Source organism: Sparus aurata, chromosome 9 (assembly GCF_900880675.1).
Source record: "Sparus aurata chromosome 9, fSpaAur1.1, whole genome shotgun sequence".
Classification (NCBI taxonomy): Eukaryota; Metazoa; Chordata; class Actinopteri; order Spariformes; family Sparidae; genus Sparus; species Sparus aurata.
In genome coordinates this window covers 12,487,804-12,631,982 of record NC_044195.1, presented here as the reverse complement: position 1 = coordinate 12,631,982, position 144,179 = coordinate 12,487,804, and the positions used below count along the sequence as shown (strand labels likewise).

Genomic DNA, 144,179 nt, shown 5'->3' with positions numbered 1-144,179 from the left:
AGTGCTACACTTACCTATCAGTTTCAGTTTTCAGATCAGTCTGCTGATCATTTTATGTGATTAATCGTTCAGACTGTTAAATGACAACAGAGAAAAATTCTGATCTCAATTTCCTAAACCCGGAGGTTCAATTTACATTTCTCATTATGATAAATAAGTAATAAAAAAAATAACCTCAATGCACCACTCCATGCACTGTTTCATCAAATGCCACGTCAACAGTTCCTGGAATTAAGCATCTTGAATAGCCTCGCTCAGTGGCCCTCCTCTGAAAATTGAATGAACATTAGAGGAAAAAGAACTTCTTCTGTTAAGTTCAAACTTTTTTTTTTCAAGCAGGAAGTAATAAATTGTATTTTGTTCACTGTAAGCATGTTTTTCTCTGTGGTTTTTGTTGGAGCCTGGGCTGTGGTTAATATGTGGATGATGAGCTTTGCCATCAACAACTTTTTTTTCCCCAATGCTTCGTCTTTCTTGGCTGTATCTTCACATACAGCTTGTTTTCTTTGTCATTCGTTGACAAGGCCTCCTGGATGCATGGGTGCGATCCATAGTTGATATGAGGTGAATATTTTCTCTACTTGGCCTGCTATTCTGTCCTTAATGTTTTCTCAAAGTGTGTGCAGCAAAGATGGACCAAAGTAGTAAGTTTTCTGGCAAAAGCTTTGTGAATAATTGAATCCACTCCATTGTTACAGATGGCTGATATATGCATACTGATCTTATTCTAAAGAATGCAGAGGTCAGAATTGTGTTTATCGCTTGGACTGAACCAAAGAACACATGGTGAGGAAATCTGAGGACACACACTATGAGTAGAGGCTTCATTATGTCTACAAACGACTTCCTTTAAAATGCAGAACTGAGAGCAAACATGTACCAACAACCTTCTTCCTACGACTCATGTCATCACAAGGTGTTATGTTCAGCGTAAATTTTGATTCAGGTCAAATATATTGTGTCCCTTTTGATAAAAGCCAGTCAGTATTTGTGTGACTTTGAATCCATGGGTCTTGAGAACAGCATGAATTTAGCTTTATTTGCTAACGTATTCATTTGGCATCAAAGAGAGCATCTTTTATTTTATCAACGAAAATCAGCAGCAGGATATGAAACTATATCATCTGTGCATTGGAATCGTCTCTCTCTCTCACACACACAGACACGGTAGATCTCTCCACCATTACTTAAAGCTCATTTGAAATGATAACCACATGTGCTCGCCTCTGCTAACCCCAAACCAAGTTTTCATTTGCCATCTTAACCACACCCATATGCCATAACCCTGAGTGAGCTAGCCCTTACGCTTACTCACACCGTAACCATAATGTAGCTGCTTCGTTGTACTGTAGTAAGTAATAAATTATTATTATTTTTTTTTAAATAATGGCAGAAACATTGACCTTAAGGCTTTGCTTTCCAATAGTTGTGTTTACACTACACTTTGGTTAAATTTTCCACGTATGCTAAGTTGGAGTTCTTACATTTATACATATAAGTTATGCTGAAATGCATTTTAAAAAGACAAGTGATGTGCCATGTTACAAAATAAATCACATATATATTTTTTGCTGGATTGAACAGTGGTGACAGAATTGAGTTGATTTGAACTGATGAACAACACTGACCCAAAAATAGGTATTTGAGGAACCCCCATCATAAACCAAATCCCGATTGGCCCATGTTATTTTATTCCATGGACTTCTAAGTAAATGGTAGAAACGGTTGAGACAGTGGATGGTGCACTGCAAGCCGGTTGATTTGGGTTTCTTGATCTGAAATTCTTCAACATTTGAACAGCCAAACGACTTGTTGAATGAGCTGAAACGAATGTTTGGAGGTCAACAGAAGAGGATTGAAGAGCAGACTATAAGTTGGATGTCCATCTTAATCACACAGCAGCCGACAGTTTGACACTCAACATCATACCCCACGGCCCTTAACTGTTTAAACTTTCAGAGCTCTTTAAAAGTGAAAAACAAGAAAAACTCATGATGCAAACACAGAAACATTGAAACAGTTCATTTGTAAAGACAAAAAAACATTCTGAAATGAATCCTTAAAATATATATAAACCAGTTTGGTCGATATTCCATCGAGTGCACAAAATACCTAAAACTGTTTGAATGACTGGGTTCACATTTTGTTCATCTTGTCATCGTGCACATGCGAGACGCCATTTTCAAGTCCTAACAATGGTTTCACACTATTTTACTTAAAGGGCTGTGGTGATAGCCCACCACAATGTGATGCATTTTACCAGCAAATAAACAAAGAAGATAAGCAAGCTGCTTAAACAAAGAATGCCAGATTTAAAGTAGTCCTTGGGGTTAGGGAGATACACACATTGCATTATTATGAATAACACAAACATTTTAATAAAACTTACAACTTTACAAGGAAACTCCACAGATCCCCTTTAAATAAAAGACATCATAGACCAGACCCACTGTTACCATCTGGAAAAGAACATTAAAGCAGAGAAATTTAGGGAGTTTTTCTAACAAATTAGTTGTTTTTTTATATAGTTAATCTATTGATAAGCAGCTAAAACAATGGGTGTACAGTTTGCCTATTTTCCCTGAGATATTACAACTTTGTGCTGAACTGAAACCTGAGGTAAAAACCCTGAGATTGTCTGGGTCTGAAACTCATATCTACTTCTGCTTTAACATTTCATTTCATTAAAGTAACACAGTGAGGACGTGATCAGACGCGAGGTCATTGTTTGGTTGCAAAAATGTGCTTTTTTAACTGTTGTTGTTTTCAGCTGAGTATACTGCCTTTAGAAATATACTAACTTCACACACTGCACATGAAAACACTCTTTGACAACCCACATGTCCACGTTATCAGTTGATTGTCCACTTCCAACATGGTCTTCCTCATTAAAACTCAGTCTGTGGTCAGGAGACAGCATGCTTTGTATGAAAAAGTATCCTCCGCTCCTCTCGTTAGCTGCAATAGTCTCTGCTTTCCTGAGTAATTCACTGATGTTGATAAGAAAACATGCATAAGCACGGACATGCTAGAGTTTCCCTTTTGCAAAATACTGAGTCATGTTGTTGATGTACTTTTAAAGATCTTCCCTGGTGTAAAATAATGTGGTGCAAAAGAGCTGAATTTTTACGGATCCAGATGCGGAGTGGCTGCTTGGAGTCCCTGATGGTCTGTGAGTGAGTCACATTATTCGACTGGTCTTGATTAAAGCAGGCCGGTGCTTTAAAGGTCCTTCATCTTGTTTCACTCTGTGCAGCAGCTATCTCGTTCACTCATGCCTCAGTCCTCTCCTTTCTGTGAGTCTCTCACTAGTTGTACCCATATAAGAACTGTTGAGCTGGATCTTGTTGCCATCAATAACATCCTTCGAGGAGCCCTCAGGTGATGTCCTCACTGCGCTGGAGAAGGACATGCTGACCTGTAGCTTGAACATCTTCAAGAGTTTCCTCTTGTAGCCCTTGCAGGCAAAGAAGTAGATGAAAGGATCCAAACAGGAGTTAAGGTTCATCAGACACACGGTGATGTGCAGCGACACCTGAAAGGCTGTGAGATCAGCGCAGTCAGGCTTCGCTGTCAGCTTGCGGATCATGTACTGCAGGATGTCAATGTGGTAGGGGCTGTAGCAGATGACAAACACCAGGGACACGCAGCAGATCACACCGATGGCCTTGCGGTTCCGGCCAGACTTTTCGGTCAGATGGTTCTTCTTGGCTGAGGAATGGAGTTTGGAGCACAGGACGGAGTAACACACGAGGATGGTCACCACAGGGATGACGTAGCCAAGGAAGACGGCACCAATCAGTACACTGGCGATGTGGTCAACCTTCTCAAAGTTGGGGTATTCCATACAGGTGATGTAGCCATCAGGTTCCGTGTTGGTCATATCCATGCCTAGCAGCGGAAGGGTTTGTGCCAGAACCACAAGCCACACAGCAACACAGATGTAGCGCACGTTACTGACCTTCCTGAATCGGGAGAAACGCAGAGGCAGGACGACGGCGATGAAGCGGTCTATGCTGAGGCAGGTCATGAAGTTGACCCCAGCGTAGGTGTTGATGTAGAAGATGAAGCCTGAGATCTTGCACAGCGCCTCACCCAGAGGCCAGTGGAAGCCCAGGGCATAGTATGCAATCCTCAGAGGCAGAGAGAGGGCAAAGAGGATGTCAGAAATGACCAGGTTGAGAGAGTACAAGGTGGTGGAGTTGATCTTCTTCAGATTGGACCGGATGACGTGGAGGGCGAGACAGTTGCCGAGCAGTCCCACAAAGAACACGATGCAGTAGAGAAGAGGCATGACGACCCTGGCATAGTCCCGGTGGGAGTACAGGGTGTCACAGGTAAAATTGGAGTCATTGTTGGTGGAGGAGGAGGCCATGGACACAGCGGAAGAACCCATCATGATAGTGGAGGAACCAGTAACTGTGAAAAGGAAAAAAGAATATGTGAATGATTTAGTTGAAAAAGTTTTTCAGTCATTTGTACATTTTCTCTTCTTATTTTCTACTTTCTTATTTTTACGTGATAGCCCTGTATCACTCTCAATTTTGAACCACCCATAACTGCTGAACCATGATTTAAGCCTGCTAGACATAGGATCTGCATCAAATTACACTCACTCAAAGATACCAGCCACGTAAATATTGCAGATTTTTTTCATCAGTATCCATGGGTTATTACCTGATGAAAATTGATGAAAAAAAAGGAAAAATCCCTGTCCCACAATGTAAAAGAAAGTGAGAAGGAATTCCTGGATCCACCCCTTTATAGTTAATGGGCTCTATTCTCTGACAAGACCTGTCCTCCATCCTCCAAATATCACGGAAATACGTTCAGTAGTTTTGGGTAACCATGCTGAAAAACCAGCCAAGCGACGAACCAACAGACATGGATGGAAAAACATATCCTCCTTGGTGGAGGTCAGAGTGTGTATTTAAGGGGGGGAAATACAAGTGAAGTCCTACTTCTATAACATGTCTGCTGTCAGACTGTTAGAAAGAACACCTCTAAAATATACATCTAGGTGTTCTTTAAAATGTATGCAAATGGCACGTATGCACTTTTCTTATCAGGCAATGCCTCCTTTGCATGTTTAAGAGTTCCATTTCAGGTAACTTGCAATACAAAACATAATGTAATTCATCAACTAGGGAAAGGTTTGTGGGTATATCTATTAATAAAACCCTAACCTACCCTTTTTCACCTGCAATGCCTCCGCATAAAGGAAGCAAAATCAGACATATGTTACGTCAGTGAATGAAACACTGAGTCTCTGTCTATGTTGAAATGAAACTCTTTTGTCCCATGCAAGCCTGGCACAAGAGCACACGCAGGTTTATGAATATAAGAGCTTGCTTTCCAAAAGGAAGTTGAAGAAGTAACCGTCTCTTTCATTACTACGAGCACTTACTGGAAGTTTCATGAAAATAACCTGACAATGTCTCTCTGTTGTCATAGAGTGGGATTCTTTAAACTGTAATAAATTATAAAGCACTCAGGACATGATTAAGATGATTTCATTAGGTATTTACCTTTCATTATTCATGAACAGGAGCGAGTCATGTAATGAGAGGCAAATACTGTACTTTTTTTTCTTTTTTCTTTTTGCTGTGTAGTGCCACCTTGTGGTTATTTTGGAGCAAAGCTCGGCAGAAACCAAGCTCTGCCTCTACTTTGCCTCTGTTCTAATAACCAAGGCTTTGCACAATCAAGCCTGACATTTGCACAATCGAGCCTTGTTTTCAGACAAAATGCCAAGATGAAATAGATGAAAGGCCAAGATTAGAAAACAGGAACAAAAGATCTAAAAAGCTCTATTTTCTGACTGAACCTGTGTGTTTTTACTCACATACATTTAGCGTTTAATTCCGTGGTCTGAATATGAAGACTTAGCTCATTATATGAACACCAGAGTATCATGTTAACAACAATAGAGTACATTTTTTTTTTACCTGTTTACACATAAATATGACAATAAAAGAGTTGGTGTACATAAGCATGGGCCCTCAACTTTTAGCCCATTCCACCACTGATGTGTTCCTTTGACTCACAGGACATAGCTGTTTTTGTTTTTCGTGCCGTTGGTGGTTAAAAAAGTGACATGAAGGAAGTCAGTGAACAATACCAGGGCTTTACCGTGATTCTGAATGCAGCTGCACCACTCTCACACATATGCAGCAAAAAAAACCCTTGGTGTTGAGAGATGGCCTTGCATATGAGGAAGTCGGCTTCCCCAGGGTGCTCTGCCCTTAGAATGGCAGGCAGTTGGAAAGTCATATTGTTTGAGCTGAATTCATAACCCACGCGAGCACATGGTGCAGCGGAGTCACATGTTTCCTGACCCATTAACATAAGTGAAGAGTTATTTGTGGCAAACATACAGCGAGGATACACTTCAAAAGCCTCTCTCAGTATTAAAATAAATATTCATAGATGTAGCTATAAGACATTAAATGTGTTTGAAGAATATTCTTGTACTAGGTTTTATTCTTTTACTATCCTGATTACACTGTTGTGAAAGTCTTGAGTGTCGACACTGTGATTTGATTGCTTTCACTCTCATACAAATAGGTATTTTCCAACACTGAAATTCCCCAAGAAGGCCGATGTTATTGCGCAATCCAATATTCTTTATGTTCAACTGATGAGACTATGGTTTACAAAGGTGTGATGAGATACCTTCTGAAAATGCCATTCTACAGTTAAGATGCAAATTTTGTTCCGCACTTGTTTTGCAAGAATAGATTTCAGACTGGCGCATGTAGATGCTACCTAAACCCTGGAAAAACAGCACATTTCTCGCAACAGGGATCCAATTCAAGACCAACAGCCAACTGAAACAGTTACATGAATCATACAAACACATTATCCCACATGATGTCCCATCTATTTTACTATGAATAATTCACTCTGACCCTAAAAAAAAAAAAAAAAAGAAAAAAAAAATTGGAAAGAAAACTTACCTCACAGAAGGAACAAGCTTTTCTTTGTATTTACTGAAGCCTCATCGATCCACAAGTCATGACAAAGTTTATCTCAGTTACAAGCCTCTGTCCTGAGAGCACTACAACTGCACTGCCCTGAATGAGAACAGCATGACATACAGAAATCTCCTGCCAGTAACCATAGTGACAAAATATCCTGTTGCTCTCTCTCTCTCTCTCTCTGCCAGTGTGTGTGTGTCTGTACCTCTCTCTCCCTTTTACTAATCGCTCTATCACCAAGCACACACTTTTGAAACACCCACTGATTGCGCCCAAAAAAGTTTCACCATGTGACACTGGACTGACGTATGTAACATTTTGATTTGGCCTTTTTGATTAATGAAGCAGTGGGTGTTGAGCCATCTGTGACATATTTTGGGAAGGATAGGTTTCATAAGGCATGGCATGCCATGTGTGCACTCTTGGGAGGATGTGGCTTCAGCTGCACAGATAAAGCCAAACAGTTGTTTTTGTCAGACCGTTTGTTGCATTGGTATGACAAGACCAGTGTCAAAGCGGCTCTTTATTTCACATTAATTTCTCCCTCTAATGATTCTTAATATTTAGACTCTTGTGCAGTTTCAGATCAGTTTCCTTTAGACTACGCAAATGAGTGACAGCAATAATGAGGAACTTCCCCTTTGCTCCACAAGCACCTTTGTTATGGTGTTTTGAGCTCAGAGTGACTTTCCGAAAAAAAAAAAAAAAAATAACAGCCAAAACATGACTCATTCTGGTGCAGCTTCTTTACAAGATAATTAATTTCTGCCACAGATAAACATTACTGATAGACGGTTTGACAAAATGTACTTGCCCAGAACCACCAGCTGCTTGTGCTGAGAGGTCACTGATGCAACAGCGTCAAAAGAAAGCCTCGGCAGACAAACAAAGGTGATGGTTTAAGATGTAGGAGTTGCAGCATACAGTATAGAAACACAGATACACTTTGGTGTGAGAGTTCAGAGAACATTTGAAATGTAAGATGTGGTCAAGCCTTGATGCAGTTGGCTGGGAGAAGAAAGAAAACAAAGAAAATGTGACTCAGACAGTGATCACCAAAAAGTTTCATCACGTTAAGTAACATAAGTAGCATAATTGCTCCCAATATTTGAATCAGGGCTTACTGAATGCTTGAAAATGTACATGTGCCAGTGCATAGTTCTGTTACCTTGTGGTTTTCACACCTTCTAATGACTCCCGCCCTTTTGTTTCCACCATCGATTTTCATCTATGCACTATTCACACATGGCGGTATGTATAAACATTTAGCTGCACATTTTGTGTTTCTATTTACTCACACAAAAAAGGTGTTACTACACAGCTAAACAGAGACAATTATTAGATGTGCTCAGTATTGACTTATAAATATATATCACTGAATGGGGAATGGAAAGAATTGAGCTGATGCTGAAAAGCCTGCAGCTCCCCTAGAGATGGTTAAAGGTGAAGAAGCCTCTTGTATGAGAGGTGAAACGTCTTCAAGAAACTGAGACAAGTCCGGTTGCCTTCGATACAGCGCCTAGAATTACCATGGCCTGGCTGACTGAGAACCATCATCAACAAATTGTGCTAATAGTTAAATACAAATCAAACTACAACCTTCCTTTGTTCAAAACAAGTCCGGCGGTGAGACAGAGGAAGCAGTTTAACTTCCTCACAGCTTGGCCTTGTGGATCTGACTCACTGGGCACCAGACGGCCAGATCACACCCATCGCTGACAGACACCAGACATGGTATTTGCCATGGCTATTCATAGAAGACAATGGGGCTTAATACCAAGGGAAAAGTCCCTTGGTGTGCTGTGACACTCTTTCTTGATGTTAAGATATACATAAGATATAAACAAATGTATGTGGATTTTATGATAATGATGTAACATTTGCAGAAACTATGAGACTGTCAGAAACTGGCAGAGCTCTGTGATCATTTGATACTAATCGGTACATCCTGTGCATGATAAAGGAAGTTATGAGTGAGAAACTTCAAAAAGGAAATGCTCTTGAGTTGTAAATCTTGTAGTTTACGTTTATCTGCTACGGACGACCACTGAAGCCTTTCGACTGGTCCTTTAATTTACATGTAGCCTCCCAAGAGTTAATAGGAAGTGGGTGAACCTAACAAAGACCAGTCTGAATGTGCTGCAGTGGTGGTGCTTTAGTATATCCCCACCATAATCCGCAGTTTTTTTTCATGTGTTTATTTGATTTATGTACAGAATCTTATACCTTTCATCAATATTTCCAGTTTGAGTATTGCGTGACACTGCTGGCGTGAGGGCAATAAAATCAGCAGTGCTTTTCCTTCGTAGTCACAAGATGAAAATGTTCTTCAGCTTCTACTTTCAAATGAAGACACATTCTCCTCACGGAAAATAAAAAATGTGACGTTGAATAACCTTTTTAAGTCTGAAAACAGCAATAACCTGATCATCAACGTCCCTTTCACAGAATTCATACTGTGCGCGCTGTTACCAAACATGCTGTAACTGTGTTAACTATGGTAATGATTAAAGTGCCAATAGTCTAATGGCAGGACTCTGTTGGTGCTCTTTCAAATCAGCACGTGGTTAAGATAAGATTGCAAAAGTTATACAGGAAACTACTGTGGCTGTTCTTCTTACTTCTTCAGAAAAAAACACAGCATTGGTTGGGTAACAACTTCCGACTGCTACACTGATAATTTTTAACAGCACTGGAATTCATTGATAGTCTTTGAATTTACAATGTAAAGCCTCAAAACTTTCAAAAATAGATTCAGTTAATTACAATATAATATTATTGATTGAAACAATTGCATTTTGTTGGTTCGGAGAAAAGTTTGATTTGTGAACGTATTAACAAGTCTTTAACATGTTTACTGTAGTTTTTCTACATTTTTACAACCATCTAATCATGAATTAGTCTCAAGTGACACATAAACATTTATTATTTGTAATTATGGACAGTTTATATTCCATTTCTGCCAAGAGTTCTCCTTGAATTCAGCACAATGAACCCTTTAAAGTAGGTACTTTAATGTACTGACCTTTTACAGTTGATGAGTTACACCTAGCTTCAGATTGTCAGAGGAAGTGTTTTCAGGATTATTATGTAATCCTGTACTACTATGAAACCTCTGTACTGCTATACAGTATATCCAAAACCGTGTTTGGTTGCTTAGCAACTTGTACATCATTTATTTTAATAACACAAGAAGTTTTGAGGGTAGAATCTGGAACACATTTACCACATGGCCAGACACCCTTTTCCTCCACTTCCTCTGTGTACAATACACAACATTTCAGGTCATTAAACTAGACAATTCTCAGACAAACCTGCTTCTGCCAAAAAGTTGTTGAGGTTAAGAACACTTGCAGAAGGTTCAAGGAGGACAGCATAGGGCAAAGATTTGCATTTGACACCTGTTTGCAGAAAACGTGTGCTGTAACTTCAGTAAGTCACAGGATGGCAGCAATGTCTCTGTCTGAGGCAAACTCTCCTCCAAATGAATTCTAAACAGTGCTGTAGACAAAGGTTACAGCCTGATAGATGTTCTGTCGGTCTGTGCCTGTCTGCTGTCTCTCTGTTTATGCGCGAGAAGAGATAGTGAGCAGTGGCCAAGTGTGTAAAGACTTCCAAGAAACAACTTTGTTATCTGCTGATTTTAGTGTTTCTATGGGCAGAAGAGCCTTATCTTTAATCAACGTGATGAATTGTGAATTTCCTGCCCTATCAACCGTCAGTTAATGTTTACTTGGAAAAAAAAAAAACCCCGCAAGAGGAGGTATTATGAAAAACAAGATTTGACTCATATTCTGGGGGGATTCAGTAATTCTTTACATACATGCTATTAATTTATAATGCTGTTACTGTATCTGATATGATGTGATGATTTGATGAGATAATGTTTTGAACAGCCCCTCTTTGTGATGTATCAAACAGAAAAATCCACTCACAGATGTGTTCCTTAGATAAAATATGTCAAGGGTTAGTTTAGGTGCGTTCATGAATAATGCGACGCTAATTTGAATAAACGTCACTAAGCTTATTTCCTGTTGGAAACCAAACAGCTTCGACTGTGAACACACAACCTTAGAAGTGCCACCAGCGTGCTTTATAAACACACAGTCAGTATGTATAGTAGCAACTATATATAGATAGATATAGTGATATAGATATAGTGTGTCCAAAACATTTTTGAAAATATATGTCACTTTAATGTAGTGCGTATCATTTACTCTAGATGTCATGTGCAGATATAGAAGAAATTGTTCTCAGTGGATTAAAAACTAAATGATTTGTAGTTAATGGCCTCAAACCTCAGTCTTCTTAGAAGTTACAAACTCCAGACACATTCTCCTTGATCTTCATATGAAATGGTCTATGGAAGATTTTCAGTGCCAACACGAATGAAGTCAAATAATCACAATGATTGTATTGCATTCCAGTGTTATCAAGCAGGGGGCAGTATACACCTGTGAATACTAAATGCAAAGTGCTGTCATTAGTTTTCATGAGAAGGTGAAAGTAAATGTTTTTCTTTTTTTTTTTTGAAGGGAGACACAAAGAATGTGTAAATGAAAAATACGAAACAAAAAACAAACTGTCCAATCACATATTTAGGGACTGTTGTTGAGCTTATTGGCGCTGACATGAACTGACGGTGGCCATTTTTCTTGCTGTACAAATAGACTCCTAGAGGGTTCTTCTTGGCTGACTTCTCTGTGAAGTGTCGACAGCTAGGCTAATTATTGGTAGCCAGCTAGTGTTGGTGTGCTAGAAGACCATCATCGATGTTGTCTTCTGGGACAACAATAAAGACATTCCAAAGCAAGGCTAATGCACATGAGGCATTGGTTCATAATCAATATCATTGATGGGATAAATTATGATGTAAGTAGTGTCCAATGCTACAGAAAGTAGGACCGCCATATCTGGTTTTATTAAATAAATATTTATTCTTTTTAAGTCAAATAAAGAATTACAGAAATGCCCCTTTTCCCATCCCAGGGCTGTGTGCCAAGCCTATTCCTGTTCACACTGTTCATCATCAAGAAATAACAAAACAGGGGACACCAGGTTGTACCTGGCGTCTCACCAATCACAAACTGTAACCATAAAAAAAAAAATACTCTGCCTGCACTTATCTCCAACCAGCCAACTTAAATTTAGCATCAGCTAACAGATAGCAAGTTGCCAAAGAATGAGTAGAGACGTGGTCCTCGAGCTTCTCGTAAAAAATTACTTCACTAAACTTGCGATTGAGGTGCAGCTGAAAAGAAAAAAAGAGGGGAAAGCCGACACCGAAGCTCGACCTGACTTATGGGAGAGCTAAGGGAATAGCTTGCTCTTGTTTTGAAGGGAACTACGCGAGAACTGGATGGCTAACGGGAAGTGCAAAGCTAAACCGGCTTTTTTGCTGGCCTTGCCTCTTGTTCGACTTGTCTAGAAGATTCTTGAACAACCCATGTACTGTATTACTCAAATGAGAAACAAAACACTCAACTCAACTCTCTTGCAGTGAATAAACAAAAAGAAAAAGAGGGTTAGCAGCACTCAAATCAAGATGTATATGCCACATGGACATTTAGGGCAAATCACCCTTCCTCTGCATGTAATGTGGCAAAACCCTTGAGATTATATTGTTACATCATTAATATTGTAAATATTAAAATTCTCAGTTTGAATTTCTTTTCCAAAACTACATAGTTCCCCTTTAAACCAGTTGTTTGCTGTTAGCTAATACAAGTCGGCACATACTAATCAGCTGAGCTGTAAACATTTGAAATTCAGGTAAGATCCTCTAAGCACCTGTACAATCGCTGCAGCCCAGTCCATCTCTGACAACAGCATAAGTCACCATTATCACGATTATCATGTCACAAATCATTCAATTATTAACGACAAATGACTAAATAACTGTCATTTTTTTCATGGTTTTCATTAAATGGGTGGTAAAAGAGCAAGTGCATGTATTGCGTTTTGTATTTGACTTTGATTTGTTTTTATTTAACAATTCAAATCGGTCCGTATGTTCAATGAGGGGATTCTAAGGTAAACTTTTCAGCTCTGGGTCACTGCCAGCACCTCCAGCATTCTTTGATGACGCCTCGTTGGGGGTCATGAGAAGCAGTACAAAAGACTAGAGCTTTGGCAGGCTGTGCAAAGACCACCTCGCAGCAGAATGTCTGTAAGAAAAAAAAGGAGGAGGTAGTGGATGACAGACTGAGAAGCCACAAACTGACACTATCCAGGGTGAGGAAATGGAGATGTTGCAATCCATCAAACACCTATGGGTGTGTATCAGCAGTGTAGCTAACTCACACATAAGGGCAAGGCGAGGCATGGCAAGTTTAATGTGTATGTAAAACACAGGAACACAGGAGGAAAAAAATATGATAAAAGATGAATACTAATAATGGTCATAATAATACAAATATATAGAAATATGATTTTTTTAAAGGACGGGAGAGATGGAGGACATCTCCTGTCCTTTGGGAGACAATTCTATGGAGCCAGGACAATGACTTCTGATTTCTGGCATCGAAAAATAAAATTTGGTAGGCTTTAAAAACAAATCCTGAACTGAAAAACAAAACATTGGCATTGAGAAACCATTGGAAAAAGTTGTTGGCAATGGAAATTGGCACTGAAACATGTAATGGCACTGAAAAATAAAAAACACAGGCAATCTTCTGTTTTTTTTTTCTTCATGTCAGTCTTTCTCCAGTGACAATTATTTATTTATTTATTTATTTATTTATTTATTTATCTATTCATTTATTTCAGTTTCACCTATTTTCCGTCTCAATTATTTGTCACTCTTTTGGAATAGAGGGAGGTTTTGAGGAGAGAAGCAAAGAGAGGGTGCTAACTGATGCTATAGGGCTGTACTATATTGGAAAAAAAATAACATTGTTGTATGTTTCTTCTTTTTAGCATACATTGCAATATGAAAAACAGTCATTTCGATGACTTGAAGAGCTCTACCATCAATCTTCCTAAACTTTATTGTAGCAAATCTAACACTTTTAAATGAAGGAGTGTCTGAGTCATGTTGGACACATAATAATAGACATTCCCAAAAACCAGCTCTGCGAAATCAAGAAGATCACAACTCAACTAAATTGTCACGAACTAGTAAGGACACATTCATTACCAACTGCTTAATCATAAGTTACTCTTTTTGTGTCATCAAGTAATTAATTAATAATTATTAAATCATTAGTTACTGTAAAAGAGGACTCTCAGTCGAGCAAGATTTTACAAACAGCCCTGAATATCTCACAGCTTTTAAGCAGGTCTGATGTGAAAGGGCAGCGGCACATAAAGTAATGGTAGGACATGTCAGACGTCAGAGGAAAATCTCGTCAATAATGTTTTTGTGTGAACCTTCAATAGTGCACCATAGTTTGGTCTACCTAAAGGAAACAAGGGTGGTGGGTGTACACATGGTGCGATTATTCTGATATCACTTGAGGTTAGGGTTGTTTTTGTACAGACTGTGCAGTTTCCCACACAGCGAGAAAGTTAGTGTGCAAACATGGTGGAGCATTTAGTGACTACAGAGCCAAATTGTTTCCCTGGTGGATAGAGACATGGAGCTGGGCGAAGAATTAGGTTTATGAGAAAAATGGTTCCAAATGAACGCTGCTGTTGCTCTGTGTGGGCTTGATGTATAAAAAAATCCACATTTTGGCTATCAGCTCATGTCAAAAGTTTGTTTTTCTGTACCCAGGTGGACAGATAATCTATTACTGTGGATTAATAGGTCCACTATAATCTCCTTATTACACTACAGAAAAGTGGGATCAATATATGGGCGGCTGTGGCTCAGGGGTAGAGCCAGCATCTTGTTATCAGAAGGTTGCTGGTTCAGTTCCCCTGTTGCATGTCCTTGGGCAAGATACTGAACCCCATACTGCTCCTGATGTGCTGGTTGTCACCTTTCATGGCAGCCACCGCCATCAGTGTGATTACAGTAATTTGCTTTGGACAAAACTGTTAAAATGCCTTAAAAAAAGCCCTGAATGTAAATGTAAATATATCAACACCAACAAATGTTCCCTCACAAGTGAAAAGTTGACTTAACATTTTAAGTCAATCATATCGCTACAAAGTTTTGTCGACCACTTACCTTACCTGGATCCTTTGATCCCTCTGACGGCTCACTGTCCTCTGGTTACTGCCCTTAGCCTTCAGATCTGTCACTTTCAAACTTTCTACAAGTAACCACTCCCTTCCTGTCTTCAGAATAAGTGTACACAAACCTACTATTGAATTATCACTAAAGGTGCTGAAGTTTCTCATCTGGGTACTTTAAAAGATCTGTTAGTTTCATTGTTCTTCTTTTAGTCTGCAATATTTACCTTTAAATTGTCATTTTACTTATGTATGCAGATGATACTGATGTGTATATATTCAGATTATTTTTCTTTTGTATTTTTTAGACTAGTTACATAATGTATTTGCATACAGATGCTGCTTAAAAAAGCATACTTATTGTCAGTGTCTGCCCATTTGTAACACTGCTGAATGAGTATTTATGTATTTGTGTCATCTAGACTAGATTAGTGGTATGTCCCCCAATTGAACACAAAGCATCAGTGCTCTTCTGATGCCAGATCTTTAAGCTGCTACTAGTAAGGTGTGAAGTCATTCAGGTTTCAGATCCAGCTTATTTAGCTGATCTCATTAGCGCTTTATATTCACTGTGCACGCTCAGTCTAGAGGCTGCAGTTATTTTTTACTTGACACAACAGTGAGGCTAGTATTGTTTTTACATTTTGTGTGTGTGTGATGGACAAATGTTGGAGTGACACAGTTTTGAACCCTTTGCCATGTGTTATTGTGTCTGTTTGTCAGTGCAATAGCAGCTCAGCCTTGCAAGATGCAGGTTTGTAGTTGAGCTCAAAATGAAGACGGGGTTCAAGCAGTAGCGTAACATCATAGAGATAGGCCCCGGTGCAAATATTTTTTTTGTGCCCCTAAACACAAGCGCATGCTCATGTGCACTACACGTGATATAATGATCAGGTAGATGGTGAAACAAATGTACGCCACCGTGAGTGACAGCAGAGATGAGGAGTTTGCCGCGAGTGCTGGTTGGCTGGATCATTTCCTCCGCCGCAACAACTTAACTCGCAGAATGATGCCAGAGAATTCACAGAGAAGCTGGCGAAGTTTGTGACATTTTCATCCCAGATTTTTGAGAGGAAGTAATTAAACGCCTGCTCCAAATTGCCACCTGGTCCCAAATAAACGGCTGTTATTTGGTAATTTACGGTATGTTAACTCTCCCAGCCCGGGGAGAGAGACATGCATCACAGTGCTCAGCTGCAGACAGCGGAGAGGTGACGAGACACGACTCATCATGACTGACAGGAATCAAGGCCACTCAGTGTTAGCTTACCGACCCGCCCCCAGATATTTCATTCACAAAAACAGGGCCTGTGGCAATTCTGGACAGCTGTTTTTTGTTTTTTTTTTCTTCCTTCATGGGCCCCTGACGGAGTCTGGGGCCTGGTGCAGCTGCACCGCTCGCACCGCCGATAGTTACGCCACTGGGTTCAAGTATGGGTTTGGTCCAAACAAGGAAGCTAAATGAATAGGGGTTTGAAGTAGGAAAAGAGCTACTGCCCGCCCACATTTGTTCATTAAATCTCTCCAGTCCACTGTGAGACATTTGGTAAAACTAGAGATCATCTTGCAATGGGAAAACACCAGCTGTGTGACATGTGAATGGAACACACGACATAAGTGAAGTGAGATTGGTGAAACCAGTGACCTGTTCCATGTTTGATGTAAATCCTTTATATCAAATTATTAAATAATTCAGTAAACCATTTTTGTATGTATAATTTCTTACTTACTTGCTTGAACATTGTGAGATTAGGTGTTGTCCTTTCATATTTCTATCAGTTTCTCAGGGAATATTATAACATACAATGTATTGATCTTGATAAAAACAAATCAGGCATACTTAGGTGGCTGGTATCTATGAAAGAGTTCAGTTTAAGGCAGATCATTATGTCATTAAGTGATGCAGGGCAATCAAATTTGTTATGGGATTAGACTTGATTAGATTAAAGGAGACTGTTGGGCTTGGGCTGAGGTGTGCACTCTACAAGTGTGCCACTCTAGTTGACTCAGCAACTGACTATCAGGGACCCCTAAAGAATAACCAATCTAATTTGGTTCCTTCATCTGCTTGTGTAAGCTGTGTCTTGACACATAAATCAATTGCAGAATAATTCAAACACATCAGCAATCATCAGTCAAAAAAGTTTAATACTCCCCGACTCTATTTATGCACATTACTCTCTATGCAAAATCATAGGGCAGCTCTTCCAAAAACCCAGGAAATGCTAAAGGTTAAATTTAAATATGGGCATGCACTATAAACAGACAATGTGCACCTGCTTAAATTTGTACGACACACACAGCAGCTCCACCACAGATGTGGGACCCAGCAGGAATGAGGCCTCTGAGGGGGAGCAGGAAAGGTGGGTGAGGAAGTGGTGATGGCATTCATCTACGCACTCCCACACAGAACTCAGATGTGGGTGTGAAAAAGAAATATGTGACATGTTCTCTTTTTGACATACCCAAAGTTCTCACATAATTTAGAAATTGTGTTTTTAATAGTAGAAGAGTACACACTCCCGGTGTGTCCAACAATAAGCTAATTACGTCAACTAATGCACATTGGAATGTCTGCCACATGTCCCGACACGTGGCAAAAACACAAAGGAAGTGAAAGCTGCTGTTGTACTGCATAAATGACCACAACATTGTTACAAAGTTGAAAAAAAGCTTAGCTGATTCATCTAGTTTAGAACATTTTCTTCACCCTGCACACATACACAACCAAACAAAGACTTGTTTACACACTACTGTGTGACGCTACTGCCACTGCATGGCACACACATGAGCAAGAAAGGCAAAAAAAGGAAGTATCATATAATGTATAATTTACAATATAATCATGTAAAAACAAAGATGAAACAGATACGGAACAATAAATTGTATACAGTTTTCTCAAGCAAACATCACTGTGCTCAACACTTTGGGTGGGAGAGGCTGCAAATTAGCAAATGTGATCTTCCCTGTATTTTCATAGACATCTACTGCATATGTACATGGACAGTCACAATATCTTAAGTGAAAGACTTGTTAGTCATTTCCAAATGGGTGTCAACACAAGAGACTAAAATAGGCATTCTTGGGTTTAAACTAGGTCTTCTCTGTGACTCTGGTTGTTGTTAGCATATCTCCTGCAAGCTCAGCTGTGGTTCCTCTCAGGTTTTGCTGCTGCTGTTCTCAGCTGTCATTTTGGAGGAAGCACCAGATGTGCACAAAGTTGAAGTACTCCATGCAGGTTCGTCTGTCCTGGTGCTTATGTAGCATGCTGCGGAACAGCAGAGGGGCCATCTGCAGGGACACCAGAGCCCAGACCAGGCAGCAGACCCTGCGTACCACCCTCACACTCCACAAACACTGCAGCCTGTGTGGGTGCACCATGGCCAGGTATCGGTCCAGATTGATCCAGGTCATGAAGCCAATACCTGGTGGAAATGATAAATGTCACATGCTTAACACATACTAAAGAGAATTGGAAAATGAGTAATTTCACAGATAAACAAAAGAAGATAACAGAAATGTAGGGTAAATGGGCTTCTATGAAGTCCTACCACAATTTTGTAGAAGGTGTTTTCACCATCTATGGCCCTCAATCTGATACCTTTACATTTTGGTCTATTAACCTTTTACACTTTGTGTGTATAAAGGATTAATTACATTTTGAACCAGCTCTTGTACATTTTTCTTGTCCTTTGTAAATGCTGAAATATTTCACATTAGTTCAGAATTGAAAAAATAGGAGACAAAGATAATAATATGACAGCATTTTTTTTACTCATTACCTGCATAGGTATTTGGAAAGAAGAGAAATGTGGTCAGTCAGCAGAGAAGGTCACCAAAGAGCCAGTCATAGTGGTGAATGTAGAAAGTAATTCTGCCAGGCAGCGTCATTAATTAAACATTAATCCGTGTGCATGAGCAAAGGAATAATAGACCACTGAACTGTAAAAATATCATCAGAGTATAACATACTTACAACAAGAGACAGGGTTCCAACACGTTCATTGTTGGAGCTGTGAATACTCCTGACTGTGAATACTCCTTAATCAGATGGTTGTTGATGAAATAAAATGAGCTGCAAAACTTGAATATTTCTAAAAAGGTTGTGTGTAGTGTTCAAATCCCACCTCTACCTTTTGACATCACATGTCCGTCAAACTTTGTCATACTGTGACCACACTTTTTACTTATTATTGCTGATACCATCATTGATGTTGTGTTCTGGCACAACATTAAAGATATTGCAATGCAAGGCCAGCGCACATAAAGCATTAGTTCGCAATTAATATCATTGATGTTAAACATTTACCACGAAGCCTGGTAAACTATACTGTTGGTGACATCCAATGAGCGGGCGTATAGTTTGAATTAGGGTTTTAGAGCTGAAGGATTCTTGTTGCTGTTTGTTTGTTGCCTTTTTTATTGTTCTCCTCTTCTATTTATTGTGTTTTATTTGCCATTGCTTTTATTTGTTGTATTTTATTTGTGAAGCACTTTGTGATTTCTATCTGTGAAAAGTGCTATATAAATAAAGATAACTTACTTACTTACTTACTTACAATGATTCTGATGTAAGTAGTGTCTAAAGCTAAAGAAAGTCAGACCACCATATCTGATTTTATTTAATAACTATCTCTTTTTTTTAAAGTCAAATAAAAGAATTACAGAAAGGCTCCTTTTGGCATCCTAGGGCTGTATGCTAAGCCTCTTCCTCTTCAGCCTGTACAACCATGACTGCATTCCAGGAGATAACAAGAACTCTATTGTGAAGTATTCTGATAACAACACTATCATCAGCGGCATTGCAAATTGTGAGAGTTCATATTGGGACGAAATCTACAATCTTGCAGGGCGGTGCGCAGAGAACAATCTGATGCTCAACATCAGCATAATCAATGAGCTGATCAATTATAATTCACAGAGCGCGGCAATCCACAAAACAGAACAACACATAGGACACATGGCATTTCAGAATGGAACGATAAATTGTTTTTCAACTGACTACATGCACTGAGAGAGCGCTCGCTCAAGAAGCAAAAAGAAAGTTAGTGTGAAAACATAGTGGAGCATTGAGCAGCTAAAGTTTCACATTGTTTCCCTGGTGGATAGTGACATGGAGCTGGGTGAAGAGTCAGGTAGATGGAAAAATGGTTCAAAATGATCGCTGCTGCTGCTCTGTGTGTGCTTGATGTATAAAAAAAAACCCCACTCTTTGCATGTTGGCTATCAGCTATTCCTTTCGTGTCAAAGGTTTGTTTTTCTGTACCCAGGTGGTCAAATAATCCATCACTGTGGGTTTATAGGTCCACTATAATCTCCTTATTACACCACAGAAAAGTGGGATCATTATATCAACCCCACCAATTGTTCCCATGCAAGTGAAAAGTTGACCTACCATTTTAAATCAATCATATCTCTAGAAAGTTTTGTCGACCTCTTACCTTTTCTGAATCCTTCGATCCTTTAGAACAGCTCATTGTCCTCTGGTTATTGCTCTTAGCCTTCAGATCTGTCACTTTCAAACTTTCTACAAGTAACCACTCCCTTCCTGTCTTCAGAATAAGTGTACACAAACCTATTATTGAATTATCACTAAAGGTGCTGAAGTTTCTCATCCGGGTACTTTAAAAGCTCTGTTAGTTTCATTGTTCTTCTTTTGCTCTCAAATATTTACATTTAATACGTAATTTTACATATTTATGCAGATGATACTGATGTGTATATATTCAGATCACTTTCTTTTCACATAAAGTAGTTACATACCAGATACAGATCCCTGTTGTTAAAAACATACTTATTGTCAGTGTTTGCCCATTTGTTTCACTGCTGAATAAATATTTATGTATTTGTATCATCTAGACTAGATTACTGGTATGTCCTCCAATTGAACACAAAGCATCAGTGGTTTTCTGATGCCAGATCTTTAAGCTGACACTTGTATGGTGTGAAGATTTCGTCAGTGCAATAGCAGCTCAGCCTTGCAAATGCAGGCTTGTAGCTGAGCTCAAAATGAAGGTAGGGTTCAAATATGGGTGTGGTCCAAACAATGGTGCTCAAAGAAGGGGGGGGGGGGGGGGGTTGAAGTAGGAAAAGAGCTACTGCCGCCTACTTTACACCCCCAGACCACATTTGTTCATTTAATCTTTTCAGTCCTTCGAGACATCTGCTAAAACTAGAGACCATCTTGCAATGTGAAAACACCAGCTGTGTGACATGTGAATGGAACACATGTCATAAGAGAAGTGAGATTGATGAACCAAAAAAAGCTTAGCTGATGTATCTAGTTTAAGACATTTCCTTCACCCTGCATACATACACAACCAAACAAAGAGCCGTCCAACCAAAATTTAATTTAAAAATGAAAGAACACTACTGTGTGACAATACTGCTAATGCATGGCACACACATGAGCAAGAAAGGCAAAACAAATAAGACAGTATACAACATACACTTTCATGGAAAAAAAACGGAACAATAAATTGTATACAGTTTTCTCAAGCAAACATCATTGTGCTCAACACTTTGGGTGGGAGAGGCTGCAAATTAGAGGCTGTGTTTTCATAGACATCTACTTTATGTACATGGACAGTCACAATATCTTCAGTGAAAGACGTGTTAGTCATTTCCAAAAGAGTGTCAACACAAGAGACTAAAATGGGCGTTCTTGGTTTTAAACTAGGTCTTCTCTGTGACTCTGGTTGTTGTTAGCATATCTCCTGCAAGCTCAGCTGTGGTTTCTCTCAGGTGTTGCTGCTGCTGTTCTCAGCTGTTATTTTGGAGGAAGCACCAGAAGTGTACAGATAGTCCTTAAAGAGGCTCAGCACCCGCTTTTTGTAGGTCTTGATGGCAAAGAAGTAGATGACTGGGTCCAAGCAGCAGTTGAAGTTCATCAGGGAAACAGTAATCTGCAAGTAGGGAATAGATGAGTGAAAAGGAAAATTGATGAGGAATGTTTGAAATGAAATAAACAAACAGGTCCTACCTGTAAAGAAACCTTGAAGGCCCTCAGTTCCTCGCAGGTTGGCTGGTGGTGTATCTTTCTCGACATGAACTGCATTACATTGAGGTGGTAAGGACTGAAGCATACGAGAAAGGTGAGGAGGATGAGAAGAATAATGGTGTTGGCCCTATGATTCCTCCTTGATCCTTGAGTTACGGAGTTCTGCTTGGCCACAGCTCGCAGCTTCAGGTTGATCTTGGTGTAGCAGCCAATGATGGTGATGAGCGGACAGCAGAAGGAGAAGGCGCAGGCCAGAAGCAGGAGATAAGGGGTGAAGCGGGAGCCATCAAAGTTGAAGTACTCCATGCAGGTTCGTCTGTCCTGGTGCTCATGCAGCATGCTGCGGAACAGCAGAGGGGCTATCTGCAGGGAAACCAGAGCCCAGACCAGGCAGCAGACCCTGCGTACCACCCTCACACTCCGCAAGCACTGCAGCCGGTGTGGGTGCACCATGGCCAGGTATCGGTCCAGACTGATACAGGTCATGAAGCCAATACCTGGTGGAAATGATAAATGTCACATGCTCAACACATACTAAAAACATATTTTCACCACCCATGGTCTCCAATCTGATACCTTTACATTTTTGTCAAAAAGCTTTTTATACTTAATATATACTTTGTGTGTATAAAAGTTTAAAGCAATTTTATACTGGCTTATTTAATTTTTTCTTGTTTTTTGAAATCTTTCACACAAGACAAATATAAACATATGACAGTGTATTGGCATTAAAAAGCACTATTACCTGCATAGGTATTTGCAAAGAAGAGAAGTGTGGTCAGTCTGCAGAGAAGGTCACCAAAGGGCCAGTCATAGTGGCGAATGTAGTACGTAATTCTGCCAGGAAGCGTCAGTGTGAACAGGGTATCAGACAGTGCCAGGTTGACAAGATAGATGGAAGTGGAGTTGAACTTCTGCTTCTTCTGGCAGATGACATAGAGAACTAAGCTGTTGCCACACACACTGATGATGAAAACAACAGAGTAGAAAATAGGGAAGAGGACCACTGCGGCTCTCTGGTAAACAAACACATCACAGCCGCTCTGGTTCACAGAGTTTCTTGGTGAGTCCAGGGTGATATTTTCTACAGCCATCCCACCTGTCATTTTGAGCAAAAGGATCACAAAGTCAATTGCAAATCATTATACATTAATCAGTGTGCAAGAGCAAAGGAATAAGAGACCACTGAACTAGATAAAGGTCATCAGAGTATAACATACTCACAACAAGAGACAGGGTTCCAACGAATTCATTCACTGTGAATATTCCTGAGTCAGGTGGCTCTGGATGTAAAATGAGCTTGGAGTACCTCTAAAAAGGTTGTGTGCAGTGTTCAAAACCCACCTCTCCCTGGTGACATCACATGTCTGTCAAACTTTGTCATACTGTGACCACAGTTGTTACTTATTGCACTGTGCAGAAGCTGTTTCATGTCTTGTCACTAACAATTGTGAAGCAAATCTGATATACAGTCCTCTCTTTTTTAATAGTTTATTTGACTAAATATTCATTAAACAGTACCACATACTCTTTGAATGCCTGTTTTTATCATTTCACTTTTATCATCTTCATTATTATTTTAATCTTACATCTTGTCTGCAGTTTGAAACATGATGACACAAAATGAATATCACTCCTTTTACCTGTAGTGCTATTTATCCTTTTAAATTGTTTTGGTGTGCCTTGCCCAGTTTCGGAGACATCGGCCAAAGAGATGTCTGCCTTCTTGCCAGTGTAATAGAACTAGATGGCACTGGGGTTGTGGTGCTCAAATCAACCTTTGAAAAACTCAACAGCCACATCACTTACCAAAAATCATGACCAGGTTCCTTAAAATAAACCAATGACCTCGTTGTGAGCAATTTCATATAGGAACTATTTTCTTTCTACCAGCTACACCCAACAACTGTATCACCGTGCAGATGGAAGCATGCAAGTATCATGGACTAGAGGCTAGCTAACTTAGCTATCTAACATTACAGTTTAGCTAAGGCGGACGCCATTGATATTTAGTCACAATCTTGAGCCTCTTGTCCGTAAGTAGATGTACTCTTCCTACTCTGCAGTGATATGGCTGGCAGGTGTAGTTTGGTTAAAAAAAACATGTTTTGACATGAGACTGATCAAATCAAGGGCAGTGGGTTAGCCCAAGTAACAAGGTCATGTTTTGTGTAAAGAGACATTTCTGTAGAATTAAAAAAAAAAAATGTATTTATTTGGTACTTTGAGTCCCAAAAGCCAAGTGCCATCTCGTTCCATTATCTTTGAGAGAAGGCAGACATCACCGCTGCTGATATCTCCACAGCGCTGAAAGTCACAACAAAATCTAGATGGATAAATCGCTTGACAGTTAAGAGGGAAATCATGCATTTTTTATTTTGTCGTGAACTGTCACTTTAACTTGTCAGTCACTTGTGAAGGACACTGAATTGCAACAACCTCTTAAAAGGCTTCTATACCAATAAAGTTTGACGGATACATTTCGATGTACACATATTTGAACAGATCAGTTGAAGAGTTTCAGGTGGTGTGCAGACATCCACTGGGGTCTAGAGATTTGTGCTGCCACCTTCAGACCAGAGAGAAGACAGAACTAGTTGAGCACAAGCCCCACTGTTCTTATACAGTGTTGTTATTACAGAAGTCCTCCTGAGTGCTTGTATATGTGTGTGTGTGTGTGTGTGTGTGTGTGTGTGTGCGTGTGAGTGTGCGTCTGTGTGTGTGAGAGAGTGTGAGACAGAGAGAAAAATAAAGATAAACAGAGAGAAAAGGATAGATGACGAAAGTGAGATTAAGCAAGTTCTGATTGTGGTATAGAATCAAATTTATAGTGGCTGCTGTCTAACACATGCATATGTATACAACAATATCTAACTCTTGTTTTGAAGCTTAATGCACAAACCATAATAACTGGGACAAAAACCAAAGTAATGTGACATGTACAGAGGCTACTGTTCAATAACACTGTGCATGTGTACACAATGCAGCTTGCAGTAAGTGAAGCGTGAATTCGAAAGGTTAGATGAAGTGATAGGTAGGTGTGAGGTTTTATATTGCGTTCCTGCCTCTGAGGTTTTCTCAAGTCTGTTTCTGTGTGCGGCTGAGGTGAAGACAGGCAGGCCTGAAGTTGGTGATGGAAGATATAGAAGGAAGTATCGCTGGCGCTTGTGCAAAACTGTCACAATCCTGTGATGTGTGGATGAATCACTTACACCTATATGTACATCTCAACTACCAACCCCCCCAAAAAGATTAAAAACCTGAACAATGTAAACTGAAAAAAAACAAAAACGTGGTGTCAAATTCTGAGAATACTTATGCCGGTAAAACTGTGGCTGCTTCTGCAAAGTAAGATGCGGCAGCTTCACCTCAGAAAATCAAACCAACTCAGTTTGCAATTACTCACAACTTATTTGTTGTTTCACTGATTCAAGATTCTAAATGAATTTGTCATTATGCAATGAAGATTGCATAATGGAACTTTTGTAGCAATTCCCTAAGCTACATACACATACACTATACAGAACTACTGAAAAATAATGATCAAGTCAGAAAATAAACTATTCATGATGGAGTGTTGAAGGGGAGTTTATGAGTCTCACAGTGAGGAATGACGCTGCCCAACAGTCTGGTGGTATGGATGCAGATACTTCCGTATCTTTTTCCAGATAGCAGCAGGTTGGACAGACTGTGGCTGGGTGATGTCTTTCCGTATCCCTTCAGGCCCTGTGCAGAAACCTCCCTTCATCAATATCACTGACGCTTGGTAGATAGGTACCAATTATATGCTGGGTTTTGTTAAGAGTTCCAATCAGCTTCACGGGTGAGATTCTATTGAATTCTTAGCTTAAATAAACACACAGCATTCTGATGTTAAAGTATTCTTATTGTCATGGTGTGGGAAGACCGAGAGGTGGCCAGTGGAGATGGCATCCCCGGTGGATCTTTCAGTTCTGAATGCTCAGGGTCCACACTGGCTTGGATGTTGCCTTTGATGCGCTGGAGAGCCCAAAGCACTTCACCGAAATCGGGATGAGTGGTAGTCATTTTGACAAGACACTGCAGACAGTGTCCTGTGAGAGTGATATGTGAAAAATATCCACTAATGGACTAAGAAAACACTCATCGGCTGATATTAATAGAAAAAAAGTAAAATTGCTCAGTGGAGTAAACATTGCCAGGAGCCTCGAAAGGAATTAAAGAAAGAAACGCACAACCGAATAACCATTAAGACTTTATTATTATCCTTTCAAACCTCAATTGTAATGACAAATTTGATAGAACACACATTCCTATCAAGGAAGTAAGAAGTACACTGGCTACTGTATCTCATCTCGCTCGCCCGCCAAAGCTTTCCTGGTCGGTGTAATTGAAATGGATGGCTGCTGGATAGGCAAAAGGTCACTAATTGTCACCAGTCAAATGCGGTTATAATACAGCTCACTTAGGCCACAATGAGAGCTTCATGTAGACAATGTCACCTGCAGGTTAGGAGCCTGCTGCACTTCAGCCTACATTTCATGCTCCATTAATTTTGTGCCCAGAGTTAAACATCTCGTATCATCTGAACGGCGTGCTGGAAAAGGAAAAGACAGTCGTTTGTTGAGCGCTCACTAGGTGTCCTGAGGCTCTCTCAGTGTTAAACACTGCAGTGGCACAGAAGGACATGAAATGAAGGAGATGATCACTTCTGCTCACGCAATTTCATGTCTCACTGTAAACGTATTTTAATGATGAATATCACGAAAGAGCCACTTTTACTTCTCTTTTCACCTCGAATATGATACATCTGTGGATATGAGTGCGAAGCTTGAAACTGCAACAATGACTCTGTTGTTTTTGAAGTAAATCTCCACCTATAAATGAATAAATGTAATCAAGTCAAATGTGCTGGAACGCTTGGAATACATCACATTTTGCTCAACATTATTCTATTTTATTTATCACAGCAGCACCGTGAAAATGGCACACGTGGTCGTGTGTAGTGTGTTTGCAGATTTCTGGGTTGATGGGTGTGTGACATGAAAGGTCTTAGGAAATTGAAAGTGACGACCCAGCATGGAACATGCATGGAAGTCACTTCTCAGAAATGTGACCTTTTTCTGGTTGTTAAGTCAGGGGTGGGCTGAAAAAAGGGGGGGTTGAGAAGGGGGAACAAACTGATTTGAAGAGAATTATACAATAGTCAATGGTGCAACTGCAGCCCATAAAAGAACACCCCAGAAGGCATATCGTTTTAAAGGCACCCTCATGGTGGAGGGGGACCAGTGGTGTGTTGCTGAGGCAAACTGGGAATGACTTCTGGTGTCCACGACATGTGTGGAATAGCCAGCGTGGTTCCACAAACGGTGCCTAACCAAATTTGGGATGTTTTTTGCTGCCAGAATGAATTGTGTATGAAACTTCCCCCACACAGTTTAGATTTAAATCTGCTGTATCAAACCAACTTCACCGTGCTGCTGTCAACTCATTCAGCAGCCAAACAAAAGCAGTGGTGTTGTAGTGTGTTGATGGATAATGATTTTTTAGTGATGGTATGTGTTATTAATAGAATTGCATTGAATATATGTATGTATGTATATATATATATATATATATATATATATATATATATATATATATATATATATATAGATATTGCTCAAACAGCAGGGGAACATTACAATTCATTTCAAAGAAACCGATCTTGTTGTATCCTGAAGGATGGGATCATGTCTGGAAAACATGTGACAAAGCATCTAAATCGCTTAAGAACAAAATAGTCATCTCAATAGTGTTCAGTTGTAAAGGATGGGTGTATCCAAGCAGGATAAAAGTGCTTTCTATCATATGGCAGAAAACCTTCTGGGGAAATGCTACGCAGTCCACTGGCCATACAGTGCATTGTGATCTAGTAGAGTGCCTTTTGAATTACACTGTTGAAGTAACCTGGTCCAAACACACCAAACACATCATAACAACTGGATGCATGTTGGCTAAAAGAAACCGGGAGGATATAGATCAGGTCAGAGAGATTCCTGGAGGGAGCTGCATCTAATCTTTCTCAAGTTCATAATAAGGAAGAACTGTTGTGAAAGACTATAATGAACTCCCTATTTCCAGGATCTTGTTCTTATGTCTTTTTTTTTTATTGCCTTTTCTGCATCTTGGACAGACAGGTCAAATAGGGAAAGTAAAATCACTCTTCATGTGTATGCAGTTGCATCGCAGGCTTCTACAATTGAGTGTTGTAAAACATAACACCACTAGAGGGAGTGCAATCATTACGAATCAGAAACTGAAAATGATAAAGTGCCATTCACAGAGAATAACAGAAATACATTTCAGCATCATGTTACAGCTCTGAAACACTTTTTTCATTTAAGTTCAACATCTATGTGCTACATTTTTGAAATTGAATTCTCTCATTTTACAAACTCACTGCTGTAGTGTTACATTTGCGTGCTTTTGTGTGCATGCCTGATTTATACATGCCTCTGTGTGTGTGTGTGTGTGTGTGTTTGTGTGTGTGTGTGTGTGCGTGCGTGCATAAGCAGACTGCTGGACATACCGCAGGGGACTCCTGCATTGTCAGGGGGCCTCATGTGGCTCGTGTCTGTTCTCATCATCGCCATCTCCCCCCATGCATCAGCCGCCGCCTGCCCGGCTCAGGCCCTGTCCCCCACTCCACCACAACGCTCGCGTGAAGACTCTCCGTTCACACTTTGCTTCACGCTTGTCACCTTTACCACTGATGAGCGATTTGTTGTTTTTTTCAGCCAACACTTTTAAACCCTCTGCTTCACGGTGACAGTACACTGCTCCACTCTACATGCTTTATGTGATGCAAGAGTGAGCGGAGAAAAGTGTTCTCGTGCTGGGTGAAACTGTATAAGTGTGAAGGGAGCATCGTTATGCATCGTCACAGGTGTCCGTGGATAGCTTCTTAAAGAATGCCTACAACCCTTTTCGTTCACTGTGATTCCTGCTTAATCTAACATGTCACAGTGTTGACACTAGTGTAGCTGGTTGTGAAAAACACACACCAGCTCATTGTGCCGGGTGTCCTTTTGAACTGCTCATGACTTCACACCCGTGAACATGCTGTGAATTCCACTTTCTCCCACATGTAGGAGTATCATGGCACATAAAACTTATCAGTTTAATGTGCTCATCACACACATGCACATCTCACAAGAGCGCCCACAGATGGGAAGCTCTCTGATTGGCATATATAGGGATTTCTTGACTGTAAAGACTTGAAAAAGGATAGAGTTTAATGTGTTTTAGTGGTCTGATCATTGGTGCCAGAGGCATCATTTTTTAGTACCTCAGAAGTTGCTCCTGAGCTTTGGGCACTTTATCAAAAACAGTGACAGAAAAAGCTTTGTTGTAGCTTCAGACAAAAAGAAAATGATGCAGCACATGAAACACACACATCAAGATTTGAAGGCCCAGTTCTGAACAGAAAGCTATTCAGGTTACGCCACTGCTGGAAACCAAGACATGGTATTGTCATTTAATGACTTTCTGCAGTATAAGAATAGCTTTAAAGTACATTAAAACCAGGAGAGGGTTAAGAGCAGAAAAAACTGCACTGGAACATTATTTTTCTTCAGTCTTCAGTGATGTTTCTCCTGATCATTTCCCTTCATCTGTAGATGCGGTGGCCAGAAAAGTACTTTGTTTTCGCTGTCCAAGCAATCAATATGCCCTGAAACTGATCAAAACAGAGAAGGATCAATTCAGGTGTTGACAAAACCAAACTCAATCAGACATTTCTTATGAACTAGTATTCAAAAGCACCACTCTCCACTTGACAAATCGCAAACAGTACCTTCTGTACTCGATTATTTTAGGTGACTTGTATGCCGAGCGCTTGATTCGCATAACAACCACAGAGCTACAGTAGCTGGGATTATTCAGTGTGAAACACAAATGTTTATACCACATAACAGAGTAATTAGAATCTTACATGCACAGTTCATTTACAGTGTTTATGCAGCATGACTGCATCCATATGCAATGGTGTATTCTGAGCTAATGAATACTGAATAATGAATACAGGCCAGAAACTGTCGTCAACACAAACAAGCTCCGGTGGTCGTAATCATACTGACAACGAACACACATGATGCAGACACAGACAAGTGAGTATCTGTAGCTTGAATTATTTACTACTACTACTTTTAGATTACTTTATTATCAGCATGATACATCATAAGTACTTGTGCCAATTAACCAACTCCTCTCCACAGGTGAGTACAGTGCAGGACCCCTATAGCTGGTAGGGATTTAGTGACTTGCTCTGGGATTTTTAAGCAGCATGGATACAGGATCTGAAACCAGTCTTACAAAACTGTCCTTTTCGATGTGGTGTGGTTTGGGGTGCATGGTTCTTCTGGTAAAATCATTTTCAAAAACATGAGAAGATGAGAAATGCAGCTGAGCAGCACCATCTTCAGGATCTGCATTAAAAAAACAATCCTCGAGTGCTGGTGCTTTTTACTTCATGCTTTGTATTTTCATTCACATTTCACATTGATGTTATCACTGTACGTATATGAAGATGACAGCTGTTTTGATATGTTTTCATGTTGAAGGTTATGAGAAATGATATTGTAAATGCCAGTTTTAAGCATTAATGAAGCAGAAGTGCAGGTTTTAAGCGCAGCAAATTGTTAACACAGCTTGGTAGAGGCAGAGTGCATAGATCTGAACTAATGAACCTAAGTTCAAACAAAAACCGTGCCAACAACTGCTGTATTTTTGATCACCATTCCTCTTCACTGCGTTCCCCAAACATATACATATTACACTTAAACAAAGCCTGTATTCATCTGCGGCCAATGACAGGGGCTGTGTTTGAAGACGTGGCCTTGTTCCACGGTCCGCGCCGTGGCAGGTTTTCAGGTCATCTGAGGCGATGTGCATATTTTGGATGTCATCTTGGCTGTTGTATTATTGTTTTATTCACAGGGCATGGACTAATTATTTCAACAGCTCTCTTCAGTGGGGAGCAGACTGACAGTTGCCGTTATTGGAGTGATCAGTCTGTTTCTCGGACTCGGCTGAGGCTATTTGATGTATATTAACAATAATTGGTTCCACCGCCACAATGATGTTTAGTAAACCTTTGTGCTATTTTCCACGAGGATGCCCATGAGGAATTTCTGAGTAGCTGCATGGTCTACAGAGACGCCTTCAGAGTCAGGACAGATGGGAGGACTGCTGTCCTCTGTAGATCAGAGACACCACGACCTAATCATCATTATCACATATAGGACATACAGTCTCTGTCGTTGTCTTGTTGTCTCTTCTGATCAACAGAAAGGCTCAAATCTACCACGTACACTCCAGTTCTATTACTGTAACAGTTCATCTACTGAGGCAAAAACAATGTGGCATTTGCTTTCACAGATACATGTAAAACACTTAAATGGGATATCATTTGAGTTCGAATTTACCCTATTATATAAGGATCAAGAAATTACTCTTATCAATGAATAAGGTTTGTTGACTAGGACGTAAAAAAGATAATGATTTGAGAAAAAAAAATATTTTACTTAAGAAATCAATAGAATTTATTTGCAATCCAAAGTAAACTAATGCTAGTAAACACACTTAAAAATGCAGTGTTTTTATACAGCCGCAAAATTGTGATTGCATTTCCGCTTACTTTATTCATTAAAGCTTTTTACCGCTTGTCTTGTCTTTTCATGCATTGTCGTTCTAGGTGGATGACAAATCATGACTCAGAATGTCTGTTTGTTGTTATTGTTGTTTGTTTTTGTGGCACAGCCTATTTTGTCTGGTTCCCGTTAGGTAATCTGGCAACCGTGGGCTGATGCAGCGAGGTGGAGGTGTCTCCAGTTCCAGCATCTAGCGGTGACTCCAGCAGGTTTGGAGTCTGCCAGATTCTACAAGTGAATGAGAGGCAGATGTGCGGTGACAGCACTACGCTCATTAGGCCGAATCAGTGTCACACTGTGACAACTGGCCAACTTGAGGCTTCTCTCGTCACTCAGTGTTTAATCCATTCAGCCAAGACCAGCTCGGACTCTCCCAGACTTCATTTCAAACCATTAACTGTTCTGGCATCTCTCTTTTGCCAAAAACACAACCTTTTAGGTTAAGTTAGGTGTCTGCTATGTTTTTAAACTCATTCCTTGCGTCCTATGAATGCAGCCTCTCCACCCATAATATAACAACTTTTTCTCAACACCTATCTTTGGTCACAGTGGCACCCCTGCCTCTGACCACTAGTCTACCCCTGCTCCACAAGCCCAGCTGTGTGGTCAGCACTGGCCCCTCAGGGCCTCCGTCCCTGGGCTGAAGTTGTGATATCTATTTCAGTCAGCTAGAGACCAGACAGCCGCCACTGTGGCTCCAGAGAATTCCCTGTCCAGCGATTACTGATGGTTGCGCTCCGCTCATATGCTTTAGCATCTCCTGTGTCCAAACTGCTTAGCATCTGATGGGTCGCTCTAAGCCATTAAGGCCAGTTTGCAATTATAGATGTGTGGCTGCTGGACACAGAAACAGATGTGCTTTGATCTATTTACGGTAGGGTGGAGGGGAGGGTGGAGAGTGGGGGTCATCACAGCTTACTTCCATGCGTGGGTCAGCTCACGCACCTCTGACACCTCTTGTCTTTCAGTTCACTTGACATGCACTTGTGTTTTCCAATCAGCAGAAAGTTTAGTGATGAATGGGCATTAAGAGAGAACAGCGTAAGCAGCTGCTGTGTGTGTGTGTGTGTGTGTGCGTGTGCGTGTGCGTTTGTGGGTGTCAGCACACATACATAATCAAGCGCGTGTGCATGTCCAGCTTGTGTGTTTTATGCCTTTAATCTGCATGTGCCAACTACAACCAGGCATGTGTGGAGGTGAGAGCTTGCTGAATGGAAATTCGGACGATCCTGTTGCACTAAATAAAAGGGAACCAATTCGAGCCCCATCTGTTTAAGCACCGAAATTCACCAAGGGGCAAAATAGTTAGTGTTGCGGTACATTTTTAACGCCTTGTCTCCTTTTTTCCCCCCTCAGCTTGAAGTGCTTTGGGTGGTGAAAAATGGAAAACAAATGTTCTGTTGACAGCTTTCTTATGCCCAGGGTGTGTGAGTATTTATATCATAAAGGTGCCAACACATCCTGGTTTTACAGGCTGACCATCGCTGGGGGGAGAAAAGAGGGGGGCAAGGGGGGGTTATCCTGTAGCTCATTCTGGTAATTACTAGATCAGTGATGAATAGGCCTTGATAAGCCTGTGACAAATTAGCTTACAACTAAGTCCGCTGTGGTGTGAAATTCTTATTCATTTTAACAGAATTTAGCTTCATGATCATGGTAGGACATCTGCAGATGGGGCCTGCTGATTGCATGTTGGGTCCCGGCGCGGGTACACTACAGTCAGGACCTGGACTGCATTAAAGGGTAACTCCAATCAATTTTACACAGAAAAGTGTGTTACAGGTCTTGGGGAGTACTACTGCACAAACAAAAAGTAGTATCCACCTGTTTCCTCGGAAGCCTATGGGAGCTGCCATGACAGATACTTCCGCCGGCAGTTTTCTGTTTCCGGTTGCCTTGCAACTGCATGACTGACCGCTGCCACCAAGCTAGCCCTAAACAACTAGCGTTATGTCATAAATGCCAAATTGTTTTGAAAATTGAAGTTTTTTTTTCAGAAACGTCTCGTGTAGTACATCAACCACTTAGACAAACATGTCCGTGCCCTTTGCCCGACACGCCATACTGAAGAAGGGGGAACGGAGACTAGCGTGGATCGCAGCTTTGACACTAAAATAAATATTTGTGTTTATGAATATCTTCCATAGAATAGCTGCTGCATTACTGCACGACATCCCTAACCCGGGATTTTGTAACTGCGTAATTCTCCGCCATCAACACCTTCAGAAAATATAAGATAATTAAATATGTCGATGTTGCTAACGTCGGGCTAATGCTTCATGTCATCTGCCCACTCTGTGAGAACTGACGGGTGAGGCACTGTGAGGACTGTCCTCACGACTTATTAAAACATCCGTACTGTGTATCCACCTCCGATTTTTATCCATTCTGTCGCTTTCTTTGTGTTAAAAGCTTGTTTTTAGAGCGAGCATGACAGTTAGGCTAGCGTAAACGCAGAGTTCAACCGGAAGAGCATAACCGAATACCGCTATGAACCATGGGTAAACTCACGAAGTCAGGAATAAGGTGGATAAAGCCTGTTGTCGCTCCAGATGAAGCTGCATGTAAACCCATAAATTATCTCCAGTGATGACATTTGCATTGTGGGAAACATAGGAGACAGGTGTTGAAAGGAAAGAAGAATGCGTGGAGTATTTCTGTCAATTTTGACCATGTGTTATCATACTGCCATTATGAGACTAACACAGTTATAGGAGTGCAACATCACCCACAATGCAACCTGCCACTGAGTGACATCACTGGAGGCACTTTAGATTTAGATGCAAATCACATGCAGCTTCCTCTGGAGCCGCAAAAGACTTCATCCTACTTTTTTCCCATGTGCAGTAGTACTCCTCAAGACCTGCAAACACACTCTAATGCGCGAGATTAGTGGAGTGGACCCTTTAAGATTGAGGGCATGGTACTGTTGCTCCGGTATTAGCTCAGGGCGCAGTAATAACAGGACTCGACCCAGAGTTTTAAGCAGAGCATGCCTCAGTAATATTCAGTTTCACAGTCATTTTTCCCTCCTTGTCACTTGTCTTATTGTCACCACTTTGCTTGTATCAAAAATTCACGGGTCACTTGTATGGCATTTAGTGCTTGTCTCCAGTGTACTGCACGCCTGTGCTAACTAGTCAATTGTGACCACTTTTCACAGCAGCAGCAACGCCTTGGGCGAACTGTGATTTCATAATGTTTACGGTGTCAGTGGCAAGCCTGACGGGGAAATGGTAATAACTCCGCAACCAATATGAATAATGAATGAACTCATATCATTTCATAAATCAGATGGGATGTACAACATATGGAAATAAGCAGGCATATTCGTGCCACTGGGTTTCACAGTTAAATAAATGCACCAAATTTTAAGCTGTTTTTTACTGCTGTAACACTGGATCCTGTACGATATATAGCCCGCGGCGTGCTATGGGAACTCTGTCTACTGTACCATCACAGAGATGCATTCAACAGAGTGCACAGAGGGAGTCCAACATTGACATTGTGCTGTAAGCAGGTCTGTCCCGAGGTGAACCATGTGTACACAGCTTTAGGTCCTCTCTGATGTAGGTGTAGCTCGGTCCTCCAGTGTCGTGTTGCGAGGCCACGATCCCACTGTGTTTGTTCCGTGTCACAGTGCTGAGAGGAGTACTATGGGAACATTCATTCACAAGTTCAACGGACCACTGGTGACACCACACTAGAAGGCATAGATCAGGATAATTAAAAGACAGTGCCGTCATTTTCACATTTATTCGTCATTCGTGCGTCATAAACTGTCTTACAGCTCACATTCTATCCACAGAAGTCTCTGCGATGCCCTGAAAGGCAAACCCAAGCGAACATGTTTATTTATGGTAAAATTATAATATCATAGTGGCTGAACAACAATAGCTCAATCTCTGAACAAAATAACGGGTGCCCAGGGAAGGTAATATTCTGAGGTCTGGCTGGACCTGCTCATTAATTCAGTTAAATGAAGTGAGAGAGGGGGGAATCAGAGTGAACCGAACGGGAAAAAAGCCCTTAAAACCATTTCCTGTGATTTGGGTAACATGCATGCAGAAAAGTCAGAGGCTCAGTGTTTGTCTTTCCCTCTCTTGTTCTCTGCCTTTTCTGTCCATTTCTAATTCTGCTCACTTTGGTTCTCCCCAACATGTTTTTTTTGCCTTTATAGCATTCCCTTTATCTCTCTCTCTCTTTCTCTCTCTCTCTCTCCCTGTTTCTCCCATGATTGCTGGGTCAGTAACTTGACGGTGGATTGGGTCAGGGGGCGCAGTTGGGTTTTGTCCACCAGCTTTGGGCTGTGAAGGCTAATACCTCCTGACACACTCAGCTCCATCAGTCCCGGCCGCATCATTCTAGTAATGCAGAAGTCATCAGGGCTTGGGATTGCGTGAGGGCTCTCATCTGGAAACCCAAACAACCTTAACCTCATTGAATTCCTGTTGAAGAATGCAAAAATTAATGAATGGATTAAGTTGTTGCTTTGTCTCATTGGATTACACCGCATTGTTTGGGATTGATGTGTTTTTTGGCGAAATGTCTCTAAATGTTCCTGTTTGGTGATCTGCCATTGTGAGAAGAGATAAAGCAGTATTACAAAATATTTGCTCATGTTAAAGTCCGAAAACTTAACGACTGAAAGCGCAGAGGGGATGTTGTAATTTCTGTTCAAAGGCCAAAGTTTAATCTGGATTGTGTGGCCTTTTTAGCTGGTGTGCTGGTCCTCTCCAACCATACTCCACTTCCTTTACAGGCACTCAGCTGAATTGTTGCTTAACCTGCGCAGTGACCCTGCCACATGCTATCTGCATCCCTCCACCCCAGATCCACCACTACACTATCCTCCTTGTGGGCACGGGTTTTGCTATGCGTCAACCAGAGCCACAGACTGGCGAGGGGAAATCCATAAACCGTGTGTAAGGGCAGAGGAAAAAAGTCAGCACCAGTGCTTACTCATCTGTTAAAAACAGAGTGATCTGCAAAGTTTGTATGAGAGGGTTTTTGACGGTGCCCTGCTGCTTTGTCAGTGCAGCACATGCTGCAGGCACTGGCATCCCCTATTGCCTTCCAGGTCATTGGCCAGGCTCAGCAGGAGGTGGGCTTCTAGCCCCATGACACGTCCCTGATTCACAGCTGGATCCGTAACAAGGTATCATAGCAAATGAGTCGGTAAAACATCACTGGTTTGAAGAGCGTGAAAAATTGTCATGATATCATTTGTAATTCCTGATCTGGACTGCCGTTGGTAGGAGAAAGAGAGAGTGAGGGAGAGAGTGAGGGTAATGAAGGGGTTTTTATTCCTCTTCACCATCTCCACCAGTCTCGGCCCCCTCTCCTCCCCACCGCCCCACAGCCTGACCCCCAAACTGATGCCCGAGGGGGGAAGATCCGAGCTAATGTAAGGAGGCAATAATTAAACATCTCGTGATTCTCAGCCAAGTGGCTTCAAGGTGTTGCGCCCTTAACATGAGAGCTTTATGACACATTGTCCTGTTCTTGAATGTTGTTTTTTGCTCCTCATTACACATGACTCATGAGTAGACGTGATGTGTCAGACTCGAGCCAGTCCTGGTGTGTTGCAGTGCGAGGGTTGGTGTTCGGGGAGGGTCTACAGGGGAAGTTAGGAGTTAGTAGAATCGTCATAGAAGTATTACAGCTGCTGAGCATGTAATTCAGTGCATTATGCTAGTTATAATTTTCACAGGAGAAAGTGTGGAAATTTACAATTTAGTATGGCTTGAAATTTAATTACAAAAGCGATAATTCAAAGACCGACAGGACGCTATAAAAAATTGGCAACCATGTTATTTGTTAACAGTGCAATTTTTTCATGGAAAAAACTTTGAAAAGAAGATCTGGTGACACTTTTTAATAATCATCATTGATAATTGAATTAAGTGTATTAAGTCACTTAAACTTCAGCTAATAGTTGATTTACTGTTAAACCATGTTTTGATAAGCCATCAGTCACAACTTTATCGGCCATCAAAATGTTTATAGATGAACTACACAGTATTTATCAACCATTTACAGTATTATAAACACAAGTTGAAACTTTACATTAAACAAATGCTTAAGATATGGTTTATAAAGCACTTCATTGCTTGTTAACAGTGAAATAACTATTAACTTAAGTTAAATAAACTATAAATTGAACATTTACCAATAACAAAGTGTCAGCTGTCATTATCATTAACTAATTCTTAATTTCTAGATAATATTTTGGTTATAGATTTTTTTCAGATCTAAAAAATACTCAAGAGACCACCAACATTGTGTGTTTTGTGTAAAATATAGTTAGCCATAAAAGATTATATAAACCACACTATGTATTATGCAATAAAATTACACACATAAGCCCTTATGATCTTTAACCTTTCCGCGTTTAGTACAGTTAGCTGTGAGACTGTGTGCAGGTTTGATGGATGCAAAGAATGGACAAACATCAGCTCCCTCTAAAACCACAATGGAGACCTTGGATCTAAATGTCATGGTTTCATAACGGATACACTGACATTTGTGTGATGGGATTTAGCCATGGGTTAATATAGCCATTGCTGGCACACTGCATTGATGTCCATCTCACTCGGGCTGTGAAGTCTATCTCACCATTTTTTTTTTGTGGTGGCCTCACAGAAGTTTCTTTCAAAGGGATGAATTGGATTCTATGCTGGTTAAAGCCAATTATTTTATCAGGAAAAAAAAAACTGTTTGATATGTACGTTTGTTTTATATGATGTTAATGTGCCTCAGGAGCTGTTCAGATCATTTTTTTGGGTGAGTGTCGGGCTGCGGGTGGGGGCTGTTGGGGAAGGCAGGCGATCAGCATTAAAATCAGAGCCATGTAAATCTAATCAATTATACAGTTTTTCAGATAAAATGTTGGTAAATCAAAACACATTTTCCAAAAGTCACAGTATAATGAGAAATTTAAATTGGAAACAGAAACCATTTGTTTATTATAAATGCCAGGGTGAGGTGGTGACTTGCCATCCATAAATTTCGTTATCCTTTCATATTCTTTTTATCTATGACTACAGCTTTGGCACTCATTCAAGATTTTAATGAACCCAGACTTCTGAGGCATCAAGGCCTAGTGATGCATTGTCCATTTGGATCAGGGAGTACAGAGGGGGGACAAAGGGAAAAAGCTTTTGCCTTTGACATAATATTTTATATTCTATTGCCTTACAGGGGGTCATTAGGTGATTGCAACATTTAACAACATAACAGATTGACAAGAATAAACACATATTCAGCATATATCTGGAATTAAAAACCAGGCTGACGATCTGCTTGTGTGTGTGTGTGTGAGAGAGGGAGAGTCAGAGTGTGTGTGTGCATGTGACAAGGGGTGACTTGAATCAAAAAATAATTTTCTGTGCTTTATGAGGATACAGAGAACCCCCCCTGCTCTGGCGCGACCTGGTGTCGGCTGCTTTCTTGGGCTCAGAGGTTCCTAGGGGAGACCAGAATGGAAGTTGAGCATCTTGCTGTGATCCAAAGAAAGTGTGCCAAATGCTATCAAAACTGGATTAGTAGACAACAATTGTGTTCGATGAACGGAAAGGGGAGGGAAAGAAGTAGTTTCCAAGTAACCCATGGATGGAATTTTCCAACTCCATTGCATTTTTTATCCCATGTAGGAATGGATGCTCACATAAGCCCCCTTTGTTAAGGGATAAAATCTATATAAAATAATCCAAGTTTTCTTATCTGATCATGAATGTAGCGGAGAAGCAGAAAGCATACTGAGATGTATTTCAGATAAAGTGTATCTAAACCAATGACCTATAAATATGTCATAGGAGGATCACTCACATTTCCTTTATTTATGTTGAATATGGTTTTTATGTGTTCGGCCTCTGGAAGAGAGGGAAAAACAAACAAACATTATCATGAATATCCAACAACAATGACGTGGAGAATAAATAATGGTAAATAGTGACATTATATAAGTGGTTGCCTGAATTAGACTCTTTTTTTTGCATTTGCTATATGCCACCCAGTGTGCTTTAAACACTGCATGACTATATCTAAGGAATTCAAAGCATGCACTGTGTTATTATCACTTCTTATCTATTAGCGTACATTATCAGCATCATTCAGTTTTTTTGGTATGTAATCACTTTAAACAGGCTTATTGCATATTAATATAAAACACACAATGAAAGTTGTCCTTTAGAGTTCATAGCTGTATTCATAGCAGATGGTGGCTTCAGAACTTGGGCTATTAAATTACCTGACCATTTCTACAGACATGACACAGTAAGCAATATGTGAACAAGTGTGGCGAGCAAACATTAATCTTTTCAAAATACATGCGCCCTTGGCATGGTGTTGCTTTGAGCTGCCATCTTGCCCGACTGTTCATCAGCGCAATATCGCAGTTGAGTCTCTGCTTCTGACCCGTAACAGCGAAACAGTCTCCACGTGCCACCCTTTGCTACAGAATCCTTACAGTATGTCTACATGAGTTGCAAAAGGTTGATGCTTCTTGTTCACATTGTTTAAATTCAACAATTTTGAATGGCCACTTATCAGAAATTAAAAAATAAACAGCAAAAACCAGAGAGATGTTGGCGAAAATATCCCATTTATCCCAGGTTGTGAACTACTGTTTTATATAATTATTTGTTGGTGTTTAGGCAATGCATGTGCGGTTACCGGTCTCTGCAAAAGGGGGGGAACCACAGTTTCTCACATACATATAGATAAATACAATTTTTGGTTTGCTTTGATACAATCTGTGATGTCAAAGCAGGGAATTTCCTACTGAAGACCAAGAAATGGTCATCAGGAACTTAACTATGTCCTCATCTATTCCCACTCAAGGTCTGCCACCAAATATATTTGGCTCGACAGCCTTCATACAGTGAAGTAAGTCCAGCAGCACATACAAATTTAAATACAGCCACAGCCCAATGGCTGACATTTGGAGCAAATCCCCTGCTGACTTAATCATGGCAAATATTGCGTGTCATTTGTGCAACACACTTGGACCTGGCTGATGGTAGTGGTAGTAATTCACCACTGCTGTGAGAGAGAACTCCTGGGGTGACATGCCTTGTGCTCAAATCTCTCCCCTCTCTTGTTCCTCCCCTGTGTCTCTCCATTGCAAGCTCCAGTCTGTCTCTGTCCCTTCTGTCTCATAGAGCAGAAGGACACCAGAGTTATTGCAGACAGAGACCATCTGTGAGGCAAAGAATCCTAGAATGTAGCGAGAGCACAGAATACTACTGATTCAGATCACCACCGTTTACAACTGCTTATCGTTTTAAGTCATCTCTAAGACTCCTTTTGTATTCAATTGTACAATAAATTACATCTCATCATTACTGCAAATAACACATCTGGTTAATTTCCCATCTCAAAACATGCTTCCTCCCTCCTCTCTCCACAGCAGCAGCTCCCTCCCACTGGCGACTTGTTCGCTGTTTACCTCCCCATGTGCTAGGAGTCCTCCAGAGCCCGCCCCTCCCACTGCTGTAGCCAATCACAGATGTCGCGACCGGCTTCTGCAGCCAATTGCTGCTTGCTTGTCACGGCGCGTCATTCAGGGAAACATGGCGGCGCACATCACCAGATCTGTGACACAACTTGTCCCACAGTAAGTCGGTTTATCTTTTTATACGTGCTTCAGATAAATGCGCTCTGTCTCTTGTAGAAAACCCGGTGGCTAAAATGTAAGGGAGCTAATGCTAGTCGATAAGTACCCCTCCATTTCACCGCAGCAGCTGTTCCTCTCTTGTTTTGTAGACTAGGGAGAAGTTCAGAGGTTGGCAGCGGCGTTTTCCAACATTACATGTTTCTGTCGTCGTCGTTTTGTCAGCCGAAATGACTAATTACAGACTTGTTTGTGGCTACTTGTTTGTCGAGTCTTGAATGCGTTTTAGAGAAGCTGGAAATGTGCATAGTGCTTGTATTGACAGGCTTTGCCTCCGAAGATAAACACGGCTGTAGCCTGTGCTGTTCTGGGGTCAAGTGGCTCTGGGTGATAGGGAGATGCTCCAAGTTAGTCTCTAACACCGCACACACACTGACAGCAAAGTCGGAGACAGGTACAAGCCTTGCTGATGGGGGAAGTGTCGGTGTCAGAGTCTGACATTGAAAGCTTTCCTTTCTGAGGTGTCACCTTGTAGGGTGCAGGTGTGAGGGCGTTACTGTGTCGCTGTACAGCCACCTGAACCACGTAACTGTTATAGTGTTGCACAGCCGGACTGGAGCTAGCTTGTAATGGCTTTCCTAGTCTTGTCTGACGTTGACCCGATGCGTTTAATTTTGCATTCCAGTGTGTTTCCATCTCGTTTTCACTGTGTGTTTTATTGTTTTGTTTATCAATGACAGTGATGGAACACAACTGAAAGTTATTGTTTGAGTCCATGTCATGTTGCATTCGTATCTTCCAGTGCTAAATATTACTGACCGGTAATGTCAGGTGACGTCAGTCTGTGGCAGCCTGAACTAAACAGGCCTGTGCTACATGGGCCGGGAGAGGTCAACACACTGCAACTTAAAGGAAGAGTTGAGAGAACATTTAGGAAAATGCACTTATTTGGTTTATCTCCTACAGGTAGAAGAAAGAGCGATGGCATTGTCAAGCCATTGTGATGTTATCCTAGCTTAGCATAAAGGCTGGAAGCAGGGAATTAACATCCCGACTGTCTCCAACATTCAGAAATACCTGACCAGCGCCTCGAAAGCTTTTGTTTAATCCAAACTCAAACATAAATGCTCACACACACAGGACACAATACAGCTGCAGGCAGCTTGTGATGTTTAAACAAGATGTTAAACAATCTGTTTGAAAGACAGGTAAAGCTAAAGATAAGGCTGAACAATTAATTTAAATATCAACACAATTACAATTTAGCCAAGTCCAATATCTGAAACGCAGGAGCTGCAGTCTTTTCATAACAGTAAAAATATCAACATATCATTATAAAAGAAGCATTGTCGTGCTACAGAGATGCCATGGCCTGATGTTACAGGGTGTATTCTCCCGATATAAGGGAACATGATGGTTTGGTACAAACCTGAGCAAAAATCACATAATTATCTTCAGTTTTGTATTTTCAGTGCAAATAAAGCACACAAAAATTATTACAAATGGTTTTTGTGTATTTTTCTGCCCTAACTGAAAGCTCCCGGTTATATTATTGACAAGCCATTAACATGCTATTAACAAGGCAGACAGCCAAACCATGACCTTTTCCCCATAATAGCCCATTTAACAGTTAATGTCAAGTTTTTGTTTTCGTTATTATTTTTTGAAGAGGGAGATGTTGCCATGCACCAAATAGGAGGATAAATGACCTCAAAGTCATTTAAAACCAGAACAGACAAAACTTTAACACAGAGCAATATCTGCAAGGAGAAAACCGTCCGTGGGAGGGAGTGTTCCTGTGTATGCACAAATGCGATCTTGCGAGCACGAGGCTGTGATGGGCACAAGTTCACCTCTCCAGACTCACAACTCTTTAATGCTAGCTCATCAGGCTGATGTCATTCCTCTTCTCCAAATAGACATAATTACAATAATAAGAGTATAAGTAAATATGATATATAGTAAATAGTAAAGTATGATGATGATTTGAAGCCCTGAAAATTATATTTGGGACAGCACACACTGTAAGAAGTGTTTGTGTTAATAAACCCTCACTGATAAAAAAAAAAAAAAAAAAAGATGCATTTTAAGCCCCTTTCACATACAAACTCCGAAAAATATCAATTTCAGTCCACATGTCCACATTGGCTTGTTCACACATGCAACCAAGGACCTTATATTAAAAGCTGGACACAGCCTTGGAGGCGGAGCCCCCTTAATTCCTATGAAAGCTGCTCAGTGGTGTTTTGAAGCCAAGAAAGCTTGACTTTCTGGGTATGGAATTACCCAGATCTTCCATGTTGTGCAGCCCATACAGCGTGTGCAGTAGAGAGGAGCTTACTTCCGGTTTAGTACCCTGCTAACTTAAATGAGGACAAAATAATTTAATCATTCAGCTCTTCTAGATTTTTACTAATTTTATAGGACTGAATGGCTCAAATTATGACAGTAGAACTAATTGTTTGTGGGGGTTGTGTGGCTAAAAAAATCACAGACACTACTTTCACCACGTGAGCTTATGGCAAAACGTATTTCTCGGTGACAGTGCATCACGTTAAAATGTAATTACACGGTTTGGCCACTACGAAAACTGCCTTCAAAGCCTGGTGCACTTCCTGGGGGCTTGCATGCAAAACACAACAGGAGTTGCACATATCAGACGAGTTCAGACATGTTGGAATTACTCTGTATGGTTTAGACGAGGGACAACAACGTTATAATTATACCTGGACTCAGCCATGGAAGAGAAGTCCCATTCATTTCTATGAAAGCTGCTCAGTGGCGCATGAAGCCAAATGACTCGCCTGTCTTTTGCATAGCTTTCGCACTGAGGGGCCCATAGAGCGTGCACACTAGAAACTTTTGCAAGAGGACCTGTTGAAGCAGAGTGTGCGAATAGAAGGCAGTCAGACTTTGTCTTTGGTACCTCCACTGCGTCACTTGGGTAGCATGCTAGCAGATGAGTTCGCAGTTTCCTCGTCATTGTTGACGATTCTCGCTTAGTTTCTACCTTGTACGAAGACAAACCGCCTTATCTTTGCTATCTTTGTTGAAAATCCCAAAAATATTTTTACACACAGTTTCTAAAATACCATAGGTTCACGATTGTCCACTCAGGATGGCTTTGCTCACTCTTGTCCTTCACTTTAGTAGCAAAGAAAATAACATTACAAGCTTAATTTGCTGATAGGTCAGGAGGAGATGCAAAAGGTCAAGATAGTAACATTTTTAGAGCACTCACTGCTGAATCACAAGGCAAACCATCTATTACACATATAGACTGTAAATCATGCACTACAGCAATATGGTTCAAATATGATTTTTTTTCCCTAAGCTTGAATGAATGTTGAATTTCAAATAAAAAGTCGCAGCCGTAAAACTCAAGCACGTTGGTTTTGTGTGCATTTCTGCAAGCTTACGTCGTGAGATTGAGTGACAGATGGCTACAGTCAAAGTTGCCTAGTGGTCTTGAACCTTTTGCAAATTGTCACGCAAATCTCATAGGAGTTATAACAAGGAACTTCAAACAGTTTGATTGTCAGTTACAACGAACGTAAATAGGTTTAATATTCTAGTAATGTGCCCGTGCTGGTCAAGTACATTGTGACATGTGGCTCTAATTCAAGGCACATGAATTTCCAGAGGCACAACGCTGACGATCCTGCCAAATTAGAGGGTGAAGTGACTGTCACGCCAGTCTGCTGTGTGTGTGTGTGTGTGTGTGAGTGAGTGTGTTTGCATGTTCTTGTGGTGATAGCGCAGACAGATCAGAAATTAAATATTTTCTCATTCTCAATGATCCCTCTTTTCACCAAACAGCTCAATTATTTATTTATTTTTTTGTCTTTTTACATTTATTTATAAAGTGGATGTTTGAAAAGATTTTTGTGATATGTAGACTTGTGTGCATATTGCGCACATATAAAAAGTCTACCTCTAATGGGATTCGTACCTAAATTTGGCTGGTGTTTCCGGGAAGCAGTCGCTACATGGTTAAATGCAGCCCTCTCAGATGGCTGGAACTAGGAGAGGAATGTGTGTGCTTGTTTTATGGACAGCCTAGAGCCCTCGCCCTGGCATTGGCGGCAGACTGCTCTTTGTCACAAACACCCTCGTGTCAAAGATGCAACAGCATCCTGGAGGAAACATTGACTGCTGCTATGAAGTCGACAAGTGATGAAAGTAGCCTAGAGGTTGTCAATTAAGTCAGCCAAGGCCTGGACCTTATAAGTTAATGGGCAGTTTCCCCTCTCAGGGCCTGCGAGGGCTTTATAGCACAGCTTATAAAAACCCCAAGTGTAATGCACCCCTATAACGTTTTCAATTAAGAGAAGGGGCATAAAGCAGTGCAGACACTTGGCAGTCATGCTAGAATGTTTATAAAGTGGCATTTGGCATAAATTGGGAGGGGAATTTTCAAGTGCCCCAGTTGTTTTAAAGCAGCAGCTACTGTGCAGAATTTTATTTTGATGGCACTTCATGCTGACTGGAAGCATTACAGACTTCCTGGTGTCTTCCCATTACCAGTTCCTTCAGCTCGGTCATATGGACGCACAGCCTGAAGTTAAAAAGCCCCGTCTTCTCAGTTGTAAAAGAGATTAGAAATAAGAGAAGACATCATTTTAATATACATTTGTTATATTATACTCTTTTAATATTTGCACAAGTGTCATTATAAAGGCATTAGCTAACAGTCATTTAACAGAAAATGAGCTAATATCAATTTAAAACTGCCCTATTATACAAGAGGAGGCAATTAAAGAAAATGAAATAAAACTGGCAGATTTTTATTTGTAAACATAATTAGCCGATTTACATGACAAATCCCCTGTTTTGTAATGCCATTGGAAATAAGAAATATTTCTAAATGTGCAACGAAAATCCCTTCAATCATTTGGTGTCGTCTGTGGTCAAGCTGGCCTCGGCTTCCGGTAAAAAAATAAATGAGTGTTGAATAAACACCAGTGTGTTGACACCTCATTTCCTCATTGATTGGTGGTGGAAGCTGAGCTTGAGGTGTGTGGCCATAATCCAATCAAGCAAGAAAACAACCATGTGGACTGTGTAACCACATTCTTAAGCTAGGGAGGGAGAGCAGGTTGGCCAGTGCCTTTCTTAAATGATATAATGGCTCATTTAATCTTTTCACTGGGCATATTTTTGGCCATTTCCTCACTATACCAAAGTCTGAATTCTTTTGAAAAATGTGTGTGCCACTTTTAATAGCCTGTTTTCCTCTTAGATTCTGTGTGAGACACAGCTCATTTATCCAGCTGAATTAAACTACACCAGCAAAATACATGACAGGGTTAAAGTATACACCACAACATCACTGCCTGTGGTTGCATTCACCAGTGCCTACAGGGGCATTTTTGTTACACTTTGCCTTTTTTGAGCCAATGAATCAATAAATCGCTCTATTACCTGTTGTTGACCCAGCTAGTCTTGCCTTTGAAAATTTGTTACAGAGCATTAAGTAACACATGTTGCTGTGTGAAAACAAAGCTCTGGCGACTAGCGTGGTGACCAGCTGAGTAAACGTGGTCGAGGGAGCAGTGTGGGATGGCAGGAAAGAGAGGCCTACACTTGTCCCAGCACCGACCAACCAAGGTGGATCCATGCGGTTGACAGATGGATATGTTACTGTGTATCCCCATCGAAAAGGGAAAAAAAAGAAAAAAAAAAAGCCCAACCAAAACAAGTGCCTTTGCTCCAGCACTGAAGCCTTTGATCAACAGCAGATCTTTGGCTTCAGAGTAGGACTTCTTTGGACCCCAGAGCGCACATGGAATCGCATCTGTATAAACACGACCAGGGAGGAATGTGTGAACAATGCAACAAAAGAATTTTGTTCTAGAAACGTGGGGTGGACTTGGCTAACGAGTGGTTTATGTGGTTAAGATTTTGAGCGTGGTGGTCGGATTGAATGAGGAGCTGGGGAAATAGTCTCTGTTTATAATGATAACACAAGTGGGAAACTTGTGTTTTTGCTTTTTACTGATGTGAGCCAATACAAGTGCAGTGATGAAATGATCCCTTTTAAGACTAGCGCGGGGTGTCAAATGTTTTGACAAAGCAATGTATTGGTATAGGTTACTAATGATGCTTTTCGTTGTAATCTTTAATGACATTACATTTTAATCAAACAGCTAACTGCCATATCTTTTAAACAAACTGCTTCAAAAAATAATTTTTTGGGATCAGACATGTCTGCTGTGAAGTTGTCCGAGCGACTTGTCCTTTATCTGTTTACATGCTATGGTTATTATGTATTTGGTCTGTGAATACCGTTTATTGTAAATATGACACACATACCTCCCTGTAGAGACCACCCAATATCCTCTTGATCGTCCTGTCAAGCTGAAGCCTATGTGTTTCTCTATTTATTGAACTATCTTAAAGCATTTACTGTAGGCATGACTAACAATTTCTAATAAAGAGTGTGTTGGCTGGTACAGTTTAGCCCATGTAGCATTAATTGGGTAGCAGTCAGAGTTGTGTGTGGGCAGGATATTGCTTCCAGATTTGGAGTCAGTTCCACTGTCAAAAGGCCAAAGGGGTTGTTTTGGCTATTAAACAGATACAGATTTGGGTTCAATTTACACCTCTGAAACTTAACAGAGGACATTTGCATCGCTGACTTAGATTCTTTATATCAGTTAATAGGGCGAACTTGTCCCATCCCCTTTTTCCTCTGCCATGGTGGTGTTTTGGTCTTCTCACGGCACCAAGGTTGGCTCATTGCCATGGTGATGGTCGGCTAGTTCCAGGGTGATGAGGTGTAATTTACCCAGCATTTCCTGTCTGATACACAGCACCCTAATGAGTAAGAGAGCTGCTTTTATAGCAGAGTGTTTGTTAACCGGACACAGCAGGGGGGTTATGAATGTGTGTGTGTGTGTGTGTATGTGTGTATGTGTGTGTGTGTGTGTGGTTCTCTCTTAACATGTTTTTTTAAGCGCATGTACACCTTTAGGTGGGACCGTCTGTAGTAGTTCATGGATCCATGCTGTGGCCACATGACTGCAGTTCTTGGTCTAACCCCTCGGTGTCAGTATTGACAGTGTGCTTTGTGAGATCAGCCTCTGATATTTGTCCTTGTCCCAAGTGAAGTTTCATCACACAAACTGACCTCATTAAATAGTCCCCGACTATTGCTGAGTGACAAACCAGGAAACTTAATTTGCAATATCAACAACTGTGTCTGGATGATAAAGCTGTGCTCCACTTGTGAGAGACCTCTTGCATCCAGGAATGAAACTATCAGTGGTAAAACTAGTAGCAATTTAAGTTATTAGCAAAATGTACTAGTATTGTTACAGTAAATTAACAAAAATAAAAAAAATGTGAATCACAATAACAAGAAAACTGCTGCTTTAATTAGATCTAATGCTTAGAACTAAGTCAAATAATTGATAAGCCATTTGACAGAAAATCAGTGGGGTACCAAACTATTTGGTTTTTTAAAGGTATCGACCATCTTTGAGTGTTTCTTGACTGCTGAGTAAGTAATTGCAAGTCATCGCATGGGTAGTTGTGTCACTTTTTACATTTTGCAGACTTGTAGATGATGAATGCTGGTATTAATCAGCTGCACCCTCTTATTGGCTGTATCGTCAATTTCTGTTGTAATTAAACAAACAGTGCTGTGGCTGGATGTACATTACATGCAGCCGATGCATGCAGTTAATTTAGTGGTCCAGTGTACACAGAATATCCAAGATAAGCAACTGAGCTCTTGTGAGGGTAGATTTTCCCATGGTATGTGTGTTTATCTGTGTGTTTGTGGGTGTGTGTGTGTGTGTGTGTGTGTGTGTGTGTGTGTGTGTGTGTGTGTGTGTGTGAGGAGACAGACAGAGAGAGAGAGGGAGAGGGAGATTATTTTTTGATAATCCTGGATCAGACCTATGATTTGGTTAAATATTGTAGCATTTGAGTACAATACGAAGGGAATAACATTTTGTGTTCATTTCGCTTTTATGCTCCCTCAGTTTCATAGTGTAATCGATCTTGCGCTTGCCATTATATATCTCCACAGTGTTTTGCAGCCTCTCCACAGTAAGGACATTTCCTATTGACAACTCCATATTGAACATCATCGATGATTGAAGTTCATCAACACACAAACCCTCCACTGTCATGTGACTGTATCTCTGAATTAATAGAACATTAGAAAAATCCTCTTTGTGTTTTATCTGGCCATGTGGGAATGAGTTTACTTGTTTGTCTTGGTGTTTTGCCATATCTGAAACTAACTTCTCATCACATCACTGGCACAAGTTGCAGACAGGCCGCCTCCTGTTAGCGCTGTACTTCATTAGAACCAGGTTTCAGTGGTACCACACACGTTCAAACAACGGGGCCATCTCCCCGGCATCAAAGGAGGTTTTATACAAAGGGTTGTCTCTGTGTCTGTCTCCCCATCAGTGTCTGCTAATGATGCATGCTGCACACGTTTTTAACATCGACACCCTCTGCTCCCTATCACTCATTCACACTCTCAATGTTTCTTTCCATTTCTCCCTCTCTTTCTCTCTCCTTCTCTCGCTCTCCCTCTGCCATTCGTGGTGTTTGTTTGGCTGCTGGGTTTTGTTTGTTTATTGTTTCCAGATGGCAGACGCAGACTTCATTTGTGCGGCTTTCAAGTTCCCAGAGAGCTTTTACAGCCTTGGCTCAAGCGCTTATCCTGTTTCCTCTAGCCGGGCTTTATGATGGGCCCTTTATACGTAGCAACTGGAAACAACTGTCACTACCAGTCTGCGTCGGGGAAGGCAGGAGATGGCTCAGAGAAAGTGTCTTTTTCTGCAGGCGCTGCATCTGAACATCTTCATTAGCGACAGAGCAGTCGAGCCACAGATGAGGAGGACAATGTTGGTGAACTTTCGCCGGCTTCACAGAATAGGAGAGATCACGCTCAATTGTGTTCAGTACTCCAAGCTTCAACTGCACCATCAGCAGCCCCACGGAGGAATGCGATAAAACGCGTTAAACCAGTTTTTTGTTGACATGACGGTTAGACGGCATGCTCACAGTAGTAGTGAAGCCGGTAGTGTTTTTTTTCAGGACCTTGCTGAGTCTAGTCTGGGCATCATTAAGCGCTGTGACATCACTTATTTACAGGAACCCAGGAGGGCGACTTGCCCAGTAAATGTGGGGGAGGACCAGTGCATGTCTTTACTCATCGGATGCGGTTTTAAGATGGGGCAGTAATCAAAGCTCTCAGCTATATAAAAACCCACCCCTTCTCCTTAAGGAGGCCTTTTCTTCTGGCTGCTGCTGAATGAGTGATTACCCTGGCATTCCAACCTGCCTAATCCCATTTTTAGCAGTGATTTAACACAGAGTAGCAGTGGCTAAAGCACCGCAGTCACTGACCTACCCTCCCAAAAATGTCATTATAAGCAAACGGCAGCCGGTTTAACTTCATATATCTGTAACATATGAACAAATAAGTTGGCTGACATTTTTTCTCCTGTCAGGACTCCAGAAAGCCAGCTGTTTCACTGTCCCACTCTTCATCCATTGAAGGGAGCTCGTGTCTCGGATGACATAATCTCAGGATAACAATTGTGCTTGCCTATGATCTAACAGGGTCCGTGGTGTGCACAAAGGTAGAGGTGCCATCTCCAGTACACTGGTGATTGTGGCAGAATCATTGCACTAACCCGCTCGTGACCCAGCACAAGGGGATCCGAACTGAAGTGTGAGGGGATCCGACTTAAATGTTCACGTAATCAGTGGTGTTTGTGTTTTACCACCACTGAGCGCCTGGCTGGTCGGCTAATCTCATCAGGGTTTGGGCTCTGGTGTCGGGGTGAGCAAGAGGACAGCCTAGCATGACCCATATCTCTGTGCCAGGACAGCTACAAAACTCCAGCTCGAATGTGCAGTTCCATCAGAGTTTACTACAAGGCCCCTTGCCAGGGTGTTTACTACCGAACTGTCTGGCACAACAAGATAATGCCTGTGCTAATGCCCTCTAAGGACACAGCCACTCTCACTAAGGAGGGTCTGCTCTTGTTCCTCTTGCCAGACCCTTTGCTACTACATAATAACATTGTGGAGTAATGATGGGCTATAGGCTAGGTTTAATATTGTAACAGGTTAATACTGTAGGTAGTAATCCTGTCTCTTCAATGCATGTGCACAGGAGCGGACAATATTAGGAGAAAATGGAGAATGTGAGATAGAAGCAGGAGAAGGACTTACTGTTGTTTGTGGACAAATTGGATGAAATATGATTTTCCTTTGTTTTTATTTTGTTTGTTTAGCATTATACATCCGCTTAGAAAGCCTCACTTCACGTTGCATATCTTCTCTTTTTATGCGTTCTATAAAAACCTCTGCCTCAGTTCTCTTTGTGAAGTCAGTTGCACACCATTTGCTTTTTTACTTGTGCTTGACATATGAATGCTGAATGGCATAAACTGATTCATAACTGTTTAGTAAAAGGTGCAAATGTTTGTGCACTGACATCAGTGAATACCCTTTAAACAATCCAGTGCACCCATACATGTTCCAAGAAAGGAGACAAAGGAGTGGTGGTCGTCTGAAACATATCCTGCCACTTTTCCCCAAAAGCTAATTGTCTGCTTTATCTCAGCTGAATAGGGAAACATATCAGCCAATTGCGTTGTTGCACTGAAGTAAGCACACAGTTTTACAACAGTTTTGACCGACTTGGTTTGGCTGTAGGACGTCAAATAGGCATGGAAGAGGAGGATATGAGACTATTACCAGGTTATTCTTAGATTATACATTCAAACATTTCACATTTGTTCAAGTACTTGGGTGGGATGAGCTGTAAAAGAATTTGGTGTTGTGAAACTGTGTCTGTGCGCAGTAGAAGTATGATCTGTGGGGAAAAGCGTTTTAAGTCACCGAACTTTGAAGGCATTTAAAAAAAAAAAAATCGTATTTGACTAGTGATTCTTTAATTGCAGTTTTGTGAACTTAAGACCAACAAAGGTGGAGCAATAACCTCTCTCCCATTGATTTAGATAGTGGCCTGGTCTTGTTAGCCCGAAATTATTGCCTGGGGGTGTTGCCAGTATGGCTGCCGAGTGGCATGTCTTGCCGAAAAGGACCTTGGTGCAACATTGTCTCTTGTAACTACAGTTTTCAAAGATGGTTATATTTGGGATGCACCTATAGTGAAATTCTTGGGCAGATACGATGTTTAATATAGTTATTTGTCCGACAGCCTGTGCATTTTTTTGTTGTTTATTCCACACTTTGTGCCAGACATCTTTACAAATAACTAACTCAAATGTTTTGAAGTCATACATCCCTTCATTACATTATATTTGAATGAGCACAAATCTGATAACCTTTATGAAACAGCCTATAATGTAACCTTCTTCCTCATGAAAGTGATTCTTTTTTTTTTTTAAATCAACAGCTACAAAAGCCAGTCAGCCTGCTATACAACTTCCCATTTAAGGCTGGAAATTGTTTTATGTCAAGAACCAGCTCACAAATGTGTCGGTGCAAAATGAATGTGAAAAAACAGAGTGTCACATTAATTTCCAGGTGCAATATATATAAAAATTTTTTGGACTTAACATTGTAGTGCTGCAAAGATGCTTAGTCTGCGAATATGTTCTCCATATTTAAGAAAAAAACCACAACACGTTTGTTTGGTAAAAATATTTTTTCAGAGGAATGACAATTGCAATGCAAAAATGATATTTTGCACTAATTGCTGCTATTGGCAAATGTCATTTGATACTAGTTCATTAGGTGAATAGCGATGTTTGGACGATAAATCAGTGCACCCCTACATTATAGAGTTGCATCTTACAGCAGACGGTGTAAACTGAGACTGGATATTATAATAACCTTCTCAAAGTCAAATACAGCTGAATCTACAGTGTATTAATAATTATTGTTACTCAAGAGTCAGTACATGTAATGTTAGCTGGTTCTCCATTGTGAAATACCCTCCATTATATATGTTGTTTTAGTGAACCGACACCAGTGCACTCACTCTGCTGCACCCATGGGAGGTCAGAAACCTGCTCAGTCCCCTCCCTCAACCTACCGTCCAACCTCTGCGCCCACACACACACACACACACACACACACACACACACACACACACACACACACACAGGAAACAAATCAGCAGCTGGCTGTTTGATGGTCTAATTTAAACCAGTGGATATTTTTTAGCCGTTTCAATCCCCTGACTTGTGTGCGTGCGCTCGTGCGTGCATGTGTGTGCGTGTTTGTGTGAGTGTGGACACAGGGGCATAATAAAGGAAGTTCCTTTATGCGAGAGATGGATAGTTTTCCTATTTTGCTGTTCAGGTGTATTCTAAATATTTAGTTTTCCATTTTGCAACAAGGCTCGTCATTGATACACCACCCTTCTGTGAGTACCTCTTGATCAACAGTTCACATTTACTGAGGTTTCATCTGCCTCGCCGGGGACCAAGTAAAGCACACAGTCTGTATCTGTTCTCAGTGAAACTCAGGTCCACCACAGTCATGAAAACAGCAACAAGATAATTTGACCCCAGGTCAATGACTTCTTATAGTTCGCCCTATGATAATTCAATACTATCTGTTGTATTTCTGTGACTGCATTTCTAGACTACCATGTAATATTTGTGTCTAGTCGAATGGTGGAGAACTGCTCATTAAACCATCAGATCCAGTTTTTGCGCAGGCTTGACTGGCCTTTCATTTGCAATAGTAATTAATGCAGGGTACTCAGACATCCATCTGGGAACACATGTTCAGATCAAACAAACCATTTAAAAGAGTTGAAATTCTCGCCTAGACCTAATTATCACCTATCAACAAACAAGTAATTATTATCTCTTTTGCTTCTAGTAATATGTGTGCAACCAATGAATGGAGACACCTCTGTGTATGGTAATAATGGGTTTGTGTTTACGAAAATTAGCTGGAGTGCTGAATGCATTTGGAACTTAAACTTCCTAACTTAAAAATTATATTTTTTTGTGTGTACACGCAGATGCCTTCATGATAGGGCTAATATTATATCATGATATGAGACTATATATCATCTTAGATTCTGATATCATTATTTTGTGATATGTACTTCCTTGTTTTAAAGTAAAGTCATTTTCTGAACTCACCAGACTGTTGTACTTGTTCCAATACTTGTCTTTACTCACTTAGTAATTATATCCACATTACTGATAATTATTTATTAGAAATCTTGTTAAGTTAATGCTTTGTCATTACCAATAGTCCAATACCAGTAGTCATTCCCACAATAATGTTGCAATATCATTATCGAGGTATCTGGTCAAAAATATCATGATAGTTGATTTTGTCGCCCATTCCTAGCATTTATTAAAGGTTTTTGATGAGATTTCATACAGCATTAAGCACCATACAGCATGAGAAACAGTTCAACAATAAAATGTTTATGAAAATACATTTAACTGCTTTTCCATGGAAATTTAACTGTATCCTTGACTGTAAATTCCATTATTCGTTCATCAAACACAAAGCAGTTTTTTAGGACTAAAGATGTGTCACCTCACGGCTGTTTCATTTGTTTAGCTGACAGCCCGCTACCTAAGCTTATTAAATCAATAGATTAAAAACATGCCTCGCTGTGATGTTAAAGACTAGACTGCAGACATGCACACATACACACACAAACACAAGCAGCATGGTAAGTTGGCTCATCTTTGATGTATCCCGATTGACAAAGAGACTCCCTCCTATCAAAGGATTACAAATAAACTCCAATGAAAAGACTGATGCACAAAAGGTGGCCTATGTTCTTTCTGTTTGTTTGTTTGAAATAAAGTCTGTTATGAATTAGTAGTTTGTGTTTCTGCTTTTGATCTAAAGGTACCACATGATGCTTTGTCCTTTTTTGCACTGGAATTTGTTCAAAGAGCCCAGATTCCCAGTTTAAGTGTGCAGCATGAGAATAGTGAGTAGTGAAAAGTGGACTGTGCACTGAATCAGACAGCGGTATCGGCCAGACCACAAGCAAATTGGCACGCCTTTTAGTCCCATCTTCGATGATGCGGTACTTCCTCAGGCTTTTGTCTCCTGTTTGGGGCACAGCTGTCAGACTAGGTGCTATCCACGCTCCCCTCCCAAAAACCTCAGGCCACGCGCCGCTGCACCCCAAACACTAAATAGGAGCATTAGACACACCATGTTAAGGGCTGCTGGTGTTTGAGCTGTGGCTGTGGGTGCGTGTCTTGTCCCATAGCCAGAGACATGCACATTATCACAAACACACTCACAGCTGCACACCAAAAGTTATCCTCTGCTCCTTACCCTTCTATAAGACAATAGATTTATTCTTTTGTGTCAAATGTCCCATTGTCCTACTGCTGACTTCTGTTTTGTGTGTTGCCCCGTTGACCCCGCTCTCTGCTTTTTAGTTTCCCCCCGCCCAGCTACAGATCTGCACCGTGAAAATACCCACAAGGCCTTTCTACCCATATGTAGTGTTGCAGATTTTGATTATGCGCCACCGGCATCACACCTCAGCAGGGTATATCCAAACATGAAAATTAATTCACAGCTAAATGCTGCTATATGCAGTCCGAGAGGGAGAGGAGAGGAAAAATCAAACACAGGTTTACACTAGCGAACAGCCCCAGAATTAAGAAAGAGAGCCTAAAGGCAGGCAGAGAGGGCAGTGTTCATTAATGTGCAAAGCAAATGGAACAGTTTCTTCCCCCACTGCCCCTCCAAACAAAACACACACAAACACACACACACGCATACACACACACACACACACGCACACACACACGCACGCACACACACACACACACACACACACACACACACACACACATAGATGCAATGGTCATTTCAATAGAGGGAAGGGCCCTTTGATTGTGGGGAATTTCAATGTGCATAGAAAATTGACCTAAATGAAATAGATGTAAAATATTCCTGTAGCTGCTTAAAAATCAAGTTAATGGCAAAAGAAGAATAAAATCAGCATAATGAGCTGTAATTGTAAACAGAGCTGAACACTCACAGGAGAGATACATTGATTAGTCTCAAATGAGAAACTTTGGGTCAAGCTGCTCACTGTGTTTATTAAGCAAACTTGTTATTTTAGAGCTCGGGGATGTTTTTCACCAACTTACTTCAACACTGTCAGATTTTGTAGTTCTCTCTAAGAAAAAAAGCATCATTATCTCACCTTGATCTATCTGAAGGTATCGGTGAGGTTTTTAGCCGCAGCAATAGCGTCCTTTTAGACTGTCTGTCATGAACTTTAGCATGAAAGTACTTGGGCATGACTTTGTCTCAGAGCAATGCAAATGGAATTGCCCCCCGATGGTTTGGAATGCACCCAGCTGGCCTTTAAAAGGTGATAATTGGAAAATACAGGATGAAGCCACAGTCAAAGTGGGGATGTTGTGTTATACCGAGTTAGCCATTGCAAGGATCGAGGAAGAAAACATGGACAGGAGAAATGAAATACATAAAATTGATTAATTTTGCCTTTGTATTTTGATTGTTTGCGAAATGAAAACTCCCATTATGAGTTTGGAGACAACTTTGTTGTAGTTCAAGGTTTATTTATGAGTGGCTTTAAAGACAAAACAAGACTTTGGAGGATCATGTCTGCTGTGTACGGAATTTGGCAAATAGCATTTTTCGAGACAAGCGTCGACAGTTTGGAAATGCAATAGAAGAAGCACAACCTGTATCTGTTTACAACACACCCTTTCAACCTGTGGGTTAAGATGAGTCATCGCTTCATGATGTTTAAATACGGAACACGGTAATAATCTCCTGATCAGACTTGATGTTGCGTAATTGTGTTACATTTTGTAATATGTGTGCATGCACCACCTTTAGTTCTCAATTTCCTGTGTATCTCTGGTGTGTGGGTTTGCAAGCATCCCACATTACAGAACCAAATATGTTGAATTGCTGTTGCTGAAAAAATGCTGCTTATAAATAGTATCCAAAATTGAACTTAATACATTTCACATCCTACGAAATATAACTATCACATCATGGAAACACATGAGGAGATGATATTGACTAAAAGCCCTGATTGTCTTTGAAATGGAGCTGCTAAAGGAAAAGCTAAAATATACATCCCTACGAATTCATAAAATCTGACACAGCATTCCTTTACTTCTCGGGAAGGAAGTGTAGTGGGGAGGTCAGGAGGCCTGTACAGGAGCTCTTCCCTTTACAGGGCCACATTCAAAGCATTTTTTTCACTCCTTTCCTTGTGTTAGCCTAACCTAGTGTAAGCCTGTGCATCCGGTCTCCATTACTGTGTCCTCTTCCGAGAGAATGTGACAGTGATAAGGCTCTTTTGAAGTCTGGCTTTACTACTGGACCTCTAGAGAGGGACAAAGCCAGCGGCCAGCTGCTAAACAGTAGAGAAAACTAAAGCCAGCTATCTTTACTTTACTGATCTACAAGTTTGAGTTTTAGTCCACATTTCCATTCAAATAAATGTATGTTCTGGATATCGTTACCACATGATTTTTTTTGCAGTTGGATAATACATTTTAGATAATTATTTGATAAAGTATCTTATTTCTGCGTGGATTGATAAGGATTTTCATAACATTTCAAAAACACTTTGGTCTTTAGGCTACATTCCAGTCAAAACAGTCTGCAGCACGTCAGCCGTCATGCCCCGTGTCAGTCAGCAGACATTTCCAGCAACAATATGCCAACACCCATTCTGTACTGTGTTCAGGAAACCTTTTACTAACTCCAAGTGGAATCTTCTTAATGACTTCCTGTACCTGATGCCTACTATTGCTATTTGAATCCCAGCAATGACTGCTTTGACTGAACTCCTGACGTTTTACTTTGACCTTGCGTTGCTGTTGTGTTCAGGAATCGCCATTGAGGGTAATGTCAATGCCAAAGCTTCGGACAGCTTCGTGCCCTCACCATTCGTGCAAGCATTGGGTCCTTAGTTGGACTTCCAAAGGACATACTTAAGAAAAACTTTAAACTGTGTTCTTCAGGGTTGTAAAGAATGTCATTTTTTAACATTTAAAGCTGCATTGAGGTTTTCGAATGTATGTATTCATATTTTATGACATCATCACCCTAGAAAATATATGAAATCTCCTTAAACAAAATCCTCAATATGTATAAAGGAAGACTTTGGATTGAATTGTGTGCTGAATGCAAATCACAATATGGTAATGCCTAACCTACAAAAGTGTAGAAATAGATTATTTTTTGTTATTGTGGTTATATAAATGCAATTGCTGTTATAATGCCACATCAGAGGGGAATGATTCTGAAGAAAGACAGTTGATCATTTAGTGTCAATACTAGGTTTGTTAAATCCCGACATTTTGGATTGGTGGCTCAGTCCGAGCCAGTGTTGGTACTTGACTACCTGGGAATGAGACTCAGCAATCAGCTTTCTTTAACCAACATTCTTTCTTTACAAACATTGACATCATTATTTGTAGATCCCATGCAGTTGGCTAATATGGCTAGACAGGGGGCTATTGTACCATATGCTTTACTTAATTTTGGATTCAGACACAAGTTTCTTAAATTAAAAAGCATTGTTACTGTAGATTTGTTGTTATAAATGAAAGGGATGAAAGTTGCTTTTTAAAACAGAGGAATAAAAAATCAATATATATCTGTCTGGTCCTGGAATGTGCTGATGCCAAATAAGTAAAAAAAAAAAAAAAAAAAAAAAAAATGTGACTTTGAGTTTCCATGATCCTCCCAGTAAGGGAAGGAAGGGGCACTGGTTATTGCCCACTCCCACCCACACCACACCCTTAATGGAGAAATAGGCCAAGTTAGGGTCCTGCTCTTTCCTTGCCACTTTCCACTTTGTAGTCAGGTTGATGTTTATGTTTCAAAATGTGTCATTTTCTAACACGCCATCATGAAATTTGTTACATCAGCTGTTACAGCCAGTATTACAGTACAATACAACACACTCTGTTCACCATTAGATTACCATTTCAAACCTTTTGTCTCTCAACAGAATGGTCGCTTTGTAGTGGACGGATTTGAGTTTCAATTACTTAAGTGTGGTAAACAAAAGTGTTGGCCTTTTTGTTTAAATGTATACTTTATTATTTGTTGACATCAAAATAAAAATGGTCACGTAAATTAGCCTGTTAAAATGTCAGTGGTCATTTCCAGGAATTGCTCAGTAATAAATGAGTCTTCTTCTTTCTGAACATCGTTTGTAAATGATGAGCCCAGTCACGAGTGTTAATATTTTTTGGTTATGGAAACCATGGAAACATTAAATTTGTCTGTTTCATATGTGTCATATCAGCTTTTCTACAGTACATGTCACAGCACATCCAGAATACATTTTAGCTTACTTTCATGTCGGGAGGAAGGAATGGCAATTGCAAGACAGCTAGGTGTCTGCTAAGGGAGAGACCACCGCATTACTGAACTTTTGTAAGCTTGATTAGCTTGTAAGCTGGATATTTTTTTAATAAGACATAATGGCATTTTCCAGCCATGGTAGTGGCAACAAAACCAGATATTTTTGACAAGACATCAATTTGTGGCCCTGTGTGTGGCAACAGAGCAGGGTAAACGAAAACATAATCTTTCCCTAACCATTACAGAGTGGTTTTTATGCCTTAACCAAACCTGAAGCACAGCGAAGTCACTACATGTAATTGAAGCGAGAACCTAAAGAAATGCAAAGTTGCAACAACAAGAAAGGTAAATCAAATCCATGGTTTGCAAAGGTACATTGCCAATATTTATTCTAGAAATTGCATTCAAATAAGCTGTTGATCATACTTTTGATGTGCATTACTTATATGCAACAGGGACACACATAGCCCACAACAGACCACATACAATTTTGTTGTGGATTTTAAAAAAGGGATAGATCTGAGATTGTTACATTTTTGTTAATTTCTCAGGGAATAATGCATGGATCGTGATGGTAAAAATTGTGCATATTAAAGAGGCTGGTATCTATGAGTGAGTACAGTTTGATGCAGATCCCAGATCTGGTGACCTTAAATCATGGTTAAGAAATCATAGGTGGTTTAGAAATTTAGAATGATGCAGGGCTGTTTAGTTTGATAGTGAATTAGGGCTGATCTTGGCCTTGGCAGAGGTATGTAGTATACCTCCACCAAAGTGAGGCCAATAATAGGACAAAGGGCATTCACGTATTATAATGTCAATTTATTATTTTGTGGTTAAATATCAGTATTCTTCCCAGAGAAGTTGATATACTGTAACAGCTAATGTTCCACACACATGTTCAAGCATATTTGCAATAGAGAAGAGTAACCTTCTTTGCTGAGAGACACACAGACCATAGTGATATTACAGTCTGTCTTTGGTTTTGTTGACTTAAGTAACTCAGAACTTTGTGTAGCTCATGTTTGGAGAAGGTCATGGATCCTTTCACATCAGTGGGATACTGATGGAAAAAATAACATTTCTGTTGATGTGAATGGGTCGGAACGCTTTATCTGACCCAGGTCGGTATGCTGCATGATTGTGGTATACTGTATGTGCTAATGCAGTACTGAATGACTGTTTTATTTGATTGCATTACATTGTACAAGCGTTCCCTTTTGTTTTGTCCACCCCTGCCGGTAACAGCTTGGCTGGTTGGTTGGATTTCTCCTCGAGCGGGTCAAAGTCTTTAACTATACACTCCCCATGCCTCAACTGCAACACCTCACACATCGCCTTGGACACATCCAAGCCCCTCCGGTTGTCATGTGGAAGCTCTTTCACACTGTGAACACTCGAGGCAGTTTGTCTAAAATTTGCATTGACTTGGCATTTTGTTAACTTTATTTCTTCCCACAAACCATAGACCTACAAATGGTTAAAAAAAAATCTCCTTTTAATCTTAAAGGATTTTCTATCAACTTCTTGAAAACTGTCACACATTGATTTAATTAACATACATTAACATTATCAAGGTATTCTGGTTCTGTGAAATACTAGAACACCATTAAATGAGGGCAGCGTTTGTTGGTCCCTTGCACTTTCATGGGGCTCACTGATTCATCGGTGGCTGTGTTGCGGTGAAAGCCAGTACAAGAATCCTCTCCATGTGGTGCACAACACCTGCAGCACACAGAGCTCTGACAGTCTGATAATCCCAGCCTCCCATTTGCATCATAGCTTTTGCTACAGGAAATGTGTTGTTGGTTTTATGATGTGGTGGTCGGTCGGCCTGTTGTTTTGGAGCCATTTTGCTGTAGTTTTTTTTTTTTTTTTCTTTACAATTTACTGTAATAGACATGTTATGTCTTTTTGTGGCAAAGACTAAGTGCGAACATACATTTCAAACATTGTATAAGTGCGGACAGAGAATGCAGAATATGTAGACGTAGTATGTCAGTCATGTAAGGTTCCCTAGACCGACTAAAAGGGCTTTCAGCTTACAATCCTTTTTATGTGGGCTGTGGGGAGGGGCTGTGGGCTGCTATGGGGGGTTGTGGCCTATATAATACTTCCATGGTTTTGGCAGTCAGATTTTCAAGAAACTTCCTGGTGTGTCAGGATCAATCGGGCCTAAGCCAGTCTTAATTAAAGGCTTGGGGCTGGGCAGAAGTTGAGGGCAAAAGGCATCGCTGTTGGTTAAAAGAATGAAGCATCTGCCATTACAACACTATAGGGAGCATCAGTTTTATTACTTAAAATTCCTCTTTTAAAAAAGTCTCACCCGTGCGAAATGGGTTAAATATTTTTGTTTTCCCAGTAGAAATTAGTGGAAAAACCGTAGCACCATGGTAATAATTAAAAAGGGCACCTCATATTTGAATTTATTTTGGAGGAAAGAAGTAATAAAACAGAGCATGTACAAAGAAAAACTCGTATATTTAAGATGAACATATTGCTCAGCCGTTTGTTGTTACATTATTAGGCCACGTAGATGTTATTCTGACATCTCGTAACTCACTAAATTTATCTAAAGAGCAGATTCGTATGTATTCAGCAGCACTTCTGTTCACATGTTGATCTCAAGCACTCGACCATGAAAACGAGTAATGCCCACTTCTTTTTTAATTTTCAAATATTAATTCAGCTCTACTTGCAGTATTATGTGAAGTATTCTTGAGTTCAGTAAATATATTTGAGTTAGAAAAAGATCAAATTTTGACTTACGCCATCTTGAAACCTGTCCTTATTTACAGTTTACTTTTCACTACCTAAATAGTACAGTAGTATGAGAAGCTGAAGCTTAAAGCTAAAGTTTACAGTGAATTAGTGAGTTTCAATGTTCTCGGCTGAAGCAGTTGTTGCCCAAGTTTAAAGCAGATGCAGTTATGATTTTCAACCACTTGGGGGCACAGGCAACTTACAGGGAAGAGACAAGGAGCTCTTAACTGAAGTGTGAATGTTGTGTGTGCGTGTGTGTGTGTGTGCGCGCGCGCGTGTGTGGGAGGGGGGTGGCTTCATTAATTAAATGGAATATGATCCAAAAGACTCCGTGCTCACTTATGACACATAATGTCCCACAAGAGAGGAAATAAGACAAATGCCACAGATGTCCATTTTTCTCTGTCCTGTTTTTCTGTGGTTGTCATTTCCCTCCAAATTCAAACGTCAGACAGACAGCGCCTTAGTATGTTTTGGTCTCCTGAGTGGATCTTTCCAGCTCACCCATCTGTCAAGACTTTTTTCCGAGGTCCGAGGAGGGGTACGGGGGCGTGTTTGTGTCTGGGCCCGGGTGGGTGGATGGGTGGGGGCAACAGATCAGACGCGGTACATATCACATCGTAGGCCAAATATCCTAATAGTCTGATGTACCATCTGATCTACTGTCCCAGTCATATCCATATCCAGGGCTCATCCAGGCACACCCCAGCCCAGATTGTCCCGTCTAGTGCGAGTGAAAAGACTGTTTTCTAATTCTTGCCCATGCCTGTCCATTCCTTGCTTTCTCTCTCTTTCTCTGTTTCAGATTCAGCCAGTGCATTTGCTTTATCTTTTATCAACCCCTCTTCACTCTCATTCACGCACTCTTCTTGTTGACTTTTTTTCCTCCCCACCAGAGGACCCTTGACACCTGTAGAATCAACCAGGAATCTTGAATTGACTTAAACTGAAACCATCCTAGATTTGGGCAAATACTGCATCCTGTTTGGATGCTCTTCCATAACAGTCAGCATTGAGTTCTTCTACCTTCTATAGATAATTAAATTTGACATGCTGCAGTAACATCATCTATTATGCAAATGCGAGGCTGTACCATGTGCGAGCCAGTGAGAAGTGTTCTCACCTGCAGGACTAATACTGTTAACGCATTCATATCATGGAGGGTTATGTAACTGTGCTAGCTGAGATGGAAAGTGCAGCCACCTTGCCAGTCTTAATGCATTCAAGCTCCACAGTGTCAGATGGCCCCGGTGATCCAGGGGGCTCAAGATGGCAATGCTGTTTTACAGTCCGGATATGTGTGTCCAAGTGCCGGCCAGAATGTGTGAGGAGTGTGTATGTGTGTGCTACAGTGTTTGTTAGAATAGGCCCGGATGTGTGTATCCATATGGTTCGGTGGCAACACATTTGAATCGTTCTGGCCTTGTGCCAAATGCATGTAGTAAACATACTTTTGTGTGTTTGACTGTCTTTACACTGAACCCCCCCCAACCTTGTATTCATGGAGTTTATATCCAAATGGGCTTATTTTGTGTCCTTTGACCTATGTATGGTCATGTCACTATATGGCATGTGAAGCAGCCTGAGTAGGTGGGGGGTGGATTAATTAACCCATGACAGTGTCAAGGGAATGCTGGAATCTTTGCCTTGCCATTGGTCGAGAGCCTGCTTAAAAGTAAACACCAATCAATCCTCCCTGGCTCCCTGTCTCTCTCCCTCTCTTTCTCCCTCTGCTGCCATTACAGACAGACCCGGTGACATGAATTGTGGAGAAAGATCCCCACCTCTCCTCCGCCTCTTTTCTCCCGTGCACTGCAATCCTGACACCGAATACCACCCCTCAGAGAACAAGTGTCAGCCTCAGAATAGAGCGTGCAGTCGTCTTCCCCCCCCGTCCCCCCTCTGGATAACATGTTAGAGGGTGCTAATGTTGATGGAGGTGACAATTAACTATACAATGATCACAGTGATGGAGCTTGTATTGCCGCCTCGCAGCCTTGCTAAAGAGATAAGAGACTGATCTCGACACGACTGGGAGTGGGCAAATGACAGATAAGCACATAAAGGGACAGTTACTTTGGGTGAACATAGTGTAAGCTTGCCCACCAGATGTTCTGCAGGCTTTCAATGCTGCATATTTGACTTGCTAATATCCGCAGCCTATTTATAGTTCATGTTGAAGCTTTGAAACCGTAATAGAAGCCTCATCATTTTGGATGTGTAGGGTGAAGATTGCACATCATACACACACATAAGATCAATCTCTATGTTAAGTGTTGCTCTTTGAAAACAAGATTTAAGCTGTTAACATGAGAAAGAGCTGAATTTCCATTAGAACGAAGTCTGTGGGGGACCATCACTAGCTATGTTGGAAGAAAAGGGATTTGCCTTATTTGTGCCAAGGACTTGTAAGCACATAAGTGCACACGTTCATTGCCGCTGCCGACGTCTCTGCCAGGCACCTGCGGCTGACTCTGAGTAAAAGGGGAAAATGTTTTGGAGAGACAACCTGAGATATTGACCACCTCTCAGCCCCCACTGTCAGCTTGTGAAACGGCCCAAGAGATATTTGCATGAAATAAATGAGAATCTCTCTCACGTCCGGCCCTGCCATGGCCAAAGGTTTACTGTCGCAGATGCATGCTCCATCTGGCCCTGCTCTCCTCATCTCCAGTCTTTAACTGTTCCGATACACTATTTTGGTTCGTACAGATTTGTTAGATGATTGAAAAGTCTTTAAACTTAAGCATCTTGTGTTTAGTGGAGCAGGACATGCCTGCTGTGACATATCCAAAATATGCCGATTTAAAATCTTAGCTATAAGTTTAAAAAATGTTCACTAAAGAGCCAGAAATATAGTTTTTGCAACTTTTTAAAAAACATTTTCTTGGGATGTCCAAGTGACAGTTGGTATTTTATGATTACCTTCTTGGACTGACTTGAGAATTCACATTAATTTGGATGGTGTATGTAGCAGGATATGAAAAATCAAATAAATCTGAGCTGGCATAGCATCTCCAAAGTGAGTCATGCCTCTTTTGTTTGTTCTGTTTTGGATTTCGGGGAGGACGGGGTTGAAGGGGGGTCAAGTGGTCCTCTATCCTGAGCAAACATGGACATGGTGACAGCCGTTGGGACAACAAACCTCCACGAGAACCAGGCTGTCCTGCCAACATTCTCCCCGCCTCTCCACTACCGGCACGACCCCCCTCACCCCTCAGCCCAGGGCTGTGATCCTGCATAGCTGGCATAATGAAGCCATATAAGCCTGTTATTTGCTGCTTTATGGCTTGTTTTATGAAGGTGAGCTGACAAGCAGCTCCCAGAATGGTTCCTGTCACTTTAACAGACAGCATTACCAAGAGAAAAGGAGCTTTGGGGAGGGAGGGCAGGGCAGGCTGGAGAATGGGCCGGGGCCTTTATGTCAGCCCTGCCAGGGCTTTGATGGGTAGAGGTCTGGCTGCAGGCTATCACTGGTACATTTTACGTCTTCCGCCTTTTGTCAGAGGGACATTATTGACGTTTGACCTATGTTCTTATTCCCACCTCCTCTTCACTAATCAATTACCACATCGATCCATTAATCAGACAGGGTGATGGCCAGTGAAAGGGCCCGTGGGTATGTGTGAAGAATTGTGGGATAGGCCTCAGGCTATCGTGGAGGAGGGCCTTCACCTGTGGAGTGTACTGTTCGGCATTTGGCTCACAACAACAAGTATGTTGCAAGTATGCAACACATGAAATCTTGGTGTGCGTTTGTGTGCAAAATTATGTATTGATGTAAGCAAATTGAAGGCTGATTTCCTGAATGGCTGTCTTTTCCCGCAGATTCCTCCCTTGGATGCACAGAATGTCATGGATGGATTTTAAATTAAGCCCAGCCATCCATATAAGGAATCGCAAAAACAGTCATAGCTGTGCTTCCTCATGGTGAAAAAACACAGTTGTTCCCAGCCTAGACGCCAACAGGGTGAAAATCGGCAGGAAGTGTTCCTATTAACGAAGCAATTTTAGGATGACTTCTGAAACATTGGCTCAAATATCAGCAGTCATTACAGTGTCCCTAAAAACAAGGATGCTTTTTGAATGAGAGCAAACATGTTTTTGTCCGTCTGACTGTTTCCATGGAGGTTAGGCAGTAGCATAATTGTGTTTAGGACACAAACAGAAACAGATCAGACACACAGACAGCCAACAGATCAAAACGGAAGCTGCGGGAGCGGAACCCACCACGCTTTGATTAGGTTTGGTTTGGTTTCGGTTTGGTGTGTGCAGACTAAAGCCGTCACCCCAGTCCGTCTCTGCCCTTGCCAAGTTGTTTGCCAAAACAGGGAAAGATTTGGGAAAGAAAGTTAGAGAGAGAAAAGCTGTGGGCTGTTATAAGTCCACCCCCCTTGGGCTGGCCAGGGCCAGCCGACAGTCACCCAGCTCTTGTGGGTTTAGTGAATTGAGAAGACACTTCTTGTGTGGATTTTTCAATTCTTCAACATGTCATTTGGCCGGGAGTGCTATTGTCCCCTGCCCCTTTTCTCCCTGCTCCTTCTGCCGAGACGAGTCGTGTCATCCCCTCGTGATCAGCACTTTTGTTGCCTTTGTTTTTGGCCCTACCTCAGAAGTCCATCTTGTCTTTTATGTCCCTGCCTTTCATGCATAAGGGAACAGTTGTGGCCTGTTGTGGGGCTGTTCCACTGCATTTCCACCAGTGGGGTTTCCTTTCATTCTCTTCAAAGTACTACAATGGGGCTCTGAAGGCCTGAATGGCCAATGCAGAGTGCACAATCCTACAGAGCCCGCTCATTTTGTTTTGCCAGAGTCAATAAAAATGCTAAGTTAAAAGCTAACCCCCTTATGCCCTCCTCGAATGGAGCGACTTGCTTGACCTTTTTAAGCTCCCCTCTCAATTAACTTTTAATGATGAATTCATTGATTTTTTTTTTTTTTTTTACTGTCATCTGAAGTATATTATTCTAGTCCCAATTAAAAGTTGCATTCATTATTCATTTGTTCTGACTAATATAGCCTGCACTGTATCCACATCATGAACTGTACTTCAATGGGTTTATGGTGTAATCTTTCACAGACGGACAAGATAGCTGGACAGAGCAATTCCAACAAAACTGTCATCCAAACCACCGTATAACTCTTGCGAATGATAGCTCTGATGTCCTTTACATTCTGACTTTTCCCTGTCCTGAGACCACGATAAAGACATCTCCCTTCTTCTGAGGAGGAGTGGGATTTAACTAGTTTTATGTTGAGGGATGAGAAAGGAAAAGAAAAAAGTCAGCCATCGTCTCTGGGCATTACGGCAGAGGCCTTGCATAAAAGCATTGTGTGCCGATTTGTGAGCTGGGAGAAAGCCGGGGACTTTGAGAAGGATTACAGGTAGGCAGACATTGGCTGCTGAAGATAACCGCCATGACTTCATCCTCATTGTGTAGATTAAGGCATAAAACCCAAAGTAATGAGACCGGAAAGGGGGAGAGGACAAGGATGGTAGGAGGAGTAAGGGGTATTGTTGATGGCGAGGGACATTGTCACTGGAATTAGCTTTTTAAAGCAAGAAGAGGAAGACGTGAGTCCAGTGATGATATAATCTGAGGAAGTGAGGTCAAAAAAATGAATTCTGCAAACGGGAGATGCTAAATTTAGTTAAATGGCTGAAGACTTGGGGTAAATCATAATCTCCTCTGCATGTAGGAGCAGGGCATTCGATTTTTATGATGGCAGTGTATCGCATCAACAGCAAGTGTTGCTACTCGTGGCAACAAGGCGTTGCCATTTTAACTACTCAGAGCAAATTGAATGTCTTGTGTTTGTTAGAACTTTGAATTAATTGTTTGTTTATTAACACATTATCTGAATACAGTTGATTCAGTCATCAGCAGCAAAATGTTAGGTCCAGTATTCTTTTGTCTGAGAGACCCGGCCCCCAGTAAACTCTGCAGCCCCCAGCTGATCTAATCTGGGGGGGGGGGGGACGGATTGCTCATCCCGTGCTCCACATTGCTGGAGGGTAAGCAAAGAAGGCAGGGGGCAGAGAAGAGAAAAAGTAGAAGAAAAGTGTTTGATTCTTTCCTTTCCCTGTCTTTGGTGTCTCTGGTTAATTTTTTAGCATTTCTCTGCCATCCAATTGTGTCTTCAGACCTGAGGCAGTGTGAAAAACAAACACACACACACATACAGCATCATGCTGGGAGGAGGACCGTGTGTGGGGAATGCTTCAGCTCTCTTTTTCATTCTAAAAAACAAGAAAGTGTCAGACAGGCAGGTGGACACAAAGCTAGGTAAATATTGATGACTTTTTGACCATTTTATTTGCCACCCGCAGACAGCTTTCTGCAGACGGAGAGCCTGTTTATGCTTCGGGAACATCGATTTCCTCCCTACTCTTTATTCATCTTTATTTTCAGCAAATTTAATCTGGAATCTTAAGCACCACAGACCTCAAAATGTAGTTTGCATATTAAGGAGTAGCTGATTATCGTGGGGTAGAAACACAGATCTTTAATTTTGTGCATTTTAGACACAGCTTCTGCCTGCACTGCCATGCTGGAGATAATTGTGGAAATCTACATATTGAGAGGGAGGCTGTCGTCTGGGTCTGTTTTGGAGTGGGCCTCTTGTTATCTGCTATAATTCATGTGGTAGGATGAATATTACCACCTGAATTAGGCTATTATGCTGCCAGGTGGAGGCCAGTAGAGTTACAGGAAACAGTGATCATCATGTCATTATAATGAAGCAATTACAACAGGCTATTCATAATTCAGTATCGACTGCCAGACCACAATCAACAGTGGCCAGATATTATGTCATAGATCGTATGTCAAGTTGAATATTTATTAAGATCTAATATCCTCTTCCTTCCCGTTCCTGCTGGACAAAGTGTGGCAGGCGGCAGTTGAAGAGGCCTATATTTGGCATTTAGTTAGTTATGTTATTCATTATCATGCTGATACAAGTGCCAAGCCCAAGTGGAATGCACAAAGCCGCAGAAATCCACTGCAATATTGAAACATTTGTCAGACATGAACATAACGTGTTGCATAATATTACACTGCAAACAAGAACACTGTCAACAAATAAAAACCATCACACAATGCTTCCTTCTTATGGAACTGATCAGAAATCAACAAAACGCCCTTAATTCTAGAGCATCATTTGGCTGACATTAGCTGTCCAATATGTACTTGATATGACAACTATTTTTTTTTTTTTAAAAGCTCATCATCTAAAAAAGGAAGCTCTGGGTAATTGCTAATTATTTAATGCTCAGTACACTTTGCTATTTTAGTCATTTCAGACTTTCAACTGTAAAATATCCTGAAACCACATTTGATGGATCATTACAAAAAATGTGTGTACGTTGGCTGATAATAGCAATTACCAGAATCTTTAACCCCAACATCTGTATCGGCATCAGCCCCAAAATTGAGTGCTGATGTGCTCTGCTTCATTGATAATTAAACAATTGTTAAATTACAAAATGGACCAACAATTTCTTGAGCATCAATCTCTCCTGAATAATGACAAATTTAATTGGAGATTATGAAAAACAAAATGAATCATACAAAATATTTCAGACCTCAAAATGAAATGACAAAATACAGTGTTTGCAACAGCCCTACATATGAACTGATATTATGAATTCTGGTCTGAAGTCACTAAAACCATGACAAAGCACTGTAATGGTTTCTTGTTTGAAAATGCTTATAATGTGAAAGTGCTCTGGTTAAGGTTAGGTTAGTTTTAGACATAGATATGAGTTGGTTAGAGTTACAGAAAGAGCATGTTTGTGTTATAATAAGTACTTGGTTAAGGTTAGACAACATCTTGGTTTTGTTAAAAACCACTTTGTTAAGGTTAGGGAACAACCACTGTCATAGTTGAAATAACCTATGGCGAAGTCTCTGGTTTTGCTGCATCAGTCTGTCCACCCACCCTGTCATCTACCCCATGCAGGCTTTGTGACTCGTCAATAACCTCACGTGAATTCAATGAATACAATACATTACATCCTGCACTGCTGTCCAGGCACATACACAACTCTTTTACAAAGACTGGATTGGAAAATTTGGAGGATCCCATCCAATATCACCAACAGAGTAGGGCTGCAACAAACATTTTTTTACATTAGCAATTAATCTGCCAACCATTTTCATGATAAATCAATTTACTATTTAGTCTTCCCTTGTCAATACTCATCACAACATGCGCAAACTGATGCAAAGTGATTGCTTATTTTGTCCAACAAAATCAGAAGACATTACTACATTTAAGCCTAAACTCGTTTGACATTTTTGCTTGAAATTAAATTACTGAAATAATAAATTTTCTTACCATCAACAAATCAAATAATCTACAAATCTCGATCACAAGTATTCGCTGATTAATCACTCTGTGATGATCTCTGTTACATTTTATATATTTGAACCCAAATGTCAGAAGCATTATCTGGACATGCAAGATTTACCCAGTGGTGTATTGGTGTGAAATCCCAGATCTTTACCTCGTTTGACATTTCATATTGACATACCAGTACCAGTTACCTTGAGAAATATTTGGTGAACCTGTCTGGATTACATGACAGGCTTTTAGAGATAAGAAGATGAGAGGGACGCTGAATGTGAGAAAAGTGTCCATCACTGACAGTTGTCTGAGAGTTGTGAAGATGTGTAGTTGAAGAATATGTGGTTCAAGGTGGCCTCATTGTAGTTAAACACTTGCAGTGAGTGTCAGATCATCAGAGGCTATTCTGTTGGACTGAAGATCAGTTGATAGTTCTGTACCAGAGAACTGCTTTGTCCAAGACACTCTCTCGTGTTGAAGGGAGGCCGACAAATCTGCATGAAAAAAAACCACTGCTCAGTCGTCCTGGAGGAGTGCCATATACTGTAGAAAAAAATAAGTTGATAAGAAAAATATTTTTTTGGCTGTTGACGATAATTACTTGTAAGACAGCAGGTCCAAAATGACATACTGTGCACTGTTGGGTCTGCAAAACTAATGTAAAGGCCTGAGGACGGCCCGTGTCTTGTCAAACACAGAACTCACCATCCTTACCACATCTCCCCCCCCCCCCCCCCCCCCCCCCCCCCCTTTTAGTGCCATTGGGCTGGGTCTACTGCTGCCTCTCTGCTAATGAGAACCAGTCCCATCCAGCACCATATAAACCCACTAACACACACTTACCTCTGATCTCAGACCAGTAAACATAGTCACTGTGGCTAGGTCCCACCACTTTACAGCTGCTAATTTTGCCACACAGCCCTGTGTTATCATAACCTTTCATGTAAAAAAGAAAGGCAAAGAGGGGAGAGGAAAAGAAAGAGGTAACGTAGGTGCATATGGTACTTTGGGGACTGTTAAATATATAGAACACAAGTATAAAGTGATCTAATAATGGGAAAATGTCCACCAGATGTGGGATGGTGTAAATAAAAATATCCAGATTGCCTATATGGAAGGGATGTGTGGATTTGATGGTGTAGATCCACAGCTCTGCTTTAAATCTTTCTGTGATGTTTATGGCCGCCAGACATTACAAGCCTATGTGTTTTTGTGGGAAAATTAAAATGTTTAATATAAGCCACTACTTCTGAGGTTTTATCCAATAGTTGTAGAAACACTAATGCAAAAACTACACCAGAATGAACTATTTTACTATTATTTTTTAATACAACAATCAATACACACTTGCAAATACATGCTAAATATTTGCTTTTTTACATTTGTGGTAGGCATCTACATACAATTACAACACATACACTATATGATACAATACATACAGTTTCTGTGAGCACAGCGTTCCTAGCTTTGAAACACAGCATTAAGTGACCTTGACATCATTATGGGTCCGTGGTGACAGAGTAGTTCCAGTGGGGCATTCAAATTTTTTACAGTTAGTTAGGTGTGACAGATGACAGAAAACAAATGCCTTTCAAAAATGAATAGGAATTTTGGGCTAAGTAAGTAAGAAAAAAATGTTAACACACTGGAAAATATGTCTCTAAAGGCACCACAGCTCAACAGTATCTGACCATTCAGCAGAGCAGGAGTGCACACTTGTTTGTTTTAAAGCCTCAACATTGGTTTTCCATGTAATTACACCACTCATATGTAATTACAAACTTTAATTATCTCGAGAAAATTATCCCGTCATATCTTGGGAAAACGGCAGTTGTTATTTCGAGATAATAACTCGAGATCTCAAGAAAACAAATGAATGTAACTCGTTATCACAGGAAAACGGAAGAAAAAAATGTATGAATGCATGGCCCTTTAGAGCTTCCGTATGAAATTGACACTTGAGGCCTCCTCCTCAAATGTATCCAGTGGTGTCACACTAAGACACCACTGGCGTCTGGCCTGGCAGTTTGACTTGGTAAGCCTCACTCATGCATCCTGTTGGCCGGCCTGCATATCATGTCTTTGTGTAGGCTGTTTCAGGATAACAGAACATGTTTAGACTTTTGCAGTTGTTTCCATGCCAGGCTGCGTTTACCTGCCGTAATCCTTCGTCGTCATGTCTCATAGTTATCGCCTGTTAGCTATAACAGAGCAGAACCAATTAGCACAGTGGACTTTTTAAGAAATGAGAGGGAAAATGCAGATTGGTCTGTTATTGACCTCTGCTTTTGTCTCTAGTCTCTAGGCACTTACACTTCCTTTGCTGGTTTCACTTTTTCTTGCCATGCATGCATACGTCCACCATCTTTTTTTTCACATCCCTTATCTTATAATATATTAGTGTTTAAAGTGGCAACTAAGTGTGGTCTATTTAGCGTAGAAAAGACTCATTTTATTTAGGTCTCAACAGCCCCCTCTTGCCCCCTTCCATGTAGCACTCCCACCTCCGTCCTCTGTCCAGTTTTGCTGTACGTCTTTCCCTCTCTTCCATATCAATTTGGGCCTTTTAGCCTTTTGTCCCTGAAATAATTGTGAGCCCCACCTCATTTCATTGGTCGGCAATTTGCATGCTGGTGTGCCGTATTCCTCCCCTACAACCTTTGTCATATTTTCTCCCCAAGCCTTTTGTGAATACTGTTCCCCTCCCACATAAGGCTCCATGTACCTGGAAGCACTTAAATACTGGAAGCAACCTATATTGCTTTTAACTGCCTGCTACAACTGCAGCGTCTCAGTGCAGATTAGGCCTGATTGGGACTGGAGGGCATGTGGAAGCGTAGTTGACAGGATTAAGTGGCTATTGAAGTGACTTTAGCTCCTTTAGAGAGCAAACGACAAGAAAAAAGAATAATTCAGCCCCCTCTGTCAACAGAAGGAATACCCTCCTCCCCGTCCTCTCTTTCTCTTGCCTTCCTTTAGGGGAAGAAGATCACTCTGCACAAAAATGATCCCTTGAAGCTGTTTCTTACTGTAATTAGATATACTGTATCTGATACTAAACATGTGGCCTATTCATAAAGGTCAATTGTTTCAGGGACAAATCATTAACGCGTTTGCAATGGTGATTATTGGTGTGTAGTTGTGTATGTGTGGGAGCGGGTACACAAGCCAATGTCACTGCATGTGTTTTTGACACATTTGAGTGTGCATGCGTGAGAGATGTGATGATGAGCATGTCAATAACTGGTCATTTCACTGCGTGGCAATTTAAGTGAATAACTTATATATTTACGTTGTTAGGCTGGAAAATCTGAATGACTTGATGTGTTCGCCTACAGTTTGCGGCAGCAGCCAGTCACACAATTAACTTACTCTTTTTGTTTTTGCATGTTTTTCTAAACTTTTAAGAAGCATCCTCTGAAGAGCAAAAACACTGCAGAACATTTGAGAGAAGCACTCAAAATGAAAATGTGATTCGCACGCTGTCAAAAGATAACAGAGGATTTAAAGGGTTGCTTTTTGCATTTTTTTTTCCCACATCAGTTGACGGTCCTGATGAAAATGACTGGCATTCATTCAAATTGTGAAAAAATTACCATCGCAGTTTCCCACAGCCCAAAGTGTCATCTTCAAATTGGTTCTTTCACCGACCAACAGTCTGAAACACAAAACCTTTACCATCATAAATGACAAAGACGAGCAGCAAATCTTTCTTTAAGAGACAGAAACCAGCAAACCTTTGACATTTTTACTAAAAAATGACTTGATTAGTTCGATAGCCAAACAACAATGCAATAATGCAGTCTTTCAGCTTATTTGCCTTTTAGAAATAAAAAAATCAGTAGAACAGCTCTGAAAGTTCTTGAGGACATCTTAAATCTATTACTATTTTACACACATTTACTAAATATTGCAATGAGGAATTATGTAATTGATGTTTCAAAACACAATCACAACTTAAAATACCCATGCTTTTAAGTACTTTTATCCATTTAGTCATTGTGTGGCTAAGTAATCAGTATGTTTTAAAAGCCAGGTTTTGTACCTGTGACAGTCATAGTAGTAATGAAGGTACAGAATATGGCTGTTTTAGACATTAACTACTATCCCACAGCTACAGTTGTAGAGTTTCCATGACTCAGCTCCAGCCACGACCGACACCCCTCCTCATTCACTTTCTGCCCTGCCTAGATATTCAGCAGTGTGGCGACATTAGCATATGAGTGGCTCAGTGTTTGGGTGAGTTTGTTCCCAACAAAGACAGCCAAAGCACAGGTCAGCGTCTCTCATCCACTTCAATGGACAGCTGAAGGGCAAACAGAACTCCCAAAATGAAACGCTTCCAAACTTTCGCTCTAGTCTGGAGGAGGAGGCCTCCTTCTGGAACCTCATATATAACATAAATCTGTAGATATTATGAAGATGAATGCAGCAACAACCTTTAATTATTCATTGCCCTTAGCCCTGTATTGATGCCGTGTGTACTCATGAGTAATGTATGCGCCAAAGACATGTATTTATGCCTTCGTGGTACTTCCTCTGAGTGTTGTGTATGTTTATGAAGCATGCACACGTATATGTTTTTGGGCCACTGTGTGCTAATGTATGTATATATCTGTGTTGACAGGGAGCGCGGTTGGCTCCTGCCCGCAGCCTGGCAGTTGTGTACCGAAGCATGGCGTCATCACCATCACTCTGCAGGCCCCTCGCTGCGCTACATACCCCGCAGGGCGGTTCTCTACTGCCCTGGCAATGATGAGCGAAAATTGAGGAAACTCTCCTCGCTGGATGTCGACTGCGCCGTCTTGGACTGTGAGGATGGTGTAGCCCTCAGCAAAAAGGTACATGAACACACACCTGCACGTGTTATAAATGAAACGCAGCTTCGAATGAAAGGGTCGGGCAAGGAGCACACAAACGCACACAAGCACAGCTGTGTGTGATTTTGAATGATTTTTAATTCCATCTCCCTCCTTCAGACAGGTGCTCGGTCTTAATCACTGAAAGGAAAACTACCTAAGGGAGATGTTTAAAACAAGCACATTTCACTCCATTATGATGGTATAAAGGCAGTGGTGCCCCCCTATCAGGGTCCTTTAAAACAAGGTGACCACGTCCCACTGGGTGAGCAGTGGGAAAGCACCAGATGCAGCAGGTTAAAAGCATTCTCCTCCCGCCCACATGACCTCCCCATTGGCCCGGCTGAACTGCCCATGAAATTGTGATTGGAGAGTGGGATAAAGAAGGGGCCTGGGTAAAAAGTTAACTAACAAAGGTTTTTAAGTCATGATAATAAAGATGATTGATATGGCTGGAGGCCGTTCCTGTAGTAGACAAAGACAATAAGATGATGGCCTGTGTGACTGACAGGCTAAAACTGTGACCCTGCTATGGAGTTGGTGGATGTCAGAGCTTCTGTCTTTATTATGTGTTCGAGAGGAAATGTAGAGAGGAATGCAGCTCTGAAGCAGCCATTCAGCCTCGAGGAGAACTAAAGATGCTGGACTCTTGAGCTGTCGACATGTGACAGGTCCATGTCTCTATCTTATTTCAACAAAAGTGCCCAGCTCCAACCCAATTCTTCCTTTCACCGCCCCGCTTATTTCACATAAAACATTAGGTATTATTAGCGGCATCAGGTATTTTTACACTGTTGGCAATTATCTGGTTGGTTGTACCCGTAGAGTATAGCATTAATCCCTTGTATATGCTGTCAAAAATATAGTGGGAATTGGCATCAGCTACAGGGCAATTTTATTCCCTCCACATTTAGAACTATGTCCCTCTGCAGGCTTACCTCTGGTTCCATAGGTCCATATTAGCTTAAAAAGAGTCTGACACAGTGTGAAAAAATGCTGTAAGCTATTATCTGTCTTCTAGGTTGTACTGTGTAATATAGAAATTAGTTATTTACTACATAACAAAATGCACCTTTCCTACTGGCATCATTTCTTCACTTCCCACACTCTCAGCTCCTTTTTCAACTGTGGCAATTGGAAATCCATGGGGGTTGTGTGTGTTTGCGTGTGTTTGTTGTGTGTTTGTGTGTGTGTGTAGGCCAGCAGAGATATTATAGTTGTTCAAAATTTCAATTTTCATAAATTTCATTTCTTTATTTGTATTCTTATTACGTTCACAAGAGGATATTTGCTAAGGATTTACAGCCCCTCTTTAGCTACTAAACAGTTCAATTGAATTTGTCAGCATATTTTCCACACTGAGGAAATATTGTGTGTTTAGAGGCTAGATCTACAATCTATTTATAGGTGTTCCTGTCAAGAGATACACAATATGGAATACGGAAATTGAAATGTATGCGAAGAGCCGGCGCATCTGATTTAGCCATTGTCGTTTGAATTTAACATCAGAAATTTAACATACAAACATGTGATCTTAGTCCAAAGTGTGTTTTCACACTTTATTTATTAATTCATTCATTCAATTTTATTTAGTGAGACAATACATATCAGGTGAGAAAAGAGACATGATACATTTTGTGATTTGACAAGGCCTGCATGACATGCATTGAATACATACAAGCATTGTTGGGGAGTGAACATTAGTTGAAAGCTGGTAGTAGGTACGATAAGCATCAGTTTTATTACCACAGCGTACCTTGAAACCAGCATATTACTGCAACTCAAATAGGCCTTGTGTTTAAAATCTGTGGGTACAGTTTGAATGGTCATGAGTGTGCAAGTGTTCACACGTTTTGGTCTGTCCTCAGTAATAGTTCAGATAGTGAGCAACTGAGCGACAACGTAACTTTTTTAAAATTCTTTATTTTGCTGCTTCAGTGGTTTGACTTCTCTCTTTGCCCTAATGATGTAGAGTTTTGTGCCTCAGGGATGTGTCAGTGCAACTCACTCTTAAGCACCTGTGCTTTAAGTCTCTGAAACTGTTTAAACATGTTTATTTGGGCATGTTGCACTTTACAAGTTTTGACATCTGGATCATGTTGAGTTTTGATACTCTTATTTTTTGTAGTTATGAAAAAAAAAATCCCCTGAATAGACTGAATGTAAAGCTCCTTCATAGCAGCACTTCACGCTTGTGTCACTAAATATCCAACTGGGTTGAAAACTTGCACCAACAGTTATTTGTTGGAGGCTTTCTTAACATTCACCTGTAATTTCTTGTCAGGCAAAGTACCTCCTTACCTGCCTTTTATTGTCAAATTGAGATCTGTTGTGGAACCAAGGAAATCATAAATAAAATGAGAGATTATGCTTTTACATGATGAGTGTGTGTTTGCACTACAGTGTGTACAGTAGCTTCCATTATATTCACCATGGCGACCACACAGTCGGCACTGTGTGTGTGCCAAGAGATGCCAGTCCTGAACAATGGTCTCATAATGCATGTCTGTTTTGTTTTTTTCTAGTCAGAGAAAGCAAAGCAGAGAGTGAGCTTGCTAAATGCCAACCTGAAGCGTCGTTTTGGCAACGGCAACAATGGGTTAGATGAAATGCGAGGTTAGTTACCGGGTATGCGTTGATAGGCCTTAAATAGGGCTACTGCCCACAACCACCCTCCTATTATGTGTTCATTAATGTATTCTTTTCATTATCTCTCACCTTCACCTTAAAACAGGGAACGATATTCATGACAAAAAGGTACGCCGTGAAGGTCAGCCCGCCCCCTCCCCTTGAAAATTGAAATCCAGGAGTGCCTGCTTTAATTGCCTGCCGCTTTGACTCCAAAAAATGTATGCACTCCGTCTTGGCAGCAGTGTTGGCTGCTTAAGAGGCAGGGAGATGAGAAAAAGGGAGTAAAGGGTATGAGCCACCCAGAGCTTGCTAACTGTCACCACAGACCCAGAGGGGAGAGCAGGAGGAGGAGGAGAGAGGGGAGGGAAGACAAGGCTGACTGCTCTAACACTCTTACACATATCATCATATCTGTATGATCAGTGGGGTGGAGGAAGAGGGAGGGCAGGTTGAAACCCCGGAGCGGAACTGACGGCTACACCTGTCCTCTCTCCTCCTCTCTCCCTCTCTGTCTTGTTCTCCCATTGTCCCTCTCTCTCGCTCATCTCCCCTCGCTCAGGGTCCTCAGGGTTAAGATTGTTTATCTCTCTCTCTCATGTTCCCTCTCTGTCTCTCAGTGCCCTATGGTCCAGTATTCCTCCTGGTGTTTCTCTCTCTCTCCCTCTCTCCTCCCCACATGGGTCCCTCCATCCTCCCTGACTCCCCCCTGCCTCCCTGCCGTAGAGATTCTCTCCTAATCCCTGGAAGTTTGGAACTAATGAACTAACTGCTGAGCCGCTGCCACGGAGCTTGGTCCCAAACTATACTGTACTTCACACTCGATTTCCTCTCCAGATGGCATGGTGGCGCGGCCGACACGACGGGGAGCACCTCTCGCACACCAGCACGCGCCTGCAAATGCACACGAGTACGCGAGACATGCAGAACACAAACATGCACACACACACACGGGCGAGTGTGCGCACGCAGACGCAAACACACATTCAGACATTCACACAGAAATGCGCACACAAGCACGTACACATCGTGTTACAGTCTGCAGCCCCACTGTACATCAGTCGAGCATGACAGAGGGGCCAGTGCCCTGCATTCACCATCAACAGAAGCAGGGCCACTTGTTAGTGCTCACAACGAGTTTATTCACCGTTTGTTCATGTGAAGGTTTATAAACCATCGCAGATATCTTCCGTTAATACTGATTTACCCCCTCAGTAGCTTTTACTGGGCGCATGTGGAAGCCGGAAACCTGTCACCCCTGGAGTTTTATGAGTTCCCGGATGTGATTCAGAGTGGGTCGCATTTTCCTGTCCGAACCCAACCAAGTCCGAGAGAGTAGTAACCAAACCCGAACCGAACTAGGCGGGTTCTAGTGTTTTTAGGTCCGAACCTTATGTGAGTTTGTGTTACCCTGTCAAGCATTTGTTACCTGCCTGTCTGTTTACCCTGATTATAGACATGTATAGTGTAGATGATTGTGGATGGGCAACGTTCTAGGCACATACGTGTAAAATAGGATACAGATATATCATATGTCAATGGATGGGACTAAGCCCGACCCAGACTCATTTATAGATCATTCTCATTAGAGAACCTTGCCCGGACTATCGGGACTGTAGGTCTGTTGGATTATAGGGTCCACACTACTTCAGTGATCCAAGTAAAATACAGGCTTTTGAAAATGCCCATTTCAGTAGGATTGAGTCAATTATAAGTACATTTCATTGCAGTATATACCCCAAAATCACAATACCATTGGCTCAGTGGGCTGTTCATCGGTAAAGTCAACGACAACCTCTGTCCTTAGACCCTTGATTCCAGTAAGGAAAACTCTCCAGAACAGCAACCATTGTAGCAGGGAAAGAAAATCGAAGAATCCCTCAAGAAGAGCTACAGAGAGCCTCTCCCAGGATGGACAAACATGCAGAACAACAAAAAAACAGAATGCATACATTTCATTGACGAAATATCTCATACAAGTACATTATAAGACATTATGAGACATCGCTAAGTGATGCCCAACCCACACAACTTCCCATTCACTCCACTGACTTGGAAGAGAACAGGCCAGACAAGATAATCAGCAAAGAAAATATCAATTCATACAGATTGCATTTTAGTTCGAACGTGTAGAGATGGAGACTTTTGGAAATGACAACGCAGGCATCCACGTCCCTTCCCTGATTCGTCACAGCCCTGGCACATGACTGTTTACCAGAAGATAACAGACAACAGCCTTGACTGCAGGTAAATTCATCATGAATAACTAAATATGGCCCTTGCTGACCACTTTGACTATGCTAGCAGTTCTTGTACATTTAAATCCTACATTTTATTTTCTCACTTTTTCACCATTGCTCTTCTTCGTTCGTAGTATTTTTTGCAACTAAGCAACCAACCGCAGAGTGGACAATCTGCCTCCTGTTTACACCAGCATGTGGATGGTCACGTGATATGGGTTTCCAGGCCTGTTTGTATAGACGGAGGCTATTCTGAAAAGTGCCTAAACGCTCACCTGGACAGAGATTGTCGCCTAAATTGCATCTGCTATTGCGTTAGTAACAGTAAATGGACATTTTTGAGTGGTAAAGTCACGTTTACTTGTTGTCAGTTATATTTCCTTTTACTAAAAGGCTGTTCTGTTTCTCGAGTTAATTTATTATCAGCTGAAAAAACTGAGGGTTACATGTTCATGTGGAAGTGATTCATTGTTGAAAGTAAACTGTTACCTCAACTGTTTAACCTTATGCCATGTCCTTCCCATCAGTAACACAGCTAGCCACAGGTCTGGAGACAGACGTTTGTGGTTGCAGTGAGAGCAGCTGAGGGAAGAATAGACAGCACATTGTAGAGAGCATGACATTATTACGGTCTATTACCTTTATCTGGTTGTAGTGCAGTCAATATATGAGCTACGGTCTATGCATGAACTGTGTCTGACACCGGAGATTTTCAACTTAACATAAATTATGCAGCCAACTGTCAACTGATACATGACCTCAGTTCAGTGCTCACTGTGTTATTCCAGAGGACACTGAAAGATCTGCTCTACATTTAAGTGGATTCAAATGACTAAACCCTTGACAGAATAAGCTCCTGGGAAATAATGTTAGCCAGTTGAATTATGAATACTGAACATTTGTATTTAGTGTGTATTTACATCTGTGTATATACGTGTGTGTGTTTGTATACTCGTGCGATCAACACCTCAGAGGACCCGGGAGACTTGAGAGAAACTCCCAGTCAGGCTGCCAAGACTCACAAACGGGATGTGAGCCGCTCAGCCAGAAAATAGGCCCTGTCCCGGGCAGATCAGAAAAGACCTTCATTTCAAACCTCAGTGTCTGTCACAGTGCATGTGTGGGTGTGTGTAAAGTGTCATGTGTCGGGTATCGATTGGAGTCCCTCGGGAGGGTATGATAGGCGAGCGAGAGGTCAGGGTACATAGGAGAGTGATGACAGCGTTGTGATTAGCATTCGTTCCTCGGGAGTGGAGAGGGCTTGTCTGCGGGCGCAGCACAAAGAAAGTAGAGGGATTTAAAGGAAGATTCTAAAAATAATAAAAAATTCTAATCTTTTCAGATGCTGATATAAATCATAGATTACATTTCAGCTTTCTCAGGTTGTTTGATTGTCTTTTGAAACTGACACTCGTGCGGCGGCTCCAGATACCGCGGGTTAAGGGTGAGAGCTGAGGCCAAGCGAGGGAATCGGAAAATGCTGAGACGCAGAGAACAGAGGGGCCCTCTCTCGCTCTCTCATTATCCTGTTACACTCTTGTGTTTTCACTGGCAGAGCTGCCGCCCGCACCACTCCGTGCTACGTGGGCCACGCAACGCAACACTTGGAGAGTAACCCCGGTAGGAGGAGTGATGATGGAGAAGGTGACGAGAAGAGGAAAACATGAAAGGATGGGAGGAGTAGGAGAAAGGGAGCGAAGCAGATGTTGGCGCATGAGGGGGGAAAAAATAAAGAAAAAAAAGCCTTTATGACTTTACTCAAATTTACTCAATTTTATCTACGGTTAGCAGGACATGTTAAGCTAGCTATCTGAAACCATTTTCCAATTATCCTCAACTATGGCTGCTAGAGCAAATAACATGATACATGACAAAAAAGGGAATTTGTTTGTGTAAACTCATATCAAAACAGTTCAACATAAAAGGAAATAAACGATGAGTTACCCTCAAGGTTGATACATTATTCTAGGAAAAGATGTAAGTATAAAAATGGGGATAACACTAAGTTTAATAAGCACCACATTTAGCATTGATCTGTCAGCATGTGTACAGGCCTCGAGTCAACTTTTGACTTTTCACATGTGGCCTCGAGGCTCATGTGAACTTGTTGTTTTTTCCCAACTTCACCTTATTAGCACCTTGGTCTCATGAACTGATTATGACCCAAAGTTTGGAAGGAATCCATTCTCACATTGATCCCTCCAAAACGTATTTTTCCCCTCACACTGTTCAGCTTCTGTCTCATTTTTGCTGCCTCGAGAGCGGAGATAGAATTGCAGATTCCTAGGTTACACGGATATCAGTTTAAGCCATATTGCTGATTTTTACCTTACGGTATGATGAAGGTCCAGATATTCTTTGCTAATGTTTCAGTGTCCATTCCGCATGCATCGGTGAACTCTACCAGATGAACTACCAGTTCACAGGATCATATTTAGAGTTCAGAAAACAAACAAACATAAATTTCATGTTTTTTGTTCCAAGTTATGTTGGGCCTTGTGCATTATTCATGCCAACTGTACTTTAGCCTTAGGCCATGTATTTTTCATTATGTATTTGTTACTTGGTATTTGTTCTACCAATTCAGATTTCCTACACCCTGATCGACATACTCATCACCCTCTGGCACAGACTCACCAGCCTCAAGTCACATTTGCAACCAGTGCTGCATTAGACAACTTGTTTTTGTTTGGGGCCATTGTAGTTCAGCCTAGATTTAGGAATACCTGATAAACTCATGAAATAAAGATGCTCTCCAGCTCATACAGGCTCAAGAGCTCAGCAACAGAGGCAAATGTAACTCGTCTATATGCTTTGAAGGTATACTATGCATGGTTTCCCTCAAATATTGCTAAAACAATGTATAGACTCATTCACTGGTAATCACCATCAGTCATCACTTATGACCCACAAGAACTGTGTGGTGATGTCTCTATCTACAAATAAACTGCCTTCTGCTTGCATTTTATTTTTCATTTTCGTAGTATTTTGCTTAGTTTGGTACGTTCTGGGCATCAACTATTGGGCAGTGGTGAATAGCGCCCAGCGCTCTCGGCCTGTTATGTATAAAGCGCTTCAGTTCTGTGTGTCTGTTTGAGGAAGGGTGGGGCATGTGTAATGCAGGGAGGTGAACCGTGGACAGAAGCTGTGCTCCGCCAGCATTTACCCAAAATCCATAGGGTTTTGTGTAGATGTCGGCGTGCTTATTTGTGCTTTAGAATGCAAGTGCCATGAAACAATCAGATTATTATTTTTTTTAATCCTCTGATTCACAAGTTTGGCATCAGTAACACTGTCCTCTCTTTCATTCCCTCTCTAGCGTGCTCAACTCTCTCTCTCTCTCTCTCTCTCTCTCTCTCTCTCTCTCTCTCTCTCTCTCTCTCTCTCTCTCTCTCTCTCAAATTGAGCTAAGGAGGAGGGGCCAACGTGTTCACAAATAGCTAACAAATCCTGCATAATACTCCTTAATAATAATCACACTCTCAAAATCAGTCATTAATTTCAAAGAAAGCTAATATAGAGACAAATTAGGCATGATTATTCCTGTGTTAGTTGCTGTGAGTAGTCTGGATGGACTTTGTTTGTTGCGATGGCTGTGCAGGGAGTTGCAAATGAGACCTAAATCATTAGGCAGCAAAACTGATGCGTAATCACTAATGAACAACACTCAGTAAATAATTGTAATTATGCAGTGAATACATTATATATCTTGTAAAGATACTAAATGATAAGCCTTCCCCATTTTCCCCTACAAAATGGATATGTAGCCTTGGGAATTAATTTCCCCCAAAAACATTGCAATGCAGTTTGTAATGAACTGTAACTAAAGAGCTGTAATGAGACGTTTTCACGGCTAATTAAAGTGAATAAACAGTGTGTAATAACTAGCTGTTTTTTCTACCTCAGGCTGTCAGTTTTGACCAACAATGACAAGCAGGTTTCACGATTTACAAATCCCCCCTTCTCTATCCTGATAGTTATGTCTTGTTGTCTGCCCTGACAGGAGAACTGATAACACGGTGTGTCTCCAACTGACAGAAGTGAAGGCCCGAATCTCCTTCTGCTACATCTCAGTTATCAACGTAGCCTGAATTAGTCAGTCATCTCGCTTCGGCTTTCTGGAGTGCAGCGTGTCACTTGTCAAAACCCATCCACGATGACTTGAAAACCTGCTAACACACACACACACACACATACTGACAAAGAGAGATGAACAAATGTGTACAGTCGCACTTCAGGCAGGCAGCCTTCACCTGAGATAGTTTACAGCTCATTTTAAATGGCATCGTGAGTTGCACAGCAGGACGCAAAACGCCAGCTCTCAAAAGGAAAAGAAAATGGGAAAAAAAACAATTAGGCTCATTGTGACTCATGATTTCTCACTCTTTTCACAGAAAGCACATATACACACTTTCAGAATAAAAAAAACCCACAGCACTGCTTGAAGGCACTGTCAGTTATGTACATACAAGTTGTTTTTGCAGAATTAACACAGCCATTTGTTTTTAAATGTTGTCCATGACCCCAGTTTGTTTTTTGCTATTTATCAGACTATTGATACCCATAATTGTAACCCTTCCTATGCCTTTTCTAAATACATATTTAATATCATGCTCTGAGCTCTTTATTTGTCCGCATGTCTTATCCAGTATATACAGTAACTGCCACTGCACTGAGATCTAATTCAAATTGAAAGACAGTACAGAGTGTTAGAGTCTAGACCCAGAATGTGTCCAGAGGCGATGCTTGACGTTGCTTGTTTCAAGCTGCATGACGGCGCGGCTGGCCATCCATGATCTGATGCTGGACGGGAAGGTGGTCCCCGCTGTGGACTGTACACACATCATTTTGGAAGCTCCAGTCTGATGTGGTGTCTACAAGGCAGTGGCCATGCTGTGTCACGTATACACAGCACTCTGTAGGATCCTGAGCGTCAAGGCTCAGGCTGCGTGTTAAGGAGCTGACCTCACTCTCTGGAAGGTCATCCCCTCTGTACTTGAAAAGCTTCTCGTGTGCATCTATGCATTCGGCGGCCCTGCCCGCCTGGCCGACTGCTCGCCCGCCCGCCCGCCTCGTGTGTGTCAGCTTCTAATGATGAGGATGATGGAAGGAATCAAAGAGGAGATGGAGCTGACGTCGGGGCGAGCTCTCCATGGGACACCAGGTGATTGGGGAGGGAGCTTTGAAGCAACTTGTTGGATGGCTGTCCATTAATGTAAAATATCTCCTTTTCAAAGGGCTTTATTCAAGCTCGGAGTAGCGGCACCCATAGGGGTCAAGGTGTCTGGCAGAATAATCTCTCTCTCACTTTAGAGGGAAAGGGAGATAAAAGAAAGGTTGGCGCACAGTGACCTGGCCATCTCCTTAGCCATTCCTGCCGTCGTCGTTTCAGAAATACGGCCACAAAAGGAGAAAAGTGCAGGAGACAATCCTTGCATGAAGGGCCTCTGGCTACATTAAAAGAATTTTATATATGCAGGCTGCTAGTATATCAGGCTGAGTTTGGAGCTCCAGTCAGTTTGATCTGTGAATGTTATAAACCATGCTTTTTGATCATTTCTGGATTGCTATTTATTTTAGTTTGGTCAGGGATCAGTGGTAACTCCTGCCATAAGAGCCAACCAGCGATTCTGGCAGATCAGTTTTCTCCAGTCACTGTGAACCAGGGAGGGACAGACAGAATTTTATCCACCAAGTAGCAGGTTTATGAAGAGTAAATTATGGCTGTGTAAATCGCTCCATCCGTTTTAAGTTACCACGATACAGTTACGGGTCTATGTTGGCTTACGAGAGCGGCAGTAAGAGAGAGGTTACAGCAGAACCTGAGTAAGAGTCAAAGATCACAGTGCGCTCGTCATATGGTGTGACAATCCCTCTTGTCTCATTCAATGAGACAAAAGGGAGACACAGATGACACACAGCAGTGCAGCCCGCTCGTGACCCCTATTAAATCCGAGCAAATCTTTGATATGTACTTTGATACCATATTTTATTGATACTGGAGGGGTGTTCGTAATATCGAGTACAGTTCTGCATTCCAGGAGATCAGAGCAAGGGCTGTTTTGTCTCAGAAGCTGTCCCATGACCCTTCAGGGCTCCCCATAAGATCTAACACAACTGAACCGAGGTTGACTGTAGTCTACATTAGTTTTTACAAGAGAGTGTGATGTATGGGCTCTCCATGTTGTATCTGTCCACAGTTTCTCTTTCATGCACAGCCACATGACTTCAGTGTTATGTGTACTAATGACCAGCCTGTTTAGAATAGTTTTGTTGTTGTTGTTTTTACAGTAAGTCACAAGCATTTCGGATCAGTTCCCCTCAAGTATGAGATTTCATGATGCCACATCCATCGGGGCAATGTTTTATAGGGTAACTGCACCATTTTTACACATTAAAGTATGTTTACGGGTCACGGAAAGTGCTGCTGAATGTCTGGAAATAGAGGTGTAAATCCATTTTGTGGCTCCAGAAAGAGCTGCATGAAATCTGATAAATTTCCCCCCAGTGATGTCACTCAATGGCCGAGTTGCACTGTGGGTAATGTACGTGCCAGGTGTATCCTGGACACTTGAAGCAAATGATCAAAACTGCAACATCAGATCCACAGATATCATCAGTGTTATTCCACACCAAGACTTAGTGTAGTGTGTTCAAACTCATCCACCGGAGAATAAAGAACAAATTCAATCTTTTTTTTTTTTACTAATCAAAGCCACAGTGTTCAGAGGATCAGTCATGTGTGGATGCCAAAGTAGGCATGCAAAGCCAGGAGCAACTCTCGTAAAGAGTCAATGTAGTCGTATTTGTTCCCGAGTTCCATAGTCATTCATAACAATGCTGGGAAACTGGAGATGTAAACAGCGACTGAATGATGCGACTCTACAGTGGCTCTCATGCAAGTGGAAAAGCAAACCGGTTCTTAAAGGGTTCACAGCTTGAACTGAGTTTGTACAGCAGAACCAGCCCAGAACCAGCACTTGGTTTGCCTTGATCAAAAAGGGGTATGAGCATCATCGCTGAGGGTAATTTACCAGATCGCGTTCAGCTTCCTCTGGAGCCACAAAACGCTTTATAGTACCTCTCACATTCGGTAGTACTCCCCAAGACCTGTAAACACACTTTAATATGTAAAACTGGTGGAGTTACCCTTTGATTACTCACAGTTCATTTAATGACTAACCGTCTCCCAAACCTCTTTGCACACAAAGTAATCTTTACCAGTTTCAGAGTATATTTCTTTTGAAATATATTTATTATATTCTGCATACATGGAAACTGGAGAAAAATAAAAGAAAATCCCAATTTGAGCATCTCCACCAGACACACACTCTCACACACACCAGCACTCAAGGCCCCAGTCTCTGATCTGACCTGACAACTCCTAAGCTACCGTTTCCTCATGCTGCTTAACTCAGACCACATTTCTCTCAGAGAGCCTCTCTCCTCTCCCTGGCCGGACTTCTCCACACCATTCCACATCTCCTTCTCTCCATTCTCAAAGCCCAGCATCTGGTTTGAATAAAGCGGCGTGTGCTACTGTGTTACTGATAGAAGTTGGGACTGTAGGCTTCCCTTTGATTTTTCCATCCTCCTCATGTCTCTTCCTGCTCAGCTTATACAATGCCTGCTTTCAGAGAACAAAGTTGAGTGTGCAGCCTGTGTTTTGTTGATTTGTGGAATACTGTAAGATAAAACTGCAGTGAAGGGAGAGGGAAGATGTCTGCTTTGTCAGTCTGCCACTTTGATCACACATTATTGGTGTCTGTAATGCAGTGTTTATTTTTATGGTCCTGCTTAATGGTCAATATCAAATACGTAGCGACATTTCCTTGGAGGAAATGGGATTTTTACTGCATTCTTCAACAATTTATGCTGTCGTTTTTTTGGTGAATGTTGAATGGAGCTTTTTTTTTTATGTATGTATGTATTTAGCTTATTCTTAGTTAGCCGTCTCTCACAGTAGCTATGCTTGCTTTTAAAATGTTCCCTTCTGAATCTTAACTCTTTCATGATTTCTGTGTGTGTTTCATTCTGCTGTGCTACAGGCAGAGGCCCGGGAGACCATTCCCAGGATGTTAGCAGAACTGGACCTGGGCCGGACAGAGAAGTGTGTGAGGGTAAACTCTGTGTCCAGCGGCTTCGCTGAAGCTGACCTGCAGGTCATCCTGCAGGCCGAGGTTCTGCCTCCTGCCATCATGCTGCCCAAAGTGGAGGACACACAGGAGGTGCAGTGGGTAAGTTCCAAATATTTGCCCGCCTTACAAGAGCTCCTTGAGACTTTGTAAGGTCGTCAAAGGCTGAATGGAGTGATCTAAAGGGGATTTTTTTCAAAACGACATGTAACCACTTCCTTAAAAGAAACAAAAAAACAAAACACTAAGTTGCAATACATGCAAAAACTAAATAAGATAAAAACTTCCCATGACATTTCTCTCTTTCACCTCTGGGTTTCTTTTAAAAATCACAGTGGTGCTCCTCCACAAAGTCGTGAAGAAAGAGGAAACCACGGGAATCTTCAAAGCAATCATAACAAACTTTTCCATTTCCCAGTAAAAGTGGGAATCGATCCCTGTGGCAGGACTCGGGGACAGACGGAGTGTTTTTCTTGGCTGCCGCTCAAGAAACGGATGACATTTCTTCGGATTAGCTTCTGAAGCCCGATAGCTTTCTGTAACAACACAACGGTGCCTTCTGCCACTGCGGAACTTACTGGAGACTGCCTTGAACGGTGTCATGTTGTGGCTAAAGTATTAATTTAATCAGAGTGAAAGCACTCAGCCAGCTAGGTATAATGAATGAAAATATGCCGCGGACCTGCATTACGTTCCCTCAAACATGCCTTCCCAGAGGTTGTAGTGTATGAGAAAAGATGGCAAACTGACATCTAGAGGTACAAAGTCAAAACAAGTGAGCCCTCAAATCCAGTTGCCTGCCGCTTAAAGATCTCGCACCTCTCCGACTAAAAGCCTTCACAGATGTATGATAAAGCGATTTGACGTCAGATATTAGAGGCCTTTATGCTTTTTAGGCTTTTATAAGATCTACATTTGTGCTATTATTCCCACTTTTTGTTCTTATAAATTACTGTTTGCAATTTGTCCACGCTAACTGGACCTGTGCTCTAGTTAAAAGGTGTTTGTCTGGGCTCGGCCATCCCTCTGGCTCTCTATAAAGGGGCGCCGTACGGATGTCAGGTCCCGAAAGGTCAGGAGACAGTGACATCATTAATGAAGGCCTTTCTGATCAGCTCCATATGGTTCACTTACCAGGAGGAAGCAGGTTACTGTCTGCTCCCGTCACTGTTTGTTTCTGAATACAGTTCAAAGGTGCTTTATTGATCTGCAGTTCAAAAAAGTACGCATTGTTCAAATCTGTCACTGCTTCAGCTCTGTTTGTCTTGTTTTTTCAGGCAAGCGGTTTACAGAAGCATTTTTTTTTTTTTAAGGCTGAATTACCTTTTGTAGCTTTCGTGAGTGTGTCAAGATACAAACGCTCAGAACAGGGTTTGGTGATGAAGAGAAGAGATTGTTAAGATTTTTTTTAGAGAGAGAGAGAGAGAGAGAGAGAGAGAGAGAGAGAGAGAGAGAGAGAGAGGCTATCAGGAGAGAAAGGTGGGTGTTTTCCCTGAGCGTTAAAAACACACACACACACACACACACGTACCATACGTTTGTACATGGTCTTGGGGCAGGAGCAGGAAGTTTTTAACTAGTGGTTTTAATTAGAACACGTCTATTTCCTGCTGCCTTTTCTTTCTTCCAAGTATAAGTGCTGACAGGTGTTCACTAAGGCTCTCCCTCAGCTCGGCCGGCTCTCTCTTTGCTCCCTTTTCCTCAATAAACTAAGGAGTCAATTTTGTTCTGTATAAATTTGTCTTTTTTGAAACACAGTTGTATGATTATCGTTAATATAATAATAATGATAATATTAATAATTAGTAGTATTATTCTGATTATTTTTCTTATCATTATTATTATTATTATCATTATTATTATTATTATTAGTGCCAGTTTATGATTAAACACTGAGTCTGTTTGCACATTTGATTTGCAGTGTGTGTTTCCACACGAGCAGGTGCATGTGTGCTCCTGTGGCAGAGTCAGCAGCTCCGGATGGGACCCTGATTTGTTGACGTTGGCTCGCCTTATCTCATCTTTGTCCCTCCAACTTTCTTCTGCGTCCTCCTCACACATGCATCGCATGCAAGCATGTGTCCGATTGTCTCCACTCGTGTAAGGCTGCGCTGTAAATCCCCTCACTTGTTTATTTTTCTCCCTTTTCCTTTTTTTTCTCCTTTTTTTATTGATGCTAGCGCAGGAACCTCCAGACTGATTTGTCGCTAAAAGATGGACTTGCTTGTTTCCCTTTGTGTGGAAATCTTTAGCTCTGCCTTTCTCCTCTCCCCCAGCCCCTTGTGTGACTGACAGGCCTTATTGGGCTATAACAGGCGTAACTCCCTCCTTTGTCTGAGGACAATTCTCACACAGATTCGGAGCCGTGTGCATTCTTTGCCCACCACACTATTTGGTGTGCAGTGGGACCGAAAGAATCGCACCCTGTCCCGCTCCTCCTCCTCTACTCCTCCTCCTGTCCCCTCCCCTCATCCCTTTCTCCGCTTCCCCTCTGTGAAATGAACACTTCAGCAGGCCGGAAACATTTAATCTGGCCCCCTTTTGAAGAAAATTAATTGAAACTTGTCCCACTATAGCCTCCTTTCTCTAGCTCCATCTCTCCCTCCTTCTCTTTTCATGATTGGGTGGCAAAACTGTCAGAGGGCTTGTTTGTAGCGTGGCTCTGAATGGCAGGAAGAGGTGTTATTTCTTCCTTTTTCTGTTCTTTTCTCCCCAATTCAGCAGTGAATAACATCTTAAAGTGTCCTAGTTTTGAGAGCCATTGACAGCTAATGGTTTGCTCTACGCACCGGAGGAACAATGAGCAGGCACTGTAGTAGCTCTTATGCGGCGCAAATCAGGCCCTCAAAGTGTATAATAGCTGAAGTGGAGAATACAGGACAAGGGCAGAAACATGTAATCAGAGAGGCTCCGAGACTCTTTATCCAGCGGTGGCGCATTGAGCTGTCATTTTGTTTTCCTCCAGCAGGATCCAAACAGCCTGCGCCCAGCTTCGCCGCAGCCTTGTCAGGGGTTTTGCGTGGCGCGGCGTCTTGGTGGTAATCTCCGCATGTAACATCAGCCAGGTTTCCCCCACGACGGCCCGTATCTATCTAGTTTCCTCTGTCACCGAAATAGGTTTATCTACACCCTCTTTTCACACTCCCTCTCGGACACCCCTCCCCACCCCTTCCTGTGTTTGCGAAGGAGGGGGGATATTATGCTAAGCCCCCAGCGTTAGTTTTTATGTTGCCATAGCAGCCTTGCTCCCACAGGGTTGTGACCTCAGATGATTACAGTACAAAGCCTATTGGGTCTTGAAAACCTCTTTGAAGATGAAAAGTCTTTGAAGGTTTGTATTTATGCAAATCTCTCAGATATGATTTATCCAACTGAGATTGAATGGTGAGATGATTAAAATTGCCCCTATTTTTTGAAAATCCTTCAATGGAGGCCCACTCTTTCAGTTTTCGAGAACAAGAGTGGTGAGTGCAAGCGCGGGGGTTATTTTGCTCTTCATTTAGAAAAATAGCAGTGCTCCACCTGAGGTTATTTATATCTGTCTTTTTCCCGGCGTGTCAAAGAGGGAGCGAGAAAAAGGAGAGGAAGGGGGGACATGGAGTTAGACATTTCTACTCTGAGCTTTTGCGCCCTCTTCTTTTTTTTCTTCTTTTTTTTTTTTTTTTGACTGGCTTTGAAAGGAAATATCTGACGGAGGGGGCTTTTGTGTGTTTCCAGATGATAGATTTTGGGAATTTGGGCTACCCCACTGGCAGTCCAGGGCTAGCTGTGAACTGGTCTGTTGGAAAAAATTGAAATGCTTTGGTCTTCAAAGAATTAAACTTGGTTTTAAAGCCCTACTTAGGTGAGCTTGCATATTAGCAGGAGTCGTGCAGAATAAAGGCCTCAGCAAAGTGTCACATCACACTCTGATTGTTGCTCCAGTCTCCCTGTTCCCTGCCACCGAGGGAAGCGGGGGGGGGGGGGGGGGGGGGGGGGGGGGGGGGGGGGGGGAGTGCAAAACAGAATAATGTTGGAGTAAAACACACTCAAAGACATCCCAAATCTTGTTTCTTCTCCCCTTTTTCTGTATTTTGTTTTTTTCTTTGTTTTTTGTTTTTTCGCCGTGTGTATGCATGTGCTCGTGAGTGCGAGTGCACATTTCCATGCGTGCGCGCTCTCAGGGGAGCACGGGCTGTAGTTGTGCAGAGCCTGTGAAAGAAGGTAGAGCAGAAGACTTCAGACGAAGGGGGAACCCTGGTGATAATGTAAAATATTTCATTTCCCCCGCTTTTGTTGCTGCTCTCCCGTGCTCGCATTCTCCATTATTTGAACCCTCATAGATGTGTGTCTGTATAAGGACTGAAATGGGAACAGTGCAGGTAATAAAGGTGTCAAGATTCGTATCACAAGTGAGTCTTTGCACGTTAAGATTTCTTTTTTTTTTTCCTCCTGTCTCTTACCCCACAGTGGATTTTGATTGATGTGTCATGTCATTTATGTTTTATCTTTTTTTGTTACTGCAGAACATTCTTCATCCAGTTTTAAATTCACTCTGACACATCTCAGTGAATTTCCTGTTTTTCTCATTTATATAACTGAAAATGGGTATAGTCCACTGAGAGTGGCAGCTGCTTAACAGAAATACATTCCACCTGAACACGTTTCCTTTAACAGTTTGTGCACATTATAAAACAACGTCACGTAATGGATTTCATTCTCATCAAAGTCTGCAAGGTATTTTTAAAAAACAACAAACACCACAACAAAGTGTGAAACATCTAATGGATGTGACGACTGTGATTGTACAAAGCAGCGAGAACAAATTAATTTATTGTGATTGTTCGGAGGGTTATTGTTCTCTGTCTTCAGAAAAAAAAGTGGGTGTTGTTAATGAGTCGTGCCTGAGAATGTCCCCGTGTGTTTAGTTTGTTGACAGGTTTCAGCACAACTTGAAAGGACGGCCGCTGACAGAACCCGTTCGCCTGGTCACCTTTGTGGAAACCGCTGTGGGCCTGCTCAATTTTAAGGTAAATTACAAACAAGTCCCCCCTAAAAAAAAAAAACTGCCTGCGTAAGACATTTCGCTGTTTGTCCATTGTTCACTTTAGATTAAAGACTGTGTCAGCGAGCTGAGTGCGCTCCACGTGTCCAAAATGAAAGGGAATTCAAAGCTTTTCGGACAGTCTCTCAAAATGAGCCTTTTGAGCCTTTTTTTTTTGTTTCCTCTCTGTGTCTGTCTGTGTGCGTCTCTCCCTATCCCTCTCCAGACACGCTGACATTTTTTAATTAGAACTGTTTTAATTTCATCATAGTGGAAAAGTTCTTAATGATATTTTGGCAAGCATCACAGCAGTTCCTGGTAGAGTGCAGCACGACCTTCAGCTGCATGGGGAAAAGGGCATGGTTTGGAGCATTTGGGGAGAAACAAGCTGTCCGTCCTCCTTTTGATTTGTCTTTTACTTCTCCACTCTAATTCTGTGGCTGTGTTTGTTTGTGGTTTTCAGTGTGTGTGTGTGTGCGCGCGCGCGTTGCCGCCTGTGTGTGTGTTTCGATGGCAGGGGGTGCGTCTGTGTGCTTCCTTGAGAACACCCTGTATCTTTGCCCAGACTGAACCCCAGGTTACAAGCAGGCGAAAAAAAAAAATCGCTGTGGCACAGCTAGTGGTGAAATTAATTTGGAGGCCAACAAAAGCAGGAGACACATTCTTATTGTTTCACGCTCTTCAACTCAGACAATCACATTCCAGATTTTTTTTTTTCTTCAATTTCACTTTCCTCATTCCCTAATATTCGTGGTCAGTCGTCTTTTCTCAGCAGTAAGACGTGCTATTGTTCGCCATTTTTGTGCCGCTTGAATGGTATTTCATTACCTCTCTTTAAAAAAAAAAACATCCTGCAAAATCTGACATCTCTATGTGTCTGTGATTAATGTTGTCCTCTTACAACGTAGCCGTGCAAGAGCTTATAAAGTAAAAAAACAGTTTGTATTTACCCTGAGTTGTACTGAAGCGTTTAGAATTGTCGTCTAGAAAGGATTGACCTTTAATACTTATCACAACTTGGCTATCCGTCTTGGGACGACTGAGATTGAAGAGTCTGTGTTGATTTGCTTATATTTCTGTGCAGTATGCGCGTCTGCAGGGGGCATATTTGGTGGCCCAGTTAATATTAGTCATTGTTGAAAGGAAGCTGTTAGTAAGAATTCAGGCTGGACTGGATGTTCAGAAATCCAGATTATTTGAACAACTGTGGGTAATTGGAGGGCAACGAAATTTACTCGGTAGCATTTCTGTCCACCTGTCTGACATTTTTCTCTCCCTCTTTGCATCTGTGTCCCTTTTGCTCAGCCTGTATATACATATTTTTTTCAGGCAGTGTGTGAGGAAATCCGTCGACTTGCTCCCAGGGCTGGTCTCCACCATGACGGCGTGGTGTTTGGCTCTGATGACTTCTGTGCCAGCATAGGTAGCTCTTAAATTTCTTTCTAACATCAGGCTCTCAAGTATAGTAAAATCTAAAAGTCGAATGGCTGCCTGTCTTTTTAGAGGCACAGCCGTCACGAAAGGACAACTGGCTATGAATGTAATATTTTTCTCTGGAAATAAGAGGTGGGTAATCATACACAATTAGGTGTCCTGTTATACAAAAACAATAATTCGGATGGAGGTGAAGATGCATTATCTCTACCAAGACCATTATCTTCATTATCAGGACACCTCTAAGTGTATTATTACATGTAGCCTATGGAGGATTGCCATAAGTAAAAAGGGAGGCTGTGTTTGAATGTATTGTATCTCTGTAATACCTACGTTTTTGTGTATTCAGTTTGACCCGTGGATAGGTGTGTTTTAAATGAGAGACTCAACAGGAAGTGAAACACAAAGAACAGCTGTTGAACCGCTGATCCATTCTCTTCCTGATATATGATGACATTCGATTGTAATGAAGCTACCTAGAAACAAGTATTATATTGTTTTTTTTTTTATATATACAGTAAACTGGATTGATCAGCAAATTCTAAACATTTCATCTGATGGTCAGAAGAGGTTTGCTAATCTGATAATAATAGGAAGAAAATGTTCAACTGCCATGTTTGACTGTGTAGTTTGATATGAGACACTTAAAAGAAGAGAAAGATATTGACACACTGTATAATCAGTGTAATTGCCCTCCTGACTTCAGTCGCTCCTTCATTCATCTGATCATCGCCCTCACCATCCCACCTCCTCTGCGCCTCTTATTTCCTCACTCATCCGTCCACCTCCCTCCGAGACTTAAATAGCATCTGACCCACATGATGATGATGTGTGTGTTTGCCTCATATTTCGCCCTCTAGGTGCCACGCGAACCAAAGATGCCAGCGAGCTCCTTTACGCGAGGCAGAAGGTGGTTGTGACGACCAAAGCGTTTGGGCTGCAGGCTATCGACCTGGTCTACATCGACTACAAAGACGTAGAGGGGCTGAGGCGACAGGCCAGAGAGGGAGCTCTCATGGGCTTCACAGGTAAAGTCCCTCAAATATGCCCATGCCCAAGTCCTGACCTCAACATGTCTGTCCACCCTGGATACCTCTGATTTCTGCATTGCTGCACTGTTCCTCAATCCACTTCCTGTTGCAAGCAGCATTCAGACACTCCAACAATTCACTCCTCAGTTGTCCCTTGTTACCCTCTCTTGCTCTTCCTATGTTCAAAATGAGTGTTATTTGATAATGTGCATTTCAAATGTCTCGAAATGACCATATTGTCTGTGGCCTTAGAATAGGCTGCTTGTCTTCATCTTTTTTTATCACTGTAGGTGCTGCTGAAGTGAATTGTGAACAACACTTCGGTCCTTAAACGCTTGTCTTGACATTTCCGTCTCACCCACTATAAATGGTTTGAGTGTGTGTGTATCTGCACATGTGCAAATATGCGCATATGTGCAAGAATGATAAAAGGGTGTTATTAGCAAAGAGTGGTTGCTTCTACTTTACCAGCGCCCTGTGTGTGTCTGTAGCCAGGCAACGCTTTCAGAATGTGTGTGTGCATGCGTGTGCGCGCGTGTGTGTGTGTGTGTGTGCCCCGCAGACTGTGCGTAACAGACCACAGAAGGCAGGACAGCCTGTTCCAAAGTGGATATTCCAGTCATTCTTCCTGCGCTGCAGCAAATATATTTATTCTGCCTTCTCATCCCTTGAAGACTTATTATTTCAGGATCTGACATCTTTCCCACTGTTGTCTAGGTCCAAGTAAACTGTGAGGGGGGGGAAAAAGAACTGAATTTCCTAATATTATGTTTTATTTACTATGTTGTTGTGTTTTTAAAAAAAAAATCACGTCAGCTTTGTGGTCACTGAATAGCAGAATGTCCTCAGTAATTAGTTGTCTTTTCACACTGAAAAGAAGTGGAGGAAAAACACCTTTTTGTTTTTTTTAAGAAACCCCTGAGCACACTCTCCACGCTGCTCCGGGCTTGACCCGGTGACCTGCACATCACATCGTCAAATCATCCTGTAGGAGAGCTTCTCGCTGTCTCATACAGCAACTGATTTTCCAGATGACCTAATTTGACACCTCTGTTCTGTGTGTGTGTGTGTGTGTGTGTGTGTGTGTGTGTGTGTGAGCGTGCATCACGGCGTGTTTACATCTGAATTATTCAGTGATAGCCATGTGCAAATGCCTTTCTGCTTAGATGATTTACACCTTTCTCCCGAACAATTTAACGTTTGTCTTTTCACAGTTCTACAATCAAGTATGTACACATTGCACCGTGATTGGTTGCCTCGTGTTAATTGATACATTACAGATATAATAATAGGTTTCTATTCTTTGCACCTGTTGGAATCAGAACAATTTTGAGCAATTCTGTTTTTTTAGCAAATGGCAATTAATTAAAAAAGAATAGTAATTACCTCGACATGTTGTTCATGTGAGGTAAAAGCTGATGATGGAAGCAGCCGCTTGATGAAATAAATGGTTAGATTTGATATGGAACACAACCATTCAAGGCACTGGATTAGTGGCTTACAAGCCATGGGCACTCTGTATAATCTTAGTTAGTAGCTATTACTGGCCCGAGTGTGCTTAAGCAATAATACGGTGCAGCCAAAAGCCTCTACCTTTGCAGTAATTGACCTTGGCAGCACCTAAGCCGCATCCAGCACCCATTAGAGCACACTGGTGAAACACAAACACGCAATGCTTCTTACTGGTAAACACGGCAGCGGTAAGGCAAAATTCTGCAGAGGCTTGACGTGTGTCGAATCATTTTTCGGGTGGAGGGTCGTTTATTTGGGGATTTTAATTGTCTTCACTTCATGCGCACCTTGTTTTATGTGCTATAACCTCCTTACTGATGCAAAGACCCAACGATCCCTCTAATAACGTTTGAAAACGGTTTCCACAAAAAATGCTCTGCTTTCAGGGACCACATTTCACTTCCATCCCCGGGTACCCCTGCCCATCATTCGCCTGAGAGCACTTTGCTAAATAGCAATCCTCCAATGAGAGGCCGGCACCACATGGCAGGCCGGGATTGGCTGGAGGGCATGAATGATGCATTTTAGGAGAACCAATGGGTTGTAACTGAGGGCACCTGAGTCACCCTGTCTGTTTCTTCGCTCTGTCATTCGTACACACACACACACAGTCAAAGAGACACCCTCTTTGAGTATATTTAAGCCTGCCAATTTCAGTGTGGAAACATGCTCCCGTCTTCAGCCCAGAAGTAAAACAGGTGGCAGAGGAGGGAATGCAGGCTCCTCTTGCCTCAGTCCTTATAGAGTTGAACGTACATGCTCATACCACACACACACACACACACACATACACAAATCTTGAGGCCCTGGGGATTCCTCAGGCTCCAACAGAGAATGTGCAGTTACAGTTTCTCCGCTTCACACAGGCCATGACGCATTCACATTAACGCACAAGTACGAGTCAGATGTCACATTTTCTTAGAACACACACTTCCCTCAAAGGTATCTACTAATCATACGTCGCACTTGAATGAGTTGTGTTCCCTCATCAGTGGTTGTTCGAGCCTTCAACTCAAGCGCGTTGATTCTGTAACTGCTGTGTGTGTTTTTCAGAGGTTAACTGGGGTGAGCGGAGCAAGTTGAAGGGAGCGGGTTCTCTCCTCCCCCCTTCTCCTCCTCTCCTCTCCTCCTCTCTCCTCATTCCCGCCTCCTCTTCCTCTCTCCTGGGCGAAAAATTTTGCAGCCCGCCCGCTCGGCCACCTTGAAGGATTTGTTGTCGGCGACAGAGCTAAGCCCTAAAGTGTCGAGTTTCCTGCTGGCTGCCGCTGAGCCGTCGTTCTCACCAGACGTTTCATAACCTTAAACTTATCGCTACAAGTTTGATCTGCAAATGTACACGGGATTATGTCTGTGGCGTTAGCCCACATTTAACTGAGAGGGAGCAGGAGCAGGAGGGTTGGAGGGGTTGAGGATTGTGTCAGACGGAGCCTTTACTCCAACCAAGGCTTGTGTTTTAGTTGGATGCAGCGGTTGCATGTGAAAGATGTGCGACCGCAGATAGTTGACACAAATTATTGAGCTTTTCTTTATTTTTTCTTGGTCAATAGGACGCATGAAAAATGTGTTTGCCATGTGTTTGAACGTGGTGGTGAATTTATCACTCGGTCTGCCAGTAACTTGTCTTATTCTGTGTGGTGTTCGTGGCAATTTTGAATAATTTACTCGACTGTGTTCTGTCACATAAAGCATTCAGCAGAGCTTCTGCTTGACAGCAGGGCTGCGAGCAGAGAGGAGACAGTTGATGTCCTTCATGATGACCAGCGTCCTCTGGTCCTGTGCTGGCTGCCCGACTCACCTCAGTGCCATAGAGCTCATAAACACACACAAACACACAGTTTAGTCTAGTTTCTCGTGTCTCGTTGCCTCCCTGTGGTGTCGCACCTCTCCCACAGGACCAGCTGAATCCCTCCCAATTCCCTCAGACTTTTTCCTTCTTGCGATCCAGTTATGTACAGCTGTTTGTTCATAGAAAAATATATTTTTTGTTTTGATAATCAGGGAGGGTAATTGGCACAAACTGTGTTATTGATAGCTCTGTGGCAACAAGTGAAAATATTGTTTGTTTTTTTCTTTTCTGGAACAAATGACTTGTGTCTTTAATTTTTATTAGAGGCCACAGATAGCCTGCTGTTGTCATTAGCATATTTCACTTACTGTGTGTGTGTGTGTGTGTGTGTGTGTGTGTGTGTGTGTGTGTGTGTGTGTGTGTGTGTGTGTGTGTGTGTGTGTGTGTGTGTGTGTGTGTGTGTGTGTGTTTCGCTTTCTTGTCTCTGTGCAGGTAAGCAGGTTATCCACCCGGGGCAGATCCAGGCTGTGCAGGAGGAGTTCTCCCCCAGTCCGGAGAGGGTACAGTGGGCCAAAGAGCTCATTGCTGCGTTTGACCAACACCAAAAGGAGGGAAAGGTAATGCCAGCATCCTTTGCCAAAAGAGCTTAAAAAAATATTTTAATCTGACTTTCATGTTAGTATTTCGGTCTTGAATTGCAAATCATAGTTGCTCGTTGTTGAGAAAATTGATGAAGACAAAAGTTTGTACTAAAAGGGAGTTTTATATCAAAATGGATAACTTGAAAGATGCTTGTATCATTTGCATGGAAATCAATTATGTGCGCATATGCATCAAAACAGATAAATGAAAAATGCACCTTGCTCATGAGCATTTGTCCTCGTTGTTCCCCTCCTGCAAAAATCTTCTTTTTTCCCAGAGTCTGACTCTGAAAGGCTATTTTCACATTCATTGCTCAAAGCTTAAATTTTCAGTGAAAATCGAATTTTAAGAGGCGGGTCTACAGGCATGATTTGTGACATCACAAAGATTTTGGAAGCAAGTCCTAGTCAAATATTTACAAACAGAAGCACAGTGTGGAAATTTGAAGAGAATGGACTATTTATTTTTTATCATTTGTATGACTTAATATACGTATTGGTGGGATCTTTAAATGTCACTTTAATTCTTTAACAGAAAAATGAATTCTCCTTTATGAATTAAAGCTTCACTGACTTTGCTAAAAAAAAAAAATCTTTTTCTTTCAAAATTCGTTCACAAATTAAGAGCAGGGGGAAAAAACCTTTGTATAACCAAATATTTGTCTCTAGTATGACACAATGTCTATGACTGTCTCTGAGCCAAGGACCGATCGCTGGCTTACCCTCTTACACACACCTTCAGTTCCGTAGAATACATACTGTACACCCCTGGGTGACTCTCAGAGACAGCACAGGAAAAAGGTGGGGTCTGGTGGGGGTTGGGCCAATTAAGTGTACAATATTATTGTTCCTAATTTAGTGCATGGTTGGATCCTGTGTGTTGAGCTCTGTGGGCTATCTGCTGAGGTAATACACAATCTGCCCACACCTCTCTCCATGCCAGGGCTTCTCCTACTAAGCATCGCCCGAGGGATTCATCTCCTACCCATCCCTCTGCTGCCGCAGTGTGTGTGTGTGTGTGTGTGTGTGTGTGTGTGTGTGTGTGTGTGTGTGTGTTTCTGTCTGTGTGTAAGTGACTGAGGGTTTGAACAGTGAGCAGGGTCAGTCTCTTTGTCTAACAACACGACAGGTGCTTGTTTTTCATAATTCTCACCTCCAGCTATTGACTGAGTATGTCTGACTGGAGGTTTCTTGATCTTTTTGAGGATGTATTTTATAACAGAAGATGTATTATTCACAAATGTCCTTTACTGAGTCGAAGCTTCTTCGTCAACACCCTGTTTGTTGTAATAAATCACTGTATTTAGTATAATTTATTACATGTTAATGAAGTCTTAAAAATGCCTTTTCTGTACAGTGATCTGCTTCCTCCATATGTAAACAAAACCCTTGAACCCTCTGCATATCTGATGTGTCTCTTTCTGCTCTTTCCTCTGTTGTCAAAACTCCTCAGGGCGCGTTCACCTTCCGCGGAAGCATGATTGACATGCCCTCGGTGAAGCAGGCGCAGAACATCCTGACGCTCTCCGTCGTGGTGCCAGAGAAATGACGCGACCCGTGAGAAGAAACTGGAAGAACAAACGCAACTGAACCCTGACAGGAGAGGTCGAAGGACACTGGAAATGTTGCAGGCTTCGTGATGAAAGCAGCACTCTGGAAAAAAGCTTGTACAATATGGTTTTATGGACATTGTGGTTTAGATTTAAGTTTTTAATCAATGTTTTGATTCAGTTTGTCTGATTGTCGCGACTGTGAGAGCTCTGATCTACCTTCAGATGTTTTCAGATGTAGGAAATCTGCACACAGCGACAGCTGATCTCTGCGTCTTGAAGTGCTGAGGATTATTGCCCTGTGTGGGCACTTTCTTGGCACGCACTCTGCAGTGTGTGCGCCATCATGTCGCTCTCTATAGCGTGTCTGTGCCCATGCCTCCCCATCTCGCCCAGGTCATGATGAATGCTCCCCCATCTCCACGGTCCAGGCAGCTGGGCGAAAGGGTAAACAAACACAACAAGCCACTGTTGTAAGATCTATTCATTAGGCCCCAGCCCTTCCAGTCAGGCCTCAGCCCCCTGCCCAGGGCCTGACTCACACACATCAAAGTCTTTCAGATGGAAGTGCGTAAACTCACGATTTGGCTTTTTTTTCCTTGTGTGTGTCAGCCTCCTTAGTAAAGACACGCAGCTCGCTCCGTGGCAGCTGTGAGCCTGTGGTCTTGATGGAGAAGGCGTGTGGCGTCAGACGCACCATGACCTGTACGAAAAATAAACACCGCTCACAAGCGCATGCTGCGGCAGTATTCTTTACCTGATCTCTCATTTAACGCGGAGACATTAACTTGCTGTAGTTTTCTAGGTGAGCGTCACCTGTTCTTTGTATCAGCGTCTTCAAAAAAAAAAAACGACTTAAGCTGATCCACGGTTTTAAACGATCAATAAAAAACAAAAACAACAACAAAAAGAGGAACTCCTGGACAAGTTCAGTAAAGTCGTCCGTTGTGCTGTCACGAATAAAAAGTACAATGGGGCTCTGTGGAGCGCTTGTGCACGTCTGACTTCCAGAGACAGTGAAGTGGGTGTGATGTTGGAGTGAGACAGATTAGTGGCCATGTTGCTCCAGCAGACCAGGACCGAGGCTTTGTCTCTCTGACTGTGGATGGGAGGATAATTGGGGGGGTGTTGAATGGTTAATAGTGCCATTGGTGACCATGGTAATGAAAGGCACCATACCTCCCCTACCCCACCTCATCCACTCATCTCTCTGCCTCTCCCTCGCTCTCTCCCTCTCTCTCCCATACTGTATGAGCTATTGTGTCTGGGGCAGGACTGTGGTCTGTGCCAGGCCAGGCCAGACAAAAAGATCGAAACCACTCCTGCGCCCCAGCCAAAGACCCAAAACAGTAAGCTGTCTCTTTGGCATTTGGCCACATATTTCTCTCACCCCTGGCTCATTTTTTTTTTTCTTTTTTTTTTTTCTGTCGGGAACTCACATTCAGCTTGTTTGTTTGTTTTCACCCGCTCTAACCATTATACCCTGAGGTTGGTGGACAAAACTGCCATTATGTATGACTTTCATTAAGTAAATCAACATCATTATTCGGGGAGAGCCATATTGTGAGGCTCTGCGGATGTTTAAGATAGACGTTGGAGGAGCTGAACCCGGCCCACTTGAATGGTATGGCACTCGCAAGAGATGTTTGTGCACCGATTGCTTAAAATCATGTATTGTTTAGTGTCTCTTTCTGTTGTGTCATTAAAATCGACTGCAGATTATGATCAAACCGCGAAACACTTTAGTGTGACTTTGTGAACTTTGTTTGAATACAAATAAAAAAGCGGTTCCTAAGAGATCGAGAGCTTCACCTTCTGGTGTCATGTCATGTAAGACAAAGTTTTGCCTCTACGTGAACACATGTATAAAAATCAAAGACAGCCACCTGTGAACAACAGCAGATGTTAAAATATATGAAAAGGTGTTTTTGTCTTTATGTGATAGGGCATTTAGAGCCCCATCCTGGCCAGTGTTGGTTTGATTTCATGTTTGATAACGAGTTTTGTTGCCATCTGCATGTTAAGCTAAAAGAAAGCAACCAGTGTGCATCAATACACAAGAGAAATAAAGAAATCTGTACAGTGTACAAATGTGTTTTCTTCTTGATGAATCCCACTGTCTCTGTCAGTTTGATTTTAAAAAGTTTTGTCTCTGTCAGCGTTTTAAAACGAAAAGACAGAACCGTTAAAATGTGTTAAGACTCAAGAAAGCTGTCAGTGTTTGCTGAATTAGAACATGAAATGCTTTAAGATGTCACTCCCCCCCCCGCAGTAAGTGTTTAATAAAACAGCTTAGACTGTCCCCATTGACTCCGAGTACAGTTGAAGTGCACAATGGACCGCACAAAGTCCTTAGCTGGGAATATATCCAGCACTCAGCCTTCAACAGAGGCTCACCAGGTGACTTCAGCTGGTGAAAGAAGGTTCCAGTCTGACGGGACAACTTAGCTTCTTTTTTTTTTTTTTTTTCCCGAGCTGCTCTGCGCCAACAGGTGTCCCCCAGCACAGACAGGAAGGAAGATCTCTAAGCAGAGGAAGCAGCGCAGGGGCATCACGCAGGGCCCAGGCAGAAAGGGCAACTCTTCAGAGGACGATCAGGAAATGATTCGGGCCATGTTTAACAAAACAATCCCCTGAGCGTCTGTGTGCCACATATATTACCTTTTTTTTCTCCCCCCCTTCCTCGTTCCGTCCAATAACCCTGCTCTTTGTCATATTTCCGGCAACATCCACACACTTTCTCTGCCCTCCCCTCCTCTGATTAAAACCTGGGAGCAGACTACATCCTTTTGGTCTGGACGACTTTGCAGCCGGGCAACATTTGAGGTCGAGAAAAAAGCAAAAAAGTCAAGAAGAAGAAGAAGAGAAAAAAAAAAGATTTCAGTGACATCTCTGTTGATTAGAGGAATGCATCCCTGTCTGCCTGCGCTGTGTAATTCTACATGACATTTCTATTATGCGTGGAACTGATACAATCTTCTCAGTCCGCTCGGCGCTTTTATTTAAATACATCTCCGCGCTATTCCCTGAGAGAGTAAATTACAATTAACACGATTATAACCCCACCAAATTGTGACGGGAATCAATTAGGCTGCGAGCAGTATTTCATAGCCCGGTAATGTGTCGGTCGAGATTGCTTTCATAAATTATGAGGGACCAGCGCAGGCGGAGAAAATGCATGTATGCAAAACACTGTCAGAGGAAAATTAAAACGAAATGTTTTACATATTTTTCCATTAATCTAAATGGGACCCGTGTGGCAGAGATGGTTTTATTCTAATTCCCCGCCCGGGGATGCCCAAATAATGACTTGATGTTTTAATAGACTTCTAATGACAATATATGACAAAGTAATTGCAGGCGAAAGATTATTCTACAGCAATAAAAATAGCTCGTTACTGCTGCAGCAGCACAGTGTGAGGAGGGTTCACCTATTAGCAGAGACGTCTCGAAAGTACAGCAGCTGATCAACAGAAAAAATGAAAACATTTAGTCGGAGCTCATTAACTCTGTTCCAATATTTTAGGATCGTCGTCTGAACGCTTTTTTTTTTTTTTTTTTTCATTTCAGCTGCTTTTCCAACAGGCCGTCCTCTGAGAAGCGGAGTCAGTCAGCTGGTCATGTTTCAGGACACCTTCGCCCTGAGGGAGACAACAAAATGCTTCTTCCTTTTTTTTTCTTTCTGTTTTTTTCCTCCTCCTCCCCTCATCAATTTTTGCTTTCAAACAAAATAATAATTAAAGGTTTTAAATTAAAAGCGGAATTGGCTATTTTTTTTTTTTTTTTTACATTCCCTCTTAAATAAGAATTATTGGATTGAATTTGAAAAAAGAAAGAAAAAGATATTTGGGAATAATTCATTTGCAAGAAAAAAAAAACGTTTGCATCCTCTTTTTTTTTAATTAAGGATGTAATTTAAGAGTAAATTATTTTTGGAACGAGCGTGCCCATAAAAAAAGGCGGGTTAATTTAAAACCATGCTATGTTAATAATCTTCTACCTTTTTTTTTTCCTTCTCCTTATTGATTTTGTTTCCCTGCACACTGTAATGCCAGGCGAGCATCCATGACCACACTTGTGTGTATTTCTCCAGTATTATGAGCCCACTTTATTCTGATTGAATAAAATGATTTTTAAAGGAACATTTCTTTGATATTTTTCCTCCCCCCCCCCAAAAAAAAACTACAAAAAGCAGACAGTTTTCTTTCTTCTTGTTTTTGAGGCTTTTATTTCTTCCGCTGCTGAGAGGCGCATGTCCTGCATCCTCTGTCCTTTTCTTTTTTTCTTCCCCCTCAGTGTGTTTGCATGATATGAAATTCACCGCGGCCTGTCTGTGCTGCCTGAGTGATCCGGCACATGTGGACCATTACTAACTTCATTTGAGGAGAGAGCCTTTTGTCTGAATGTCCCCGTCAAAGCAGGGCAAGTCCGGGTGGGACGAGGCAGCGGCGAGACAGCAGTCACCATCACACATGTTCAACTTTTTAGGATGATTATTATTTTTTTTTTAATATTGTGACATAAATCTCTCTGATGCCACCAAAGTAAAGCTGAATACATTTTCTAAACAAACATGCATTTATCTACAGTTTGATTTTTTTTTTTTCAAATGTATATTGGTGCGGGTTATTTTATGCAGCTGCAGGACAATTATTTCCGGCAGCTGACAGGTGTAGCGCATAGATGTTGGGTGGCCGTCCTAAAGGTGATGGGGCGGGGTGAGCCGTCCGTCTCCATTTAATCTAAGCCACCAGACTTGGTCCAGGCCTCCGTCATGTGAAGGCCCTCCAATGCGTCCTGCAGAGTTTAGGTTTCTTTTTTAGAGTTTACCTTTCACATAATATATGATATGATATGCAGCCTGTGAACAGAACGACTTCTTCACCACACACCCTATCCTCAGAGGTGCTCTCTCTCTCTCTCTCTCTCTCTCTCTCTCTCTCTCTCTCTCTCTCTCCTAGGTTAAAATCTAGTATTTTTTTTAAAGAAGAGGGTTAAAAAAAAAAAAAAGTATTTGTAAGGTGACTTTACCTTCCTCTACAGCCCTCCTCTCTCGGCCTGACTCCCCCCAGACTCCCTTCTCCTTAACGGGCTCAGATCAAAGGCTGAGCGGCCCCGACGGAGACCACTAAAAAACCCGCCCGCTTTGTCTGCTGTTGCCAGGAGTGAGGAAGGGTGTCGGGGTGGTGGTGGTGGTGGAGGGAGGAGGGGGAGGAGGAGGAGGGGAGGCATGGTAATGAGACTCGTTACAGAGCGACAAAAAGTCTGTGCATCTCTTTTTTTCGTTTCTTTTCCTTCTTCTTCTTCTTTTTTTTTTTAACCTCAAGTATCCATCTGTCACCAGAAGTGACTCTCAGAAGTTTCAACTTCGACGTCACTGCAGCTCAAGTTCATTATTTTCACCTTACCTTTTTTTTTTCTTCCTCATGACAAAGTTTGGGTACAAACAATAACCTGCCCTGCGTCAGAATGTGTCTCACGTGGCCAACCGACGCACATATTCCACTTTAACATCCCCGGTTTCATTAGTTCCCCCCTTCCCCCCCCCCTTTTTTTTTTGTTTGTTTGTTTGTTTGTTTGTTGTTCTTCGCTGTCCCCTGAACGCACCAGACAAGACAGACCAATAGAAAAGTTTACTCGGCCCGACGCAGACAGTTTAAAGGAAGAAAGAAAAAAGTCCCGGCACCTCATAAAACGCGCGGGTCTGCGGCCGCACACACATCACATCTCACACCTGCCTCCAGCAGCTAATTAGGCAGTAAAATGTAAAAAGAAAAGAAAAAGAAAGAAAGACAAGAAAAAAAAAAGCGGAGTGATGGTTGCACAATTTCCTCCTGTTGCAAAATGTGATTAAACGTTCTCAGAAACAAATTCTCACAAAATTCGTCTGCGCAACTTTTCCGGCAGACATGTGGGACGTGTGCGCGCACTGATACGCGTCTGATCCCGCTCTGCTCTCTTTGTTCCGCCGGGTCTACCTGGGCGCTGTTAATACCTGAGGGTCGTCCATGCGAGCCTTCTTTTCATCGCACATCTTTTTGTTTTGCTTGTTTGTTTGTTTGTTTGTTTGTTTCGATTCGGAGATGACGCGTTTGAGATGACTTTGTCGGGTCACCCAGAGCCTGTGACTCACCTGGGGGAATAAAATGTTTGTGTCAACGGCTCAAAGTTTAGAAACCCCAAGTCCACGCTGACGTTCCTCTTCAACTTTTTCACCCGTTCTCGGCGCTCTTTTGCGCGTTTAAAGATGGATAAAGCTGCACCGCACCGACTTGAATCCGGTGATAATTTCCTATTTCCCTTCACAATCGAAAACCAAGCTTTTGATCTCCACCCCCCCCCCCCCCCCCCCCCCCCCCCCCCCCCCCTCTCTCCCCCCTCTCTCCCCCTGTCCTTCCCTTTCTCCCTCTCTGTGCCGTTGAGCAGGTGGAGGCCGCGCACCTGCACGCACAGCTGCGCGCACCTTGTTATTGCTGCCGCTGCTTGACGCACAGATGAGCGGAGCGCACAGCCAACAACACAATCCCGACAATATGAACCTCTCCAGCGCCACAGCTCTCACCCTCAGCGTGCTTTTCTTTTTTTATACGGAGGGCACAACAAGACGTGCACTCTTTCTACGAGCGATTTGGGACATTTATCAATTATTTTCTAGAATAAAACAGCTAAAAAAATAAATAAATAAATTAAAAAAAGTCTCTAATGTTGCGTCTGTTTGATTAAATGTCCTCGTGGCAGGACAGGGGACGTGTGTATCCCGGCCGTCTATCTCTTGTTTGTCATGCTCCGGACTTCAACATGACACCATCTAATCCAATTAAACACGATAACCCTGGACTCACGTATTATTCTCTCCCCTTTTTTCCCCTTCGAGTTGCTGACAAGCACTCTTGGTTTTGTGTGAAAGAGAGAGTCAAGAGCCCTCTCTTAATCCCGGCCACGACTAGGAGTGATTGAAAAGTGAAAGAAACCCCTCATTGGTCCTCGAGCTTGATGGTGTTTTCTTTGTCCGGTGCTCTAGCTTCTTGTTTAGTGCGGTCTTCATGCATGGCGGGACATTATACAGGGGGGAGATCACGTCCGGGCTGAGCTGGTGACAGTTATTAGTTCGAATCTGCTTTTATTGAAAAAAAAAACAAAAAAACAAAACCCCAAAACAAAACAAAACAAAAAAAACACACACACACACAATAAATAATCACTAACTAATCTGTATTCATTAGCTTGTTAAATAGTTAAAAGTTGTTGTAATCCAAGCAGCCCGCTAATTGGGATTTAGGAAACAATTACACTATTTTTGGCGCTTAATTAGTCGTTTGTTTTAAGCTGATTAGGCCCGCGCCTGTTCTAAGAAAAAAAAAAAAGTGACAGATAACGCTCAGTTTATAATCAGCCTCCGCGTTCTGGTTCAAGATTCAGACTGCAGCCCGGTGAACAACGGAGAGAAATGTGAATGTGATCAAATGGAACAAATTAAAACGTGATGTGTCTCTGCTATTATTAAAACTATAGCAAAAAAAAAAAAATCTGTGTGCGCGCGCGCGCGTCTGTGTGTTTGTGTGTGTATGTGTGTGTGTGTGTGTTTGTTTCCACTGAGCCCGCGCCGACGTAACATATTGTAGGTGTTGCAAAATGACAGGTAATTGACATTAATCCGCTCTCTCTGAGACTCAGGGGGGATCTAAAGTAAATGGGGATACGGTTAATGAAGCACCACTTGCCCTTTGGATCTCGGTCACAGTGTGCAGCGGGGAAGTTTGGAGAAACTTCATTCGTTTAACATACTACGACTTCCCAGGCAGCCGGGCGTCAAGAAATATGAAGCACACATCCGCGGAAGATGACCGAAGGTTTCAGAGAGATCTTTTTGTTTGTTTGTTTGTTTGTTTTAAAACTCTGAGAAACAGTCTGAGAGCAGGATTAGCGCAACGATATCCAACTTTTAAAGCGATGACTCAGTTGATCGCTCTCAGTCTATGTGACATCTCTAACCGGCTCTAATAACTCGCCATTAACAAAAGCCGTCCGGTCTCCCTGCATCCACGCGGCTGTTATTATGCTTATTATAATTCATATTGGGAGTCCTCCCTATAGGAGCTGTGACAGACAGACAGAGGCCAGGTGGGAGAGGTAGACTTTGAGCGTAAGGAGTCGCGCCTCTCCGCTCCATGCGCACGCCGCACCGTGCTACGGGGGCCCGCGTAATGAGGACGCCTATGGGGCCCTCCTGGATGGAGAGGTGTCCTAACCTCGCCACGGCCGGTCAGAACTGAGGCACCGACACCTGCGCGTCACCCCCTCCTCCCTTCCTGCTCCCCCCGGGCAGCGCCTGCCTGCCACAGCCCCCCCCTCAAAAAAAAAAAAAAAAAAAAAAAAAAAAAATCACCGCGAGTTCATACTCCGCGCACAACTTTTGACAACGATAATGATGTGCATGGTGATGCTGAAAATCTAAGGAGGGGCTGTAGTAGGGAAATAAGGACTCTCCGTGTCGGTGCAGGGGAGGGGCCCTCGTGTTTCTCCTCAGGACCAGTGCAGTGGTGTTGGAAAAGCACGACTCCGCAGCCTCCCACTGAACTGATGAATCCATAATCTGGTGGCTGGAAGAAAACAGTTTATATTCAAACATCTGCAATGAAACATGAGAACAGACGTAAACAAAACAAGTAATGCTTCTAAAAGAAAAAAAAAACAAAAAAACAAAACAGGCGGAGAATGTAAACACTGGACATTTATAACCACCACACATTAAGTGCCCTCTTGAGGGTTTTAGCCCATGTTTTTTAGATTCCTGCCCAGCTATCAGTCATGCTAATAAAATACCGCCATCTCTCAAGGTTTAGTGTCACTAAGATGGATAAGCTTTGATAGTTTGTGAGATATACTGTCATTTACCATGGCAAGTGTCTGCGAAGGGCCAAAAGGTGCCCCATCCCCAACGGAGCTGGCCTAATTATACAATTAGTCTTGTGATTGGGACAGTCCAGAGCTAAGTGTCCTGTGGGACAGGCAGACACATTATGGCTGTCATCAGTATCTTCGCAGCAAGTAGAAAAAGGGCCTGGCCTAATAAGGAAGCTGCTGATGTCCTCGGGTGAGCTGGAGAGGGTTGTTGATTTCTTCGATTCAACATGTTTCTGTTCCTCAGACAGAACCTCAGGGCCGGGCGGTACAGCCTTGAAATGATATTGTGATATTTTTAGGCTGTATCGCGATACTTGATATATATCTAGATATTTTATCTCCTGAAACTAGGTGTCAAATCAATTATAACAATCATTTTTAAACAAATACATCGGAATCAACAACAGCACCGTGCGAATGACTGCTGGTTCTGTCACAAGATATTATCATTTTTGATAAATAATGATCAGTAGTGTGGATATAATGACAAAGTGGGTGAAGGTAACTAATAGTAAATGTAAAAAAGGTAAGGTAAGTGCAGAAAATTACATCAGTTTACTCTAATGCAGCCTTTAAACGTCCAATTTGTGTGGGAGATGAAGTCTCATTCTGAACTTGTCAAACAACGACCCTTTTGGGTTTTTGAGGTCAGGTCTGCCATCGACCCAAAGCAACAACATCTGAGAAGTTGGGAACAAGACTTAAAAATCATATTTCGTACAGATTGGACCAACAATTGGAAAACTAAATAAAGACGAAACTCATGCCATATTGTGATACATCGATATATCGTCTCATATCACACTATTGATATCCCACTCAGGCCTGGCACCATTTTGGGCCTGAGCAGGTTTCCTTCAGGACAAAGCAGGGCAAATAATAGGAGAAAAAAGTGGATGGTGAGCTGCTTCCTGGACACCATTAATACCATAGGTCATCTTGGTATTCAATCGTTTATGTCTTAAGCCTCATCTGGGCCCTCGGCGGACCAACACCACATCTCTTTTGAAGCCTTCGGTCAGATGGAGACCCCCATATCTCAATCTCATTGCCTATCCAGCCATATATCCGTTCTGGCTTATCCCTGGTCAGTTGGAAACATCAAGACACCACATTTTCTCCTGCCCGTCCAGAGCCATATCTGTCATTTCCAAACCTGGGTGTTGTTAAAGAGAATGGGTGTGGGGGCTTGTGATGTTTGGGATCCACGCAGACACCTCCACGAAGTCAGAGGGAGGTCTTGGCTCGGCATGGTTGAGGAGGCAGTGGTGCCTCCACACTGGATACTTTACTGCTAGTGCACTGGCTTATCACATTGGATTAGAGCTCCTACGGGGAGACTGGAAGCTGAGGATGATTGGTAACCAACTTCACCAGTTTTGCCCGAGATGAACTTAACAGCTGTCCGACTATGCAAAGAGCTTCAGATTATTCATTCTTAGTGTGTGCTGAAGAAGCCGATCTGCTGCTGGGGTGGACGAGCGCTTGTCCTCTCTGATTACCAACAACAATTCTTGAGTTCAGTCCGCTCGTGCCTCTTCTCTCCTTTACCTGGACTCTTCCCTTTTCTCTCACCCCCACTCCCCTCTCCCCAGCTGTGATAGGATGATTTCCCCCTCTCTAAATGCTGACCTTTTCCACAATAAAACCAGATGCATTCAGGGCCGGCCCTCTGATGTTGCAGGCGTGATAGTTCTGCACAAATCTAGCGCTGATACCAATCTTTGCCCACAATGGGGAAAGAGATGGTAAGAAAGGGAAGGCAGAGGAGCGGGGGTGGATTAAAACGGTGGACTGGCACTATGCTTTTGAAATCATTTTTGATCAATCATAGATAGGTTTTTAAGATATGTTAAGTTGAAATCGGAAGGGAGATACATGGATGGACATTTTTTATTATCTGTGTGGTGGTGAACGTAATCCATGATATGTGGAGAAATCAGCAGAGGCCTCAACCTGCTTTTTTTTTTTTTATCCCGGGTCAGTCTGTGAACTGTGAAGAGTAGAAGGTATTATGAAAAGTAAGGGTTTGGGGTTAACGCCACAGCCTGGGAGTGAAATATGTGTTTATTCAGAAAAAAAAAACGGTGCTTGCAGTGCTCACAATCACGTCTCAGTTCCTTGAAAAAAAACAGCCCTTATCAATATAGAACGCTCATTCTAAAACACCTGAAGCAGAGTCAGATCCATACAGGATGTGCCAGAGATGATGTGGTGTCTTTTAGTTCACTCTAAAGTCACTAAGCAGTATCCTCCCTGGGCACAAATCAAAAGGTATCCTTCACTAAAAAGTCCATCTGCTTCACTTTGACAGGGGATACAGTCCACCGTGTCCCTCCACCCTCATTGGCCCGAGTTTCCAAGTACGCTGAAGCCTACATCCTGCATTTAGAGGCTTTTAGGAAAGCCCTGTCATTCAGTCAGAGACTACTTGGGCAGCATGCTCACGCTTATCTGCACTTTAGCTTCTACTTTCTGGCCGGTGGGCTATACGAGGGCCAGGTAGCAGGGCCCGGCTCATGCGGTTGTCCGTGGACGACCTTGCTCTCCTCACCTACTGCCTTGGAGTGGCTCCCAGTCCTGGGATGGGGCTTTTGGACCGGCACCAAGTCTCTACCCCCACAGATGTTACTGAGCCACCAGATATTATGTCAGGTTTTCTGAGTGATGTATCATGCTCCTTTCTGCAGTAGCAGCCGTGATACACGTGACAACAGGAAATCAGTCGAGGAAAGATTTGAGGTCCAGTCGTTAGAATTATGGCTCCACTGGTGTGACACAGGCCGTTAGCTCGTTGGGACTGTTTCAGGACCAAATGCTTCTGTTATAAATATGAGCCATAATTACATAATTATCTGAAGGTCACACAATTTTCTTGACATAATTCAAGGTGGTACCTGAAATATGTCTTTCCATTTATTTGAGCAATTAAAAATCCTATCACTTTTTGAAATAAACACCCATTCTTGGTGCTATTGCAAACACACAGACATGTAGAGGCCGGTGTTATTGCACCTGTTATTGCCCAAAAAAATTCTAAATGATTTAATTTGTTGCTGATTATAAAGGTATTTTCTGTTATTTCTCCATTTTTGTGCACCTCTCTTTTTTGTTTCTCTAATTTTTTTTTTTTGGGGGCGGGGAGTTGTTTGTTTTTTTTTTAAATTAGAGCAAATAAATACATTTTAAAAAGTCTAGAATGGTTAATGGGTCCAAATGTTTTTGGAAGATGTTCTTTTAGAGAAACAAATTTCAGTTATGCTTCGACTCTTGTGAAATAACGTGTTCAGCAATGAAATGTGGGGAAAACTTTTTTTTTTAATTATTATTTTATCATATTATTATTATATTTTTTTGACAGAAGAACAGTGATGAGCTGTCGTGACTGCTGACATTCTGTCTCAGTGCCACTGAGACAGAATGTCAGCTTGAAACAACACTGTCTAAATGTCAGAGCAGGAATAAACCAATTTTCCTCCGCAGCACACAGAGTGCTCAGTGCAGGTTATGATTATAATCGGAGGGTCGCCTTAAAAACTCCGCAAGACAGCACCATGCCTTAAGGAGCAGGCCATAACTAGGAAGGCAAAAAAAAAAAAAGAAAAAAGAAAGACAAAAATACATTTTTGTCATTAGGAAAAATTAAAAATAAAAATACAAAAATCATGATGTGCTCACTGGGAATTGATTTAATGAAGTTCCTATGAAACTAAAAACCAAGTACAGGTCAGTTGAGTGACCCCCCGGCGCGCACACTGTCAGATGTTTAACTCTCGCACTCCTTGGGGAGAGACACCGGGGCTAATAGGTGAAACCACAGCTGCTGAAGTCGGGCTTGGAGAGGAGCGACATTCCCTCCTGCACACGTCCGACAGTCAGAGTGTCAAAGCCGGACAAAGAATCTTGAGTCCCCCCTCCCTCCCACACACACACACACACACACACCCCTCTTTCAGCTTCCATCATCCATGAATCGGAGGAAAGGAGTCCAAACTCAAAAATCAGGAAAAAAATAAATGAATTTAAATAAAAGTTCTGAGTCTTTAACTCGCTGTCGAGTTGTCTCCTTTACAGACTACTGTAAATTGAGTGTTCGCAGAGCAGGAGGGGGGGAAAAAAAGCTTCAGGACTTTGTGCGCTCGCTTCTGGCGGAAGAAAAGAGAGAAAGAAGAAGAAGAAGAAGAAGAAGAAAAAAAAAACATCAGCACCGAAGGCAGTGTCGGAGCTGAGAGTCTCGAGAGAGCGACTGGACCGCGTTTGTTTTCTGACTTGATCGTGAAACTTAAGACAGTAGGCAGGTAGGGAGCGGGCAGAAAGGGGGGGGGGGGAGTTGGCAAAATGCCTGGAGAGGAAATATGTGGCCGTTAAAAGCTGTGTTTCAAAATAGAAAGAGAGAGAGGGAGAGTCTGCGCGCACTGGGAGCAAACTTTACGCTCGGACACAGCTGTGTATTTGTAGTTTACAGTAATTCTGCGAGAACATTTATTAACTTTACAGCAAAAGTTTGATATTAAACCCGCCTCTCATAGGGTTTTAATAAGCGCGTTTAGAGGTTGAGGTGAGAAGCTGCTGTAAAAAAAAAAATTCCTCACATCAGGCAACATCAAAATGAAAGGGACAGATTCTGGTCCTGTCTCTGAGCGCACCGCTCGTCATGTCGGGCTAAAACTTCACTAAATGAGCGGTTCTGCTCCTCTCCGTCCACCCACACTGTCTCTTTTCTGCCTCCCAGGCGGCCCGCAGCTCTCATCATTCACTTGTCATATTTAGGAACAAGAGGAGTGTGATTCCATTTTTGAGTGAAAACGGGCCAAAGCTGTCACAAGGTGCTGCTGTTCTGCTGTATTTCATTTCTGTGTGGAGGTGGAGGTGGTGGAGGAGTGCTGTGTTGCTCATCCACACCTGCTTTCTTGTCCACAAAAAAAGATAGAAAAATAAAAATACAACCACATGTTTTTTCAGCCTTTATTATTTATGTTTTCCTTCCTCTATGAACTGAACACCTTTCTTCGATTTCAGCCTTCAAGGTGACGCTCCCGTGCCAGGCGCAGGTGCTCGGATCAAATGACCTGCATTGTTTCTTTCTTCTTCTTCTTCTTCTTCTTCTTCTACTTCTTCTTCTATTTCTTCTTCTTCTTCTTTTTTTTTTTTTTTTAAACTGAGCCCCTTAACTTTTGTGACCAAAATGATCACTTCACAAGCGCATTTTTTTTGTGCGCATTGTGCCCGCAGCATTCAGGAGATGGATAATGCTTGTAAAGTCTGACAAGACGCCGTTTGTTTTGGTCCTACGCTCGTCTGAGAAATTATCATTCAACCCCTTTAAAGGGCGCAATTGAGAAGCAGCGGCGTTTTCACTGCGACTTTTTGCTTTGTCCTCTCCAAAGTGGCGTCTGCATGTCTGACTCTGCCAGTTACTGATTTGCAGGCAGTATGTTAAGGTGGCCCATGTAAGTGATTTCCACGGGCATCACACTAAAGGAGAACAAATCGCTGACAAAGGAGCGCCTTTCCCATTCAGCGGCGTCGTTAGGACAACCAAAAAGTATTTCTCAGATAATAAGTTCTACTTCAAAGCGTTTCTCACTGAAGGGTGACTGCTTCACTCCTTTTATTAAGTCTCCCTCCTTTTAATGCCGAAGGAACTGTCTCTGGTTATTTTTCACCGTGTTTATTTTGTAACATTCATTGAGCGCTTGTTTCCAAACGGGGACCTACAAGAGCAGGCTCCTCTTCAGGCCCCAATGTCCCTATAAAAAGTCCACGCACAAAACGAGAGGAGGCCCACGAGTGCTGCTGCTTTGAATGGAAAGATAAAGTGTTCTTTTTTTTTTTTCTTCTTTTTTTTTTTTAGAAATGCTAAGAGGAGAGCTATAAAATTGATAAAGCCCCCTTAAACACAACCTGAACAAACCTGCAGTTGTTGCTTTTTTCTAAAAAAAAAAAAAAAAAAAAAAAAGAAGAAGAAGAAGAAGAAGAAGAAGAAAGCCTCCTTGATGCAGCTGGAGTGGCTGTTTCCCCTCGGCCTGTAAACTCTGCTTAATATTTCTAGATGGTTCGCACTCCACTGCTGATTAAGTGTGCGCATTTTATGGCCACAGTCCCAGCATCCTCCGGGTTGACCCGAGTCAAGTGTCTTAATTGCTGCAGCATGGAAGCTCGGAATAATATTCAAGACGTGTGTGTGGGAGAGAGAGAGTGTGTGTGTGTGTTTAATAAGATTTTAATTTGTGTCAGTTTTTTTTTTTTCTTATCTTATGAATTTGTCATATTCTCACCGGGCAGGTGCGCGTCATCTACCTGCCCACTGTGTAGTGGAGTTTATGTTTTGTCTTTTGGAGAGGGGTGCATCCTGAGCTTTGATTAGAGTTCATTTAGTGGCAGTTAGTGTTTTTCAAGCAGACACATTCAGATGCGAGCTTCTCACTAACCCAATTGCCATAGAAATCCTAACGCACCATGAAGACTGTCAAAGCGGCCAGCCTTCCTCTCAGAAGCTGCAGCCTTTGAAGCGGCGCAGGACTCGCGTTGGTCCATTTTAATTCTATAGAACTGGACAGGCAACTCTTTGAAAGTGAGATTGTGCGTTTTAATGGAGGAAATAAGAGGGGGAACTTGTTTTATACACTCTATACAAGGCATTGCTTATTGTCAGATATCTTTTTATCTTTTATTTTTCCCATGAATGATTCATGCCTCGGCTGCTTTGTGCCTGTGTGCGCGCCTTTCAGAGGTAAGCGCCATCAGGGGGCTATAAGTTTTCCCATTAGCTCAGTGATTAGTTTATACCAGCCTCCTTTGGCCCGTCGGGCCTGCTCCTGAGATTTTATAGAAGTGTCAGAGAGGGAAGTGAACAGGGATGGCTCCATCTGAAGCGGTTTGGCTGCGTTTCACCTTAAGTTTGATATCACTGCGCAGCCTCCTTAGAATTATTTTACAAAAAGGCAGCAGTCTCACAATCACCAAAGGTCAAGCTGAATTTATGTGCGTCTGCGATTCTCCAATATCCCATTTTCACTCATAGATCATAATAATTTGACACTTGTTAATTATCAACTGTATACGTCCTGTTTTTTTTTATTAAGTGTTTTTTTTAAGCATAAAATTTATATTGCAAATGTTTGTTTTTTTTTAACATCAAGGGTCTGCACAATCATAACTGATTCATGTCTCTTGTTTTTTTTTTCTTTTTTCTTTTTTTAATCCACCATGTCCAACGGCACCATGCACCTCAAAGAGAAAAGACAGATCACTACAAAAAGGCATGCGAGAAAGGGACTTTTCACATTACACAGCTTATTCAAGTCAATGTTTTTTCTTCTTTTACAGACCACAATTAAAAAACTGGAAAAAAAATTGAACAAAAAAATTGAAAAAAAAAACCCCAAAAACAAAACATAAAAAAAAAAATAAACATCAGCAGGGTACTATGCATCACCAAAACTGATATTATTATTCTTTGGTGTTCCTGTAAATTCCAGTACGACATTGATACCAGCAAATAAATTACAATGTACAAAACGACATTTTTCTTCTTTTTTTTTTCTTTCTTCGTAATTAAAACTACACAACATTCACAAGTATCAGTACAATTACATATATACAAATCCTACAGGGCCAAAGCCTGTCAGTGTAGACATTTAGGGTCTCAAGGGACTTACTCGTACTCTTTAACGAGCATAACACTTGTGTATTTTGCATAAAATATAGTCTTAAATAGTTCTTAAATATTACAAAATTCCATCCAAACACATGTATTGTATAAATCTGGAAAGGTAAATGAGAACCCTAAAGACCCTCACGTGTTTGCCTCCTCATTTCTTCTTCTTCTTCTTTTTTTGTGTCCGTACTTGGTTTATCAAAGTTTGTACCACATCTTAAAGAAAAAAAAATAGAAAATACAAAAAAAAGAGACTCATCTACTAGGTTCTGTCCAGTAACGTGTGTTGCCATTAGAAGCAGTAGGAGGGCTTAGCTTTTGTGTTTTTCCTTTAAATGTCTGAGATATGACAGTGATTGATGGCAGGCGAGTTATTAAACTGCAAAGGGGATGATGGGAGGTCAGGTGTAAGATGTCATTTCGGCACACCAGTTGAGTCTCAAGTCATGCAGTTAATTAAATCCTGCATATTGCTCTCGTAAAAAAAAAAAAAAAAAAAAGTCAATTTGAAAAAGTTCTATTCATAAAATGCCTCACTTTTTTGAAAAAAAAAAAAAAAAATGGTAGGGTTTTTTATTTTTCTTCTTCTAACTTTTATCTTCAGTCGTGATGTCAGTGTTACATGTTTTATTTTGAAAGGTCAGGGGTCACCTCGGAGAGAACACCGCTCTCGGGCCTGCCTCGCCTCCAGTGTGACAGTGGATCACCTGCGCTTTAGCTCAGTCTTTTAGTGACGACTACAGTGAAAAATAACTGATCGACATCCCACCGTGGATCTCAACAAACACTCTCGCGGGTGGAGTGGATGACAAAGTCTGCCAGTCACGTGGGTTGTCGACGGGGCCATCAGAGCATTGTCCTCGGGTCTGAGTTTCTGAAAGAGTCCTCCTCGTCCGAATCCGACGTCGGCACGTCGCTGGAGGGGGTGTGCAGGTGGTTGGGCCCTCCGCTCCCCTGGCACACGTACCACTCGTTGAGGTTCGTGACCTGAGGGGAGAGGTTCGCGGAGCGGTTCCTGTGCGGCTCGGAGCCGGGCGACAGAGGGTCCCCGAGGGGGTTCGTGGAGGATATGTAGGTGACGTTGGTGGACGGGGGCGGCGGGGACTTGCAGTGCACCTTCATGTGCTTCCGCAGCGAGCTGGGGTGCGTGTAGGACTTGTCGCAGCCGCGCACCTTGCAGTAGTAAGGCTTGTCGCTGGTGTGGACGTGAGAGTGCTTCTTCCGGTCGCTGCTGTTGGCGAATTTCCGGTCGCAGCCGTCGAACTCGCACTTGAAAGGCTTCTCCCCTTTGGAGTAAATGAGAGACAGATGCGGTCAGTGTCAAGCGACAGAACACACACACACACACACACACACGCACACACCGCAGAACTAGACGTGAAAATCAACTCCACACACCAGCTTCCCATCATACCACCTTAAATAAAGACAATTCTCTCATTTCCCTCATTATCAGCCCGCTCCCCCTCCACTGAACATCCACCAGAGCAGCCACCACTGCACACCCACTTGACCAAAAGCATTTTTTTTATTATTTTTTTTTGTCCCTGTGTGAACACGTGTAACATGCCTTTAGGCCCTCTGGTTACATGTATGTGTGTATGTGAGGGGGGCACTCAAGAGACCACCAGGAGTCGTGTATGTACCGTGGTGGACTGTGGTTATAACTCATCTCTCTCTCTCTCTCTCTCTCTCTCTGTCTCTCTCTCTCTCTCTCTCTCTGTGTCACACACACACACACACACACACAGACACACACACACACACACACGCTGTCACACATACATGTAAAGCATGCAGTTTTTTTTTTCTAAATCAAAGCCTGCACACGTGTGCAATTATGGATTTAGGCGCATTGCGTGTTTTCAAATAAAAACGACGACGACAACAAGCTGCCTCTCGGATGACTGCTATTTGTTTATTTATTTATTTATTTTGCTGGAGGACATATTTATTTCCCTGGGGGATTTTACATCACTCTATAAGGTGTAGGGGCCTATCCAGGTTGGTGGCAGAGGGCCAAATTCGAGCTTTCTCTCGGCCAAAACACGAGTCTCAATCAGTGTAATAACAACAACAGCAGACCTCCACAGAACGCTCGGGAGATTTGTGAGAAGTTCGCCCGCTGAGGCTCCTGAACTCTGAGCACAACCTGTGTCATCACGACGTTGTTATGGTTGGACAGTACATCCGGACAGATCTAATTTCTCTCCAGGCAGAGCTCACAGCCCAGCACACGCAGTAAACCGACGTGTAAAACCAATAACCCTGACACATGTGAACCATGTGCACGGGCTCGTGGATACATAACACGAGCTTTTTTGCCTAAACGTCTTACGACGGAGGGTAATTACATTTACGCGTGTTCCAGCGCTGTCCTGCATGTACGTAAGCACGTTTTTACAAATGATATGCCCTAATCCTCTCACGCCTACTGCTGGCGTCTCGGCGAGTCGAAAAAAAGTTTATATTTAAGAGAGGGAACGGAACACTGCGTGCGAATGCGTCACCGAGAATACAACTTGTTTTTGCTCGCTTCTGCGCGCAATTACGCGCGCTCGCTCTGCCCGTCCGCTTTTTAGGATGCGAGCGAGCAAGACAAGGTCAATATTGTTCACACTGCGATATGCATGTTTGACACAATTAGGCGTACTGACCTGTGTGAGTCCTCTTGTGAATCTTTAAATTCTCCGACCGGGCGAACACTTTCCCACAGCCCGGGAAGGGACACGGGAAGGGCTTCTCTCCCGTATGAACTCGGATGTGATTTATCAGTTTGTACTTCGCTTTGAAAGCCTTTCCTTCCCGCGGACATTCCTCCCAAAAACAGACGTGGTTGCTCTGCTCCGGTCCCCCGACGTGCTCCACCGTGACGTGGTTGACCAGCTCGTGCATGGTGCTGTAAGTTTTCGAGCAGGGCTTCTTCTGGTTTTGCTCCTGGTCAATCCACTTGCAGATGAGCTCTTGCTTGATGGGCTGCCGCATGTATCTTAAAAACGCCCCCGCCGCTCCGTGAGGAGCAGAAGCGATGTTCACATTGAGGTTCATGGAGTTGTAGCTGTGGAGAGAAGAGGGTCCATAGTGCTCTGGCCTGTGCCCGAAGTGCTCTGGCCTGCCGTAGATGTCCCCCGGTATACCCAGGCGCATCTGCCCGTTGAGGGCATGGTGGTGGGCACCTGGGGACGCCTGGTCGTGAAGTCCAGTGAAAAGTGAATGGGCCCCACTTTCCGTGTGCCCATAAGCACCTGTTGGGGAGATGAACATGCCATGGTGATGAGGGGAGGAGGCGGAACTATGCTGGTCGCCAAGTGCATGCATAGCAGAGGCTGAGAGTTCTCTCCTGAGGATGAAGTCCCTGCTGCTTGAGTAGCCTGAGTGGGGGTGAGCCACGGGGAAACCAACTGTGGTCTGAGCAGAAGTGAAAGATGCCGCGGTCTGGGCTTCGGGATGGCTCTGAATGTGCTGAGATGGGCTAAGTTTGAGAGCATTTGTCTGTGCCATGTGCTCTGGTCCAAATGGAGTGAGTGCCACTCCGGGGTCGTTGCCCAGCTCCCCAGGGTGGAGGTGGGCATGGTGGGAGAGAGGGTGATGCCCCCCTAGCCCCGGGAAGCCTGTCATATTCTGATGAGGAAGGGGTTGAGTCGCTGCCAAATCCGCTAATCTTATCGCCGGATTCCTCTTGCTTAAAGGGGGTTCCATAACTACACTGACAAGTCCATCCGCACTCACCGCAATTGTTTTTCCACCACACACCGCTCTCTAAAACATTAGGAAAATATGTATATAAGGGCTCTATAAGTTCTTTTGTCCGGCTTCTAACTCTGCTTGCTCCTTTTCCCACTCTGTCCTCAAGCGATTGGCAGAACATACAACAGTTGGAGGACACAGTGGGGAATACAGTTTAGAAATGGCACTGCGGGTATTGGACGGATTTCGGTGACTGGCAGTTAGGAGAACGAAGCGATTGGCTGTCGTTCAGCGCAGGGGCTCAGCAGGGTTCCGCCCCCTCACTCTCTTTATCGCTGTTGACTCCAAAAAGTTGTACTCACAAAGTTACCAGCGGATCTGTTTGTGTGGCTTTTTCTGTTTACCGGTGCCGGCGCATGTGGATGACCGAAATGTGTCTTCTGTTTACGCGATGAACGCGGCCGGGTTTTTTCTGTTCGGCGTGGTCTGTCCGAGTTGTCTTTCTATTTGATTTGATGTCGCCATTGAAAAAAAAAAAAAAAGAGAGAGAGACAAGCAAAAAAAAAAAAAAAAAAAGCCTGCTGCTGGTGGATGGGTGGATGTGAGTAGTGTAAGAGATGCGAGCAGAGTATAGATTTGTAACAACAATAAAAAATGTTAATGGTGATCAATGAAAAATAAACAATAAATTAAAAGCGCATGTTTTGTGTTAACCATAATGATTTGGAAAATATGACATAACATAATCTGCCAGTGAAATAACAAAAATAGGAAAGGTGCAATGGCTTTGCAAAAAAAGATAAAAAATAAATACGTTAACAGAAAAATAAATACATAACAAAAACAGAGAAAAATAGTTCATAGAATATAAACACCAGACTCCTAGCTTTGCGTCCGGCTTGCTGGTGCTCTTTTTCAGGTGCTGTGTATTTTTAACCCTATTCTCCCCGCTGCTCAGTTATCAAATAAACATGATTCATTTCTCCTTGAATGCTGACAGTCTTAATACATTTCCATTTTTTACAGGAGCTCCAAATTGAGTTTTTTGGGGGGGAAGTGTAAGGCTGGCATCCAAATCCTCTTTATAGTGAAGTCAGGAAAAGCAAATAAAAAAATGTCTTATTTGTTATATAAAGATTGATATTTTTCATAAATCGTTCATAAATTAAAAAATCCCCATAAAAATAATTCTTCCTGGCTTACATGCATTAAAGCGTTAAAGTTAAACACCTGCAGCAGCAGTCAGCTAAGTCAACAGTATTACAGCGTAGCCCACCGTGTTGTTCCAGTGAATGTCATGACCTGTATAAAAGGTGTCATGTATGTTTTGTTTGTGTTTTTTTTCTTTTGCTTCCAAACGCGTCAGCTGACTAGTATTTAACACGGCGTAATGCTCGTTATAATTGAGCCTGTCAGACTCGCGTTCGACTGTATTCAGGTTCACTATGACGGATCACGCCACTCCAACAGTCCCTCCTGACAGCAGGACGCGTATCTGTCATTGATACGTCTCAATCCAGACACCTTTCCCATCGATCTGTGATAGCATGGCCTCGAATCTACGAATCAGCAATCTCTTCAAAAGTTTCCCCTAAAAAAAAGAAAAAAAAAAGGAAAACTTCAGACATGTAAATCAACACCACATTTGCCCCACTGATGAACATGTGTTAGCCTGTAATTGATTTCCATCGTGTTAGAGAGGGAAGGCTTTACATGTTATGGGCCTGTTGCACGTGCTGCTCTGTTGAAACTGATTTATGAACTTGGTGGTCAGCAGCCGAAACGTGGCTTTGGATTCAGGTTTCGTGTCCAAACTTCTCAAATTGACAGGTGACGTGTTGCAGTCTCACAAATATTAAAAAAACAAATAGAAATGTGTGAATTTACAGATGGACCTGGTGGTTTCGCAGGTCTTTCATACTGGTGCTGACATCAATGTATTGCTTATTAACAGTTGCACGTGTTTTCATTTTATTTTCACCATCACTCTTTGTCATATTTTTTTTTTAAAACATTTTTTATCCGAATTAAAAAGTTACTAAAAAAACAATTCGGCCATGACCACATGTGTTTCTGTTTGTGTGTTTGTGTGTGTGTGTGTGTGTGTGTGTGTGTATGTGTTCAGCCGCTGTCTCGGGTATTTTGTTGATAAATAAAATATGCTCAGCTCCAATGGGAGCTCCTGGAAGCCCATAAAAAGCCCAGAGGAGCAGTGGGTGCATTGTTTATGATTTCTTTAAGGGCCCCTGTTTAGTGCACATTCAGTTGAAACACCACAATAAAGGAGATCTAATCCATAGAAAATTAGCAAGAACAAGATTCTTAATTTTGTAAGGGGGGGTGGGGGTGGGGGGGAATTTTTTTTTCCAATTTTTGCCAAACACATACTGCACGTCTCGGTTTTTGCCGAGTTGATGTTTTTTTCCCCTCACATTTATCACATTTCACGTCAAATGAATGTAATTTACTTTACATGACGCGTCTAAATCAGAGGGAAACTTCTTGAAGGAATGGGTTAATATTTTATTGAATATAGCTTCCATATTACCCAGAGCTGTCGATGCCTCAGACGGAAGAGGGGGACATGTTAAATCTCTCTCTCTCTCTCTCTCTCTCTCTCTCTCTCTCTCTCTCTCTCGTCCCCCCCTCCTCTCTCTCTCTCCGTCTCTCTTTAAAACAAAGACGTTTTGTCATAAACAGGGTTATTTTACCAAAAGGAGTCAAGAGGGCAACACATGTGGTCTTAACGGGTCACAGGTCAAACATCCATGAAACACAAGGTCACGGAAGCCACACTAGTAACCTTCCAGTGTGTCAACATATTGATATTGTCAGATAACAGAGAGGAGAAATGCGCCTTTGGCCCCCATCCATTGTGACGACGCAACTGTGAGTGTGATCAAGTGTGATCAGGAACACTGACTTCATCCATACGCCTTTTGCCTCAGACTTTTTGACTTCAGGTCTCAGAGTGTTTCGTGTGATTTATATTTAAAAAAAGAAATCTCAGGCCACGTCCTCAGCGTGTATCACTGGCCCTAAAACCTGTTGAAATACTGGTCTTTGGGGGATTTTCAATAGGCTAGACCCCCTTTCTTCTCCCAGGCAGAAGGGAGAACCCGCAGCCTTGTGCCTCTCTACCCGATAGATTTTTTTTTCTTCCCCCCTTTTTTTAAAAATTTTCTTTCTCCTTTCCCTCCTATCTGGGGAAGGTTTTTTTTGGGTGGTTTTCCACAGAAATAAAGAACTTCTTATAGGGGTCGGCAGACGTGACTTTGAACTTGGATCAGCTCCTGCGTTTCCTGCGGTGCGGGTTGAAATAGACTTGGAAGAATGGCACACACAACGCTCAGCCTGTCCCACTCTGAGCTAAGAGAGACACACAATTAAAGAAAAAAAAAAAAAGAAAAAAAAAGTTTTTAAACGTTTCCCTCGCCTTCACCGTTGTTTGTCGCGTAGAGAGCACCGGAGGGCTGAGGCAGGCACAGTGAACAGTCGTGTGAAGGAGCGGGAGGACTGGTGGGATCTTAATGTGGTGAAAATGTAAGTAAACTTCCTTTGACTTGGACGTGAATGAGCAGCTGTGGTGCATGGCCTGCATATCCCACATTTGCACGCAGATTCAGTGCATCGCTTGTGATGGAAAGTTGCCAGAAGAGGAAGCAAATCAAAAAAACAAAAACGACTTCCATCCGTCAGGTATGTGTGTTGGTGCCGGTATGGGAACCAAAATAAGAAATGAAATCTCATGAAGAAAGTGTTGCGGTGGATGGAGTGTCTGAGTGTCAGCCTGCAGCCTGTTGTTTTCTTGTGGGCTTAAAAAAAAAATTCAAACATTAGACGGAGCCATGCGCTCAGACAGCACCATAACATCTCCACTCAGCGTTTGACTCATTTGCTAGACATTTGCACAGACTCGACCTCACGGGTCACTAATGGTTAACTTGGATCTAAGCGCAGTTCACCACCATAACATGTAACTTAATTGCTGTGGTGAATGTGAGAACCACCGAGGAGGCAGAAACAGAGACATGTGGAACCATTAAAAAAAAGAAAAAAAAAAGAACCAACAACAAGCGCTGGCGGTTGCCAGTGTGAGCACTGGAGCACCACTACAGGCCCAGTTGTGGTTCCACAACCAGTGAGAAACCGCTGGACTCCATATGGAGCCACGAATGCTTTTTCAGCTGTGAGGGGGAACTGGAGTGGCGAGTGAGTTTCGTCACATTTGAGCGATTTTATAAACTTAATAATAGATTATTAACATACATCATGATTTAAGATGTGCTCAGAAAGGCTGCAACAATTGACTAAAAAACGGTCTCATATAAAAAAATAATGAATAAAAAAGCACACTGAGTGAAATCTAAAAAAAATATTAGCACATCAGTTCCTGATAAGCATGATTATATTTTTTCTTGTTAAAGGGGCTGAATGCAGTCTTGGTGTTTTAATTTATTATTGACTTTAGGGGGGGTCAATAAATCATGTGATATTCAAACAGTGTGTGAAGCTTTAAAGTGGAGATGCTTGAAAATAACGTGTCTCTGCAGCTGAAGCCTACTGGCGATGCGCACTGCACGTCTCTCTCCGCGTTTGGACTCGTTTTTAGACATGGTGGTGGTTAATCCACAGCCATATATTTAATCACACGGCTCTGTGTAGGTGGCTTAAAGCAGCGTGCTCAATTCTTTTTTTTTTTTTTTTTTTTTTTTTTTTTGGAATTCCCAAATTAAAAAATACAAAGAGCTGTTGCATAACCCTTCATTTAAATCCACCAAATAACCAACTCCCTGACCCCACCACTCTGATTTAACTTATTTCCCACCTCCATATAAACATTTTGCGCAGCAGCTCGGATCTTATCATTCTCCACCAAACGCCACATTTGCGTCTTTTAAAACGCACCACAGCCCTGCGCTCACGCCACGCAAAACAACAAAAACACGCTCGCTCCTCTCTCCCTCGTCGTGATCCTTCTCGCTCGTATATACCCCCCCACCCCCGCCAAAAAAATCTTCTCCTAAAAGTAGGCGGTAATTATTAGTGGAAAATGGCGTTGCGCTATTAAGTCGCCCGAGCGCTACCTGCCATTGGAGGGGCACCTGGGATTGATGAGGCGCGGTGGCCAATGAGACGGCGAGGAATGAATGAACGGGCTCCAGTTAAAGGGGGCGGAAGAAGAGGTAGAGCCAGTCCACGGAGAAACAGGGACCCTCCGCGATAAACACAGACGAGCCAGAGAAATAAATACATACCCACTCGGAACAGCGTTTTTTGAGATGCTCCGACTTACCCTCGCCCTGTGTACGCAGAGGACACCCAGTAAGATAATTATTTAATTCTTCGAGTGCAATTTTTTTTTTTTTTAACATTTCAGCCCAACTGTCGCGGTCGAGAGAAGAGGACGCGAGGGAAAAAAAAGCAAACTCTTCGTTACGTTTGGATTTTTTTTTTTAAGTTAACTAGAAGTAAAATTCAGCCGAGCTGATTTTTTCTCTCCCTTCTTTTTCTTTTTCTTCTCCTTCCTCATGAGCGGAGCAGCGTTTCTGACACACGCCTGATGATATGGTGTTTCCAAAGGCTGGAAGTTGAATCGACATTTGATTTTTGTTCTTTAACTTATTCGCTGTAAGACACGAGCCCTGCGCTGATTTAAACAGAAACCGTTTTTTTTTTTTTTTTTTTTTTTTTGTTTCTTCTTCCCCCCCTTCCTGACTGAAACCATGCTACTGGATGCTGGTCACCAGTTCCCCGGACTGGGAGTGGGGTCGTTTGCCAGGCATCACTCGGCGAGCGACATGCAGGAGAGAGACTTGAGTTTGGCACAGAATAGCTTTGTAGACTCCGCACACATGGGTGCGTTTAAGCTGAACCATGATCTCTCTCCGGGACAGAGCTCTGCCTTCACCACCCAGGCGCCGGGCTACCCCGCTGCGGCGCTGGGGGCTCACGCTGCCCATGTCACGTCGTATGCGAGCTCTCCTTTCAACTCCACCAGGGACTTTCTCTTTCGCAGTCGAGGCTTCGGAGAATCCTCTCCGGCGAGCGGCCAACATGCTATTTTTGGCCCCACGGCGGGATCCCTCCATCACTCCCACACAGACACTCAAGGCCACATTCTGTTCCCCGGGATCCACGACCAGCACGGGTCCCACGGATCCCCGAACGTCCTGAACGGCCAGATGAGGCTCGGACTACCCGGAGAAGTTTTCGGACGCTCCGACCAGTACCACCAGGTTTCCAGCCCGAGGACCGACCCGTACTCGGCGGCGCAGCTGCACAACCAGTACGGCTCCATGAATATGAACATGGGGATGAACATGGCAGCCCACCACCACCCCGGTGCCTTTTTCCGCTACATGAGGCAGCAGTGCATCAAGCAGGAGCTCATCTGCAAGTGGATCGACCCCGAGCAGCTCAGCAACCCCAAAAAGTGCTGCAACAAAACTTTTAGCACCATGCACGAGTTGGTCACGCACGTCTCCGTGGAGCACGTCGGCGGACCGGAGCAGACGAACCACGTCTGTTTCTGGGAGGACTGCGGCCGGGAGAGCAAACCGTTCAAGGCGAAATACAAACTGGTGAACCACATTCGGGTGCACACCGGGGAGAAGCCTTTTCCCTGCCCCTTCCCCGGCTGCGGAAAGGTCTTCGCACGGTCGGAAAACTTGAAGATACACAAGAGAACGCACACAGGTAATTATCACAACCCACCGAAGTTCATTGTATTGATTTATTTTTTTTAATCTAAGCGCCGTGCCTCGTATTATAATTGTTGTGTGTGACCAGGCGGCCATGTGCATTTATTTTCGCCGTTATAAATCAGCGCCCTGCCAAAACAACACGCGAAGATCTAATTATCTGCGGCTATTTCGGGCTCTTAAAGTAGATAGTAAATGTAGAAACGGTCAAAGTAGATTTAGAACCAAATCCAGGAAAGACAGGGGATGGGTTTAGCGGAGGCATTCTTCGGGGCCGGATCGGAACAATTCCTTCTGGCGTTAAAACAAAAACCAAAGAAGAAACATTTTCCAAACGCGCAGAAAACACATTGAGCCGGGCCTGTCGGCGGTTTTTATTATTGTATTTTTTATTATCATTATTCGGGGCTGAACTTTAAAATGGGTCAAAGGGGACAGTTGGAGGCGCGTTGCGTGCCTCGCAGAGTAACCAGGCTGGTAGTAAATCATATCAATTGGTTGTTCTCGATGCTGCGCTTTTATGGCTCACACTATTCCCCCCCTTTTCCTATGGATTTTCCATAGCCCTACTTTGGCTTTAGATAATTTATTTCTACTTAATTCCTGATCGATGTGTAATTCCTGTTTGTTTTAGGAGTTGTGTGTGTATGTAATGTGGTTCGGGTTTAGCCGTGCCCAGCAGCAGCAGCAGTAGTAGTAGTTGTAGTAGTAGTAGTAGTTCTGTTTATGCGTAAGGAATGCCTTTTGTTTTCTCATGCGTCCCCTTTGATAGGAGCTTAAGGTGCTAGACGGGGCCATTACCAGCCTTTCACATTTGGACTTATTTTCTTGGGGAATGCATTATGGTGCCGTGCCATGAAATTGGTCAGGTGCTAATTAGATTTTTATTGTCTCTCAGCAAATGGTGCGCCTTCTGCAGGCCTACTGAGGACGGCCTCGTCTCCCCCCCCCTCCTTCTCCCCTCCACCCCCTCCCCATCTCCCACCCCCCCTCCAAATCACTATGCGCATTATTTAGGCTAAATAAGATGTAAGCGACCTCCTCCCCTCCCCACCACCCAGCTCCTCGTCTCACTTTAAAACAAGCTTTTAAAACTCATCGTGGGATCTTCTTAGGAGTTTGTGCAAAACTGTGATGTTAGGAAACACACCCACAACACCACACGCTCAACTTATTTTCTCCCCCCAACCCTCACACACCCTGCATTTTTAATTCTGACGCTTCCTGCTCCATGTTCTCACAACATCTGACCATGTCTTCTCCCTTCTTGTCTTTATTTTCTCTCACCCCCTCCCTCCCCACAGGAGAGAAGCCGTTCCAGTGTGAGTTTGAGGGCTGCGACAGAAGGTTTGCAAACAGCAGCGACCGAAAGAAACACATGCACGTCCACACGTCGGACAAGCCATATCTGTGCAAAATGTGCGACAAGTCCTACACACATCCCAGCTCTCTACGGAAACACATGAAGGTAAATATGTCGTGTATATTCACATGCGTTTCAAGGCCTCTGTGACGCGCACATGTGGTTATTACGCACAGGCTGTGTTGTGCGTCATTTCTTCTTGTCTAAAATTCTATTCGCCAAAAAGCCCAAACGCTCATTTTTGTCCTTCTGCGCTCCTCCAGGTCCACGAATCGTCTCCACCAGCGTCAGACTCGTCACCAGCAGCCAGCTCTGGTTACGAATCCTCCACACCTCCAGGCCTGGTGTCTCCCACCACCGAGACCCAAAGCAACACCACCCTGTCCCCAGCCTCAGCTGTGCACAACACCACCAGCCACAGTGGCCTATCCTCCAATTTCAGTGAATGGTATGTTTAGGACTTAAAAAAGAGAGAAAACAAAAATAATGAAATGAAATGAAGCGACACACACTCATTTCACAGCACTGGACCATCCGAGCAGGAGATTGGGACTCGTGCGCACAAAGAGGCACACACAAAACATTTGTTTATTTTCGATTTGTATTATTTTTTGGATTCCGCCAGGGGAAGATGACGATTACCAACAGAGGAAAAATATGTATAATAGTCGAGGTGTATTTCATATTGTAAATAATTACTAAAAAAAAAAAAGAAAAAAAAGCCCACTTTCCCATTGGTTGTGATAGTTTGTCAGTCTTTGGTGTATAGATGTTTCCTTCAATGGTAGCTATTTCTCTAACTGGACTTTTAGTGCACACATTACGATGAAATTGTACTATACTGTTGAATATTGTGATCCTAAGGCAAATTGATTGTACTATACTAAACATCTATAAACTGGAAAGAGTGCCAAAGTTAACATTTAACTCAAAACAGACCACAATATTATGCTTGTGAATGTATATTTTTAGTTTGCTGGGCTTAACTTGTGATGTTTTGTGCTTTGCAAGTTTGAATTGTGAAATACTATCTTGGAAGATTGTGAGGATAAAAAAAATAAACGTTGTGCCGTTCGATTTTATGTACCCACACCCCTTCCTTTTGTAAATATCAACTGCCATATTTATCCATTTGTAATTAAATTATGGTATTTACTTGCTACAGATGAAACAGTATTTATAAAGAATGTTTCTTTACTATAAATATGTACAATTACGAGCTAAACATGGGGCAGTTGTTTCGTTAATGTGCTTTTGTTCAAAGTTTTAAGAGGTGTTTTCTTCCTTATTGTGATAAGAATTTTACTGCATACAAATATAATAAAAGGTGTTGCAAGTGATAAATATTTCCCCCCTTTTTTTTGGCTTTTTCGTGCTTTCCCACATCTTGTTGGTGCGGTGGTGCAGGTCAAGGAGTTGCGTCTTGTTTGGCAGGCTTTTATTTTTTTATTTTATTTTTTTAAATGAATGAATTAATGAATCAGGCACAACGAGGAACTCAGTCATCAACTCTTAAAACCAGATCCTCCGTCCTCTCAGTTCTTAGGCTAAAAAAAAAACAAAAAAAAAAAAAAAAACGTCGCGGTGTTTTACCTCAAGCTTTGCAAAGCGTGCTCTGCAGGCCCTGCAGACAGTGTGGCTGTTGTGGTGACTGAATCAACAGGAGATTCTTGGAGGGGAGATTTGAGCAAAACCGTGCGCATGGTCCGAATATTGTAACTTTTCTGTGTGAGTGATTTTAAAACATTTTTTTTGTGGATATTTAACTGATGTCTGGCAAGCAGACCAAGCTCTTTCATTCTGCACACTCAGCACACTCCCTGCCCTTTTCCTACCATCTGGTGGCCCAGCGAAGCCCCGCTTCTCCTCCATACATCATCATATCTTATCACTCACACATATTTCCCCAGGTCACAGTTTATTTAAAAAACACACAGCCCGTAAACGCACCACACCTCCCTCTTTTCTTGCCCCCTCACCCCACCACGCCGGACACTTCGCTGCACAAGCGTTGGTGAACTTGAACTTGACTCGGTTTTATAACCTCTGGGAGCTTCTCCCTGCTCTGTGTGGATGGCCATATGTCTCTGTAGTTCTGTTATCAATTTAGGTGGTTTTTTTAAAGGACGCCTCGGGCGTGTTTGTGTTTTAATTTGACGTTTTGTGGCGCTGTGAGTACACATGGTGACATACGTGCGCAGATCTGAGGCTCCTTGAAGAGTAAATATCTCAGTCTGAGCAGGCATAAATTAAGACTATGGATGAATTAAATGAGGCTGGAGGAGGATAACTTGGGTGTTTGTCAGCCGGCTGTTTGACTGAGCGTGCCTCCGTGTGAATAAGTTAACGTCATTCTCGTTGTGAGTGTTGCGCCTCGCGTTTGGAGAACACGTAGGCTGTAGTGGGACTTGCCAGTGCTGGTGGATATCCGCTGCAAGGCCGCTCTGCACTGTAGCAGCAAGTGGCACTCTGTCTGTCTGTCTGTCTGTCTGTGTGTCTGCTTGGAGCTGCGAGACTGCAGGCAACGCAGTCTCTCCCATTATACTAGCTGCTCACATTACTTGGCTCACAGGACGATGTGGTAAATAAAAAGGTTGGTGGGATCTCCAGGGGGGCCATGCTGATTACAACCAGGCAACGATATCTCACTAAAATCAATTAGAACCTACTAAAAATTAAAATGTTTTGTTTCTCTCTCTCCCCTCCTTAAAATCCCCCTCATTAGTTCCTTTTCGTTTTGGGATCGCTTCCCGTAATACGCCGCCTCACATTATTTACACCACCGGCCAATCAAGAGAGGCCAGGGGAAAACTCTCTATTTTTTTTTCCTTTTCTTGGTGAAAAAAAAGAAATGCATGAAGTAAAGACTGCTGTTGGCTAATACGTGAAATCGGTGCTTCATATGCCGCTGATTTAGCTCTGGAAATCACCTCCTCACGGCCCTTTCTGCGGCTGGCCCGGTGACCTCTCCAGCGGAGGAAGGTGTGACCTGTGGGGAGTGGGAAAGGTCAGCTCCACACAGTGCGTCGATGCCGGTTCCTGTTCGGCTCCAGCTGCGCTGATATTGATCCGCGGAGAAGGAAGCGCTTCCCCCCCCCTCCCTCTTCTCCTTCTTCTTCTTCTAACAGCTCCCTGTACATTGTTGTTTGTACTGTAAGGAAACTTCTAAGCTCACACGCACACGCACTCACACGGACAACCTGCCTCACTGGGGCCCGTGGCTCGTAGGTGATATATATCAGGAGGCGCACTTGGACTCAGGCCAAATGTAAATAAGTTCACCGAGCAATCAGGAGAGTGAGGATAGGCAAAGTGGAGTTATTGCGCGCGGGCTGCGGGGGGAGATGGGAGACCTACGTGAAACCGGAATACACACGTTTTTTGTTTTCTATTTGCGAGAATAAATAAATAATTGTATTTGAGGGTGACACCAGACCTTATTATAGACACCGAGCGTTGTGGCCGGTCGTCTGAACGCGCAGTTTTGCCTTTGACTCTCTGCATCTGACATCACATCCTTCATGGCCAATTTATTCAATAAGAGACAATCAACAGGGGCGCAGCAGGTTTTGTGTCTGGAGTCATGATGTGGGCTACTTCAAGTAAAACAATTCATTAACTATTACTGGCGAGGCGCGGTGTTTATGCGTTGGAGAAATAATTAGTGGGGGGATAAATATTTGTCTACCTAATCACCAAGTGGATGCGTAACTGAACACAACTGTATTTACAGTGACTTTGGGTGTGCGCGTGTGTGTGTTTGCGTTTGTGTGTGTGAGAGAGACAGAGAGACAGAGAGAGAGAGAGGGAGAGGAGGGAGAGGGGGTTGGGGGCTGCCACAGGCCGTATCTGGGATCACATTTTCCTGACCAGTTGACAGAGGCCAGCACGTCGATATTTGGGGCAACACTGCCGATTTCAAGCTTCACCACAGTCGCGGTTCAGACATGAGCTGATGTTGTTTGTCTGTTAATTGGGGGCTAGGTTGGAGTTTGAGAGGAAGAGAGCGAGGCGAAGGAGCGGTTCCGACTGTCAGGCCTCCGGGGAATGACACCCAGTCGGTGCGTTTAAGGGGGATGCGCGCGTGTGCTCTGCGTGTCCAAGGGCGTTGTGTGTGCACTTGTTGGCGCGAGACAGGAGCGACACGTCAGACCTGTCAGTCATGTCAGGTGAATGTGATCTGCTGCGTGTGTGTGCGTGTGTGTGTGGCAGCAGTGATCAGCGCGTTGATGGTTGTGTTTTGGTCATAATGGATTAACTCTCTCTCTCTCTCTCTCTCTCTCTCTCTCTCTCTCTCTCTCTCTCTCTCTCTCACACACACACACACACACACACACACACACACACCCACACACACCCACACACACAGACACACATGCACATACACACAAACAACACAAATGTGTGTTATACTGCTGCTTTACGTTTTTTCCCCCTTGAGACGTAACACAGTTTGATTTTTATAATTGTTTTGATAACTATAATTTATTTAAAAACCTACATTATACCCGGAGCACCGACTAATGCCTCAACTCATTCATAATTCATTATTTGGCATATAATTGTTTTTTTGTTTTTGTTTTTTCCACTCGTGTTTGTTAAATTCTAATCTTTTTGGTTGTTCACTGTGTTTTTAACGGAGGACGGAGACAGGGCCGCACCTGTTTTACATTTGCTGGACAGGTATGAAGCGCTGTAACGCGCCTCATAAAGGCTGTAATGATGCGCAATCATTTTAGGACTGAATTTGCGCTTCACCGGACCTTTTCAACGACAGACCAGCGTGATAGTCAGAAAGAGAGTGGTGTGAAACAAAAACTGATGCAGCCAGCACATGGAAATAATTATTTCCAAATAAATAAATAAATAAATAAATAATTGTGCCAGTGCTTCTTTAAAACGCCGGGTTGTCTATTTTTTTTTTTCAATCATTATTTTCGTTTTGATGCAAACGTTCAGGGTTGTAGAGGCAAAATAAATTATTTGCAAGTCTACAACAAATTTAAAAAAAAAAAGAAAAGAAAAAGAAAATCAATATTTTCCAAGTTCCACCTGTTTCTCCTGAACGCGCCTTGTTCTTAATCCAAGTGACGAACTGGCACGTTTTACACGACGTTAAAAAGCAGCTGAAGGTCTTCTACCTTCGGGAACAGCTGCGTCGTCATGAACCCTGCCAATTCTACCAAATGTCATAATGCACTTAAAATTATTTGCGCTGGCTGCACACCTTTCAAATCGCGATCTACTTCACTGAATTCTTTTCTCTATGTGATACTTCCCAAACGGGCCTCCTCGGGAGAAATAACAGAGACACTGCGAGGAGTTTTGTCGGCGGCCGTGTTTGGAGAGAAAACCTCTAAAACAAACGCCACATCCTCTGATTGAATCTGGACCGCTCCAATGAAATGAGCGCGTCCGCCGGCCGGCCTGTGGTATTTATAGTCACACTGGAGTGTCACCTCACACAGCGGGCCTGCTCGAGCCCCTCACCAATATTCCAACATGCTTATCGCTATTTTACAAAACGTTTCATAAAAAAAAACTGCTCAATAGTAATACATAGGCCTATAAAATAAAAATATAATGTTACAGGCATAATGGGGTTTATTTTTCTCCACTGTGGAGAATAGAATGACCCTGATCCTCAAAGAAAGTGAAAAAAATAAAAGTTTCAAGGTCCGATCAGAATTGAAGTGGCAGAAATATTTGAACTTCATTACTGAGTCACGTGTTCATGTTGGTATGCATGCGTGCGCGCTTTGAAGGAGGCAGTTTGGGACAGGGCCTTCCCTCTCTGACTCCACAGCTAATGGAGAGGTCAGTTCAGTGTGCAGAGCAGCAGCACTTCTTAATACTGAGAGAAATAGGTACATTATTCAAATTTAAACACATTAGTTAAGTAATAATCAAAAATGAACAATAATTACAGTGCTTTATTTCTTATATTCAGGAAGGAATATTTTTCTTTCTTTCTTTCTTTCTTTCTTTCTCATTTTCTCTCTTTGAATGAGTCCCTCTCCCTCCCCATCCCTCTGTCTGTCTGCCTGTCTGCCTATGACATGGCCTATGTTGTGTTTGTACTGAAGTCGATGTACAGTCTGCCTTCCTGTGCAACGCAGCCCCCATCGGCCTTTCATCTGAGTTCAGCGGCCGCCTTTTCTCACACAGATGAATGTGTTTCTGTGAAAGAGCCGGAATGGCTGTCACTTCTCCTGGCACGGCGGAGAAACAAACAAAACCCCCTGCTCCTTTAAGGAAGCTGGCGCAGGCACCTCCCATTGGACACAAACACTACAGAGTCAGGAGCACAAATAGCCTCAAAAGCTAAACACTCTCCCTTTCATGCAGAAAGCCTGGCATGACTGGTCCTCTCATGCACACAGAGGAACACAAAGTGGAGAGGTGCAGAGTAAATGACATACTCAGGCTTCTTGACTGAGGTGTGCTCATTGTTGTGGTCTCCCCTCCCTAAAAGAAAAAAAAAAAAAAAAAAAAAGTGTTAGGATTCAACTAATCCCTCAAAAACTCAGCATCGCCCCGTGCTGTTGCTTTTTGCATCGAGGTTCTCAATATGGCTCCTCCACAACAGCCTGCCAATTGTGTTTATGTGTCACGATCGCTGGTAATACGAGGCGTTTTTTTTCCAGGTAATTCATTTCTGCTGCAGCCAAGGCTCCTCAAGACAGGAGCAGGTGTACCATCAAAGACCAATTATCAGCCAGCAGACAGCAAACCTGAGCAGGCACCCGGCGGCTGATACCTTCCTCTTGCGTGTTGACACTTTGTGCATACGGGCAGTCCACTCAGAAGGTCTGTGGAAAATGTAGCTGATGTGAGAGTGTAGATGCTAGGTGCTTTATAAAAATTTGCATCAGAACAACAATGTGGATGCCAAAAACACACGTACGAGCGCAGACTTCCTCTTCCATTCAAAACCACACTCAGCCAAGGAAATTTTCAATTTCCCAACACCTGTAAACATGCTGTTTTACCTCAGCCGCTTTGATCTTCAAACAGACCAGAGCTGTGCCCTGGGGGACACCGTGCACAGAGGTGACTGGGCTGTGTGTGTTTTCTGTTTTATAGGAATGCTGGCAAGTAATGGAACATACCTCGTGGCCATTTTGCATTTCATATTTTAAGCTCATGCTGGAAAAGTCTGCCAGGCTTTGGTCGCCAGCACGACCGCCTCAGACGAAGTCAGAGTCAGGGTCGAGAACGAGAGGCCAAACTGAGATAGGATATCACAGAAGACTAAAAAAGTGCTGCTTTAGCTTCTGATGAGTGATTTCAGCTTCAGAGGAAAACACCAAATACCCGTTAAAGAGACTTAAAAGACGATATTTCACCAGAATCAAATGTTTTACTTTTTACGATTTATGATTTTTCTACGTTTCTGTAATCAACAGCGATGTTGAAATGTATTTGTGTCATATCAGCATTTTTGTAATGGGTGTCATCTCGCATTCCAGTTACAAGGAAATGAGCTGACCTTGAAGTGGCGGTGGTATGGCAAAATGTAGGACCATTTTCCAGCCGTGGTAATGAGAGAAAAAAACTGATATTAACCCTAACCCTAACCCTAACCCTAACTAAGTAAACTGAAACATGATATTTTCCTAACCACAGCAAGGTTTTGTGCCTAAACCTAACAGGACCATGAGCACAGCATTTAGCTCAACATACAATTGAAAATTGAACCTGAAGAAACGTAAAGGTCGCCACATATTAAAATGTAAAGTTTAAACACATCCGTTGGTCGCAAGAATGTGCACTACCGACTGGCAGCTGGGTTGGCGTACTTGTTCCGTTAAGGTTGGAAAAAATTATCCATGAACGCAAGATCAGACAAAGACAAATGTGAGTTCGGTCATTCAGTCTCGTTTGAAAGAAAGGATTTTGCTGAACAGCCTGACTTCATCTTCTATCAGAGTCACCATCTTAGTCAATATCTTTATTTAAAAGGACGGCATTGATAACCCATTCAAAAAAGCAAATTTGTGATTTTTCTTCCCGCAGGTTGAACACGGTGAGCAGCATTTGATTTGTTTTCTCTGACAGTAACAGCAAACTCAAAGGTCGCGGAGGGAAAGTACAAAGATGAGAAACTGTAATCTGTGAGTCAGAGCAAATCAGCTCTCCTGGTTGATCTTCCTGTCTAAACGTTCCCGGTGACATATTAGAAAAAGTTTCAGAGGGACCGCTTTTCTTATTTATTTATCTATCTATCTATTTTTTTTTTTGGAAAACAATTCATGCCAAGTGAGCCTAGGTGTGAGCGTGGTGCTCGTGCCCCCATCTGCTGTCACTCACGTTCGATTCAAGAGTGATCAGAAAACAAAAGTCACCGCTCATATTCAAATAGATTTATTCGACATGACACGGGAATGAGTCGACTGTGCCCCCCACTACTCCCCCTAGACACACACACACACACACACACACACACACACACACACACACACACACACACACACACTAGCCTCCCAGCCATCTGTCACCTGCTCTGTCTTCTCTTCTTTTCAGATATGGTCTATTGATATTTTTTTTTACACTAAAATCTTACAAGACAACCCTTGACATGAGCTCAATCTAAAGGAAGAACAGCAGAGACGTTTTCAGCAAATTTCCCTTCACTTTGAGATGATTTAATTTCTGATGTGTTGTGACATGACTGTGTTGAGTGTCTAATGCCTTAAAACACATCAGTGGTAAAAGGCTGCCTGACTTCCACAGGTTTATCTAATGAGACAGAAATGAAAGAGGACAGGGATCAAACCAGTTGCAGTCCCCCTGATGCAGGCTCTTATTCTGTAAGTCATTATCACTCTGATCTTAACAGCATTTTCACTGTCTGCTTCTCTCCGGAGGGTTCCATTCACCGGGGGAGACAAACAAATAACACACTGGTGTAGGTTCTGTCACATGCAAATCAGCAGCGCCAAACTTCTTTTTCCCCTTGTAGCATTTTCCATCAAACCCAACACTCCGTAACTAGATCGATGCAGGCAGTTGATTGCGTTTCTTGATATGTTTTTAATTCTTATTGGAAATCTGAAGAGATTAGACGCGTCTTTTTTTTTTTTTTTTGGTCAGGTTTATCAGTACCAGCCTCTCTCTGCGGGTCGCTGCTCAGATTGCACCCCATAGACACACAGTTCCCTCAAAAGAGGCTCTGGTTTGCCGGCCTCCAGTTCTTGAGTTTAGTGGGCTGGAAGGAGCTAATTTGATTGACTTTCACCTCCAATTTTTTTCCCTCTCTCCGTTATACCTCGCAGTCCCCTGACAGTAAGAGGCCTTTCTGGTCAGTGAGTGTATTGACCGGCAGTCAGTTAGCACTTGACATGTCAATGTCAAGTCCAGTCCAGTCCTGTTAGGTTCTGAGTGTTTCTGTACATTTCGCAATGATGAAATCGATTTATTTGCTAGTAATCTAACAGACCGTTGCAGTGTTTTGAAGGCAGTGCCCTGTTATAAAGTGGATACCTTCACTAAATAATGCGTAGTTGATATGTGTTTTATCTTTATTCATTTCATTTTGCAGGCTTTTATTCATAGGCATATCAGAATACAGTGACAGCCCAGTTGTCAGAAAGAAATATTTGCATTTAAAGCAAAGTTTTAAATTTATACACGTTTCAATACACGTCTTATGGTGTTCAGGTTATCTGTAAATGAGCAGACCTTCACGTTTGTGCCATGGGGTTTAGACTTTTTTAAGATGGATATGTGATATTTTTTTTAACATGACATCGGGAGATTTTCAAGACGTGTTAGTCTAACCCTAACCCGAGCTACGTGGTTTTAGCGTCTAAGAGCGTTGAGGCAGTTGCTTAAAAAAAGTAATTCATTACACATAACATTATTTTTAGAGAAAAAAAGAGTAATGTTTTGCTCTAAGCCTAGGTGTCATTTACATCAAGAGCCTATTTAAAACAACCAACTTGTCCCCATCACCTTTTAAAAGTACATTGCGAGAAAAATATTTTTACCAAGAAATGTTACCCAACACATAAAACCGACACACACTTGTGCTTTCTATGGTAGATGATTGACATTGTTTGTTTGACGTTATGTTCAAGTTGTGGATGTGATGCAGATGGATGACTTTTACGGGCCAGCATTATTGTAAAGTCTATGCTGAATATTTGTATACTGTCAACTCTGTATTATCCTCTGCCCTTTTGATTACCTATTTTCTCCCTGTAGAAAGTAATTTGTTACGCTACTCACTGCATTTCTTTTGGATTACTCCCGCAACTTCTCCTGAGATTGTTGCCACGTAGTTGCCCGTCAACACTATGAGGTTAAAACCTTAAATTCCTACGTATCAGCACAGATCATACATACACAACATCTTTTCTTTCCCCATTAATAGAACAAAGCCGACAACAGAAATGTCCTGGTGAGAACAAGGCTAAATTGCAAGCCTAGTTGGATCCATTCAGCACTGGCAGTAGGCTATTACTGTCTCAAATATATATTTATATAAGACAATATAAAGGAGGACCGCCTCATACAAATAGTTATTTCTTCGAAATAATAGGCTACATCAATGAATACAATAATATCGCAGGCTAGTCTTCATAACACCGCAACTTGATAGACTTAAAAGGAAAAAAACAAACATATTTAAATGTAAAATAAACTGCATTTAGCAGGCCAAACACAAACAAACAAACTCACTAGAATCACCATGGCTTTATAGAAGCCTAGGCAAGTCCAACTTATTTGATGTGTGAAACAGTAAAGAAAAGACGTCCGAGGCTGAAGAGCCACTCCACAGGCCCTCTAGACAGGGAGTCTGTGTTGAAGTTTATGGGTATAGTCTTTATGTAAGGAAACAGTCCAGTATCTCAGTCAGTGAACCCAACTTGAATTATTCAATGACTTAAGTCTTAGGATTGAAGGAAGCTGCATCGTCCTCACGGCAACTGGAGGCAGGGGGTCCGTTGGGTTGCATCCTGCTCATTGAAGGGGGGAAAGTGCAAAACTGGGTGGTCAGCGATGTCAACTGGGCTTTGTCCTCTCCGCTCTTCTTTAAGCCATCATGCTGTTAAACTTCACAAATGTGAGCAACTTATGTAGGCCAACTGCAAGCCACAATATACGTTTCGATTGGTTACTGTAATGTGATCGCTGAATGAAATGCTGATTTTTGTGCCTAAACCTAACCAGACCATGAGCACCGTTTCGTCCCAACATAAGATGGAAAATTGAATACAAAGAAACCTTAAGTAACCCTAACCCCAACCAACCCCGACCAAAACCTTTCCCACAGAATGATAAGTTGCAGCTAAAAGAAATGCAAAGTTTAAACATATCTGTGGATTGCAGAAACAAACATTACTGAGGCATTTACTCTGGCGCCTGAGTTGGTTACACAACAAATGAAATCTTACATTCTGTTGAATTTGGCCACCCTGATTGTATATTCTTATGCAAAGCTGTTACCTTTCCCACAACCTCCAATTTAATCCCAACCATTTGGCCCTGTAATGTAAAACCAAACAAAGTCAACTGACCTCCTCTGTGCCTCAGAGAAAACAAATGTTATGTTGATAAGAGTTGTCAGATTCTTAATTTTTTCTTTGAACCGCCATTTGTGAGGTAATTCAAGTAGCATCTGCAAATACTCCTGTAACCGTGCTTTTGAAATATCAAGGTTGAAGGTGCACTCTGTAGTTTTGGAAAGACATTCAAACTCAGAATCGTAGCATTTACAGTAAATATATGGTAATAATACAAACTCAGAAAAAAACAAAATGCTGTTTAAAGCTAGCAAGATGTCTCCTTAGAAGAGTCCTGCAAATATAAACACAGTATGAAATTGTGGTGTCCATTAACGACAATTTGTTTAATACGTTTATTCAGTCGTGAAAATCAAACTCAAGATTTTTCTCTTCTGATCAAAATGTACTCTCCAAACCTACATAGTGCACCTTTAAGCATGCGTCTTCACTAATAATATACAGTAAACCGGAATTCATTTTGTGCAAGTTTGAAGACCCAGTTGATTTTTCTTTTTTTCTGTACAAAGGCCAGCTACTAGCTGAGGCCAAAAAAAAAAAAAAAAGAGTGACATCCTACTTATGGATAGTAGTGTGTGTTCTGAATGTGTGTGACAAGTGATAAGACACGTCATGGTACCGCACGTTTGTCACGCTTTTTCTCTCCTCCATGTCAGGCCTGTGCATGTATTTTTGAAGGATCCATATTTGTCTTGTAGTACATGAATATAAACATGACTCCAAAAACCGCCTCACATGCAGCTCCTCTCTGTGCTGACATTGCCTCCCGTCTCCTATTTTTTTCTGTGCTCACCTGCAAAGCAGGCGTTGATGGGTGTGTGGCGCCCTGTTCCAGGAGTGCTGGCTGAGTTTACTTCCCACCTAGAGTCTCCCGAGCTGGGGGAACTGAGGCTTCGCCTGCCCCTCTGGAACCCCCCACCCACCACCACCCTCCTCCTGGTCCAGGAGTGCCGTGCGGGAGCCCCTGTCCCACCAACACTTGACAAATAAATCAGACACACTGTTGACAGCCGCTTACAGTGAAAGCAGGAGGATGGGGAATTACATGAAAAGAGTGGTATTCATGACAGATATTTTTTCACGGGTGGTGGAAAAAAAATACGATTTGGAGGAGGGGCTCTTTTTTTTTTTTTGAAGGGAAAACAGTTTGCAGTCTAAACACACTCAGATTGAATGAGAAATTCCCCCATGTGTTAAATATTTGGAAAGTGTCATTGCTGGCTGCTGATAAAAGACAATCCTGTGCTGCATCAGGGAGCAGCGCAGGTGACACTTTGAGAGGCATCCTTGTTTTTGTCAGACGCTCAGACAGCTTCACTGAGAATAACAGCCCCTCTCCCCTCCTCCCACCTTTAACACCACACACGCACAGCCTCTGCCTCCGCCCGATATATGCCATATTTAATGGAAAGGCTATAGACAGGGTGGTGTGAAGCTAAGGGTGGAATTACCAAAGCTTTAACACTGATACCGTTGGGACTCGGGCCCTAATCAGGTGGCTGAGGTGGCAGAGCCCAGGGCAGGAGTAGAATTATGACTATTATGGCATGTTAGCACATGTCTGAGGGTGGAGTGGACAGACAGACAGATGAGTTCATCATAGGCAGGATTAGCTAGCTCCCATGCTGATCAGTAACTACCACCCGACCCTCGCTATGTCCTCATGCACAGTGGCCTCTCATTACCAGTGAGGGGAGAGTAATGGTCTATGTACACACAGGTTTTCTAGTCGATAATACTGAAGGTGCAGAGGAGCCTGATGATACTTGCTTGTGTCTGTACGTGCAACCTGTTTGCCGGAATAAATGCAATATGCATCTTTGCAGTCCATGGATATTTTGAAACTTTAGGTTTCTCAAGGTTTAATTTTAAATATGATCTTGTGACACTGTGTTTATGCTCTGGTCAGGTTCAGGCGTCAAAAAAACCTCGGTCAGGGTGAGGTAAAGATCATGTTTTGACTTGCAACCACCAACACGACTGGAGATTGTCCTGAAATCTCAGGCTGAAAGAGCGTTTACCGATTCAAACCTGAATTCAAAATTCAAACCTGACTTGAGCCCAATGCAGATAATGTGAGCTGAAGCACTGATGCCACCTAACCCCGTCATGCAGTTGTTACCATGGTTACAGCTTGCTTGTTTACCCTGATTACAGACATTACCGATGTAGAAGACGTGAAAAGACGTTGTTCCTCACATGGAACTGGAGTTACATCCAGGCAGTAACTACTCCTGACATTACTGAATAATTTCTCAGTTTTATTCTGAAAGCTTTGTCTGACGGGACTCGATGGGTTCGGCTCGGGCATCTATATTCCAGAGTGGCCAGGGTTAGGAAAAGATCAGGTTTTTGTTTACCCAGCTCTTTTGCCACAAAAACATGACAGGAAAATGTCGCAACATCTTGTTAAAAACGAGTAGTGGTTTTTAAGCTTTCAGATGATGAAATGCTGCAGTCCCTTGCAAAAAAATAAATAATTATCCAGTCTTGAACAGTGGTCTCTGGCTGGTCAGCCCACCATCCCTTTTCATGAAAGTTGAACATATCCCGTTTGCTGAAATGTAAAATGCCCACATTTTACTTATTGTGGCACACGATGGATGATTGTGTTTTTTCTCTACATTTTTAGTTTTCTAAACTGACCATTCTGCCTTTCCC

General features: G+C 42.3%; 5 protein-coding genes and 2 long non-coding RNA genes across 8 annotated transcripts; 2 read left to right on the top strand and 5 right to left on the bottom strand.

Moving 5' to 3' along the window:
* Positions 1 to 1,541: 1,541 nt before the first annotated feature.
* On the bottom strand, positions 1,542 to 7,224 carry gpr183a (G protein-coupled receptor 183a). The gene is made up of 2 exons (XM_030427336.1): positions 6,960 to 7,224; positions 1,542 to 4,419 (listed from the first exon to the last, which is right to left on the bottom strand). Exon 2 carries the CDS (start codon positions 4,397 to 4,399, stop codon positions 3,269 to 3,271), a length of 1,131 nt encoding a protein of 376 aa, XP_030283196.1. The 5' UTR covers positions 4,400 to 4,419; positions 6,960 to 7,224; the 3' UTR covers positions 1,542 to 3,268.
* A 10,005-nt stretch (positions 7,225 to 17,229) lies between these two features.
* LOC115587591 (uncharacterized) lies at positions 17,230 to 21,051 on the bottom strand. The gene is made up of 2 exons (XR_003985085.1): positions 20,543 to 21,051; positions 17,230 to 18,526 (listed from the first exon to the last, which is right to left on the bottom strand). It is a non-coding gene; the product is annotated as an uncharacterized LOC115587591 (long non-coding RNA).
* Positions 21,052 to 21,432: 381 nt separating this feature from the next.
* Positions 21,433 to 23,470, bottom strand: LOC115588320 (G-protein coupled receptor 183). 2 transcript variants are annotated; one of them, XM_030428841.1, is made up of 4 exons: positions 23,326 to 23,470; positions 22,847 to 23,200; positions 22,084 to 22,598; positions 21,433 to 22,006 (listed from the first exon to the last, which is right to left on the bottom strand). In XM_030428841.1, exons 2-4 carry the CDS (start codon positions 23,193 to 23,195, stop codon positions 21,842 to 21,844), a joined length of 1,029 nt encoding a protein of 342 aa, XP_030284701.1. In that variant the 5' UTR covers positions 23,196 to 23,200; positions 23,326 to 23,470; the 3' UTR covers positions 21,433 to 21,841. The 2 variants fall into 2 exon arrangements, with proteins under 2 accessions (XP_030284701.1, XP_030284700.1); XM_030428840.1 differs by lacking the exon at positions 23,326 to 23,470 and having other exon boundaries at positions 22,847 to 23,223.
* A 17,860-nt stretch (positions 23,471 to 41,330) lies between these two features.
* clybl (citrate lyase beta like) lies at positions 41,331 to 103,756 on the top strand. Its single transcript, XM_030429424.1, has 8 exons — positions 41,331 to 41,391; positions 75,458 to 75,671; positions 88,606 to 88,794; positions 93,600 to 93,701; positions 95,045 to 95,138; positions 96,010 to 96,177; positions 99,971 to 100,095; positions 101,573 to 103,756. Exons 1-8 carry the CDS (start codon positions 41,348 to 41,350, stop codon positions 101,666 to 101,668), a joined length of 1,032 nt encoding a protein of 343 aa, XP_030285284.1. The 5' UTR covers positions 41,331 to 41,347; the 3' UTR covers positions 101,669 to 103,756.
* Positions 103,757 to 105,439: 1,683 nt separating this feature from the next.
* LOC115588581 (uncharacterized) lies at positions 105,440 to 106,817 on the bottom strand. The gene is made up of 2 exons (XR_003985380.1): positions 106,701 to 106,817; positions 105,440 to 106,466 (listed from the first exon to the last, which is right to left on the bottom strand). It is a non-coding gene; the product is annotated as an uncharacterized LOC115588581 (long non-coding RNA).
* A 10,810-nt stretch (positions 106,818 to 117,627) lies between these two features.
* Positions 117,628 to 122,113, bottom strand: zic5 (zic family member 5 (odd-paired homolog, Drosophila)). Its single transcript, XM_030429401.1, has 2 exons — positions 120,891 to 122,113; positions 117,628 to 119,519 (listed from the first exon to the last, which is right to left on the bottom strand). Exons 1-2 carry the CDS (start codon positions 121,930 to 121,932, stop codon positions 119,080 to 119,082), a joined length of 1,482 nt encoding a protein of 493 aa, XP_030285261.1. The 5' UTR covers positions 121,933 to 122,113; the 3' UTR covers positions 117,628 to 119,079.
* Positions 122,114 to 126,979: 4,866 nt separating this feature from the next.
* Positions 126,980 to 131,333, top strand: zic2a (zic family member 2 (odd-paired homolog, Drosophila), a). Its single transcript, XM_030429159.1, has 3 exons — positions 126,980 to 128,619; positions 129,929 to 130,092; positions 130,251 to 131,333. Exons 1-3 carry the CDS (start codon positions 127,647 to 127,649, stop codon positions 130,443 to 130,445), a joined length of 1,332 nt encoding a protein of 443 aa, XP_030285019.1. The 5' UTR covers positions 126,980 to 127,646; the 3' UTR covers positions 130,446 to 131,333.
* Positions 131,334 to 144,179: the final 12,846 nt, after the last annotated feature.

Bases quoted from the DNA above. Each gene is read 5' to 3' on its own strand.
- zic2a (XM_030429159.1), top strand. From the start codon at position 127,647: ATGCTACTGGATGCTGGTCACCAGTTCCCCGGACTGGGAGTGGGGTCG. The intron at 128,620-129,928 runs GTAATTATCACA...CCCTCCCCACAG, and splicing joins ACACAAGAGAACGCACACAG to GAGAGAAGCCGTTCCAGTGT. The intron at 130,093-130,250 runs GTAAATATGTCG...GCGCTCCTCCAG, and splicing joins CTCTACGGAAACACATGAAG to GTCCACGAATCGTCTCCACC.
- clybl (XM_030429424.1), top strand. From the start codon at position 41,348: ATGGCGGCGCACATCACCAGATCTGTGACACAACTTGTCCCACA. The intron at 88,795-93,599 runs GTAAGTTCCAAA...CCGTGTGTTTAG, and splicing joins ACACACAGGAGGTGCAGTGG to TTTGTTGACAGGTTTCAGCA. The intron at 95,139-96,009 runs GTAGCTCTTAAA...TTCGCCCTCTAG, and splicing joins TGACTTCTGTGCCAGCATAG to GTGCCACGCGAACCAAAGAT.
- LOC115588320 (XM_030428840.1), bottom strand. From the start codon at position 23,207: ATGACAGGTGGGATGGCTGTAGAAAATATCACCCTGGACTCACCAAGA. The intron at 22,599-22,846 runs GTAATAGTGCTT...CATTTCCACCAG, and splicing joins CTTTGCAAATACCTATGCAG to GTATTGGCTTCATGACCTGT. The intron at 22,007-22,083 runs GTAGGACCTGTT...CCCTACTTGCAG, and splicing joins CCTTCAAGGTTTCTTTACAG to ATTACTGTTTCCCTGATGAA.
- gpr183a (XM_030427336.1), bottom strand. From the start codon at position 4,399: ATGATGGGTTCTTCCGCTGTGTCCATGGCCTCCTCCTCCACCAACAAT.
- zic5 (XM_030429401.1), bottom strand. From the start codon at position 121,932: ATGGAACCCCCTTTAAGCAAGAGGAATCCGGCGATAAGATTAGCGGAT. The intron at 119,520-120,890 runs GTCAGTACGCCT...TTTACTCCAAAG, and splicing joins TCACAAGAGGACTCACACAG to GGGAGAAGCCTTTCAAGTGC.